General features: G+C 35.2%; 2 protein-coding genes across 3 annotated transcripts in view; both read right to left on the bottom strand.

The window, feature by feature from the left end:
- ALDH8A1 (aldehyde dehydrogenase 8 family member A1) overlaps window positions 1–7,313 on the bottom strand; it is a 22,893-nt gene extending 15,580 nt beyond the window's left edge. Inside the window, exons 1-3 of one of the 2 annotated variants that reach the window (XM_079147114.1) lie at window positions 7,088–7,313; window positions 3,422–3,569; window positions 2,471–2,626 (exon numbers count right to left, since the gene is read on the bottom strand). In XM_079147114.1, the coding sequence (XP_079003240.1) occupies window positions 2,471–2,626; window positions 3,422–3,569; window positions 7,088–7,225 (442 nt within the window). In that variant the 5' untranslated portion in view covers window positions 7,226–7,313. The remainder of the gene's footprint in view (window positions 1–2,470; window positions 2,627–3,421; window positions 3,570–7,087) is intronic. The other variant, XM_079147115.1, reaches the window with a different exon arrangement.
- A 26,498-nt stretch (window positions 7,314–33,811) lies between these two features.
- On the bottom strand, window positions 33,812–123,250 carry HBS1L (HBS1 like translational GTPase). The gene is given in 21 exon segments (XM_079147111.1): window positions 33,812–34,011; window positions 35,192–35,336; window positions 38,015–38,115; window positions 43,463–43,571; window positions 43,936–44,026; window positions 46,234–46,338; window positions 49,536–49,604; window positions 51,507–51,521; window positions 51,524–51,583; window positions 51,586–51,622; window positions 52,134–52,144; window positions 52,147–52,207; window positions 54,078–54,224; window positions 58,679–58,796; window positions 61,327–61,492; window positions 61,924–62,186; window positions 67,219–67,327; window positions 107,637–107,831; window positions 111,658–111,786; window positions 119,609–119,674; window positions 123,057–123,250. Coding segments are annotated over 21 exon segments (2,052 nt in total). The 5' UTR covers window positions 123,100–123,250; the 3' UTR covers window positions 33,812–33,999.
- Between the last annotated feature and the right edge of the window lie 20,929 nt (window positions 123,251–144,179).

Below are 144,179 nucleotides of genomic sequence, written 5' to 3'. Positions count from 1 at the left end.
ATAAAATACTTGGGAATCAATCTCACTAAAGAGGTGAAAGACCTCTACAATGAGAACTACAGAACACTGAAGAAAGAAATTAAAGAAAAACCTTAGAAGATGGAAAGATCTCCCATGTTCTTGGATAGGAAGAATTAATATTGTCAAAATGGCCATACTACCAAAAGTGCTATACAGATTCAATGCAATTCCAATTAAAATCCCAATGACATACCTCAAAGAAATAGAACAAGCAGTCATGAAATTCATCTGGAAGAATAAGAAACCCAGAATAGCTAAAGCAATCCTTAGCAGAAAGAGTGAAGCAGGGGGTATCGCAATACCAGATCTTCAACTCTACTACAAAGCAATAGTAACAAAAACAGCATGGTACAGGTACCAAAATAGAAAGGTAGATCAATGGTACAGAATAGAGGACACAGACACAAACCCAAATAAATACAATTTTCTCATACTAGACAAAGGGGCCAAAAATATGCAATGGAGAAAAGATAGCCTCTTCAACAAATGGTGCTGGGAGAATTGGAAATCCATATGCAACAGAATGAAACTAAACCCATGTCTCTCACCATGCACAAAACTAAACTCAAAATGGATTGAAGACCTCAGAATCAGACCAGAGACCCTGCAGATTATAGAAGAAAAAGTAGGTCCAGATCTTCAACATGTCAGCTTAGGACCAGACTTTCTCAACAGGACTCCCATAGCACAAGAAATAAAAGCAAGAATCAATAACTGGGATAGATTCAAACTAAAAAGCTTTCTCTCAGCAAAGGCTATCAGCAATGCGAAGAAAGAGCCTACAGAGTGGGAGAAAATCTTTGCCAATCATACTTCAGATAGAGCGCTAATGTCCAGAATCTATAAAGAACTCAAAAAACTTTACACCAAGAATGCAAGCAATCCAATCGACAAATGGGCTAAGGAAATGAACAGACACTTCACACAAGAAGATCTACAAGCAATCAACAAACATATGAAAAAATGTTCAACATCTCTAGTAATAAGAGAAATGCAAATCAAAACCACCCTAAGATTCCATCTCACCCCAATTAGAATGGTGATTATCAAGAATACAAGCAACAACAGGTGTTGGCAAGGATGTGGGGAGAAAGGTACACTCATACATAGCTGGTGGGGCTGCAAATTAGTGCAGCCACTCTGGAAAGCAGTGTGGAGATTCCTTCGAAAACTTGGAATGGAACCACCATTTGACCCAGCTATCCCACTCCTTGGCCTATACCCAAAGGACTTAAAATCAGCATACTACAGAGATACAGCCACATCAATGTTCATAACTGCTCAATTCACAATAGCCAGATTGTGGAACCAACCTAGATGTCCTTCAATTGATGAATGGATAAAGAAACTATGATATATATATATATATATATCTCATATATATACATATCATATATATATACACACAATGAAATATTACTCAGCCATAAGGAATGATAAAATTATGGCATTTGCAGGCAAATGGATGAAATTGGAGAATATCATGCTAAGTGAGATAAGCCAATCTCAAACAACCAAAGGACCAACAATATCGCTAATAAGTGGATGATGACACATAATGGGGGGTGGGAGGGGTTAGTGTTAGGGTTAGAGTTAGGGTTAGGGAGGGGGGCAAGAATGGAGGAAGGAAGGACTGTATAGAGGGAAAAGAGGGGTGGGAGGTGTGAGGGGAAGGGAAAAAATAACAGAATGAATCAAACAACATTACCCTATGTAAATTTATGATTACCCAAATGGTATGCCTTTATGCCATGTACAAACAGAGAAACAACATGTATCCCATTTGTTTACAATAAAAAAAATAGTAAAATGCCTCATTTTTTCTTTTATACTCCTAAAATATAACTAGAAAAAGTTTCTTTTCAGATGAAACAGTGTCATCTAGTGGACATGCCTAGTCATTGCAGACATTTAGATGTTTCTTCAAAGGTCAAGAGAAAGAACTGAGTAGAGGAAGTAGAGCAATCTCAGCCAAGGATCATTAATTAAATCAATTCATAAGTGTGGTCATTATCTAAGTGTCCTAGACGTATGATTTATTTAATTCACATAGTTATTAAAATATGTAAAGATAAACTATTATCCCAGGTTTTCAGAGAAGATAATGAAGCACACAGAATTCTTCGGTCTAAACCATCGCACTCTCTGGGTTAGTTGGTTGGTTGTTATTGTTGTCTAATCATTGGTGGCAAAAAAAATCCTGGCATGTGACTTACTCTTAGCGTTATTCTTTTCCCTGAAATTTTCCAAAATAATGTTCCAGGAATATGTAGGGAATTTGACACAAAGAGAATAAATCAGAAATTGATTTTTGAGGCCAACAAATTTTCAGAAAAAGGAGAAATTGGCTCCTTCTTTTTCTTAGTCCATTCCTTGAGATTAAGTCTACAGAATTTTCTGAGCTCCTCTGTGCATGATCGTGATGCAGGCTTTCCCAACCAGCACCTACCGATTCCCACTGGGGTCCTCATAGTGTAGTGCAGACAGCCCAGATAGTCCACCTGCGTGCTCTCTGTCGTGTGGTGCAGGGAGGAGGAAGCAAAGAACCGGAAGTTCTGCACAGACCGGGGAATGTCTATGGTTCTTGCCATAGTCAGGGTTTTCCCTGTAGGGAGGAAAGCACTGCCAGTGTGTTCCACGTAGAGTAAGCAGAGACCTCTGTCCATCAACTGTCCCCACACCATTTCCCAACTCACACTGCACTGGCCACAGTTCCTTCCAGCCTGGGAAGCATTCCTTGACCATGGTTGGGTAAAACCATGAAATCATTAGGTATGAGTTTATAAAATAAGGGGTGGGGGCAGAGTGGAATCAGATCACTTTGCTTTATGGACTGAACACTTCGTAGCTCTCATCAGGAATTTGTCAGATGCTACCGCTTCACCCACACAGGGTCTTACCAGTACAAATTACCAAGCTTTGTAAGTGCTGTGAAGGGGTTGAGATAATGGGTGTTGAGATAACTGTGTTTGCACATCACATACAAACATGTGAGTTATATAAAATGTCCTCCTAACACATGTGGTCATCAGAAGGATTAACAGGAACATTCCAGCTATGAATGATGTGTGACACTTGCTCACCTGTCACATGACCATCCCTGTCCTGGCTCCTGGATGGAGCAGAAGGAGAAGTGTGAGCTCACTGGGACTGCATGAGCTTACCTAGGAGCAGCGTCTCCTTGCCTCACTGGAGGGCTATAAGAAGCACCTACCAGATATGAATAATGACAAGAATCCTGAACTCCATCAATTACATGTAAGTGGCAAGGGACCATCTGACAAACTGGAACAAGGGTATTAATGGTCAATCTTGGGTAACGTATTGCTGTTTTTATAAGCATTTAGTATAAGACCTCTACACTCAAATTCCAGCTCTGTTAGACAGAAATGGCTCTCACCTTGATCTTTAGATTCTGCCTGGGCCAAGTCCTCCAGGGACTGTTCCAGCAAGTCTGCCAGCCGGTTCAGGACCTGGGAGCGCTCATGGGGGCTGCAGGACGACCAGCTGGGAAAGGCCGCTCTGGCAGCCTCCACTGCAGCCTCAATCTTTGAGCAGCAAACAGAAGAGGGAAGAGGGAAGAGAGCCAGTTTAAAGCTGTTGCTCCTGAGGGACCAGAGGAATCCAGAATCCTTGGGTCCCTACATAATAATTTCTGTTACCAACATATCCCAATGCTGGGCTACCACATGTGGGTCGACACAGGGGTTAATGCCACCAGCAAAGTGAACACCACAAAAACAAAGCAAAACCCTCCCTCAACCGAGGGAGCTAGAATGCAGCAATCAGTTAATTAGAAGGAAGCTGTTTGAATCTCAGCAGATGTGCAATGTCAATCACCTTCCAACGAACAGACTTTTTTGAATATTGAATGGGAGGGGACATTTACTACAGATTTATGGAATCTCTAAAGCTCTTAATCCAGCTGTAATGTTTTATAGTTTAAAGTTCTATATGACATCCTATCCTTGGGATGTGATTGGCCCCTGGAATGACTAATCCTAGTCAGGTGCTTCTTTATAGCAGTGGCAGAGGTGGACACAGAACCAACCCAGGCTGTGGAAGGCCATGGCTTGCAGATGGCATGCTCCTACCCCATTAGTCATTTATTGAATAATTTTATAACTAAAAGAATATGACTAAATATACAAATTATTTCATTTAGCTCCCATTAACATTCTTTGCTCTAAGTATTGTCATGCCCATTTTACAGTTGAAGGAAGCAAAGCACAGAAAGCTCAATTAACTTGCCAGAGGTCACACAGCTAATAAATGTAGTATCAGGATTCAAATCCAGATCTTTTTGGTTCTCAAAACCAGAAGTAGATTTGCTATGGCATAACCACTGTGTCTACCCTTGCCCAAAGTCCAGTGCCCAATGGAAAGGGTTTGTGTTGGAGAGGAGGGGATCTAGGGTTGAACAGAAATCTTAGGGATCTAGTTCTGGAGCTATGTCCCCAAAGAAACAAATGACGAGGTATGGGTATAGCCAACTCATGACCAAAATGTGATGCAGCAGAATGAATCTTGGAGTGCTTTTCTGCTTCTGCCTTTCTTCTCACTCAGGCGTCTAAGCAATGCCTTCTCCAGACAAAGCAAATCTGTAGTCCATAGGCCACCCCCTCCTCCGCACATGCATGAAGAAAAGTCACTTCCACCTTCCTTCCACCACTGGGCCCAGCTCAGCCTCAGAACACTTCTTCACAGGCTTCAGGCAGTCAGGAGCACTCTTGGGTCATGTGATCTGACCATCCAGACTTCTGATCTAGGCTCCTCATGAAGAACCCTGCCAACGTCTCCCTTGTTCAGATGAGCTGAAGTAAGGCATGCAATTATTAAAGGGGGTTGGGGTCTTAGCTCAGGGGTACAGTGCTCTCCTGGCATGTGTGCAGCCCTGGCACAACAACACCAAAGATTAAGATTCTCATTGTCCATAGAAATTTGTTTGAGGATGGTAGCCTGACCTCCAAAACCGAATCTCTAATGTGGGCCTGCGGGCAGGATGAAGGAAGGGAGGTGGGCTTTGGCAACTCCCACCTCAAGCTGCAGCCATGGAGAATCCACTGCCAGCCAACCAGAGGGACCTCATTCCTACAGTTGATCAAGTACAAATCTGATCTTTACCATTTAGAAAATTCAAGTCCACTCATGTTTTCTAAATTGTCTTGTGTCATGTGATTTGTTTGTATAATATAGATAGCATATTAATCTACTATATACAATAATATTACCCTAAGCTAATACTTAGAATACTACATGCCAAGCACCAAGGGCTTTACATGGATTAGTCCATCCAATCCTCAGAACAACCCTACAAAGTAGGAATCATTATTATCCCCATTTCATTGATGGGGAAACTGAGGCATAAAGAGGCTCGGCTGTAAGTGAAGACCACAGACAGCAAGCAGTGGAGCTGGTGTTTGCAGCCAGGCAGTTTGACTCTGGCCTGTGCTTCCAGCTGCAATCCCATAACGCAAATGGCCTGCAACAAATGTGTGCATGTGTGTATCTGACCACGCACACAAGCACATACCATCAACCTAAGCATCAGACACCAAAGTGTTAGCATTCTGCCCTCTGAACAAAAGGACGATAACAGAGCCTAATTTCTAGGTTGTTACAACTCTCTCCTTGGGACAATCCTGGTAAGGCAGCTTGGTGAAGGCAAAGCACATAACTAAAGCTGAATGAAGAACCCCTGTTAGGAGTACTGGCAGGATTTGCTGTGAGCAACTATTTGGGAAATTTATCATGGAGTTTGTACAGTCACCATTTTTTTTCAAGCCAGGAAAAGAAAGTGGGATTTATGGGATCAAATAGGATACTTGTGAATTGGATTCATGGAAATAAAAAATATTTATTACTGTAATAGCAACTACTATTTTCAGTTTTGTTCTATTTTCTGAAAAGGTATTAACTGTAAGCTGCAGAAAATATTCAACCTGAATTTGGCAGATTTGCATTTTTAACTTCACTTTGAAAAACACTGTGAAACAAAGAGGAGTGGAAAAGACTAGATTTCCACAGTTATCTTGGGTCATTTGAAACAAACAAAATTGCAGATTATAGTTTAACCAACAAACTAGCCAATACTTGCCAACATTAATCCACGAGTCTAAAGGTTTTGTTAATGCAAGACAGACTTGAAATGTTCACAAAAAAAGATAACTGAGTTCTTCAAAGAAGTCTGCATACAAAGGCTATAATTTTACTTTAAATAATCTAGTTATTTGTGTCTTAAAAATAAATCATACTCTATTATGGATTAAAAGAGTGTACATACACCAGTCATGTTTATCACCCCAGATATATTTACATTCTCAGTGCAGTAACTAAAAATTACTCTAACATATCTCAGATATTTTATAAAATTCCCAAAGTCAAATCAATTCATCAGAAGAAGAAAAGAAAGAGGCAGTAAAGGAAGGAAGGAATAAAGAGAGGGAGGAAGGGAAAGAAAGAGAGCATATATGCCACTAAGTTCAGAGTTTAAAGGTTTTTTTAAATGCTAAATCTAACTTCAAAAGTATATGAAAATTAGATTTAAGTTTCCTTATTCAAATTATTGCATCATCCCAAGAATTTTGAAGATATGAGGAGTAATTAATGTTGCTGTTGTTTGTTTTAGTGAACTGACACTTTTTTTTTTTTTTTTTTTTAAGAAATCCACGGATCTACCAGTAAATTTAGATAACACTTGGTAGAGAAAAGATGCATTTAATAATAGTTGCTACAAGTAATACTTCACACTATAGTTAGGGGATGTCTGAGAATTTTAAAAAATAATAAAAATAAAAACTGCACCCACAGCTGTTAGGTTGTCTAGAAAAACCACTTTCTTCTGAATGTAGTAATCTTCTGCATGTAGTAAGTCTTCTGAATGTGGTAACTTGCAATTTTTTCTGCATCTCACACCTGCCCAGTTACAAGAGAAACTTTAGTGTCTTCCTTCTGCTTTATAATTCTATACTTTCTTCCAACCCCCTTCTCTTTTAGAAAATGAAGTGATTCATAATTTGCCAACATATTAAATACATTTTGATTTTCTCTAAGCGAACAGACTCACCTCTTCTTTTCCACTATTTGGCACTTTGCAATACACTTCTCCTGTTGATGGATCATAAGAATCTATATATGAGTGACAAGGTAAGAATTTTCCATCAATGAAGTTTTCCAGCATCAAAAGTTCCCTGGTTCCAGACATAATGAGGAAAAGCGCTGCCTTTCCCTTTCGCTGAGTTGTCCCCAACTTTGCCCCTAATGCTGAGTTGTCCTCCCCTTTTCCAGTTCCAATGTCCTATATCCAGTATCCCAAGAGCCAATCAGGAAAGTGGGAGGAGGCTCAACACCCTCAGAGAGCATTCCAGCCTCTCAACTAAAACAGCTCCCAAATATTCCACAGACTTCCGCGCATGATGAGAAATGGATAACAGAGTTCAACTATCATCAACTTGCATGATCACTGGCCTTACAGTCATTTAAAGGCATCTGTATATGATTTTATTCAATTCACACAGTAAATGGTTCATTGCTCATGATTAAGTGCCAAAACATGAAGCCAGTCCTTCCTTTTCATGGATTTCCTCACTTATTCCACACAATAATCTTCCATGAAATGAATTAATATCATGACTTCCTCTCTTTTTGACAAAGAAACTGAGCTTCTTCAGAGAGGAAGAGGTGTCCCAGGTCACATAGCAGGGAGTGAACCACGGAGCGATGGTCTTCAAATCAGGTGCTCCTTCCTCGACATCTCGCTACTCTCACCCACAGAGGTGAGTAAAGACAGACACCCTCTTTCCATTGCTCATCAGGTTTGGTTGTTTTTTGCTGTTTTGTTTTTGTTTTGCTTTTTTGATTTTCATTTTGGCTGCCTTCCTCTCTGAAAAGCTCTCTCTCCACCCCCAACCAGGGCTGCAGCAGCAGCTCAGGTCTTCCCAGATGTGCATGGAAATGAACGCAAGCCCCAGAGTGTATGACGCATAGCAAACCAGGCACTGGTGTCCAATTCTACAAACTGAGAAAAGGTAAACAAAAGCTATAAACAAGCAATTCATAGCCAAGGGATCGTGACTGGCTAACCAGTGTATTAGTGGATGCTCAGCCTCATTGATAATCAAGGAAGGTGAACTTCAAAGAGGTGTCCTTCTGGATCATCAGACTCAAGAGCATTTTTAAAGGTTGACATCCACTTTGTGGGATATGTGGAGAAGCACAGGCATTGCCACTCCATTGATTGGGGTTCACAGAACACTATGGGGTAGGGACTAGTTGACAGTGTCAACATGCAAATGTGTCTGCTTTTTGTCTAGCCATTTCCCTCCATGGAATCACCCCTACAGAATAACTTGCTCATGGACAAGTCAATAAGTTGTTGGACATTATTTTTTATGATAATTAAAAAAATTGAAATCTGTCCATCAGTAGTTGAATATTGTAATTGTTTGATCCATAGGAAGGAATGTTACTTAGCCATTAAAAGTGCACACCTGAAATTTCAGCTACTTGGGAGGCTGAGGAAGAGACTCACTTGAGCCCAGGAGTATGAGGCCAGTTTGTGCAACAGAGCAAGACCCCATCTAAATATAAATAAGAAAATAAGTGTGTGTGTGTGTGTGTGTGTGTGAGAGAGAGAGAGAGAGAGAGAGAGAGAGAGAGAGAGAGAGAGAGAGAGAGAAAGGAAGGAAGGGAGGGAGGGAATAATATGTATGGTACATCTCTTTGGATGACTATATAGTTGAGGAAATTAAGAAGAAAGCTTTTTACTCTGCATATTTTGATTGCTTGAATATTTATAATGAACCCATGTTAACATGATTCTTCTAAGGTTATAATTTAGTTGACTGTTGACCCTGGCGACTTGCTCCACAGAGGGTTCTGAGAACCCTAGTTAATATTCTAAGGTTCATTATCAGAAGGGGACAAGGGCTGCCCGTGTACCTCCTCAGGCCCTGCCTCCCTCCACCTTTTTTTTTTTTTTTTTTTTTTCATTATCCACATAATATTTATTGAGTTCTTGTGATGTTCAGGGCATTTTTTTCTGGGCAAAATGACCCCAAAATTATGGGCCCGAATGTGCCCCCATGAAACTTAGATTTACTTGAAGAGTTAAAACATGCTTACTCATAGATAATTCATCATACAGAGCCACTAACATGAGTGTAGGAGAAGGAATGAAAGTCCTAATATCATAGGAGCTGAGAGGAGGAAGATCTGCTGTCATCTTTATTTGTCTTTCTAGTCTACAAAATTCTTGTTAATCATTGATACAAAGCAATAGGCAACCCATACCCATGCAGCTAAGCTGCAGGCCTCTCTGGGTCTCTAAAAAGTATCTACGATGCTTTGCCAAACAAAAAATACACTTCCTGAGCTTTTCTTGTTGCAGCTTAAAACCCCTGCAGAAACTTTGGAAATATAGCTCATTTTATTTAATAAAACCACATTCTTGGGAAGGATCCCCTTTTCCCAGTAAAAAAGAGGAAAGTAGTATAAAGATGAACATTTCTTTCTCAGCTTAAAGTTCTTCACATTTCCTTTTCCAGGTTACCCTTTCTTTTCTTATAGCTCATGTTAATGATTTTTTTATCATATCATTTTGCTTTTTTGGAAACCCTTTTCTGACTCTTTTTTTAGACGTTGGTCATATATAAATTAATATATATGGTCAGGGTTAAATAAATCATCAGGGTCCCTTCAGAACCCAGAAACTTCAGCAGGTCTTTCCAAGTTGAATAACAAGGAAATGTTTGCACAGATGTCAGAGGGCTGAAAGGCAGCTGAGGTCACCCAGATATTAGCAGCTGCAAAAAGCAGTCACCATTCTTTAGACTGGGGACAGAAAGGAAGAAGCAGCTGCCAGAACACAGAAGCTTGAAGGAAGGCGCCTGTCCCTGTCCCCAGCTGGTGCTGCATCCTGAAGGCCTACTGGAGGGACACCCACAGGGACTTGAGTCAGAGGTGGTGCCCTAACCCTCTTCCTCCTTCAGGCTTTCTAGGAGCCTGAAGACAGAAAGCCAGCTGGGATGGATGCGAGAAATACGGTTTGCAGGAGCCAGGCCTGGCTGGCTCCCAGGACAAGGGACTGAGAAATGGACGTGGAGATGTCACGGCCAGTAACATTACAGATCCTGAAGCCCACCTTCTGGGTCTCCACTGCCAGCTCCTGATGTCCTCTTTGCTCCTTCTGAAGGAGCAAACCTCTTAGAAGTTTCTCCCAAGTACTTTGTGCTCAAAAATAGTATATCACTGTCCCTTTACCCAAACGACTTAACTGAGTTTCATCTCACCCAAGCTACAGAGGGTAAAAAAATCTTATTATACGACTAGAGCAACTCAGACTAATGTGGATTAATTGAGCAGAATGCTTATCTTGTAATGTAGTTCTTAATGAGCCACAAGATCCTAATTTGGGCTCCAGGGATGACTCTGCAGAAAGGAGCTTTTCATGGTTCATGTAGGGGCTGCCTTCTGCCACTTCACAGCAGACCAAGGTCAGAAACCAGACTCAGTGTTTTTGGAAAGGACTTGAAGCTTCTTGGAACGCCCCACCAGGAGCAGGCCTGGCTCTGGGGAGGAACATACTGGCAGCATCTGCCCTTGTTTTCCATAAGGTAGGGGCCCTCACCTTACACGTCCTCTGTCCTGGCAGCCCTGTTCTGACCATAGTTTTGATCCACCTTCAGGTCGATCACAGGCCTCTCTCTGCAGTCATGGCTCAGCGGATGTGGAGTTGCTGGAGCATGCAGCATCGGGCCCCAGGGAGAGCCGGGCCATGTCCTCATTCCCGAGCTCTGACCTGCTTGGAGCCCTCCAGGCCTTCTCTCTAAGCCTAGTATCAACCTTCCTCTTTTGTTCCCCCTGAAGAGTCATGAAATCCTGTGTCTGGGTCTAGCATTGAGATCCGACTTCAAAGTGTTGCCACCTGCCTCACAGTACATCCAGGCATCACCCACTCCTGCACTTCGTGGGCTGCTCTCTCTGCCCTCCGGTGCCCATCCTGCTCACTAAACACTAATTTTTGCCGTGTCCCTTGAACACCATGCCTACCCATGGATGACCCATACTCCATGAGCGGCGACTGGCCTGCCCACATCCCAGCAGGAAGATCGTGTGCCCGAGCCTGCCCAGTGAGGACAGGGAACTCAAGACCTTGAGCTCACCTGAAAAAGTATAGATGTGAGGTACTACGTATACTAAGATTTAAAGAGAACTAATAGCTCTAGAGTATTCCAGAAGAGGCGAAGGTGCTTTTACCTCACAGACAAAAGTTTGTTTTTGAAGGTGGTGAGCAGGCAATCCTGACTTAGGAGCTCAGAAGTGTTCTGGAGCTCTGGACTACCCATCAGGCTGCATGTTAGCAGTACAAATGAGTGGGTCTCACTATCATTTCCACAATGCGTGTCATATTCTAATCAGATCTATCCTTCCTTCTTGCCTCCTTTGCCCTCTCCTTTCCCCTTCCCCTTCCCTAATAGTTCCTCTTCTACTTTCATGTCATCTTTTTTTCCCATTTTTTTTTTCTTTCAGTGTCTGACTTAGCTTAACATGCTGATCTCCAACTCCATACATTTTCCTGGAAATGACATTTTACTCTTTATGGCTAATATTCCATTGTGCGTATATCATATCATATCATATTTTATTTATTCACTCATCTGTTGACAGAAACCTAGGCTGATTCCTAGGTATGCAGGTATATCTTGTATGCCAGTTTCATCTCCTACTAGTGTGTTGTCAGATGTGGGTTGGCCTCTCGGGAAGGGAGTGAGTGCAACGGTGCCCCTCAGCTCAGACACCGGGATCAGGTTCTGTGACACAGACCCAATTTATTCAGAAAGCTCAATAGTCTATATATGACGTGAGATCGCCAGGCCACTGCTCAGGTTACATGTTTACAATACCGTACTAAGGGAAGAGCAGACTTCTACTGGGGACCAGGGAGGCCAAGAGGCATTGGGTCATCACAGAGTGTACTCATGTGACACGAAGAGAGCCCAGTGTTCTGTGCTCAAGCCCAGTCCCTACCTTGGATCCATGCCTGGTACACCCCAGGATTCTCATTTTCCCCCTTTTCCTTTTTTGCCATCATAACCTGAGTTAACATGACCTGTCTAGTCTCAATTTTTGAAGTTCTGTTACAAAGGCAGCGAATACATAGAAATGATATTACAATGCCAGCAAGGGAGAGCCAAATAATGCAATATTTACAGGATCAAATAAGGAGGTGATTTTGTTCCATAATCATGTGAAGAAAGAAGCATTTAGTACAAGTTGGGCTCGGGTTTCATTGATTGACATGATTGCATGACCTAGTTTGAGCGTTAAGTTTTGAAACCGGGAGTTCCAAGGACCCCCTAAATACGTACTGAATTCTTGCCTCCATTTAGTCACATTGTCAAGTGTTACCATAGTTTCACAAACATAGGGTAATGTGGGATTACATTGTAGATGCGTTGTCTTTGCATAATATCTATTCTTTCATTCGTGAGATCCATTTGTTGCTGCAAATTTAGGATATCCCCTTGTATTAATGTATTAATTTGGTGTTGAAGAGCGGAGGCTTCACTGACTCTAGTAGCTTGTGCATTTAGCACTGCGGCATTAGCACCAGTCTGTACTAAGGCTATCGTGGCAGCAGTTGAAGCAGCTAGAGCAGCGATGCTGATACCTGCAAGCAATGCAGTAAGTCCAAAATCTCTTTTAGCACGTATTAACTGTACATTTTTAGTAAGAACTATTGGTTGAATAGTATGAGTATCATTTGATATAGCCCAAATGTAAAGAGGTACTCTTAGTTAACAATGCAGTTGAAAATTCAGGAGACCAACAATTGGTCAGGAAGCACTGTATAGAATTATCACAATATACAGACATATTGGTGGTTTGATTAGAAACAATGAAATAAAATGGATGCTGAACACAGAGGCGCATTACTAGCGGATACCCAGGAGTGGTGTAATTGGATCATAGGGTAGCTCCATTTTTAGTTGTTTGATGAACCTCTATACTGTTCTCTGTATGGCTGTACTAATTACAGAAAACAATGTATTTGGAGTGGATTAAGATTTAACTTATAAGGTAGAGCTGGAAAATGAGCCAGAAAAGTTGAGGTTATGGGTGCAATCCTTGATCAAATGGCAGGGTCAGGGGGAATATGGAATTCCTCTAGCCTGTAGACACAAGTCAGGACAAGTCAGAGAACAGCCACAACCTTCCCATAGCACGAACAAAGTGGGTTAGAGGCTTTTTGGCTTCAGTGGGTGAAATGTTAATGGGGTTGGCTGAATAGTAATAATCTATATATTATTCTTAATTTTGATGGTTATATTGTGATTATGCAAGAGAATATTCCTCTTTGTAGGAAATACATATTCAGGATATTTAGAAGTGATGTGATATCATGTAGCAAGGTAACCAAAGGCTCAGAAAAATGTTCTTTGTACCGTACTTGGAACTTTCCCAATCATTTCCTTAAAATATTTTCCAAAACTTTTTAATAGAAAAAGTGGAATCATATCATATGCACATACTCACACCACAAATATACATATGTAAAATATATATGGTCGGGTGGGGAAAGTCAGAGTGATGGATTTGGGTATTTGTTAGTAATGTTCTAATTCATTAGTACAAAAATGAGTTCATGGATTTTTTATTCTTCTAAATCTACACATAAATTATAAATATATTATTTTACTTATATCAAGTATTATATAATAAAAATTAAAGAATGCATATGTATAATAGACCTTTTAAAAAAGTTTGTATTTAGAAAAACCTTGCGCCCCATTTCTCATTATCAGTGTCTTTTTCTAGTGTAGTAATTTGCCACAACTGATGAACCAATAGTGATACATTACTGTTAACCAATGTTCATAGGTAACTCCTATTCCCTTAGTCTTAACCTAATGTCTTTGTGTTGCAGGATCTCATTCATGATACCACATTACATTGGCTCCTCTCAGCAATGAGTCTCTCAGACTTCCCTTGTTTGATGATCTTCACAGGTTTGATGAGTATTGGTCAAGAATTTGGTAGGATGACCTTCTGGGATTTGCTTGATGTCTTTCTTATGGTTAGACGGGTGTTCTGAGTCTTGAAAGGAAGACCACAGAGGTAAAGTGTCGTTTCCACCCATCATTACATATGCCAGTTCCTATAATCGACATGACTTATCACTGTTGATATTAACCTTGATCACTGTCTGTGGTAGTAGTTAGGTATCTCCACTATAAAATTATTTTGCCTTTTCAATCCTTTCCCATACTGTACTCTTGGGAAAGAAGTCACCATACTCTGACTACACTTTAGAGTGAGAAGTAATGTTCCACCTCCTCAAGGGCAGAATATCTACCAAGAACTATTTGGAATGCTTTTCCAAGGGAGACCTGCCTCTTCTTTTTTTCATGTTAGCATGAACCCATGGATATATTTTCCTGAGGTGAGTGGTTTTGTTTCTTTTCTAGGTTTTTGCAATGAAATGATTATTTAGCTAATTTTTCTGTATGTTGATAATAAAATTATCAACACATTTTGTACAAATATACACCTATACACATACTTCATATACTTATATATACACAATACATGTTACATATAATAACATGTATATGCATTACACATATATTATTTTTTACTTTGCTGACTTGTATGTTTTGCTTTCCACAAATGATTGGAGAAGACACATAAATTAAAATATGCAAATTACAATAGGTTGAGAGGGTGGGGAAATATACTTTGGGAAGAATGGAAAATAAGGGCTTGCAAACCAGAAATGGGGTTAAGGACAGTTTATAAAATTCTTAAGACACTGCACAGTTTTGGGGCTGAGGCAATTGGCTATAAGCTTCCTAGCAGTCAAAAACAGAGGGAACCTTCTTCAGTATGCAGCTTTCTGAAGGTTTACAAGTAGTGTAGAATTTTCATCTTTTTCTAAGTATCTTAATTTTTTTCTCTTATTAGCAGTTATTTAAGTGTCGTTTAAACTCCGCATGATTAAGATATTATCCATTCTTTTATTCTACTTTTATTACACAGGAACTGTGAATGTCATTGATAATGAGGTTTCATTCATCACTAAGAATGTTTCCATATTTAAAATAGAAATTTTATAAGATGTTAAGGAAATACATCTAAGAACAGATAAAATATCTCAGATAAAAATGTCAGTATGCATTCAACCCTAGGATGCCACAGAGATTCCACAGCATGAATATATGTTATTAAAATTACCTTGGTTCGACATCTGGCTTATAGGTTTTGAGGCCCGATTTTGTCAATGCACTCATAGGTCCATTTAGCAATTCACGAGACTGAAGATATGTAACAAAAAAATTTCAAATTTATTTATACACTATGAGAAGTAACTCAGGAAACCCAGATTCTTGAGACATTCCTGGCACATTCTTTTCTTTTGATCAAACTATTTGAATTGTCAAATAATCAAACTTGTAAATGAAATATCCAAAGTTCACATATCAGCACATTTATTTTCATTTTAAGCAGAGCAACTTAGGGAGCTCAGACATAGAAAGTCATGTACAAATGAGGACTAAGAAAGGAAATTAAACAAATCTAAATTCAACTGTATTTAAATCTATCTCAGCATGACGTATCCCCCTCGTTCAGTGGCTTGGCCAAGGGAGTCAGGGAGCCTTCTTTTCCAAACAGGGTGCTATGGTTTGGCTTTTGTGTCCCTTCAAAATGTATGCTGAAATTTAATTCTCAGCGCAATAGTGTTAGCAGTGGGGCCCTTGGGTGATTATGCCATAAAGGTTCTTCCCTCATGCATGGAATTAACGACCTTATAAAAAGAGCGGGAGAAAGCAGTGGTGTTCCTTGGGCTCTTCTGCCATTGGAGGACACCATACTTGCATCTTTAGCCATGGGAGGATGCTGCAAGAGGCACCTTCCGTGAAGCAGGGAGCCCTTACCAGACACTAAATCTGCCTGCACCCCTATCTTGGACTCCCCAGTCTCCAGAATGATAATGAATTTCTCATGCAATCAATTATCTACTTTAAGATATATCTCCAGGAATTTGAATGGGTGGAAGGTGGTGGTGTTTGTTTTTTCAAGCTTCCACGGATAACCAAACTTTCTTATGGGTTAGCACAGACTTTCACTTTTTGAAGATAATCTGCTACTTCCATTTTCTGTTTTGGTAAATTCCTGTTCCTATGTAGATCTGGCATTTTTCTCTGATGAGTTAGTATCTTTCTCTTTGGTATTCTGCAATTTCACTACAATGTGTTCAGAGGTGGATATCTTTTTATTTCCCATGCTTGGAATAGGTTTACTTCTTTATTTGTGGATTTCTTTCTTTCATCAGTCCTGTAAATGTTTAGCTAGTATGACTGAATATTCTTATACATGCATTCTCTGTATTCCCACTTTCTAAAATTAATTTTATATAATATAGGCCTTTTCATATATAATTCCTTCAACATGATTTTTTTCCATATCTTTATTTCTCTGTGCTATATGCTGGCTGAATTTTCTCATCTATGTTCTGCCACTAATTCTTATTATATTTTAGTGGTGCCTAATTTATTTAATGTATTAATTTTAGCTTATGTATACTTTTTACCTCTGAAAATTATATTTGCTTGACTGTAAAACATGTCTGGTAATTTTTTTATAGTCCTTTCTATTCACATTTCTACTTCTTTAGCAAATGTTAGAGATTTAGATATTTCATCCACCTATTTTATATTCTGTAACTAATAATTCTAGTATCTATAGTGCAAGATGGGGAATTAAATCTGTTTAAGACATTCTAAAGCTGCAAGATAAATCCCATGTCTGATCACTGAGTTGATTTTATGACATTTAACTCTTCAGAACAAGTGTTATCTGTCTCAAGTTCTTGAAAACTTGAATTATAACAGGTATTCTGTTTGCATATATTCTTTGTATTCTTTCTGGTGTTAAAGTCCTCTACAAATTTAGTTTACATCATCTATAAGGTAATATTATGAGAATGCCTCAATAATTATAACTGTGTCTATTTTTTTTTTTTTTTTTTTTTTTTTACTGGGGATTTAATGCAGGGGCACTTTACCACTAAGCTACATTCCCAGGCCTTTTTGTTTTTCATTCTCAGAGAGGGTCTCACCAAGTTACTGAGGCTGGCCTCAAACTTGTGATCCCCCCAGGTCACTGGGATTAAAGGCATGTGCCACTGTACCTGGCAGTCCTTTAATTTCTAATAAATTTTCATCATGCATTTTGATAGTTTCAATTTTATACTCATTGTTCATTATATCTCTTAACAATGTGAAGGGAGGATCCAAGATGGCAGACTGGAGGGAGGCTGCATTCTTTGTTGCTCTGTAACTGGGGTTTCAAGCAGAGGAAAACCTGTTTCTCTGTGAGGCAGTCTTTGCTGCTCATCAGTCCCCTGCTGTTCACCCCATTTGTCCACTGTGATCTCCTGGCATCTGCCAGCATATCACCTACCTTTTGAGTGCAGATCACTCATTTATTAGCACCTGTCATCCATCATTTGCCCATTTGCCTGCCTCGTGCCTACCCATCACTCAAGGTCCACCTGTAGATCGTCCACCAGTAGCCTACAGACCACCAGCTGATCGCCTGCTGCCCGTTACTGCCTGGAAGCCCATTGTCACAGTACCCACAGGTTTGGTTACACATGGCTGCTGCCATTTTGGGACAACCAGGACCTGCAGGACACCCGGAGTGACCAACCACATCCTGCTTCCAGGATTGCCCAACCTGGCTGACCACACCCCGCCTCCAGGAACCCCCAGTCCAACCAACCAAACCCTGCCTCCAGGACCCCCTGACCTGACCAGCTGTGCCCCACATGGACTCAGCACCTGTGCCCCATGCTACAGCTCCCCATTTGCCAACATGTTTGGAAGTCAGTGCAGCCATCTTGTATCCAAAATTTATAAAGAACTTCAAAAACTTTACACCAAAAATACAAAGAATCCAATCAATAAATGGGCTAAGGAACTGGGCAGACACTTCACAGAAAAAGATATGCAGGTGATCAACAAATACATGAAAAAGTGTTCATCATCCCTAGTAATTAGAGAAATGCAAATTAAAACAACTCTAAGATTTTATCTAACTCTAATTAGAATGACTATTATCAAGAACAGAAGCAATAAGTGTTGGTGTGGATGTGGTGAAAAAGGCACACTCATACATTGCTGGTGGAGTTGAAAATTGGTGCAGCCACTCTGGAAAGCAGTATGGAGATTCCTCAGAAAACTTGGAATGGACCAACCATTTGACCCAGCTATTCCACGCCTCCATTTATACTCAAAAGGACTTAAAATCAGCATCCTACAGTAACGCAGCCACATCAATGTTCATAGCTACTCAATTCACAATCGCTAGATTGTGGAACCAACCTAGATGCCCTTCAGTTGATGAATGGTTAAAGAAACTGTGGTATATATACACAATGGAATATTACTCAGCCATAAAGAATAAAATTATGGCATTTGCTGGTAAAAGGATGGAGTTGGAGAATAACATGCTAAGTGAAATAAGCCAAGCCCAAAAAACCAAAGGTCAAGTGTTTTCTCTGATCTGTGGATAAAGATACAGAATGAGGGGGATGGGGAGGGGAGGCAAGAGAAGAATGGAGGAACTTTGGACTGTGTAGAGGGAAATGAGGCAGGAGGGGTGGAGGAAGAAAAGATAGTGAACTGAGACAGATATTATTACCCTATTTACATGTATGATTACATAAATGGTGTGAATCTACATTGTGTACAACCATAGAAAAGTTGTTCCCCATTTGTGTACAATAAATCAAAATGCAGTCTGTAAAAAAACAAACCTGAAATGTTCTTGATCTTAATTTTTTATTTGCTTGCTTTAAATTCTTTGCCCAATATTAATAGGTGTTCCTGATTTCTGCAGAGGCAGTGTAGAGATAATCCCTCAGATTTACATTCAAATCAAGGCTTTGTAATCCATTTACTACTTATTAATCCCTCTGTGCCTCAATTTTCTCCTTTATCAGCTGATATTAATAACACCTGCCTTGGGGCTGGGATTGTGGCTCAGTGGTGGAGCACCTGCCTCTCATGTATGAGGCACTGGGCTCAATGCTCAGCACCACATAAGATAAATAAATAAAAGGTATTTGTTCATCTACAACTAAAAATAATTTTTTTAAATTAAAAAGATGCCTGCCTCATATAATTACAGATGTCATTAAAGAACTAGTGTATGAAATTGCCTAACACATAGTAGATACCCAATTGGCTATTTTTGTGCCCCTTTTTCCATCCATCTATATTATTAGGCATATTTTTTGTAAATATCATTATCTTTGCAGTTTGCGTCTACCATTTTAAGAGAAAAATCCAACTACTTTCATCTTTATAATTGCTGCCTGTGTCTTCATTTGATTAACTGATAATTTCTATCTTTCTCTCTACAGATTAAATTGCTTTGTTTTTGCCTTCTGCTACTGATACATAGAGTTTTATTAATTCCATTAGTGGTTACCTTAGTCTTAAAATTTTATGGAGTGTCAGAATAACAAGTAACACAGTCCCCTTTCATGTATAACTAATTAGAATTTTTAAAAAATTCAAAAAAACACTCAGACTGAGATCCAAGATGGCGGACTAGAGGGAGGCTGTGTTCCTTGTCGCTCCGTAACTCCGGTTTCAAGCAGAGGATATCTGTTTCTCGGTGAGGCAGTTTTTGCTGCTTATCGATCCCCTGGTGTTTACCCCATTTGTCTGTTGTGATGACCTGCACTCTGCCACCATATTAATGTCTTTTTTGAGTGCAGATTGCTCACTGTCAGGCGTCTATCATCCGCCATTTGCCTGCCTCTCACCTGTCCATCGCCTGCCTTACACATATCCATCACCCAACGCACGAGGTTCACCTCCTGATCGTCCGACAACAGTCAGCAAACTGATCGCCGACCAGCAGTGGAGCACCAGCTTCCTGCTGTCACCTGGAAGTTCACTGTTACAGTACCTGCAGGTTTGATTACACGTGGCTGCCGCCATTTTGAGACAATAGCCAGGCCCCGTATGACCCGTGGCCAGACTGACTGAGCCCTGTCTCCAGGATACCTCAGCCCGACCGATCACCCCCTGCCTCTGGGACCCTCACATCGACTGACTACTCCCTGCTGCCAGGACCCCCAGACCAACTGACTGTGCCCTATCACCGGGACCCCAGACTGACTGACTGCACCTGGCATCCAGGATCCCACAACCACACCAAACACACCAGACCTCCAGGATCCCTGGCAGACCAACCGCATCCTGTCTCCAGGACCTACAGCTGACCATGTCCACCCCTGAGCTGCAGCTCCCCATTTGCCAACACATTTCGAAGCCAGAGTGGCCATCTTGGATAATCCTGGAAGCTGTAGCTCTGATCTTTGGGTGGGGCAAATCCCATCCTGCGACACCTGCTGGAGGCTTAAAGCTCATTGTCAGGTACCTCTCATCCATCAGGCTACTGAACACTGGGAGGTTTCATTAGTATATGACTGTTATACAGTAGATTTTCTTTCTTCTCCTTTTTAAAAAATTTAAGTTTTTATTTCTTTACTTTTCTTGCTCTCTTTTCCTTTTGTTTCCTGTTCCTTCAGAGTCTCTTTCTCCATTTTTTGCATGCTAACATCCAATTTCTTTTGATTACACTCTCACCCTTTTTATTTTCTAGAACTTCTGTATATTCTTTTCTTATCCCATTAACGGCCACATTCTACATGCCACTGCATTCTCCTTGTCCTCCATTTGAAACTGCAAACCTTATTACAAACCTGTTTGTTTTACTGAAGATAGTATTTGAACTCATTTTGTTTACTATGACAATTTTGTTATTGTCCCCATAGGGGCTATTTGGTCTAGGATTGCATAGTGTCTGATTTGGGCACTGCTAATATTGATCTCTCCTTAAAGAAAGGGTTTTGGAAACCTATAGGGCCACTATAAGCCTCCAGGGGGAAATCTGCAATACCCCAGATCTGCAGCACTAGAGGGGAAGATACATGAACAACATGAAAAAACAAGGGAAGAAAATGACACAAACAAATCTAGATTCTATAGTAATAGAATCCAATGATAGTATGTTAGAAGAAATGTCAGAAAAGGACTTCAGATTATACATGATTAAGATGATTCATGAAGGAAAGGATGAGATAAGAGAGAAAATGCAGGCAATGAATGATAATACCAATAAGCTGAAAGAGCACCTGCAGGAAGCAAAAGATCATTTCAACAAAGAGATAGAGATTCTCAAAACAAAAAACAAAAAAAAAAAAACAAAAAAAAAAACGGAAATCCTTGAAATGAAGGAGACAATAAACCAAATAAAAAACTTAATGGAAAGCATCACCAAAAGACTAGACCACTTGGAAGACAGAACCTCAGACAATGAAGACAAAATTTTAATCTTGAAAACAAAGTTGCCCAAACAGAGAAGATGGTAAGAAATCTTGAACAGGAATCTCCAAGAACTATGGGACATCATGAAAAGACCAAATTTAAGAATTATTGGGATTGACGAAGGCACAGAGATACAAACCAAAGGAATGAACAACCTATTCAATGAAATATCAGAAAACTTCCCAAACCTAAAGAATGAAATGGAAAATCAAATACAAGAGGCTTGCAGAACACCAAATGCACAGAATCACAACAGATCCACACCAAGGCACATTATAATGAGAATGCCTAACATTCAAAATAAAGATAGGATTTTGAAGGCTGCGAGAGAAAAGCATCAGATTACATATAGGGGGAGACCAATACGGATAGCAGCCGACTTCTCAACCCAGACTCTAAAAGCTAGAAGGGTCTGGAACAACATATTTCAAGCTCTGAAAGAACATGGTTGCCAACCAAGAATCCTATACCCAGCAAAACTAACCTTCAGATTGGAAAATGAAATAAAATCCTTCCATGATAAACAAAAGTTAAAAGAATTTACAAATAAAAAGCCTGCCCTACAGAATGTTCTCAACAAAATATTCCATGAGGAGGAAATGAAAAACAATGTAGGTCAGCAAAGGGAGGAACTACCTTAGAGAAAAACCACTCAAAGGAGAAACCAAGCCAACTTAAAAACCAAAAATAAGCCAAATGACTGGGAATACAAATCATATCTCAATAATAACCCTGAACGTTAATGGCCTAAACTCATCAATCAAAAGACACAGACTGGCAGAATGGGTTCAAAAGAAAGACCCAACAATATGCTGCCTGCAAGAGACTCATCTCATAGAAAAAGACATCCACAGACTAAAGGTGAAAGGATGGGAAAAAACCTACCATGCACATGGACTCAGTAAAAAAGTGGGGGTTTCCATCCTTATATCAGATAAAGTGGACTTCAAGCCAAAGTTAGTCAGAAGGGATAAAGAAGGACATTTCATACTGCTTAAGGGAACCATAAATCAGGAAGACATAATGATAGTAAATATTTATTCCCCAAACAATGGTGCATCCCTGTACATCAAAAAAATCCTTCTCAATTTCAGGAATCACATAGACCACAACATAATAATTCTGGGTGACTTTAATGCACCGCTGTCACCACTAGATAGATCTTCCAAACAAAATCCAACCAAAGAAATCATAGAACTCAATAACACAATCAATAACCTGGACTTAATAGACATATATAGAATATTCCATCCATCAACGAGTAGATTCACTTTCTTCTCAGCAGCACATGGAACCTTCTCGAAAATAGACCATATGCTATGCCACAAAGCAGCCCTTAGGAAATGCAAAAAAATAGAGATACTGCCTTGTGTTCTATCAGATCATAATGGACTGAGAGTAGAAATCAATGACAAAATAAAAAACAGAAATTACTCCAACACCTGGAGACTAAATAATATGCTATTGAATGAAACATGGATAACAAAAAACATCAGGGAGGAGATTAAAAAATCCTTAGGGGTCAATGAGAACGATGATACAACATACCAAAATCTCTGGGACACTATGAAAGTGGTACTAAGAGGAAAATTCATTGTATGGAGTGCATTCCAGAAAAAAAAGGAAAGTCAACAACTAAATGACCTAACATTACAGCTCAAAGCCCTAGAAAAAGATGAACAGAATAACAGCAAAAGTAGTAGAAGACAGGAAATAATTAAAATCAGAGCTGAAATCAATGAAATTGAAACAAAAGAAACTATTCAAAAAATTGACAAAACAAAAAGTTGGTTCTTTGAGAAAGTAAACAAAATAGACAAACCCTTAGCCACACTAACAAAGAGAAGGAGAGAGAAGACTCAAATTACTAAAATACATGATGCAAAAGGAAATATCACGACAGACACAACTGAGATACAGAACATAATGACAAGCTACTTTGAAAATCTGTATTCCAACAAAATAGAAACTACTGAAGACATTGACAAATTTCTAGAAACATATGCTCCTCCCAAACTGAACCAGGAGGACATACACCATTTAAACAGATCAATATCAAGCAATGAAATAGAAGAAGCCATTAAAAACCTACCATCCAAGAAAAGCCCAGGATCAGACGGATTCTCGGCCAAGTTCTACAAGACCTTCAAAGAAGAACTCATTCCAATACTTCTCAAAGTATTTCAGGAAATAGAAAAGGAGGGTACCCTACCGAACTCATTTTATGAAGCTAATATCACCCTCATACCCAAACCAGGAAAAGACACATCAAGGAAAGAAAATTTTAGACCAATATCCTTGATGAATATAGATGCAAAGATCCTTAACAAAATATTGGCAAAATCGTATCCAAAAACATATTAAGAAAATTGTGCACCACGATCAAGTGGGGTTCATCCCTGGAATGCAAGGATGGTTCAACATTCGTAAATCAATAAACATAATCCATCATGTCAATAGACTTAAGGATAAGAATCATATGATTATTTCAATTGACGCAGAAAAAGGGTTCAACAAAATACAACACCCCTTCATGCTCAAAACACTAGAAAAAATAGGGATAGTAGGAACATACCTGAACATTGTAAAGACTATTTATGCTAAGCCCATGGCCAACATCATTCTTAATGGAGAAAAACTGAAAGCGTTCCCTTTAAAAATGGGAAGAAGACAGGGATGTCCTCTTTCACCACTTCTATTCAACATTGTCCTCGAAACTCTAGCCAAAGCAATTAGGCAGACTAAAGAAATTAAAGGGATATGAATAGGAAAAGAGGAAGTTAAGCTGTCACTATTTGCTGATGACATGATTCTATATTTAGAGGATCCAAAATCCTCCTCCAGAAAACTTCTAGACCTCATCAATGAATTCAGCAAAATAGCAGGCTATAAAATCAATAAGCATAAATCTAAAGCATTTTTATATGCGACAAAACAGCTGAAAGGGAAATGAGGAAAACAACCCCATTTGCAATAGCCTCAAAAAAAATAAAATACTTGGGAATCAATCTAACCAAAGAGAAAATGAAAACTACAAAACATTGAAGAAATAAATTAAGGAAGACTGTAGAAGATGGAAAGATCTCCCATGTTCCTGGACAGGCAGAATTAATATTGTCAAAATGGCCATACTACCAAAAGTGCTATACAGATTCAATGCAATTCCAATTAAAATCCCAATGATGTACCTTACAGAAATAGAGTAAGCAGTCATGAAATTCATCTGGAAGAATAAGACATCCAGAATAGCTAAAGCAATCCTTAGCAGGAAGAATGAAACGGGGTATTGCAATACCAGAACTTCAACTAGACTACAAAGCAATAGTAACAAAAACAGCATGGTATTGGCACCAAAATAGACAGGAAGATCAATGGTACAGAATAGACGACATGGACACAAACCCAAATAAATACAATTTTCTCATACTAGACAAAAGTGCCAAAAATATGCAATGGAGAAAAGATAGACTCTTCAACAAATGGTGCTGGGAAAACTGGAAATCCATATGCAACAGAATGAAACTAAACCCCTATCTCTCACCCTGCACAAAAATCAACTCACACTGGATCAAGGACCTTGAAATCAGACCAGATACTCTGCATCTTGTAGAAGAAAAAGTAGGTCCAAATCTTCACCTTGTTGGCTTAGGATCAGACTTCCTTAACAGGACTCCCATAGCACAAGAAATAAAAGCAAGAATCAATAACTGGGTTAGACTCAAACTAAATAGCTTTCTCTCAGCAAAGGAAACTATCAGCAATGCGAAGAGAGAGCCTACAGAGTGGGAGAATATCTTTGCCTCTCATACTTCAGATAGAGCACTAATTTCCAGAATATATAAAGAACTCAAAAAACTCTACACCAAGAATACAAATAACCCAATCAACAAATGGGCTAAGGAAATGAACAGACACTTCACAGAAGAACATCTACAAGCAATCAACAGATATATGAAAAAATGTTCAACTTCTCTAGTAATAAGAGAAATGCAAATCAGAACTACACTAAGATTCCATCTCACCCCAATTAGAATGGTGATTATCAAGAACGCAAGCAACAATAGGTGTTGGCGAGGATGTGGGGAAAAAGGTACACTCATACATTGCTGGTGGGACTGCAAATTAGTGCAGCCACTCTGGAAAGCAGTGTGGAGATTCCTTAGAAAACTTGGAATGGACCTACCATTTGACCCAGCTATCCCACTCCTCGGCCCATACCCAAAGGACTTAAAATGAGCACACTACAGAGATACAGCCACATCAATGTTCATAGCGGCTCAATTCACAATAGCCACACTATGGAACCAACCTAGATGCCCTTCAATTGATGAATGGATAAAGAAACTGTGGTATATATATACAATGGAATATTACTCCACCATAAAGAATGATAAAATTATGGCATTTGCAGGCAAATGGATGAAATTGGAGAATATCATGTTAAGTGAGATAAGCCAATCTCAAAAATCCAAAAGAGGAATGATCTCACTGATAAGCGGACGATGACACTTAATGGGGGGTGGGAGTGGGACAAGAATGGAGGAAGGAGGGACTGTATAGAGGGAAAAGAGAGGTGGGAGGGGTGGGGGGGAAGGAAAAAATAATGGAATGAATCAAACATCATTACTCTATGTAAATTTATGAATATGCAAATGGTATGCTGTTACTCCATGTACAAACTGAAACAACATGTATCCCATTTGTTTACAATAAAAATAAATTAAAAAAAAACACTGAGTTCTTTTATGGACTATAAGTAACTTAATGCCTTTTCTTTTGCTTCATGTCTCCTTATCTAGAGAGATCATTCATTCATTTTCATTATTTTGTCTTACATTGTACATTACAACTACATTTACATTATTAATTTACTTCTATGTATTTAAGTGGTTTCCATGTGAGGGAGCAAAAGCAGATTCTGACAGCTAAGAGGTAGCTTGGCACTCATAGTTAGGCCAGGGTGTTCTCCTGTTGAACATTAATAATTCCCAAATCTCTGACAAAAAAAGTGAGGTACTGTTACCATGCCAATGTGCAGACAGAAAGTCACTGTGCAAACTACAAAAATGTAATTAAACAACCCCTTCTTGTGGTTCACATGAGGAACTTCTGCTTCTTTCCAGTCTTCCAACCTTCTATGTAAAAATGAAAGCACCCTGCTTTAGGACAGCATTCAATTTAGAAGAAACCCTCCCCCATAGGAGCCCTACACCAAAATGACTGGACATGCTTGAACTCTATATAACAAACCCTTCCTTGCATCTTCTGAGAAGCACCTACAAGTTGGATGGTTTGCAGTCTCTCTTGCTGCAACCAGCATCAATAAAACTAAATTTGACTACACTTTATCCTGGTGGTCTCTGATGACACTAACAAATTATGCTTACTGCAGAATTTTCCACCATCACTGCCCAGTCTTGACCCATTAAATCCAAAGGTTTCAATTTTCTGAACATAATATTCAAACATTATTTCAAAGTCACCAAAGTAGTATATTTGTTGCTCAATATAAGTTTTTATAGGGGTGCACCTCTGGGATGATGGAACCAAATGGGTTAAGGTTTTGAAGTACCTCTTTATGATCCAAGTGTTTCTCAATCCTCTCCCAACCCTTCACACTTCTGCCAGGGCACCTGAGGCTTTCTGACCCTTGTCTATGAACAACATCAGAGCTAGTGTGAAGTTGTGGGTTGCAATTCCTCTAACTTGAAGTTGAAAAGCTCGAGACAGTTTAATATTTTGTTTCTTTGCAGGTAATTCTTTTAGTAGCTTTGTTTCATTTACAATTTTTAAATTGTCAACAAAAATGCAGTTGTAATCTCATGTGACTTTTATGTAAAATACAATGCACTCACTCGTGCAAACTTTGGGTGTTTCTAATTTAGTCTACCTGAATTCTAGCAGTGATTTCTGCATTCTAGCAAAAGGTCAGCTTCTCTATTAATTCTACCTTTTACAATCTATTCCATACAGCCTTCAATGAGTATTTGAATCTAGGATTTAGGTTCCCTTTAGTCTCTTCTAACCTATTCCAATTCTTTTCTCAACATGCTAGCATTCTCCTACATCTTAGATCCCAAGTAACAGCTATTGAAAGAAAACATGTTTCCCACTACAAACCTGAAAGAAAAGTCTTGCTTCTATGCGCTCAGAACACTAATCTTCACATGTGGATATTTTCTCACAGGTCTGTTATTCTATTTCTTAATTATTCTTAAATAAAAATATACCCAAGCCAAGTTGTTGGATGGCAAGCTGTAAACATCTTCCACTGCCCGATAGCTGACTTGAGTGCTAGTAGAATCCCCAGCAGCCAGCTGACCTCTGGTCCCTTCCTGGAAGAAAGCACATTTGAGTCTTCCAGATTCCAGAGGTGTGTCAGCTTTGATCCCATTCTCCCTATTCTCACTGGTGTGGCTTTTATTAGAAATGAATGGAATCTAAGGAACATTTTTTTTTTAATGTTAATGAGATTTAAAAAAATTTTTTTGGTTCTTTTTAGTTATATATGACCATGGAACATATTTTCACATATTATACATACATGGAATACAAATTCCCATTTTTGTGGTTGTACACAATGTGAAATTACACTGGCCATGTATTCATATGTGAACATAGAAAAGTTATGTCAATTTATTCTACTGTCTTTCCTATTCCCCTCCCCTCTTCCCTTCATTCCCCTTTGTCTAATCCAATGAATTTCTACTCTTCCCTTCTCCCGCTTATTGTGTTATAGCATCTGCATGTCAGAACATTTGGCCTTGGGTTTTGGAGATTGGCTTATTTCACTTAGCATGATAGTCTCTAGTTCCATCCATTTATTAGCAAATGCCATCTTCTTATTCCTTATGGCTGAGTAATATTCTATTGTGTATATATACCACATTTTAAAAAATCCATTCATCTGTTGAAGGGCACCTAGGTTGGTTCCAATAGCTTAACTACTGTGAATTAAGCTGCTATAAACACTGATGTGGCTGCGTCACTATAGTATGCTGATTTGAAATCCGTTAGGTATATGCCGAGTGGGATAACTGGGTCAAATGGTGGTTCCATTCCAAGTCTTCTGAGGAGTATACACACTGCTTTCCAGAGTGGTTGCAGTAATTTGCAATTCCACCACTGTATGAATGTACATTTTTCCCCACATCTTCGCCAACATTTATTGTTAACTTGTATTCTTGATAACTGTCATTCTGACTGGAGATGTAATCTGTGTAGCTTTAATTTGCATTTTTCTAACTGCTAGAGATGAACTTTTTTTTTTCATATATTTGTTGACCATTCCCATTTTTTCTTCAGTGAAGTGCCTGTTCAGTTCCTTTGCCCATTTATTGACTAGGTTATTTGTTTTTTAAGTGTTTTTTGAGTTCTTTATATATTCTAGAGATTAATGCTCTATTTGAGGTACAGGCGGCAAAAACTTTCTCCCATTCTGTAGGCTCTCTCTTCACTTTCTTGATTGTTTCTTTTGCTGTGAAGAAACGCTTTTGAGTTTGATACTGTCCTGTTTATTCTTATAGTTCTTTTTAGTTATACATGACAGTAAAATATATTTTTAACATATTTTATTTGTTCCAATTAGTTATACATGACAGTATAATGCATTTTGACACATCATACATAAATGGCATGTAACTTCTCATTCTTCTGGTTGTACATGATGTGGAATTATACCGGTTATGTAGTCCTATATGCACATAGGGTAATAATGTTCAATTACATCTATTATCCTTCCTATCCCCATACCCACCCCTTTACTTCCCTCTGCCTAATCCAAAGTACCTCTATTTTTCCCTAGTCCCCACCCCACTATTGTGAATTAGCAACCACATATCAGAGAAAATATTGGGTCTTTGGTTCTTTGGGATTGGCTTATTTCACTTAGCATGATAGTCTTCAGATCCATCCATTAACTGGCAAATGCCATTATCTCATTCTTCTTTAAGGCTCAGTAATATTCCATTGTGTATCTATACCACATTTTCTTTAGCCATTCATCTGTTGAAGGGCACTTTGGTTGATTCCATAGTCATAGGCTATTGTGAATTGAGTTGCTATAAAAACTGATGTGGCTGTGTCACTGTACTATGCTGATTTTAAGTACCTTGGGTATAAACGAAAGAGTGGGATAGCTGGGTCAAATGGTGGTTCTATTCCACATTTTCTGAGAAATCTCCATACTGCTTTCCATAATGGTTGTACCAATTTGCAGTCCCACCAGCAATGTATGAGTGTACCTTTTTCCCCACATGCTCACCAACATTTGTTGTTGCTTGTATTATTCTTGATAATTGCCATTCCGACTGGAGTGAGATGAATTTCAGTAAGTGTTAATCTGCATTTCTCTAATTGCTAGAGGTATTATTTTTTCATATATTTATTGATCATATTTTTCTTCTGTGAAGTATCTGTTTAGTTCCTTTGCCCATTATCAATTCAGTTATTTATTTTCTTGGTGTTAAGTTTTTTGAGGTCTTTATATGTCCTAGAGATTAATGGTCTGAGGTGCATGTGGTAAAGATTTTCTCCCATTCTGTAGGCTCTCTCTTCATGTTCTTTTTGAATGTTCCCTTTGCTGTGAATAAGTTTTTTAGTTTGATACAATCCCATCTATTGATTCTTGATTTTACTTCTTACGCTTTAGGAATCTTGTTGAGGAATTCGGTTCCTAAGCCGACATGATGGAGATATGGGCCTACTTTTTCTTCTAGTAGGCACAGGATCTCTGGTCTAATGCCTAGTTCCTTGATCCACTTTGAGTTTTGTGCAGGGTGAGAGGCGTCTAATATCATTTTATTACATATGGATTTCCACTTTGACTACAACCATTTGTTGAAGAGGCTATCTTTTCTCCAATGTATGTTTATGGCACCTTTGTCTGAGATATCTGTATTTAAATGGGTTTGTCTCTGTGTCTTCTATTCTGTACCATCGGTCTACATGTCTGTTTTGGTGCCAATACCATGCCATTTTTGTTACTATAGCTCTGTAGTAATAACTTAAGGTTTGGTGTTGTGATGCCTCTTGCTTCACTTTTCTCACTAAGGTTGCTTTGGCTATTCTGGGTCTCTTATTTTTCCAAAAAATTTCATGAATGATTTTTCTACTTCTGTGAAGAACATCGTGGAAATTTAAATAGGAATTGCATTAAATCTTTATAGTGCTTTTGATAGTCTGGCTAATTTCATAATATTTATTCTGCCCATGTTGATAGGATTTTTTTTTTTTTTTTATATTAGGGATTGAACTCAGGGGCACTTGACCACTGAGCCACATATCCAAGACTATTTTGTATTTATTTAGAGACAGAGTCTCACTGTGTTGCTTAGCATCGCATTTTTGGTGAGACTGGTTTTGAACTCATGATTCTCCTTCCTCAGCCTCTCAAGCCACTGGGATTACAGGCATGTGCCACTGCACCCAGCTTGATGGGATTTTAAATGTTGCTGGTTTGGTGGTCAAAATCTGCCCCACTGGATTATTTCAGCAGTGCAAAACCTGCCTCCCTCTTACTGCATATTTCTGAATTGGCAGGGTAGGAAATGTTATTTACAAGTTTAATTACCTTAATTCAGGAGAATCTTTTATAAAGCATAATTTTACATCAGTATTATTGGCATTTCTCCTCAACTAGGCCCTTCTGCACTGTCTCCAGAGCACCCTCCTGAGTGCTCTCACACTATCCATTCTCCTTCATAGCTTCTGGTCCTGAAAGATCCCTGGCTGGACTGTCAGCCCTCTGAAGACCTGAGCACAGAGCTTTCTCCTGTGCCTGGGACCAGAAAGGCTCCAAACTAGGTGAGGAAGAAGGGAATGTTTTCTTGCTCATATATTTCTATGGACAGTCAAAGAAAATGGGAAAATCATAACACTGTTAGTTTTTAATCGAGCCTTCTAATCTTTATTTTTAACTCTATAATCTTCACTAATTTCTACATATTAGGGTCTGTAAGTCTTATTTCTACATGAAAAAGTCCACTATTAATATTTCTATTAAAAAACCTGGACTATATTATAAAATGAAAAGGTCGTGACTAATGTTCACAACTATGTAAACGACTAAATACCCCCTGGAGAGGCAGAAAAGAAGTACATTAAAATGTTAGCAGCAATTATGTTTGGGTGACAGAACTATAGGTGAATTTTATTATTCCTTATATTCTCCAAAGTTTATGAAATGCATATGATGCATTTTAACAATAGTAAAAAATTATTATTGATTTGCATATCCATTAAAGGAACAAATATTAGGTCTAGAAATAGTTTTTTAAAACTATTCAGATAATGTCATAAGTGAACATGTAAAAAATACATAGGTCCAAATATAGTACAATAATGTTTTCAAGCAAAGTTACACCAGAGGCAACTGATCTGTAGAGTCTCACAAGGAGTCAAGATCAGAGGACAAAGTGAGGATGAGATTTAATACTCAAACATGAAAAGGAAGTCAAGAAATACCTGAAGCAAAATGACAAAAATGGATATGCTATTCCATCTGGATGGAAATGCCAGGAGGAGGAAGTCACATCACGACCAAGCGTGGGCATGCTTGCTGTACCTTGTTATTAACACCAACCATCCACTTCCAGCCTCTTCTCCCACAGGGGTTCCTTTTAATAATTTCACCACTCTCTTCAACAACAATTAATTGTAAACACACTATAAATAAGAAGATCATACTTTACCACAACTTAAAGGGGAAGAAATGAATAAATGCATCCATTTTGTCCACTACTATTACCACTAGTTGATGCTAAATTCTTAATTAAAATTCTTCATTCTAGCATGGTCTTATATAATATATACAATTTGTCTTATTCTTGCTAGTTCCCCAATCCCCCTCCCCTAAACAGCACCCTGTGTGTATTTTGATACTCCAGCCCTGTGCTTTGAATTATGTTCATTTTACATCCCACTATGAAGACACCCCATGGAGGGAACTAAAACCTAATCATAATCAATGATGAAAATGGTTCTTGGACTTCTGGAAAAGACTTGGTCTGTCCTTGCCTAGCATGCAGGGTATTAAGGACACAGTGTGGAATTCCCATATTTTGTCTAGAATCTGGCATTGCAGGGGGATTGATTCTATAAGGAGCCTGGAAGCAAAACCAACACTGGAGCTGGGAGAGTAGAGATGAGACACTGGAGACACTGTGAGGTGATCAATCTAGACTGATCCAAGCTAGGACTACCTCTAAATTTTTAAAGTCGTGTCAGTCAAAAAATTTTCTTTGCTGTTTAAGTCACTTTGCTAGGTTTCTGTCATATCCATCTGTTAAATTCCTAATTTATATAATATCTAAATAAAACATTTTCTTGGCTCAGCACAATTACTCTGAAGTGACAATACACTGTTCAGTAAAGAAATGTACTATGTAGATGTGTCCACTTGGTGATCATCCATCAAGCAGTACACCTATGATCTGTGCACTTTACTATATGGATGTTATTCTTCAATTAAGAAGAAACATTGTTGAATGTGGTACACTACCACTGTACAAACTCACACCATTTTCTAACAACAACAAAAAAGGGTTATCATAAATAGTCCCTCAGATCAGTCTCTGGCTTAGTAGAGGACAAAATCTACTTTAACATTCCTTATACCTGGGAGGCAGCCCAACAAAGACTTGTCAAATAAGCAGAAAAACATGACTCTTACTCATAGAGGACCATAATCTCTAAGGTATGTAGGATAGAGATATAGTTATCATATATTTAAGTCTAACAGTAAGAATGGGAAAATGAAGTTGTGGTTACAAATGGGTGAGACTAAATTTGATTTGTTGTTAGGATAAAAAGCAAGAATTCATGAAAAAGATTCAGGAAACTCAGGTGAGAAAGATCCCACAAAACCCCCAAGTCATATTTCATGATAATCACAGAGAACTCATAAACGTCTAAGGAACAAAACACATGTTGTATTATGCTTAAACTAAGGCATTTTATTAGCTGGCTTTACAACTTAAATAAAATCTTGGTCACCAAATGAGCAGCTTCCACTAATTCAAAACTATACTTTCAAAAGTTGACTTGCTGAAGGGGGTATATTTTTATGCTCAACAAAAAATACCTTTACTATAGCCTTCAGCAAATCCTAGCGTTAACTAAAAAAAAAGGTTAACTCAAATATTTACTACATCAAAAGCCCAGTTTTGTTCTTTTCCTTAAAACATGTGCAGTAAAATTGAATGAAAAGAGAAAACTGCAAATAGTTTATGATTTGGCTGGAAGTAGAGTCTATATCATGATAATTTCAATATCTTCTAATACTATTTCTGATACTTCCCAACAATCTTAGCAAAGTAAATCCACTTGCCAAGTATGAAAGATGGGTTTTTAAATGAAAGTGCAATATTAGCCTTTCTTTTCTCGTTGGCAGCTTGAAATTTTGCAGGAGTGATAATTAATACTTCTTTGTAGCTATTTATAGCTTTAATTTTTCTTTCTCATTAAAAAAATATCAATTGCACATTGTTTCTTTAACTTCATAACAGGATTCTTTAAAGTCAGTGGTTAGGTATTTCATTCCATTTGGAAACATGGTAGAAATTCAGAAACATCATTCCTTTATCTGTAAAGGGGAAAAAAAGATATTTGCTATAATTTAGTGAATCATATTAATGAGAATAACAATAAAAAAGAGAAAATGACAGTAAAATGACTGTAATATCAAGAGGAAATTTTTTTTCTTTTTTCTAAAATGTTTTTCTCCTTTCCACGGTCAGGCTGTTTTTAAGATTTTTACTCTAATTTCTCCACTATTTTCCACAAGAAACTGTCACATTTTTAGAATGTACTTTTATAAAGAATGCCTTTACAGATTACACATGAGATTGATGACAATGATGATATTAGCTAATATTATTGAATGCAGTGCCAATTACTGTGCCAAGTACTTTGTATGGATCATTTCATTTCAAAACCATTACTCCAATTTTATATATGGACAACCTGAGAGAGAAATGTATTACTAGAAGTCAGTAGGGCAATAACACAAATGGACAGTTTAACTCCAGAGCCTGTTCTTTGCATTGCCATATGTATATTTTGGTACCAGGGACTGGACTCAGGGGCCCTTAACCACTGAGTCACATCCCCAGCCCTCCACCACATATATTTTATGCAAAGCATGTGTCACTGAATTCTGACACAACTTAAAGCTCTGTATTCAAAGTATGTATCCACTTGAATTATAATAGTTTTATGCAGAAAATAATCAAATCATATGAATAAAGTTCCCTTTAAAATATGATTCATATTAATTATAATAATGTGCAAGAAAATTTAAATTATTTTAGTTTCCTTGTTCATTTCTTGCCATTTTCTCCAAAATTTATTTGCTAATACGTTAATTAAGCTTTGTGAATGAATCATTTCAAATGCTCTGAGACTTAGTGAAAGAAAAAAGTTTAACAAGCGCTCTTCAATTAGACAAAATCACTACTCCCAAGTCACTTAATTTCCAATCTATATTCCAATTTGGACTGTATTCTTACACACCTATTTTTCAACAGATTTTAACTTTGAGCAATGTCACCAGTGGACAACATAGTTTTGAAGTCTCACTATGAGAAAGTCTAAGACCAAACATCATCTACCCATTGTTCTTTTAATTTTTTTAATATCAATTTCATTTTCTGGTTCTAATGCCTTACTTGTGGTCCCCTTAAACCATAAAATCTCATCATCCTTAAAAGGTAAAAAAGAAAAGACAACACAACCCTGTATATATAACAGTCACTTGAAAATACCTCAGTGACGACCCCAGCAGCAATTGTAGAACCACTATAGCGCAGCATGAACCGCCCCAGCTCCTTGAAGTCTTTGTAGAGCTCGAGGGCTACTGGTCTTTGTGTTTGTAGCTCTACCAATGCATTTTGGCCTTTAGTCAACAACCTTTTAAGAAAAGAGGAATAAAGGAACAAATGGACATACAACACATATGAGTAAATGTAATAACAACCTGAAAAATGAATGTTTCACATTCAATCAATGAATCAAACTTTTAAAAACCAAAAGAAAATTTTTTGTGTCTGTGTGTGTATAGATTTTAAAAGGAAAATATATGCATTTGAATACTTCTGGATTACTTCAAAGAAATGAGAGGAGTGGTTCTAAATTTAAGACGCATTAGGTAGTTTGTATATATTAGGTAATTCATATATTAGGTAGTTCATATAAGTATTTGGAACCAATCTTCCAAATAAAGTTCTATACCTTGAAGGACTACTATAACATAAAATGCTCAAATCCCTTCCTAATCAAGGCTTTCCTTTTCATTCCCTGAAGAAAAAAATTGAGATGTTTAATTATCTCATAAAGTAATGCTAAAGCTTAATACTATAAGGAGGTATCTGCATTTTAAAAGAGAATCACAAGGCCCTGTGTCTTTCCCACTAATTATAATTTGCAGAATGTACATTAGGAAGTTATCTATTGTTTTGTCTTTTGGTGCAGGGAATTGCTCATGCTAAGCACAAACTCTAACCACTGAGCATATTCCCCCATTAAGAAGTTATCTTTAAAGAGGACAAACTCTTCCCCACCTCTTTCCCCACATTAGGAACAATGGTACCTTAGCAGGGGTTCAGGACAAAATTATATATGGAATGTTATTTGTAGGAAATGAAAGGGGACAGGGCACAGGCCACATTATAAATGGTTTTATACAAATAAGTAAACAAAATCCCTGGCATGGGTCCCATCCAGATTTACTGAAAGAGGTACAACCCGAAAAAGGGATACTTTGAAAATGTCCTCTAATTTAATTTTGATGTTTTATAGAAGGTCAAGGATAGAAGTAATAAAACACTCCTACTGAAAGATTAGTTCAGGGACAGTCTGACTAAGCCAAACAAGTTACTTTAAAAAAAAAAAAAAAAAAAACACCAAAATTTCCAATCACTGATTTTGGATGATTTCAGTCCAAAGTCTAATTCTTCAGGAAGGATAAAATGTAATTATTCATGACTCATGCTTAATTCAGTTTCTATACAGTTCAATTCCATTCTGCAAAAAGCAATTGTGTCTATGATGTATCTGAAATGGAATGAAAGGGAAAGGTCAAATGGTTATTATGTAAAATAAAAGGACAAAGCTACATGTAGATGATAGGGAAAACTAGTATGACAATACGTTAAACCCTAGCATCACTCAGCTACGACAGTGTAACAGGAGCAGGCAAAGGAAAACCCAGGATTAGAAACGAGAAGCCAATGTCAGATTGAAGATTCTCCAAGTCAATTTTCTGAGTCAAATACCTTGACTCCAGCACAAAAAATATAATGTATATACAACAATTGAGTTGACCAGAATCCTGCCTTCACTATTTGCGAACTCTGCATCACCTTGCTAGCTGCTTCACATGATTGTTGAGGATATAAAACATGTGAAAGCATTCATGGTAGAGCCTAGAAAAAAGTCATCCTCAAGGATGTTAGTCTAAGGGCTGGGGAGGCGTCTCAGTACTAGAGTGTTTGTCTAGCATGTACGAGGTCCTGGGTTTGATCCCCAAAATTGAAAAAAAGAAAGAGAAAGAAAAAGAATGTAGGTCTTAGAGAGAGACCACATTTCTCATGCCATGATGGAAAAACACTAATGCCGGAAGCAAAACCTGCAAGAAAGGAGGAGGCAGGCTCTTCCCTTCTGAGAAGCAGGCCCTGGGTTTGGAGCAATGTGAAGATTCTCTTCTACTTGCAGCCAACCCATTAACCCACTAACCACCATGGGCCACTTAAGCAGGTGCAAAAGGTGAGGAACAATGAAGGACTAAATAGGGGATTTTAGGTGGGATTCCCCCTAGGGTTGAGGTTGAAGAAAACCCCAAAGCCAAGGCACCAAGCCAAACTGTGATTAGCCTTTAGCTGAATTAGTTTAAAAAATCTGTATTTTGTAGCACTCATCTCTAATCTTTTGAATTTTGTTTTTATTTACAGTACTTGGTTTCTTAGGAACTATTTCCTTTGAAAAATTCCAAATTTATCTCAGTCAAAGGGAAACCATTCACATGTAGGCCTAGATAGTCAATGGTAATCAGAGGACCAAAATGGTGGTGATCACCTTAGCTGTAGGCTCCATCTGGAGTTTTAAGCAGAAAAGACTTTCCAGATGGGAAAAAAGAGGCAATGCAGATTATATAGATGGATGACTCTCTTCTTAGCATAGGGCATGAGCTCAAGTGGGTGACAAGACAGTTCAGGAAAGTGCAAAGCTGAAATGTGGAACGAGTGGCTAGACATAATTCAAATTCATCTCTTAAAATACAAGACCAGTTTTTATAGTCCCCTTATCTTTACATCATCAGTGTCTAGGGCTTGATACATAAATTTATATTTGTATTTCTTACTTACAAATTACACCCCACCATCATGCACTACAATAATTACCTCTAACATTCATACAGAAACAGCAGATTAAATATTTATTGCTATGCTTGTCTTAATTTAGTCATTACAAATTTGTCTAAAACAAGTAAAAATGGATTTCAGTTACTTCAAATATTATAGAAATGAGTTTATTTGTAAGGAACTCGTTTAAATTATTAGTATTTATGATTTCTGCATTAAAACACTCACTTAGGCTTTTTCTTTGTGACTTCACCAGTGCTTTTGTTTAAGACACTAATCAATCGTTTTATAACAGCAGGTTCACTGACAGTTTGGTAGTGTAACAGCACCTTAAAAAAATAAAAATTAAAATTGCAACACTGAAAAAGCATTTACCACAGCAGCTCTGGTTTTCTCTTTGGTATTTTTATTTAACTATGCTCGATTCTGTGCTGCTACTTAAAGTCAGTCCATCCCCCAGTTGCCTGAGACCGCCCCCCCACCACTGTAATCACTTAACTTACTAAGGGAGAAACTGTCCTGAGAGGCAGTTTGAATGTCTATCCCTCTAATACTATGTAAACTTCAGTAAACTGCATAACCCTCCTGTCAGGTTCTCCTCTGAAAAGTGGAGGATGATAGTATCTTAGGGTTGCTGTAAAGATAAAGAGACTTTATCATTTAGAACAATTAATATTGTTGATATACAGTCATTATTACTAAAGAGTAGTACGGAAAGAACTTGGGATTGAACTCTTTCCTTTTAATCAGCCCATGCCTCAGTTTCCCCTTTGTAACAGCAGTAGTCTTTTAAAGCACTGTGATGAGAATTAAATATGATGAGACACAGTCCTTGCAACAGTAGATGTTCCCCAACTGTTCTTTCATTGTAAAAATGAGGAAATGGGGATATGGTGTTTACAAACCAATTAAACTTTAATAACTTTACTACTTCCTGGGAATTTGCTCTTTCTGCTATACCCAAATTATACATATATTATATACTTAAAGTCTATTATCTAAAGATAGTCACTCTATGTTCTAGCTTGGATTAGGATCTGTCCAAGTCTTAGCAGCAATTAATCTTACATATTCACTACTAGGTAATGAGAATAAGCTACTATAAATATAGAGATAAGAAGGAAGAAAAATAAAATTTTTAAGCTCCCCTGAGTGCCAAGAATTGTTGTGATGTGATTCATATACACTATTTAATATTATTTATATGTAAGTTTAATTAGGTTTTGAAAGTCGAACAGACCTGGGTTCAAATCACTTTCATTCGGGGCAAGTTCTTTAACAGTTCTCTATCTGCAAAGTTCTAGCCTCAGGTTCCTTATACTAAAATGAGGAAATTCAGATAATGTGTTTTATTTTTTTTTTTATTTTTGGGGGTACTAGGGTTTGAAGTCAGGGGCACTTGATCACTAAACCATATCCCCATCCTTATTTTGTATTTATTTAGAGACAGAGTCTCACTGAGTTGCTTAGCACATCACTTTTACTAAGGCTGGCTTTGAACTCAAGATCCTCCTGCCTCAGACTCCCGAGCCACTGGGATTATAGGTGTTTGCCACTGAGCCCATCTCAAATAATGCATTTTAAAGTGGTTCTGAGTACACAGCAAACAATCAGTTAACTGATGACCATACATTGGATTATATATTAGCTATAACTGTCCATGTTTTACATGTAAGGAAAACTAATATCGAAAAAGAAATGTAATTCAATGGGGCCATGGTACTATACGTAAGAGCTGAATTTTACACTTTCGTCCATTTTAGAACTACAAGTCCCTAGCTTTCCCCAATTCAGCTGCTAAGGCCCTATAAAAATTACATAAATGGAACTGTTTTATAAAAAGGAAGTTAAGGCTTAGACATCAGAACATGGGCCAAATATCCTCATTCATATTATAGGCAATAGTGAGTGTGTAATATGTCTATAGTTTGAGTATGGTGGGAAGACCAAATTCCCAGGAATAGTAAATCTATCAAAGTTTAATTGATTCATAAGCATTAATTCAGACTATTTGATTGCCGAAACACAAACACCTCAAATCTGGAATTTCCTGGTCAAAATAGTTTGCACATTTAGAAATCAGAAATGAAGGCTGGGGGTGTAACTCAGTGATAGAGCACTTGCCTTGCATGTGTGAGGTCCTGAGTTCCATCCCCAGGAAACAAAGGCAGGAAGAAAGGAGAGAAAAAGAAGAGAAAAAAGACAAGAGAAAGAAAAGAGAAAAGACAAATGCAAGGGGAACTGTGAATGTGCAATCCTAGACTTTGGAAACTTTTCTAAAAAATCAAGTGATTAAAAAAAAAAAAAAAATGAAGGCACAATTGAAGCACCATTACTCCAAAAATGGAAACTGGCTTTCATTTTCAATGGCACTTGATGATTATAAACTACAAAGGTTCCAAAAAATTAATAATTGACTCTTGGGGGGGGTATGCCAAAACACAGGCTAAAGTGATGAGAAATACTTTCATGTATTCAGTGAATTCGGGTCTCATATACTACACTATTGAGTCTACATATCTAAGAAACATCTCTTTCATAACAACTTAGATATATAAGCAGAATTCCTTTCATTCAGCTCAGATGTGACTAAGAGAAACTGGTCTTCATGGCTTGCCAAATTTCCAAAAAAAAAAAAAGAGGCATATAAACCTAATTAAGTTCCTTCTACCTTCAGCTGAGCTATGTGTGTATTCCATGGTTAAACTAGGATGGATAAAGAATGGTTGTGGCAGAATGTATTTAGGTTTTATTTATCTCCACAGCATCTTACCAAGAGTAGCTCAAACAAAATACAAGTGAAAAGAATCTGCATGCTTAAAATAAAAGAGAAGTGGTTTTATCCTATCTTGACATTTAAATTCATATTATATACAAACAAAGTTATCTATAATTCAAAGCAACCTGCAACACATTGTAACAAGGGGGAAAAAAGTACTGGATTTCACAATGAAAGTGATGAATAATGTGCCCTGGCTGAACTACTTCTAGTCATATAGTTACAATCAGAGTCTCCATTTCCTTATGTGTTAATGAAGACAATACTGACACAGCTCCACAATCTCTTACCTATAATTCCAAAAAATTGAAAACCTAAAGGTTTTTTTTTTTTTTTTTCCAAAGTCCGTTATAAATATATTTAAGCAGCAAAACTGGACTTGAAGTAAGGCAATTTAGAGTCCTGTGTATTTCACATAGTGTTAATAAGTTTTGGTGCAGGAATATTAATGTGTTTCATTATAGAGTACTAGATGCTGTCTCACTTTTTGTTAGGTGTTTTACATAATATACACATGGCGTTTACCTTTCTAATATCCTAACATTTATAAATTCTGAGACATACTGGCTTGAAGGGCTTCAGGGAGGAACTCTGCTTCATATGGAGTTATGAGAACCAAATTAGTGTTTTATGATCTAAATAACATTAAGTGGCAAAATAAGCTATTATTTCCTTAAACCTCTAGGTAACTTATATTTTTCAAATATCAATGAATATACAGTCATTAGATTCTCAACAAAGGTGCCAAAATCATTCATTAGGGAAAGGACAGTCTTTTCAACAAATGGTGCTGGGAAAACTGGATACCCACATGCAAAAAAAAGGTGAAGTTTTACCTAATACCATATCCAAAAATTAACTCAAAATATATCAATGGCCATAAAACTCTTAGAAGAAAACAGGGCAAAAGCTCATGACATCAAACCATAAGCACAACGACAAAAAAAAAAAAAAAAAAACCTGAACTTACTCAAAATTAAAAACTTCAGCCTATCAGAGGACACTATATCATTCAAGAGAATGAAAAGATAACCCATAGATGAGTAGAAAATATTTTAAAATAATATATCTGATAACTAATTTATATTTGGAACAAAAAAGAATTCCTTAATTCAACAATAACCAAATAATTTAATTCAAAAATGTGAAAAGGACTTCAACAGATATTTCTCCAAAGATACATAAATAGCCAATGAGCACTGAAAAAACGCTCGACATTATTAATCATTATAGAAATGCAATAAAAATCACCAGGAGATACCACTTTCACTCATTAGTTCAGCTATTATAAAAAAATTAATGTTTGCCCCCCACAAAATGAAAAATACAGGATGATGAGAAACAAGAAAGTGGACAAAGCAGATTCCTTTTCTTGGTTAAAAAAGTTCTTTGGAAGTTTTTTTCCCCCTTGGGAGTGAGTTGATTGACAAAATACAACCATTTTTTTCTAAATCAAATGTCATCATGGTATTTGTGAATCAATCTACTCAAGTAGAATCTCATAAAGCTATGCCAAAAAACTTTCGATTCATGCCAAATTTTAAGAAACTACTGTAAACAGGAAGAGAGCATTACTATTCAAAGTGACTACTGACTTCTTGACCTCTCCACATCTCCATTGACAAATATTATCGCTGAGTATATTTAGCAACTACCCTCTCTACCATGGGACACACTGCTTTCTATGAATGAGTTCTACTTGCTCAAGAGCAATTAACTTGCAGTTACTTGACCATTGATATATAAATTTTAAATAATTAAAAATTTAAGCTCTTCAACTATAATAATGTTTGTGAGATGCTTTTATTCCTTTTTTAGTGTACAGAAGAAATGCAGACTATAAGGTACTTAAATGGTATTTTATAAATATAATTTTATATCATCAACACAGAAATATTTAAAGAATGATAAGTAAAGTACATGATTATCTCAAATGTAGTAGAATCTAAGATGAATTTGAATTTTCTAAATAGATTTATACCCAACCTCTAAAACATTAATTTTAAAAAGTCAAAAGGTCAATTACTATAACTATTTTATTTGAAAGATGTATCAAATGAAAATAATCTATTTCTATTTTAAAAGGCAAAGTATACAATTTCACTGAGAAACATTTTTCATTGTAATGCAAAATCTGTACTATATAGCTGATCAGAAAAAATAAGTCTAATAGGAAAAGGTTTGTCTGTTAACTCATAAGAACAAGGTACCAACCTATGGAGGAGTATGGCCCTAAGTTTATGGAAAAATAAATTGCACATTAACAAGACATTCAGACTAGTCACAAGTAGTATCTTTCCTGAATTAGTAACATTATGGCATTAAAATTCCCTTCTTATTGCTCAAATGCTACAGCTTAATGAAGACTTGGATATACCCATAAATATCAATATGTACATATAGTGGGTGGATAATATGCACATATGAAAATACAATGAAATGTAAAGAGTCGATACTAATTATTATGCAATTACAGAACATTCATATTTCCTGCATTTTTTGTGGTTTCTAAAACTTTCTAAAACAATCCATTGCTTTTATAATCAGAAGCACTAGAAAGAGCATAATAAACAAAACAAAAAGCCAGAAAATTCCAGTCCAAAAATACTACGTAAACTTTACCATACAGTGAAAACTGATCTATCATTATCTCCAAATACAGTTATTATCATCAGTTTGCATCTTATTGATTATGAAATATCTTCTCAATGCCTCTTTGAAAAAGTACTCAGTCTCAAGGATCAAAATAAAAATGACTTTGGAATTCTAACTTTGTTTTTCTAGATGAGAATAACAAGATGTTAATTGAAAATATAGATCGAATCTTATAAAATGTTACTACTTTTTGGATAAATTATTTTGAATTTATTAAAAAAACAAAGTATTTTGAAACTTACAGGAAATCCTTTAGTGATAGGAATTTCTATATTAAAGATGAGGATTCGGGCTCTGAAACGAGTACAAGCTTTGATGGGTTCTTTGGGGCCACAAAATATGCAGCCAACACTGTAACAACAAAAAATAAATAAATGAGGGAGGGCAGTTGGAGGACAAGTAAATTTACATCCAATAGGAGTACCTCTAAAAACATTTATTAAAAAAAAACTAGAACGATTAAGTAGGAACTTTTCCTAAATACTCTCTTCAGGGTTAAAGCAACACTTTATGCATTACAGTTTTTTTCATCAACATGCCGAGTTTGTATGGAGACAAGTACTACTTCCAATTTTAAGTAGCATTTGCTAATACTGTAAACATCTACGTTGGGCCAAAATTCAAAATTCAAAATTGAGCTGGCAGATCGTGAAATCTATGTGTTTTGATGTCCTTTATCCAAAGTGATAGTTACTTAAACTTATTTCTTACTCACTTGATTTTGATGATATCCATCCCAACCAAAGTCAAACTAACATGATCGCCTGCTGCCGCCCAATCAACAGGTTCATCGTGCAGCGTGATTCCTGGAAATGAGTAAGAACCAAAGCATACAGTGAAACACCTCGACACCGAACCATAACAACCAAGAAGAATTTGGCTGGTTTGTGTTTCATCAGTCACTACTCATCATTTTCAATATGAATGGACTGAGAGTGAGAAATATAACTGTGAGCGTTGAGGAAAACACACTTCCTCTAGACTTGACTCTTCTAGAACACCACCCTAAACATAAAGTGACTTATAAAAGCCTGACTTCCTGCTTATTTTATCAAGATTTTTAAATTAACTTACACGATGAAGGTACAGTCATTAAACAGGCCCCACTCCATTATTTTTATTATATTTATAGAGGAAGGCATAATAAAAAGTTCAAATTATCCCTAAAGGACATAAAAGACAGGACTGGCAGAGATGTCCAGTAGTATTTTATTCTCTTGAGCTTTGCTTCTAATTAGACAACTACCCAAACTATAGCATGTGTTCTCTAAGTAATTCATGGGGCAAACTGCTCAGTCAGAACAACTTCAAATGGTTCTCTCAGAGGACCCTTAACTACACCTGGCTCGAGGAGAACTTCTTCCCAGAGTCTGCACATTAATCACTGGTTATATGAAGAGAAAGATATTAAGGAAATAGTGTCAAAAATTTTAATTTAAAAAATGATCCCTAGTATTGCTCTATACCTAGAGATAGAAAGCTATTTACCTAGACACAGTCCTTGAAGGGTAGCCCTGGAAAGCAGTACCAGAGGTCAATACTCAGCAACCTTAGTCAAAGGTTTTTAAGGACACCCTACACTGTCTAACTTTATGGGTTAAATTTATTGGTAAAGTTCCTATCAACCTCCTTCCCCCAATCATGTAGACCATCCCATTATTTGTTTTCCAAGGACTTTTCTCATTGGCCAGACATTATAAGAAGAGACTGTTTTATAATACTCCATGCACTTGATGTTTTAATAAAATAAAAAGGTGATATGAGGTAGCTATTTTAGTCAAGTCTACCTTTTGGGATACTACCAATTAGAAAGCCACAGTAGCACTCAAGTTTTCAACAAAAAGGGTGCATTGAACAATTAAGCAAAACAAGCAAAGCAGTCCTGCTGGAACTGAGGGCTGAGAACCTCCCACTGTTATGAGAGAGGCTCCAAGGAGTAGGCATTTCTCCCCCAGTACTTCTGATGGGGTTTCTCTTTAAGAACCACTGATTCAAGGCAATGCTTGGAGTTTTTCTGTGGGAAAGGGACAGAGAAGGAAAAGTAAGAATGTAGGACCTTTCACTGATCACCAAGAATTGTAGCAGTCACAAGAGACTTCATCTCAAGGTCTGGATAATTTTGGGTTCATGGTCTTAATTCCTAACTGCTGATTATTTAAAATATAGTTAAAAAATACATAGTATGTATATTTATTCATATTCTTAAAAAAGCTCATTAACAGAGATATAAAAATAGTATTTCACATAGTATATAGTTCTAAATCACTTTTTTTTAAAAAATGAAAGTGGTAAGCTGTACTTAAAATTATAGAGACCTTGGACAGTTTTTTTAAATCAATACAGAAATTTCATATCCCTAGCTTTAAATATAGGTTAAATATGTTACCTAAACGTATTCATTACTTTCTACTAATAAGCAAGATACCTGCTTTAAAGTAGAGTCAAATTAAAACAAAATATATATTCAAATTTATAAACTAGTCAGTTGCAACTCTGGATATAAAACTATAAACTGAAGTCAGATTAAGATAAATTCAGAACTATAAACTATTAAACCAAATTAGGAGAAGAATAACATGTCTGCATGAAAAGCTAAATTAGCAGAAGACAGACAGTTATAAACCATCATGGAAAAACACAGATCTCCATGGCAATTTAAACTAGTGAATTAGTGTCAAGTTGGGTTTAGATTTAATTTTTTCTACAGAATATGATTTTAAATGTATCTGTCAGGTGGCTACACATCTGGTTCAATCCTAGCCAAGTTTCTTGAATCACTGTCAAAAACAGAATGCTACCACATTTAGACTGCTATATGTACACATTTACACAGTCACAACAGAAAAAAATCGTTTAATGTTTTCACATCTTAATCTTCAACAGTTAGTATCATTTTGACAGTGAGTTACAATTTCACTAAGAGGTTATTTACTTTGGAGATAGAACTAAACTACTTTTTAAAAAATTTGCTGTCTCAAGGCTTAATTAGCAAAAGCAGCCTGCAGATGAATACCTTTTGCAGTACAAGTTTCATTAGGAGGCATTGCTAGTAGTCGATCACCAGTTTGAATATAACCAGCTTCAATTTTACCAGTAACACAAAATCCTGATCCTTGATCTGCAAAATACGTAAAAATCTTATATAGCAGTTTTCTGATAATTAGTATATTTAGTTACCATGTAGTTTTATAAAACCAGTAGTTCAATGGACTAATTAAGCAATGGTCATTTCAGAATTTTAAACTCTCAACTAAATATGGCATATACACTCTACTTTTTTCTTGCAAATAAAAATATTTACATTACAAAAAGTGGAGATGCATTCCTTTCTCAAATATTCTAGTGGTACCTTGGTATTTATGCCAAGTTTGGGGTAAACAGACAAATAAAAACAGAAGACCCTACCTGTAAGTAATTTACCAGTGAAAAGAAAGACAAAAACAAATACAGTAAACTAAAAAAAAAAAAAAAAAAAAGCTATTTAAAATAAAGAGAAAAAGGTACATCAAACAATCCATGATAGCACACTGTAAGTATAGATAAGTGGTAGATTGCTTGCCTAGCTTGCAATAAGCCCAGAGTTCAATCCCCAGCATCAAAAAAAAAAAAAAAAAAAAAAAAAAAAAAAAAAAAAAAAAAAAATCATGATGGGGACGAACATACATTTTACCTGTGCACTTTGAAGAAGCAAGAATAGAGTTTACCAGGCAGCTGGTGTGTATAAATCGGGAAGAATGAAAACATGGCTAACCCAGGAAACTGAATGTGCAAAGCCAAAACCATGCTAAAAGCTATGTGTATTGTTTATAGGGGGAATATGGAATAATGAAGGAGAGGCAAGACATGAGACAAGGGAGAAATCATAAAGGAGCCTCATAAGTTACATTTAGGGTTTTAATTTCATCCTGCAGTTAAGTAATGTAAAGTCAATAAGGAATTGTGAACAGAGAAGTAACATAATGGTATTTTGGGGACAGAAAAGAGGCTGATGGAAATGTACACACTGACTATAGAAAAGGAATATATTCAAGAATTTGAGAATAAAAAATAACAAGTTTAGAGTGATTAAGTAAAGGATAATGGAAAAAATGGAGAAATCTGATAAGATGACACATTAACTAGGAGATAGGAAATGAAGGCATAAGATCTATTTTAGCCTCAGCAAATTTGAAGTGTCTATGGGATACAGGTGGCAAAGTTGCATTCTAAGGAGCACTAATCACACCATGTTCCATGAGAATGATAATTTCAGCAGCACACTCCTGGGGAGATGTCCAGCTGTGGTGAGCCACATGTGTGTGCAGGTTTGGATTGGAGATTTGAGAAAGCTTGAAGATGCGGTTGAGATAGGAACTTAAGGACATCAGTTCCTGAAGAATATCTGAGCAGAGAAAGAAGAGGACTGAGGTAATAGGACACCATTTCAGAGTCAGAGAATGAGGAGCACACACAGAGGCTAAAGAAGGGTCAGACAGGTTAGTAGGAGAAAACAGGTTACAAACACTAATGGAGAAAAGTTTCAAGGTAATGTGGCTACCAGCATCAGAAGTAATGACAAATTCAAACAAGATAGAAATGGAAAATGTGTACTGACTTTGGCAGCCAACCAGCTGAAATACCAAGAGGAGCAGTGCAGGCAGTAGCTAGTAAGCAGACTGAAGATAAATCAGGAGTTTAGAATGTAGAGTCAGCAAATAGGAACTAAACCAAAGTAAATACCTCTTGTATTTTTAATAGATAATGGGCATTTTGGAAACCACTGCAACTTATTTCCTCTACTACTACAGCACTGTAAGCTAGTAATTATAATGATACATTTCAATTTCATTTTTTTTTCATTTTTTAAATTCACTTATTAAACACATAAGATATGCAAGGTACTGCGCTGGGTTCTACAGATACAAATACTCCTTGCCCTAAAGGAGTTCATAATCTATGTGAAATAAACAGTATAGAAACAATTTCAATATTGTTTTTAAAATGCAGTGTTAGAGGATACAGAGAAAATGCCTTAGGTAAGTGTGTGGGTGAGCTGCCAGTTATCAATTTGTTGCTACTCAGTTCCAAATCCACTCTAAACTGTCTGATCTGTGATAATGGAAATCTGGGGGACAAATGACATCTCTTCAGTATTGATTATCCTGTGTGTGTGTGTGTGTGTGTGTGTGTGTGTATTTATTGAGATGTTTGTTACCATTTTATAGTTTTCTAGATAGGGTTTTGTATATATTTCATTAGATATATTCTTAGGTATTCAATACTGCAGGAAGCCATCCATGACTCCTAGGAGAACCAAGCTAGTTTGAGCCATTAACCAGGAATATCTGGCCTCAGAAACTCATGGTTGGATACTGACTGTTCTAGAAGGCCTAAGTCACGTGGTTACCCTGTTATCTCACTGCTCAAGTTCAAATACAAGAATTGGATGTGGGAGCGACCTGCTAGAACCAAATGGCTTGCTTACCTCCACTCCCTGCCCTGTTTTTTGTGAAGAGGCTCCTACCAGACCCCTTGATCTGTGTACCACTGTAAATAAAGGAAGTGCAGGCTCCTTCCTTGGTTACAGCTAGACCCTTCTGGACAGTTCAATTGGTCATTCCCCTGCTTCAAAAATAATTTTGCCTTTTTATCTTTATTTTTGATATATAAATTTCAGTTTTTATTCATAACCAGCCCATCCCTCCAACAGAAACCCTTTTCCTCATGAGAGAATACAATACCTTCTCCATCACAGTCTGAACCTCTTCTAAGTCTGTCCTTCCTCTGCCCTAGGGTGCTACTTAGGGTTTCTTTATATCTTATGATTACTCTTTTAACATAATTAGTAATTCTCTATAGTAAGTTTCCCTTAATATTTATGTGTGGTATCTATCTCTTAGCCATTCCCAGACTGCTACAGATGGGAAGGAAATGGGCAGGTAAAAACACCAAAACATGAAAACACTGGTAGACAAAGTGGCAATAAAGATCCTAGGTTTCAAGAAATAGTGAAAAATCCAGTTTGGTTGAAAGATATGGAAACTAAAAGGATCTAATTGAAGAAGAAAAATACAAGGTTAGCTAAAGAATAAGGTTTTCTTATGTCTAATAGGTAAGTATGAGATGGGAAATGGTGTGTAAACTGAAGGTCTTTTTAGGCAGAGAAGCTCAGTGACCAGAACTGTGCATTGAAGATTAATTTGACACTCATCCTTATATTAAAATGGGGAAAGGAGAATCTGAAGAAAGTACAAAGACTTAGTCCAAGGAAGGAAGACAGAAGAGAATGGAAAGGAAGGGGCCATGAAGAAGCAGCCCTGCAGAGGTAGCACTCACCTTTGAAGACATCTGACACACACAATCTAAAAGGCTTGTCAATAGATCGCTGAGGAGGCTTGAAGGAATCTGGGAGAAAGGACAAAAAACAAAGTTTAATTTAAAATGTAGGGCTGTGGATGTTGCTCAGTGATAGAGTGTATGTTTAGCATATGCAAAGCTCTGGTTTGATCCCCAGCACCAAGGTAAAAAAAAAAAAAAAAAAAAAAAAATTTTTTGTTTTTTGTTTTATGCCAATGAATCCATTATAATCCACTTATAAAAAATTATACTTTACAAATAGTAATAGCAAATGATTGTCACTTACATAACACTTTCAATAAAATATATTCACTTGTTTTATCTCATTTAATTACAAGAACAGTTTTTATGGATAGGGCAGGCACTAGCCTCATTAAGGAAGCTGATGAAAACTGCCATTAGTTTAACTGTAACATAACGATATCAAACTGGTCACCTTGTTCCTCTGACTACAAATTCCATGCTTTTTCATACACATTACTCTATCCCATAAGAACTCTAAATAATAATTAATATCAAGTTTAAAATGCATTGAAAGTAGAATGGCTTCTTTGTATTTTGGATGTAGAGTATTTTTAAGTTCTTTATAACTTTGAGATGAGTGCTCTATCTGAAGTGTGTGTGGAAAAGATTTTCTCCCACTCTGTAGACTCTCTTTTCACATTATTGATTGTTTCCTGTGCTGAGAAAAAAAACTTTTTAGTTTGAATCTATCCCATTTATTGATTCTTGCTTTTATTCTTGCACTATGGGGTCTTGTTAAGGAAGTCTGGTCCTAAACCAACATGATGGAGATTCGGGCCTACTTTTTCTTCTATTTGGTGAAGGGTCTCAGGTCTAATTCCTAGATTCTTGATCTATTTTGAGTTTTGTACAGAGTGAGAGATATGGGTTTAATTTCATTTTACTACATATGGATTTCCAGTTTTGCCAGCACTATTTGTTGAAGAGGCTATAACTGTACTTATGTGAGTATGTCTTCATGTCTTCTATACAAAGAACCCAATCAATATATGGGCTAAGGAAATGGGCAGACACTTCGCAGAAGAAGATATACAGGTGATCAACAAAAATATGAAAAAGTGCTCATCATCCCTAGTAATTAGGGAAATGCAAATTAAAACCATCCTAGATTTCATCTAACTCCAATTAGAATGGCTATTATCAACAACACAAGCAATAATAACTGTTGGCATGGATGTGGGGAAAAAGGCACACTCATACATTGCTGGTGCAGTTGCAAATTGGTGCACCCACTCTGGAAAGCTCTATGAAGATTCCTCAGAAAACTTGGAATAGACCAACCATTTGACCCAGCTATCCCACTCCTTGGTTTATACCCAAAGGACTTAAAATTAGCATACTACAGTGATATAGCCACATCAATGTTCATAGCTCAATTCATAATAGCTAGATTGTGGAACCAACATGGATGCCCTTCAGTTGACGAATGGATAAAGAAACTGTGGTATATATATACAATGGAATATTACTCAGCCATAAAGGAGAATAAAATTATGGCATTTGCTGGTAAATGGATGAAGTTGGAAAACATTATGCTAAGTGAAACAGGCCAAGCCCAAAAAATCCAAGGCCAAATGTTTTCTCTGATAAGTGCATAACATATATAATGGGGGGTGGGGTGGCAGGAGGAAGAGAAGAATGAAGGGAAATTTGGATGATGTAGAGGAAAATGGGGTGTAAGTGGGTGGAGGACAGAAAGATAGTAAACAAAACAGACAATATTACCCTATGTGTATGTATGATTACATAAATGGTGTGAGTCTACATTGTGTACAATCATAGAAATGAAAGCTGTACTCCATTTGGTACCATGAATCAAAATGCAGTCTGTAAAATAAAAGATTTTAATAAAAAAAATTTTTTAAGTAAATAAACTATATTAAAAAAGAAAGAAAAGAAAGAAAGTAGAATGGGCAGTTTACTTACCAATTTGTTCTAACAACACAGTCCTTTATACCATTTGGTGAGTTCACTTGACTGAGATCTTGTGATTAGATTTTCACACTGAGACCACTTGTAGGGATAAAGGCTACATCGCTCTCCTATTAAAAAGATTAAATGTATGAAATTTACTATATAACATTGCTTAAACAAAAATTAAGATTCACCATTACCCTAACTGTACCAGGTTTAACAAAAGCACCAATGTATTTTTAAAGGTAATAGAAATCATAGACTTGAGGTTATCTGAGTCAACAGTTTTCAACTTTTTTGATTTTACAAATTTACTCCAAAACTGTCAAACATTTTCACCTAGTGAAATAGGCAAGAGAAATTGTTCTTTATCAAACATTCCTCTATGACCTCCTTAAACCTATGCTAACCGGTGAGGGAAAAGTCTTTACTTACATAAAATCAAAGTCAATTATTCAACATACACAATTTTCTAATGTGAAGTAACCCAAAGAATATATTACAATATAATATACCAGAGGAAATAAAATACAAAAAAATTAAATTATTCAAATAAGACAAGAATATGAAAGTATTAGGTTTTTTCTCATGAGATGATTTATAGAAAGTAATAACCAAATAAATATAAAATTATCATACCTTAAAACCTGCTGCTTAAGAAAGTGCCCAGTTTTCCAGTTATCTCTTGAAAACCTTTCTTGTTGCCACTTAACCTGATAAAGAACCAACTTATTTTTAGAATTATGCTTCAGAACATGATAAATAAAATTTAAATTCTGCAACATAATCAAAACTAAATAATATATAAATATAAAATCTATTAAGTATGGAATTTATTAAAATTAAAACTCACGAACATAAGCTATTCCTAAAATTAATTTTTTCCTGAAATAGCCTATAAACAATATATTTAGATTTTTTTTTCCCCAGTGCCAAAGAGTGAACCATGACCTTGGCCTACTAGGCAAACACACATACCAACCCACAGAGCTATATCTCCAGCCTTAGATTTTTTTTTTATTAATGGATCAGGCCAGGAAAGCTGCAACTTTATTTTTCCATATTTTTTCTCAGTGCATGACAGTTGTACATATGGTGGCATTTGTTGTTACATATTCACACATGCATACAACATAACAATAGAATTTGGCCAGTATTAGCCCTAGAATTTTTTATATAGGCTAAAAGGATTTCAAATTTGCAGAGAAAAAGTGAACAATTTATTAAATTGTGCATGGATTAATTACTAGAATAAAATAAAATTATTGACACCCACCCCAGTCAATCAAACTAAAAAACATATGCAATATTAACTCTAGATAATGATGTGCAATATTTAGGGCTAATTATACTAATGTCCGCAACTTGTGTGAAAACTCATGACAACTAAGATGAATTAATGAATGAATTAAAAAATTAGAGAAAAACCTAATCAAGTAAATAGTAAGAATCTTAAATAGTGGGTATATTATGGGTATTCACTGTAAAACTGATTTTCTTTACATTTGAAATTTTCATACAAAAAATGCTAGGTAATAAATTAAAAGTACATGCAATAATGATACTATAAGAGACCTAATAGAAACTATGGGTGAATAATTATCTGATCCTATTTTTAAAAAAATACCTAAACATAAGATAAAAAGAAAAGCTTACATATTTAAGTTCACATCTAAAATATAACATAATCAAAATGAAAATGAGCAAATTATACAAATAATTCCCAAAGGAAAAATATTTAAATATAAAAATTCATGGAGAGTACAATTTATTTTATTTTTTATGTGGTGCTGAGGATCAAACCCAGTGCCTCACATGTGCTAGGCAAGCGCTCTACCACTGAGCTGAGCCACAACCCCAGCCTGGAAGAGTACGTTTTAAAAAGATAATATTATGTTTTATATATCAAATTGGAAAGTCATTTTTTAATAATTTTAGCATTGATAGGCATTTGGGAAAGTAAATATACCATGTGTGCCAAGATAACCAGAACATTTCTCAAAGGCATCTGGACATACTGAGCAAGTCTTAAAAGATATATGTACTTAGGCCCAGAAACTTCCCTACAATACATTATTTCTAAATACACATTCATACACAACATAAAAACGACTGTAAATCTTCAAATTTACAGGTCTATTTAGATAAATCACATCATGAAAACAGACTAGAATAAAGCTATAAAAAATAACCTTTAATACTTGCAAACATGCACAAGAACTTTGTCATTTTTTAAAAAAACAAATGGTAATATACTATAACCTCATGTAAATACATTCTTATCTAAAAAATAAATTGGATGAATATACAAAATGATTTCATACTTTCTACCATAATAAATGTGCATTATTTTATAATTAAAAATAATTTTCAGGTTTCAAAACTGAACTTTGAAAATATGAAGACATTCTTCCTTAAACTTTATTAACATCTCATTTATTTCATTTCAGGAAAATGGTTTTATTTTGAAAATACAGCAACTTGGTTATTGAAATGTGTACTACTCACATATGAAATCATCCATATGGGCAGAATATTACCTTAATTAGCATCTAAACATATTCTCACAAAGCCTACAGGTACCTGATCCATTTTATTGACTGCAACTGCAAGCTGTGTCACCCCGAGAGATCGGACCAAAAGGCCATGTTCTCGTGTTTGTCCTCCAGTCTCAAATCCAGCTTCAAACTCTCCCCTGCTAGCATCTACGACCAAAACAGCTACATCTGCCTAAAGAACAGAAAACAATCAATAAAAATAATACCATACTACCTTAATTCAAAAGTCAAATTATTCAATTAACTGGTCAGATTTTAAAGGTGGACCCCAACCTGACACCAAATAGCACAACAAATGAAACAAAGGAATTAAAAAAAAAAAAAAAAGTACTAGCATGTACCCATATGACACAAAAAGCAGTGATATAAAAAACAAGAAATTCCATAATTGATTACCTAACCTCTAGGCAGAGTGGAGAAAACATAAACAAAATGAAAACACATAAACAGGGACAAATATTCTCAATATAGAAGGTAAAAGTTAAAATCTCAATGTGGAATATCAAAAAGAGAAGAAAGACACATCTCCTTAGAAAATGAGTGAAGATACAAGCAAGCACTCCGTTAAAAACAAATAGCCAACAACAACAAAAAATTCAATATCACTAGAAAAAATGAGAAAAAAAAAGTAAATTTAAAATACATGGATTAATTCCCCCAACCCTGTATTCTGTTTTTGCAAGTCCACACATTGAAGATTTAAGACTAAATTATTCAACCTTAAGTTGCTGCAAGATGGGCATGCTCACATGCTACTGCGGACTCTTTCTGTACATATTTCTGGAGGGCATTTTCACAGCAAGTAAATATTATGCATATTTCACTTCTATGAATTTATCCTAGATTAAAAACTATAGATCTACAAAGATTCATCATAGTATTATTTACAATGATGAAAAAATTATGAGTGAAGGAGTTTTCAAAAAATAACTAAGTCATCCCCAATGACTGCTGAAAAAGAACCTTGTATAACAAAATTTTCTAACCTTCATGGATCATTTTGTGAATCAAACAGTTCTTCTTTCATACTCAAATTACACACACACACACAAAAAAAAAAAAAAAAAAAAAGGAGGAGGAGGAGAAAGCTAATGTTAGGACAGCTGGGTCCTTTACAGGTTTCCATTATTCTTTTGTGTTGATGGCTCTTATTCCACGTGGTGGATACAGACTGTAAAAATGTGCAATAAACAGTATATAACCATAGATGTCCCTCCATTTTCATTCTTATCATTTACTTGTCGATGTACTGTTTGGACATTTTTTAAAGAACATTCACTTTCCCTTTCACAGTTTTGCCTTGAGTGCCCACCTCTCCTCAAAGAAATCTATCTGCTTCGCAGTAATTCAGCATACAATGACCAAATGTGATCGCATTCCTTTTGCTAGTTATCTCAGATTGATCATCACTATATTGCAAGGATTTTCTGATATTCCACCCACTTCAGTTAGTGTTGCTTTTGGTCAGAACATGATCCACAACAGTGTTTCTCTCTGTTGCTTCCTCAATGACAGTAGGTTTGTGCTGTCCAGTTTTTTTAAAAAAATTCACATATATTTACATCCATTCTCACCATAATGGGAAATGAAATGGACAAAAATTCATCAGATACTATGCTCTTAACAGAACTTTATGATTTAAGTTAAAATATCATCCACCATGCTTTGTTTGCTGTGGCATTTACCTATTACTTTTTTTTTCTTACTCTTGTCCCCAATACTCTTTCTGCTTTACTTCTACTCTTACATACAGTATCATTTCTGATCCTTCAGAACTCCTAAAACCAAACGTGTTCAATGAGATTCAGTTCTTCTGATCAAAATTCTTAATTCAGAGTGCAAACTAGGCCTGGTACAGTAGTGTATGCCTGTAATCCTCTGGAGGCTGAGGAAGGAGGAACACAAGTTCAAAGCCAGCCCCAGCAACTTAGCAAGACCCTGTCTCAAACAAAAACCAAAAAGAGCTGGGGATATGGCTCAGGGGTTAAGGGACTCTAGGTTCAATTCCAGTTCAAAAAATAAAAGTAAAAATTGGAGCAACCATTCTGCAAAAAGGGCTTTTGTACTCATACTTTCAATCACTAACATGTCTCATACCTCAGAAAAATGGTCTTGTCACAGAAAATGGGAGTAAACATACAGACATACAGACTTAATCTCCAAACTTACAAATTCTAGGATCAATATTGTAAATCTCTTTCTTGTCAACTTTTGCTAACTACTGTAAATTTTACCTTCTTAGGCTGAAATCTGAAATTCATTGAATTGCTATTAACAATATACTTGATGCCATAAGTGCTCTATCTAATCTTCTCTAAAAAAAAAATTGCTGCAACCAATTTCCTATTAATAAACTTTCAATGCTCTTGTCTTTTGGGCAGCTCAAAAGTCTATGAATTTTATGGCTGAGGTTACAGGCTCAGTGGTAAGTGCTTGGCCTAGCACATGTGAGGCACTGGGTTCAATCCTCAGCGACACATAAAATAAATAAAGATATCGTGTCCATCTACAACTACAAAAAAAAAAAAAAAAAGCCTAGTGCATTTTTGAATATAATGGAATGTAATGAAATTCAATTAGATATCTCTAAAATACTTTCCTGCTCTTAGTCCATAAGGAATTTGTATAAATGATCTTTATGATAACACAATTCTCAATTTCAACACCTTGCTACTTTTCTGGGTTTACCTCAACCATGAAGATTCAAAATTTGCTTTCTCGTCATCATATGCCCACAATGCTTTCCATAGGGTTTGGCACATAGAAAGAATTCAGTAAGTACTGAAAAATACACATGTGCGTGCGCACGGCGCGCACACACACACACACAAATATGTAAAAGAAAATAAAAGAAATTAAAACTGTATTGCATCCTTTGGTAAAGATACTCCTCGTAGGTATATCATGGGGTACAAAATGGGAAAAAGGCATCCTTCACAGAGTTCTTAGAAGGATATAATTACACTGAATGCATAGTGAACATCTAGTACATTGTCTAGTCTGTATCAGGTACTAAATTCATTTTGATCTTTATAACATTTAGTCCATGAATCTTAAATTAATATTCTAAAATTCTGTATTAACTTTCTTAAATAGAGTCAAATAATTTCTCATTTATCTTCAATACACACAACACACACACACACACACACACACACACACACACACTACACTACACACACTTGTTTTCTTTCTTTGGTACTAGGGATTGACCCAGGGAAACACCCCCACTAAGCTACATCTTCAGTCCCTTTTTAAATTTTTTTTTTAGAGACAGGGTCTCAAAATTTGTGATCTTCCTGCCTCAGCCTCTCAAGTTACGAGATTATAGTCATATATATTTTAATTTATTCATATAATATCCTTTTTAGGTTGGTAATGCTTCTAAGTATTCCCTTTTAATGAACAGAACCTTGAATTGATTCCTTGAAGTCATACTTCTTTCAATGTTACACAGCCGAATTTCTGAACTCTTCATATCTTCGATAATAATCCATTATAAAAGAAAACAATGCCCTATTGTTTAAATACTTAAAATAATATCTTTGACATTTTTCAGTATACTTATTAAGAATCACATAAGTTTATAAATCACAATTGTTTTCCAATCCTTATAGAAAGTAAATAAAATTTGAATTGTCCTGAGTACAGGAGATAGTTCCAGTTGTCACAGCTGTCACACACCTATATGACAGCTGTCCATGTGTTTGGGACCTTTCTGATCTTTGCTAGACAGTGGGGAATGGTGCTTTTAGTTTTCTAATCTGCAATTTCACATTTATGAATGAATAAACTCTTATAAAATAAATAATACAAAAATTTTTACAAATGAAGTAAATAAACCACTGGGTCATGAACCCCAAGCTTCATTATTTCTGGCATAAATTAGTCCCTTAAAAAGATACAGGACTTGAAAATAAGAGTAATAAAGCAGAACTTGAAATAGTCATTTCACCTTATCAATAAATGAAAATATAGGCTATACTTCTTAATTACCTTACCATTATTTTAACTACAAAAAAATTCATAGCTTTTATAATATTTGCTTCTTCATGAGACAAAAGAAATGGCTTTATAAAGTTCACATAAAGAGATTGTGAAAAATACATTTCTCAATTCTTTCAAAATGTTTAAAAGTTACAATTTTTAAAGATTTTTTTAGTTGTAAATAAAACACAATACCTTTATTTTATTTATTTATTTTATGTGGTGCTGAGGATCAAACACAGTGCCTCACACATGCTGGGCAAGTACTCCACCACTGAGCCACAACCCCAAACCCTAAAAGTTAAAATTTTTAATTTTAAAATATTTTAAAAGTTAAAATCCTAGAAATACAAACTGCACATCAAGAAATTTATATATAAGCTGGTATGGTTAGCGCATGCCCAGTACTCCCAGCAACTTGGGAGGTTGAGGCAAGAGGATAATGAGTTCAGAGTCAGCCTCAGCATCTTAGTGAGGTCCTAAGCAACTTAGCAAGACCTCATCTCTAAATAAAATATTTTCGAAGGGCTGGGAATATGCTGTGTGGTAAGTGCCCCTGCGGTTGAATCCCCTGTACCAACCCCCCCAAAATTTATATTTAATCAATGTACAATATAGAATTAACAAAATATCTGGTACCTGGGCTGCTCCTGTAATCATATTTGGAATGAAATCCTTATGGCCTGGAGCATCCATTAATGTAATAACTTTAGTCGTAGTTTCAAACTTTGTCATACCAACATCCATTGTTACTCCCCTTCAAAACATAAAATGATTAGAATGTACTATTATAAATAATCAGTGATATGGGTTAAATTATTTAACAATAGGCTAAATAATCCAAATTTTTATTTCCTAAATAGACTATTATTTTGAAGAACAAATCTATTAATTGGGGCTGGAATATCAGCTATAATAGAATGATACCCATTTGGCTTTAAAATAAGGTTGTGAATACAGTAAGAGTTCAATCAAAATGATAAGTTTTTTCCCCTTTCTTAATTATTTATGACAAATAGTATAAATTATGAACAAAGAAAGCTTAACTAGGTCATTTCTAGATGGGAGAAAAATACATACTAAGCATGAGAAAAGATAAAATGAAAAAACACCATCAAGAGGTAGTGGTCCTTGTGTTCTGTTATACTTTACTAATTAGAGAAAAACACTTTAAAAACTTCCATTTGACAAGCTGATCACACATTTATAAAATAGGAAATGTCAAAGGAGATGACCAATTTTTTGAAAATTTAGAGAGATGAAAGCAGTTGGCTTCATTTCTCATTTCATCCTTCTGGAGACCAACACAGTGCCTCTTTTTCAGTCACAAAAATGAAAATTCCAGATTAAAAAAGACAATGAAAATCTATAAGAGCACTGAGATCGTTCTAGAGCTCTAAGATTTAGAAAGGGAAATTATGTGGACAATAAACAAGGTTTGCTCCAGGATCATTGAAAATTAAGAAAATAACAGTACTCCTTTTTACTACCAAAATAATCCCAATAATCACAATAAACAATAAATAGGTTTATCCCTCAGTAAAGATAAATGAAGATAAAATGGGGTCTCCTTGGTCAAGTCCTTCGAGTTTAATTCTGAAACCACCAGCTACTTGAGTTTGCCAAAGTGATACATAATTCTCTTCAATAATCTTCAAATCATCCAGGAACCACAGGCACCGTGAGAATAGTCATGAACCATCACCATCTGAGTTCCTCCCTAGACTATCTGACCCAAGTGTACTCCTCTGGCCTGGCTGTGGTCTGAATTTGTAACCCTGAGAATATGAAAATGTCACTCAGCTTACTAATTTCTATTCTTCGACATGTGAGAACAGAGGATACAAATATTTAACATGATTGGGTAAGCAACATAATGTATTTAAAAATGCTATTAAGGAACATATAGGGAGTGAGTTTTAATAAACTTCTATAATGCACCTGGAAGCTTCTGCTATCTACAGAATGAAAAATATTCTAAAAGTATGTCATACTGAGTAATACAGAACTGGCAGTAGCAAAACTGTGACAGCTAAGTAGCAGACACAGAATCAAAAAATAAAATGGTTAATCATTATAGGTATAAAATAGATTATTAGTCATTCTAACTTCAGTATACTGTTCTCAAGCTCTTTTCTATTTAATTAGATGGTATGATGGAAGCTAAAAGGGCCATATGCTTTAATAATCTCCTTGTTAAACAGGAAGAAATTATTTAAGCTTCTAATATTTTCCTAAAAATTGGCATCTGGCAACCGGGTAGTTTTTTTCTTACTAGGGTGAAAAACAGGTTTGTGATACTACCCAGGTTTACAAGATACCTATAAGGGAATAAAGACCACTATGCCAAATTTCTATTTATCAGAAGAGCTAAGCAGTACTGTGGCCTGCTTTATTGAGAATTACTAATATAATGTAGACTAAGACCTCAAGAAATAAACATACCCCTAAAAAAGTATGAAATCTAGATATATTCTCTAATCATATTTAGATTGAAGACAGTGGGATACAATTCAATCCCTTTGTTAATTTAGGACTTTTATGGGACTTCACAGGTTATTAGTCATTATCCTGACACAATTGGTGTATTTGCCATTTTGCTTAATTATTAATGTGTCCTTTGGGTTCCCATCCCTAACAGCCCTAATATGATTTATATGGTCACTCTAAAAAGACTTCAAAAGAAATACAATTCTTTTGTCAGAAGTATATATCTGCCTTGTTCTGCTAGAATCCTCCAAAATTAGCATTAAGCAACCAAAAACAGAGACATAAGGAAGAACTGGCTATATTGTATCTGTACAGTAGGATATAAGTTTAACTATGTCACGGTTTCACTGTTTCATAAAAACATAAGTACATAAAGTATAAAATGAATTCAGTATGGTATTTTGAATTCATTGGTCATTTTGAATCCTGACAGAAGACAGCTTACTGTAGTTCACCCTTCCTTTATAACCTAATGTAAAATTATAAGTCTCACTCAAAAATTTAATTCAAAAATCAAAACAATTTGACATATACTTAGAGAAATGACAATTGAAACCTCTCCTACAGAAAAATTAACTTCAGATATCTGTTTCTTCTTTCTTTGTGTCTTAATTGTTTTTCATAAATATTCTTTTATCTTGCAGAATTCGAAAGGGGGGAAAAAGTAATTATGGTGAACAATAAAAATAATTCCCTGATTATTAAAAACATTTCATGGTATGATTTACATATTTAACACATATTACACACTTAAGAGATTATCATTTCAAACTGAAAATTTTTAAGTAAGTGACTACCTTTCCCTTTCTTCACCAGTCTCATCCAAGACCCATGCATATGCAAACGAAGCCTTGCCAGCCTTTTTAGATTCTTGTTCATATTTATGCATTGTTCTTTTGTTTACATTACCCAGAAGATAAAGTATATGGCCCATCAGGGTACTTTTCCCAGCATCAACATGACCTAAGGAAAATTGATTCAGGATTAATACTGGGTACATTTTCAGATGTTGCTCACATTGAGGCACTGCATGGATGTGTGATTCAATAGTTCAGGTCAGTGTTTAGAGTAATAAATACTAATTTTTATCAAATGACAGTTAAAACATCTAAAGAGATCGAGCATGTCTCTTTGGAGAGGGGGTAAATTTCCCTGATTCTTGGAAATACATGCCAATTCCAAAATGTTCATAAAATGAAAATGCCACAAACCAAATCTAATGATTAGTAACTTAGCATTATTTCACCCAGGGTAACCAGAAAGCATTATGATGCAATGCCCCCTTGCATTATGTCCATTATACCCATGGAGACATTCAGAATTTCTCTGCTGCCTCTAGACACAGTCAGGCTAAGACAGAGCTGACTGACAATCCAGAGGAACAGAAGGCATACCAATGACCACCAGGTTGAGTAGCTGCTTCCCGCCTTGCCGTTTCTCCAGTTCTGCTTTCACATCTATTTGCTGTCTCAGCTTGCCAGCCTTTTTCATTGGTGTTGGTGTCAAACTCTGTTCTTCTGAGGTTTGAATGTTGAGAGGTGGAAGAGATGATTTAGAAACGGTGTCAAGAACATCAGAAGAAGCAATGCTGGTATCTTCGCCAGGAGGTACTTTTTGAGGTGTCTGGAAACTATGACCATTTTCTTCAGAAGTTACTCTACAGAAAGCAGATAGGAAAGAAGTGTTTGAAGCTAATTTGACTGATGTCCTATAAGTGTTGTAAGGGCAGCAAAGATGTCTCTTCAAAATTCTTTACATTCCAGACTAAAAATGATCCCTTTTAAGTGGCTAGTGTCTGTTAAGGTGGAAATGATAAGTAGTCAGAACCAAACCACATAAATACAGACTCCCAGGAGAAAAAGGCTATCAAAAATAAGATATGAAAAACATATACTGTAAAATAACTGAAATTCAAAGTCCAAGCCCATTGCTTTTGCCATATAATCAATCCTGTCAAAACACATGACATAAAGTAGATATTTTATAAAAATAGCATTAAATATGTTGATATAAACTAGTATTAAAAATCATTTTACCACTAATTCATCCTTTGAACAGGACTATAATCTTTTCTGCTCAAACACTAAGCTTAAGAGAAATATCACTAAATGTCTGTTTCTTAAAATTTTTGTCAAAAGAGCTTAAATTCATTTGTTCAACAAGCATTTGATTTACTAAAATCTACAACATAAAATAGGGATTGACATTGCAAAGAAAAAAAGGATACAGAAATGAAATAATTACCTGTGGTTCATAAAAGCTTACGCTCTAATGAGGGACTCAAATACATAAAGTAGAAACAAGACTTCCTAACTTAATTTATCCTCTCCTTGATAAAGATAATGCCTCCAAAAGTAAACACTGCCCTCAGTGCTTCCTCAGCTCTGTGACTCTGACTACTCCCAGCAGAAGGAGCACCAGCACCATCACCCCGTGCATGGCCATAAAGCGTGCAACCTCACCAACCAGATGACACTGTGCCTTGCACTTCCTTTGACAGATAGGATAAACAGAATTAGGAATAAGAGTAGGTTAAATTGAAAGATATTAAAAATGAGACCAATTATATCCAACTCAAATGGAGCTGACAAAGATTGCAATACAATGGAAATGTGTAAGAAGAGTAAATCTATTTCCTTCTTGCCCACTGTTAACAAAAGTAGACAACATTTACCCTCTCAGGACAGTTTTATAGGCTCAACATTAACCCTTCATCTTATTCCTCAGGAAAAGAGACATATTAATTACATTTTCATCTTTATTAAAAACCTCGCTGGTGGCACATGCATGGAATCCCAGCTACTGAAGAAGTTAAGGTAGGAGAACTCCCAAATTCAAGGTCTGCCTGGGTAACTCAGGTAGATTCTGCCTCATAGGAAAAAAGAAAAGAGAAAAATGGGGCAGGGAATGTGGCTCAGTGGCACAGCACCCTTGGCTTCAATTCCGTACTGCAAACAAACAAACAAACAAATAAGCAAAATCCCTCATATCCATTCTCACTGTTTTTCAAATTTCTTCTAACCAATTTAGGTGTTCATTTTTTAGCACTGCTTGGACAGATGAGATCCATCTTGAACTAGCAGGAAAAATATTAGTATGTGGAAGCTGACCCCACACTTTTAAATCAAACTTAAAGGTGTTAATAATTCAGAATTGGGGGTGGCTAGGGAAAAATAGAGGTACTTCGCATTAGGCAGAGGGGGAGAGGAGAGGCCATGGGGGGAGAAAGGATAGTAGAATGAATCAGACATTATTACTCTATGTACATATAAGATTCACAACTGGTGTGATTCTACATCATGTACAACCAGAATGAGAAATTATACTCCATTTATGTATGATGTGTCAAAATGCATTCTAATATCATGTGTAACTAATCAGAACTAAAATAGTGTATACAAAAGAATACATACATAATTACAATAAACGTATTCTGCCCAATGACTAGACATAAGCTCTGGTCTGATCAGACCTGGGAGAAATCTCAATCTCTGGCTTCAAATCTTTTTGTTCCCAGTTACAGAATCTTTTCTTGAGAGAAAGCTTATATAAATCCATATGAGAAACAGATAAACAGTAGACAGTTTGGCTGAAGAATGGGGCCAGTCCAAGAAGTCAGCATACCCACCACTCATTAAGTCATATGAGGGGCGACTTGGGAAGTCAGGGCTGACCTGACTGTTTCATCTATAATTTAGTAACTGGAAAGGTTTGCTTTTCTCTCACTTTCAATATCACATTCCCTTTTCAAGTAAATCTCAAGTTGCAAATTAATTAATTAAAATTATATAGTGTTAGAGGAAAATGACCAATGCACTTAGAAAAGCAATCTTTAGGTAAGTCTGCACTTAGTAAAACTTCCACATATTATGACAAAAATCAATGTTTTAAAACTTGAAAAATCTCCAAGAAAGGTCTAAAAAATGATCATTCTAAATTCAGGCTTATAACTACTGACTGCTGTGAATGAAAGAAAAAGTTGGTTACATTTTTTTTAGGTGCTTTCTGGTATAATTTCTAACCTTATTAATATTATAAAAAGACTAGTTTCTTTTTCTCCTATACTATTTTTCCATAAAAGGGACTATTAATAACATATTAGAGGCTATTAATTAACATACTAGAGGCTAATAATTTAATTTTAAGAGGTTAAGTATAGAGTATTTGTTCTATACAATGTTCTAACTATTTTTGCTTGCATATATTTTGTTTAGCACACATTCTTTGTTTTATTTTAGAGACTTTTGGTTTCCAAGCAAATTTAACATATCTGTGAACGTGATTTTTGATAGACTTATTTCTCAGATTTTAAAACTAAATTTGAGCCAGGTGTGGTGGCACATGTCTATAATCTCAGCAACTAGGGAGGTTGAGGCGGGAGGATCATAAGTTCAAGGTTAGCCTCTGTAACTTAGGGAGGCTTTAGACAACTTAGCAAGACCCTGTCTCAAAATGAAAAATAAGGAAAGGAAAAAAAAAAAAAAAAACCCCACAAAACCTACATTTAAGAAATTATGTTTATCCAAAGATTGATTTGCAATTTCAAAAAAGTCACAAAAAGGGCTAGGACTGTAGTTGAGTGTGTGAGGAACCAGGTTCAATCCTTAGCACCACATAAAAATAAATAAAATAAAGGTATTGTGTCCATTTACAACTAAAAATAAATTTTTTGAAGAGTCACAAAAAGGCTGAACTCAAGTTAAATAACCTACATGTTCTAAATTTTTCACATTCCATTTCTGAATAAAGAAATACTTATTCTGTACCATACATTACTTGCTGTCTCATAAGTCAGATGTCAGAAAAACTTAAATAAATTATCTCTATTTTTAAATTATATCTTAATCCACTCTCTCAGAAATGATCTTATCACAGTGAACACACTGTGATATATGTCATTAGCCCAAAGCTTAAATAAGAACCAAACTTGTAGTTTTATACTAGGTATTTTAACCTTAAAACTATATATGAATTTATAGTATACTGCATATTAAATTATCATTTCAACTAAGTTAAACATATTTAGCAAACATTTGTCTAAGCACTCTTTCAAAGACTTTGATTCCCAATGTTCAGACACAAAACTAAGCCTATGAAACTAGAAAGTCTGCTGTAATATTAAGAAAAAGACTGACTTTTTAAGCTACTGATTTGTATAGATACAAAAGTGCTTAGAATGATAAAATTACCAAAACAAAACAAAAACATCTTAAAGGCTATTTAGTTCTCAAAATATTAACTATCCTGTACTGTTTTAAAAACAATTGGGAAACTATAATACTGACATCTTGACTAAAAAGTGTTTTCTTATGCTTCTGTGCACTTTCTTGAGACTAAACTAGAACATCTTAAAATACTCATCTTTATTATAAATCTCAAAAATGTCTATGAAAGTATAGCTTGTTTGGCCTTCAGCACTATTAAGCATTTCTGAGTACCTTAATCTGTAATAAATGACATTTTGATGACTTCTTCCATAGGCCACCATCAATGTTGCCTCATGGGCTTTTTTTTAACCTGTACAGTACTTCCAAATTTGTTTTTATAATATCTATAAAGTACAGAGGTGGGAACTATTTGCATAATTATCTATATTACCCATTATTTTTATCATTATTCACAGAACTAAGCATCTACTTCTAATATAATTCTCTAACATTTACTTCATGTTATTTTTAAGACTTCTGAAACCTTCTACATTGACTATAAAATTCCTAGGACACTGTATATTCTTTTTACTTTATTTCTCCTTCTCAATGGAAATACTAACACAATAGGATTAAGTGGCATTTAAAACATTAAGTACATAAAGAGTATTTATGTGAACTCAACCCCAATTAAGAGAGAAAAAAGACATACATTAAGCTTCTGTAATTGAATCACAACTCAAAATTATTTTAACAGGTTAAACTTACTCAAAATAAAAACTGACTTTTTCTTTCATTCAATCATTGAACTAATATATACTGAATGCTTACTATGTCCTAGATCTGGACACACTGAGATTTTTTTCTCTTTTAGAGGAGCAAAATACATAAATTTAGAAGTAAAAGTAGACACACGGAATGATTGGAAAATCTGAAAAAATTTTAAGAGGTTTTTAAACAGTGCATTTGAGACTCAAGCAATTCACTTTTCTTGTCTATAAAGACTCCTGGAAGAATTATAGAGACTTGATATTTAAAAAATAGAGAACAGCTGCCAGTAATTTATGACTTACTATCACTTTTCAGTAGATATTTGAAATTCTAGGTGTGTTTCATTTTATGTATTTCCTACAATATTACATTTTATTCAATAAGAAAATCTAAAAGAGTTTAAATATTTTATTTATTAAGATTTAAATCAGTGATTCTATGATTCACTGACTCCATGTAACCCCTAAACCATGATTACCTACGCCATCTAATGGTAGAAGAAATTCCCTACCTTGACATGCTAGCTTTCACAAAATCTATATAAATTATTTATGTAAGGAAATTAACAGTAAGATGGAGTAATACACACAGTCAAGGCTAGAATTCAAGCCTAATTTTTCATCCCCAACTCTTTGTACTGTTATACTGAGGATATGGAATAATTCAATGTCGATGTTATATTATGTAAAACTGAAAGACATTCTTTTTCTTATAGACTAATAGGACACAATATTGATTCCATAAAGTGGGGAGAGAGATTTAAAATCTTACCCAGGTACTTCAAATCCCATAGTTTGCTTCTTTCCAGATACAGTCATTTTAGCAACTTTTGGCACAATTTCTGATTCACTTCGAGATGACTGAGATCCTACTGATTTTCCTAATTAAAGAGTAAAATATAAAAGGCTAAATTAATTTCTAGAAATATATATTACATGTTATATAAATTATATACTATGACAATTTTCACAGAAGTTTTGTCTTTATAAACATATCTTTTCTCTAAAAAAAAAAAAAAAATTGGTGAGATACAAATGCTGAAAGAAATTCTATCACCCCCATTCTGGGAAATACCCCATTGTCAAGACTCTCCTTTGCTTAACCTCCACCAAATCTCTTCCTAATTTTGAAGTGACTGTTAAGTTTCAGTAGTAAGAGGTCACAAAGTGGTTTCTGCACTGAGCCTTATTCTGACATTTTACCTAGACCATCTTACTCCCTCTCCTACCACACACTTTAAAAACACTAAAATTGTTTTTGCAGTTAGCAGATGGCTCAATTATTTTTAACCCTGTGAGATTTATAAACTGATGAACAAGCTGATAGTCTACTCAATTTGTTAGAAAACTACATGTATTTTCCTTATATACACTAGACTTAGTAAGATATCTAGAAACTACAAATATGGGGAGAGGTTGCTCTAGAAAACTGAATTAACATAAAAGAAATTATGAACTAGATCAAATGTATATCTGATTCTTATATAATTTTTTGAATTTTTTAAAAAATGTATCTTTATAATTTCCACAAGGAGTACCATCAGGATTGAATATACATAAAATTGTGAAAAAATGCATTTCTACATTGGTAAACATATAGAAACTACTTAATTCAGAAGGACAATGTCCAGAACTCACTCAAAATATTTATTGTTTGCCTCCTACATGCTAAGCACTATGCTAGAAATACAAAGGTGAATAAGAGCAGATATATGCTTGTGCTCAGAGAACTTAAGTGTAGTGGGGAAACATACTACATAGTTACAAAAATGCAAAATTAATACTGTTACTAGTGTCAATAAAAAATTCAATTTATAGTGCCGGGTGCAGTGGTACATGCCTGTGATCCCAGTGGCTCCAGAAGCTGAGGCAGGAGAATCGCAAGTTCAAAGCCAGCCTCAGAAACTTAGTGAGGCCCTAAGCAACTCAGCAAGATCCTGTCTCTAAATAAAATATTATTTAAAAGGGATTGGGGATTGTCTGAACAGTTAAGTGCCCCTGGGTTCAATCCCCAGTACCACAAAAAAAAAAAAAAAAAAAAAAAAAAAAAAAATTCATATATAGTACCCTTAGATTTGATGATAGGGCAGCGGGACATGGTAGTGCACATGCTTGTAATCCCAGCAGCTTGGGAGGTTGAGGCAGGAGGATCACAAGTTCAAAGCCAGTCTCAGCAATTTATCAAGGCTTTAAATAACTCAGTGAGACTCTATCTCTAAATAAAATACAAAAAAGGGCTGGGGATGCTGTTCAGTGGTTAAGCACCCCTGGGTTCGATCCCCAGTTCCAAAAACAAAAAAGAAAAATTTGATGATAGGGCACACATGAATTAGAGAGCTTCTCTAGGAAAGTGAGAACTGGAGCTAAGCTGTAAAAAAGAAATTAACTGGCATACAAAGGAAGAGCATATTCAATAGAGTAACTTGTATTAAAATGACCCTGTAGAAGAAACCATGGTACTTCAGAGTGAGTGAAAGCAGAAGGGGAGCAAAGAGAAGCTGGACAGGCAAGGAGGGTGAGCCATGCACGCCCTTTAGGCAATACCAAAGACCCTAATGTATGTTCTACAGAAAATATCACTTAAATGAGAAAAGCAAGTGGTAAAGGGGGAAAGTGAAAGGAGAGGAAAAAGTGGAAGGACAACCAGTTTGGGCATGGGAAATCATAAGATTAGGTCCATCTGAGATCTCTAAAAGGGAATGTCAAGCAGGCAGTTTAACATACTGATCACACTCAAAGAGGTCTGAGCTGATACATTTGTGATTCATTAACATCTAACTGGGAGTTGGCAACACAATCACCAAAGGAGAGAGTAGTTTAAAAAAAAAAAAAAAAAAAAAAGTGGTCCTAGGAGGATAATAGCCTGCAGCAAGGTAAAGGAGAGCCAGGAAAGGGTAGTACCAACGAAGCTAAGGGAAGAGAGTGTTTGATGGAGTTGGCATCACCAGGATCTGAGGGTGCTGGCCAATCAGTCAACCGAGAAGAAAACTGAACATTCACTGGTGAAATGACCTCTCTATATAAAGGTCACTGGTTGAATTAGCAAGAATCATTTGAAAGAAGTAAGGGAAAGTAAACACCAGACAGATTAAAAAACAGAAGGAAGGTAAGAAAACAGAAGCAGAAGTACATATCCACTACCTCTCATCAAAATCCACAAGCAATGAAAAATTGGAAGTTCTTTATAACTTAAATAACTAAAATGAGACTATTTATCCACAATCCTTATTTATCCTACTTAAAGTGAAAAGCTACACATTTCAGAGCAGAAATAGCAAATGCATTTGATTATAAGGTGCTTGCTCTACAACCCACTGGAAAAATTAACACCACACATGGTACATATATGGTAATGCTTTTCTAAATCCAAAAAGATTTGTAAATCTGAATCAAATCTGGCCCAAAAAGATTTAGGCAAGGGATTGTAGATGTTAAAAATGATTTTTTTTTCTTTTCTATTTGCGGAAAGAATTTAATAAAATCAATTGATTTACAAAGTAATGGTAAGGCCGAAAGAACAAAGCAAATCTTGGAATCCAACATGCAGAATAAGCAAGCTACAGAGTAAAAGAAATGATGTATTTGGCCACACAATTCTTTTGTTTTTCTCCAGCGATGTGTTTTCCACCAATTGAACTTTGATTTTTTTAAATTTTTAATTTATTTATTTTTTAATTTATTTTATTTAGCTTTTAATTTTTTACAGACTGCATTTTGATTCATTGTACACAAATGGGGTATATGATTTCATTTCTATGGTTGGTATGAAAAAAATGATTCTTTTTAAAGATGTCTGGCTGGAAAGCAAGAAATGCAGAATGATAGAAAGGAGATGTGGAATCAAGTTAATGAAAAAGATAAAACTGAAAGGGATCAGTTAAACACATGAGGAACAGATCATCAATATTTTAATTTTTGAGAAGGTGGAAAGGATAGAGTCTAAAGAACAGGTAGAAACTAAGATTAGAAAAAGGCTCTTTTATGGCAAAAGAAGGCAGATGTGCATGTTTAGGAACTGGGAGATAAAAATTCCTAATGGACTGCTTTTATTTTCTCTTTAACATAGCAGCTAGTTATCTGCAGTGACAGAAGTTGGGTGAGAAATGTAGAAAGATCTGGAAAGTGAATAAGGTTTTCAATAACTGTTGCTCAAAGAAGAATGGGTGTGAACATAAAATTTAGGGCAAGTGTTGGATAGTGTTGCAAACGGTTTAAGGTTCTAACCAACATGCAACAGGATAAAGCAACAGTCACTGAAGATAACCCCCACCAAATAAATTACTAAATTTTTTAGAGACTGTGAAATCTAAGCTGGATAAATGAAATGAAAAGGGAGACTACTGATATACTATAGAGAAAGTAGAAGGGTAAACAGGTGAAAAGGTCTGGTATGAGACAGTGAATTGCTGATGAGAAGTGAAGGTCACAGAAAACGGAGCTGTCAAGGAACAAGCACTTGTTTCAGATAGATGTGGTGACTTCCATATAGATGCACTAGAGTAAGTTATGACCATGCAGAGCTGAGGATGGAGAAGAAAACTAAGCCAGCAGCTAAAGTCTGAAGGATAAGGAAAAGGAGTCGTGAGGTTGTTCGGCAGATGACTGCAGCAGAGCTAACAAAACATTGATTCAGGCAAAAGACCTGAACCTCAACGAAGCAGAGATTAAGGGAAGAAAAAAAAGGATGGAATAATAATGATGTTAGAAGGGCAGGAAAGAGAATAAAGTTGATCTCCCTGAGGTTTGAGAGGATACAAATGAAATGAAACAAGAAAATAGACTGAGAATTATAGAGTGGTTGGCCTTTCAAGAAAAAGCAGTTCCCAGAGTTAAAACAAAGGTGAAGGAGTAAGTGAATAAGGAAGGAGGATACTTAGGACATGATAACAATGGTGTGGTGATGAGGTGTGTGAGTGCTGTGTGGGTGAGTGTGTAGGTATGCAGATAGGAGGGAGAAAAGGAATTCCCAATTGAGTAAAACAAGGGAAGGAGGCATGGTGGATTTGGGCCTCTGTTTTAAGAATAGGAAACAATAAAAGGAGTCTCAATCCAGGCTCTACAGGACTAATTCCAACTTCACATTCAGGTTCACTTTTAATCTCTTCCAACTATGTTCATATAAAAACTTTCCCCACTTAAATATTTAGCACATTAAATATTCCAATTCTGACTTTAAAAAAGTGGGTGGATCACCCAACGACATAAAAGGTCTCTAAGCAGAGAGAAAATCACTGTGATCTAGCAATATTTCTATGATGCAATAAATAAGGCTTTTGTTTGTTTGTTTTTATCTATAGGACATCAAACCCAGGATACAGCATTTCAAAAATTTGGTTAAGTAGAAGTAAAAAAAAGCAGCCAGCATTATGCATCTGAACAACACCCACTAAAGCAGTGGTTTCTAAACCTTTTTGTTTTTTTAAGGTTGGGTATCCTTTAAAGAGCTAACAAAACTCATGGGATATTCTTGACAGAAAAATGCACATACACATAGTATTTTGCAAGTTGTTTCAAAGAGTTCAGTAAGTCCAACTCTAGTACCTCTGTTTACCAGATAACCTTGGCTTTGGCTATTTTGGAAGCATGTTAATTCAAATTAATTATATTATCCATCATCAAAGATCAAAAACATGTTCATTAAGTTATTCACTGAGCTGTAAAAGGGATGTGATATGCTTTCACTATTCAACCACATTACAAAGTCCTCCTCATGATGTGCACTACACTGGATGGAAGGGAGACTTAGTGGCACAGCTCAGAAAGGAATTAATAACTAAAATAACTGGTCATGAATCATTAGGAGATACACTAAGTATTCAAATCTATCATGTTTAAAAAAACTGTAAAATGTTTACAGTGTCCTCTCTCATCTTCCCCAACCAACTGAAAATTCATTCACTGTATAACAATCCCAAGAAATAGAGTACCAAATTTTCAGTAAGTCTCAAATATGACAAGAAGAAATGAGTACTGGATGGGAAATAGAGAGCTTGGATTCTGGTCCCTGCCCTGACACTAGTTAGCTGTTACCTTACAGTAGTTCATTTCACTAAGTTCAGTTTCCTCTTTGTTATTCTTTTGCAGGGACAGGCATGAAACCCTTATATTTATACCATGTCACCAGCGCTCCTCTGAAGTTTTATATAAAGTATATGAAGTTTCCACTTCATATAATGCAGTGAATTAAGATTTCCAGCTCTGTGAACATTTGTATTGAACTCCTAAACCTTTAAGTCAAACAGGCCACTATAACATCAAAGTGTGCTATTCCAAAGGAAAACTATCAATGTTCTCCCTTAAAGCCATGCAAACTCCATCCATCATATTATGACAAAATATATACATCCTGAAGAGTGATAGCTTAATGGTGTTTAGTCCCTAGTTGAATAGAAAGTTGTTCATTTGTTAAACTTTTCATTCCAAAAGAAATAACAGCTACTCAGTTGATTCAGTTTAGTTTGCTAGTTTTATTGACAAAGAAGCAAGGGACAAAAAAGTCAAATAATTTCACCTTCTTGGCAGGGTCTGTACCTACACCAAATTACCCGCCTGTCCCGCTAGTTCACCATTCTCATACTCCATTTATCTCTGCAGCAAAGTATAATTAGAAACTGCCACCTTGTCCCTCGTGGTTACCCTTTGATGAGCTGCTTCCTCCAGGGCTCCAGTGCTTCCTTTCTGGGGCTAAAATCTAGTTAGAAGATCTGGGTTTTCTCTTGAGCATGAAATGATCTAGGTTTCTTGTCCTGAGGTTCTTTTTCAATGAGTATTGCTTTGTAAAGGATGCAAAGTTGGATCTCTACAGCATCACATGATTGTTACTGACACCTGAATATAATGAAACCCTCTACTTGCATATCCACATGATTTATTCTGACTTATTCTTATGGTCTTAAAGCACATTCAATATGAAACTACTAGCTCTTTGAAGGGCAGGAAGTACCTGACACATATGTTCACACAGTCCACTGAACATGTCACAGTGCTCTGCCTATAATAAGCATTCAAGAAACAGTTTAATGATTAACTCCCATGGGTTCAAATTCTGCAACCACAAGCTGACCTCTATCATCTTTATAAATTATCTTAGATCTCTTCTTCAGGCAAAACCTTCTCAATTTAATCTCTATTTCTTGCAATTAATAGATACCAAATACCTCCTAATGTTTGGAGATATTTGAGTTCTAGAAAGTCAACCTGGTACTTGCTATAGGCATTCTCTATGCTCTTCTGCCAGGTGCTTTACATGGTCTTTTAACCTTCATAATAACTGTGCAGAAGGTATAATTATTCCTATATTACTCTGTAGAAACTGAGGTTCAGAGGGGTTAATTTGCCAGAGGATACGAACCTTGAGGCCTATGACATAGCCAAATTAAAAAGTGAGAGAGAGAGAGAGGGAGGGAGAGACATACACAGAGAGGAAGAGAGAAAGGGAGGGAGGGAGACAAGTCACACACAGTGGCTATTCTCCAAGAGCTTATGAACACAAAGCACCTTACCCTTTGCTTCATGGGTATTAGCTTCATGAGACATGAACATGAATTATAATAAATAAGAAAAATCAAAGTATATACCTGAGTAATTATGGAAAGTTTAATAAGTAAAATGAGATTTGAGGGGCTAGAAATGTAGCTCAGCAGTAGTGTGTCTACCAAGCATGTGCAAGGCCCTGGGTTCAATCTCCAGCAACACCACCAAAAGGGAAAAAATGAAAAAAAGAAAAATGAGATTTAATCTGACAAAAAAATTTAAAAGAGGCAGAAACAGGATGAAAAATGTCAAATTTTAGGAATCAATCGTCAATACTTCTGAAAAAGATTAGGCAACAATCAATAAACTTCTTTTTTTTTTGGCCCAGCAAGAGAATTTTTTTATAAGCAAAAGTAAGGCTCAAGCAAAAAGCACATGCAAGACAGAGAGAGAACAGGTCATTCTCTGAGCAAAGAATGACAAGAAAACCAATGCTACTTCTAAATTTATTAGTTTGATATTTGCCAGAATGGGGGTCCGCCTTCTACACTCCTCACCAGTCAGGCGTTTAACCCTAGTTGTTTGGCCCTAGTTGGCCCTTTCAAAACTATTGTGGCAACCATTCCAGTAGGAGGTGTTTCATCAAATCTGGAATTGAGCCTCAATAAACTTAAAGACTGTATGATTGAGGTTTTGAAGGAAAGTACCCTTTTTAAAAACATTTTATAGATTTATGTTCAAGGACTCCTTTTCTCATAAAATAAAGCAAAGTATCAAATATTCTTAGGAAGGCTAATTACTGAAACTTTAGAAATAGGGAAGGCCAAATTAATTAAGACTAAATGAGAAAAATCCATATGTACTTATACATGACAATTTCTCCATAAAACATTCTGCCATATTTCATCATTCTATAATTCCTTCACTTTCTCCAAGCCACTAAAAAGGTATTTCCTAAGCTTTAGCCCTAAGATCCCATTTATATCCTATAGATCTCTTCCAAACAGGAGCAACCAGTTTTAATTAGTTTGGTATGGCTTGAAATCTAAGGCTCTGCCACTAGAAATTCACAGAACATGAACCTTGAACTAGTTCTTAAATATTCCAAAGACTAAGTTAATCCCCTCTACAAAATGTGCCACCTTCCTCACAATGAAGTCGTAATACACATATTTGTGAAAGCATTAAAAAATATCATCAAACAAAACTTTAAAAAAAAATCAGACCTTTGCCCTACACAATTATCTAACTGTTATTTATAAAAATCCTTGGAGGAAAATTCTAGATCAAAAATAATTGCTTAAGTTTGTGGTCAGTCAGAACATGTTTACAGTATTTTTAGTTTGAATATTTCTGTACCCATTTAATTCCAGGTTTTTAAATAATTTAGGTTATTACAGGGCAAAAAATGCTAGAATAAACATGTACTGTCACAGAAAGATAGTAACACAAAGCACCTTACCTTTGCTTGAACCCAGTATTTTTTATTTGCTTAAGTGTCATGCAAATAAATTTCAAGAGTACATAACAAAAAAAGAATGATGTGGTAGTACAAATCCAATGAGACTATTGTGGGGGGAAACATGCGAAGTTGATACTGAAGTTCAGTTGGAAGAGTAAATGTGAGAGAATGACCAATACAATTTTTAAATTAAGAATAATGATGGGGGCCTGAACTACCAGACATCAAGACCTCCTATATAGCTGGAGAAAACTAAAATCTGGGAAAAGGACAATAGCTCAATAAATAAAAACAGTACATCTGCAAATGTAGGAAAATGTTCATATGTCTTTTATATATAGAAACTGAGCATAAGGGAAACCATATAGGAATAGAAATATAAATATTACATATATACTTATGAACAGAAATTTGGCATATGCAGAAGTGTTTCAAATCAGTAGGAAAAGGATGGGTTACTCAATATATTGTACTGGGAATATTGACAATTCATTAGAAGACTTCAGCATTGTTTGATTTACCATATATAAATTCCTTACTGACTAAAGATATGAACATAAAGTAAAAAGAAAAATGCAAAAACATATTGAAGCTTCGGGTATGGAAGACTGACAAATTTGATATAATTTTTTTTTAATTTCTCTGTTAAAAGATACCATAAAGAATGTGTCAGAAATAAAAGAGGCCAATATACATTATAAAACAGAGTTCCTACACACTAGAATAAAAATTTTAAAAAGAAAGCAAGCAATAAATAGATTAGGTCAAAGAAACACAAGTCAAAGAAAGTATGTCAGAGGAGGGGAAGAGGGAAAGGAAAGAAGAGGAAGAGAAAGAGAAGAAATGACAAAAGGAGAGATAAGAGGGAGGACATAAGAGGAGAAGGAAGTAGGGATAAGTAGAAGTATTTCGATTTTATGAACATCTTAGTGTTGCCAAGGGGACAGGGGAGAAGGATGCTGACATTGTTGGCAAGTGTAGCTTGACTACTCCTGGCAAGTATATAAAAAATTTGATAAAATAAAAAACATATTATGTATGTTTTTTATGTATGTATGCAGATATAATAACAATTACTGTGCAAACAATATATGAATAAATTGTTTACTGTTGTTAAAAAGATTACAAAACATTCAAGTAGACCTAGGTGCATGAAAAGAAAACCATGGCACATCAAGTGTAATAAACAATAACCATATTATATAGCAATGATCTATGACACTTTATTATTAGCATTAAAAAGTCCACAAGCAGGGAAGTAAATTTTTAAACATGATTATTTCTAAACATGATACTTATGGTACGAAAGGGAAAATGTGACTTTCATTTCAGGCTTTATATATTTCAATTCTGTAATGACTACATATTAATTAAAATTATTTTAAGTGAAAAGCATACATATTAAAGCAATTTAAGTTGCTAAACACATATCTATACTAATCTTCAGACACTTGGTTTTTCTTAAAAGCTATAAGGTAAAACTCTTCTTAGCAATGACACTTAGTTTACCACAACCCTGGATCTTTCCATCAATGATTCTGAACAGAACATACTACTAAAAGCACCCACTGAAAACCTCCTGCTTTGAAACAAAGGTACAAAGTTTATCCAATCAATTATTCCAAGAATAATTATATTCAGAATGCTCTATGGTAAAGCTGCAAGTCTTAACAGTTGTGTTTCATGTTTGAAGTAACCACCTGTTTTAGACTTTGATGCTTCTGGACGACTGTGGTTTACCTTGCTCTACTTCAACAACCAAAGTATTTTACACACTGTTTAACATCCACACATACTCACTGAATGCTGAATATATGAACAAATACATAATTTCCTGACAGCTCTTTCAATGTTCTGATAAATTTTTAAAGGAATGAAATGAAGGTGAAAAGTAAAAGGAATTGTAAATGTGACTTCTTTGAACATATATCCTCTTACCAGACAAAAATTTCATGATAAATTATCCTGCAATCATCATATCATCTCTAATAATCTCTAGAGGCAGATTTTTCAGCCTAGGCATTACAGAAATTTAGGGTGAGATAATTCATTGTTGTTGGGGACTGTCCTCTGCCCCATTAGCACCATCCAAATACATCTCTAGACATTGCCAAATGTTCCTTATGGAGCAAAACTACATCAAGTTGAGAACTACTGTTCTTAAGAGTAGCAAGAAAATTAAAAATATACTACTCATATTATATAAAAACCAATATTTCAAATGCATAAGTCATCTCCTAAACTAATCATCCTGCCCACAACACCAGTAATCCTTAATACCCTTTTCCTATCTAACTGAGCATGATTTGGTCATTTATTTCTAATTCCTTTTCTCAAAATCTTAATTACCAACTAATGCCAATTCTATTAATTAAGGTTTCATAGACATTTCTGAAAGTTGTGCTCTCCTTTCTCACCTAATTCAGGCCCTTAGTACCGCATGTCTAGTGCAACTGATAGGACATTTCTCTGCTTTCCATTCCTAGCTGATCTAACCATCCACCTACCTCTTCTGTCTACTAGGGTTTTCCTCATCATCTCATTCACCCACTAAAATTAATTCAATGAATATATTAAGAAAAAAATCCACCATACATAGTACTTTGCAGAATGACCCAATTTGTTTCTATCTCTTCCTCTTCCTTGCTATTCCCATATGCAGACTGGAGTTTTCTGACATAAACATCTTCTCAGATACAGGACTATAGCTCACACTATTTCTAGTAGGCAAATATCATTACTCTCAAGAAAAATATGCTTTAATTTAATCATAGAAAGATTTGTGGTAACTAATACAAGAAAGTCAAGGCTTGATAATGCATGAGTCACAGAAGTCAACTTTAGCATAGATTTATTGAGCCTATGTGGTAAAGACCACAGAATTGTTTCCTCTGTGTAAAAAAGCAACAAAATTCAGTATGTGTAAGTTTATATGCATAGTTTCATGCTCTCCTGGAGACCCCAATAACCACACCATATCAAAAGCCAATTCACCAGGCTCTGGAGGTTAGTAAAGTAGATAACATATACACTTTGCTGCCATATACCCAGAGTTTGAAGCCAGGCCTTGTCTCTACATGGCCTCAAATCAATCTAACTGTTTTCTGTTCCTAAATTCCCTCATCTGTAAAATAGCAATAGTATCCAAAATAGTAATGCTTGAACAAATAAATGAGTTAATGAATTAAATGCTTAGAGACTTGTCAAGCATATACTTAATGTTCACATCATGGGGAACCTAAAGACACAATTATTCTTTGAAAATCACATTTATTAATGATGGGAAGGGAGAGAATGCCAACTGTGCAATACTTTGCTAAGTACTGGGATAAAAAGACCAAAGAATAAAATATAATTCCAATCCTAAAGAAACTCAAGCACATAAGCAAGGGAACTGCAATAATGCAGGCACAATAAGAGTACTGGTTAAGGTACTAACCCACCCATCCTAGATGAACCAGGGAAGTGTCCTTCAAGAGTGCTAGTAAGTCTTGGAGAGGAAAACATCTATATTGAGAGAAAGGAAATCAGGGAGCATGATAGAAAGCATACAACTGCCAGTAGACCAGTGGGGGTGCAACATAGGAAAGTAAGTGGTGAGACAAAAGGTTAAAAAAGCAGGTCATTCAGAGCCATGTGCATCATATGGATCATTTGATTCTGAAATGTAAGGGACTGTAAGGAATGGAAGCACCAAGTGACCAAGCACCATATTGTGCACTTAAAACTTACTCTGATCACAGAATGGAAAATGTACTGTGGGAACAAGATTGAAGGGAAAGTAGTTAGAAAACTGTTACACAAATATATGTAAGAAATTCTGTGGATCAACCTAAAATAAGAACAATGGGGGTTGGGGATATAGCTCAGTTGGTGGAGTGCTTGCCTTGCAAGCACATGGCTCTGGGTTCAATCCCCAGCACCGCAAAAAAAAAAAAACAATGGGACAAAGAAAGGAATATCAAAAAAAAATATTACAAGGTAAAATCAGGTACCCTTGATACCACAAATGGATGTGGAGGGTGAAATAAAGAACAGTCTTCAGACTTTTTTTGCCAAGGAAGAAAGGTTGGATGGTCATGCCATTACCAAATATTAAACACCTTCCAGGGAACTAGGAGAAGTCTTCTGGTCATGTCCTTACTTCTCGTAGTTCTGTGATTCAGTGCAAAATTACAGCAGTTCATACAAGAACTCTGTTTAACTCTTAAGTGGATGAGGACTGCCGCCAAAAAATGTATTTTATTAAATACTGCTTAGACATTGTCTTGGAACTTTATAGTGTTTCAGGTTAAATTATAATATGTTCTTAGCACTGGGAATACAAAGATTAATAACTGTTTTCAGGTAGTTTTCATTCTAACAGATGTGACTGACATCAAGATAAACAGATGGGAGGAAAGGGAAATTAAAGAGAGTTCTGCATACCACAAGTACTATGACTGCAGTTGAACAAGTACTACAGCATAGAAAATGAACAAGAGAATGCATGAGAGACAGTACATTCACTGAACATATTGATGATTTAAAGATAGGAAGGCAAAAAGAAAAAAAAGGAACCTCGACAACCTAGATGCTGTTAATGAAACGGACACACTACATCTGAGATTCCTTTAGGACATAAAGATAGAAATCCACATAAAATAAATAATAAAGTTTACAGAAGTGATGTGAGCACTATTAAGACTCAATGCCTGGACAGCCTTCAGAAAATGAAGGATGAGAAGGTGGCCTAGGAAGAAACTAATAATAAAGAGGGGGTCAGAAAATAAGCATTCGCTTTTCTTGTGGAGCCCTTACGCAAAGTCAAGATTCATACATTGTACAAACTGGTGGCCATATATTTAGAGGTTATTTGGTCTAGTCTACCACTTTACAGATGAATATTTAAAGACATCTCCAAGACCACATGGATGATTAGTGGAAGTTTTGCTGTTGTTCTATTCAACCTACTTACAAAGCATCCTCCCCTTTCCACTCCATGTCTTCCGGCTGCACCTCCTCAGGACATACAGATGACAGAATCATGATCATTTTGAAGCTAAATATATGCAAAAAACTGCTAGTCAAGAACCTTTAGAAAATGAAAACACTTTGTCAAGATCATGAGTATGTGAGTTTAGTGAAGCTAATCATTATTAATACCCACTCAGATACTTGTGAATGAGTTAATGTTAAACTTAATTATTCTGATTATATTTAATGTTTGTATTTCAAATTCAAGAATATGCTGTATATAGTTACATTCTAGCAGTTACATTATTCTCTGCTTAACAAAGGAAGTTTCTATTTAATATAATTTTAATTTCTAGTAGGAAAATAGAAGGCAAAGGTATACTTCCTCCAATAATAAACACCTGGATATTGTTTTCCTGATCTTCTACTTCTGGTGATTTTTAGGAAGTAGGAAAATGATATTTAGGTTTTAAGGCACACATCACAGCACAACATGATCAACTTTAGTTCACAAGTAATAATCCCAAATTGCTAAAAGATGATAGCTTCAGGTCAAAAAACTTTTTGACACGACTATCAAAGGCCTTTGTTGTAAGGGCCAGTCCTTAACAACTCATAAAGCCAGCAGAAATGAAGCACTCTGAAGACTGTTTTTTCTTCTTTTTTTGTTTAAAGGTATCAAAATTACACCAAGACAAATGGATAAAGAAAACGCAGCATATATACACAATGGAGTTTTATTCAACCATAAAAAATGAAATTATGACATCTGCAGGAAAATGGATGGAACTTGAGAATATTATGTTAAGCAAAATAAGTCAAACTCAGAAAGTCAAAAGTTGTATGTTTTCTCTCACATGTGGAAACTAGAGAGGCAAAACAAAATGAAAGGTGGGAACGGGGAGCTCATGGAAAATTGAATGGAGATCAGTAAAGTTGAGGGAAAGGACCAGAGCAAGGCAGGAGGGGAGGGAAGGGGGAAATATGGGGAATAATATTGGTCAAATTATATTGCTATATCATTTGCATGTAAAAATATGTAATAAATCCCATCATTATGTACAACTATAAAGCACCAATAAAAAATATGGAAGAAAAGGACTTTGTTATATATCTTTGTGTAGAGTATATTGTTTTCTCTATATATAAAATATAGAAAATATTAAAATATAGATGTCTTACCTCTTCAACTAAACCTGAGCTCCAAAAGTTATTTCTACAATATTCCATCCAGTGCCTAGCATATACTAGACATCCAAATACTTAATAAAGTTGTGTAACTTTACACACAAAAAAAAGGTAACATTCTCTAATCTAGGTAATCTCATCTTGGGAGGAGTAGGAAGACAAAAAGAACGGAAACATCTTTGCTCCTTCCCCCTTGAAAATCAATGTCAGTGGGAGACAATGATATTGACAAGCACTTCTTTCTCTCAGGTGTCATGAGACAGGAAAAAAAAAAAAAAAAACTAAGAATACTTACCTGGTATAAAACTAATTTTAAAGATGCAGGAGTCAGGCTCTGGTAAATTAAACAATTTGCCATGCCACTTTAACATTCTTTGCAACCTATAACCACCTCTACCTCTTGCAGACTGGTTTCAGGTTCATAACTAAAAGATAACTGAACACTTCAGATGACCTTTTATGGTTTAGCCCTTATTATCTCTTTTTTAAAAATAAATACTTAGCCTATTCAGTAAGAGTCTTACTCCCATACCTAAAGATTACTCTCTAAATGACACCAAATGCAAAATATTATCATCTTAATACTATCATCAACATAACAAGAATACTACAAAATGAAAATTGTCTAGGGAATAATGTTTTTAACTCCAATCAAAACAATCAAGGTTTGTTTGTTTTTTTTTTTTTCCTTCACAAAATTATACAACTAAATGTGAACAATATTATAAGGGACAATTTTAAACAGTAAACTTGTGGCACTCAGTAATCTCAAAATTGAGTAGGGACTAGGTGTGTAGATCAGTGGTAGAGCACTTGCCTAGTATGCAAGAAACCCTGGGTATGATCCCCGATGCCACCAAAAATAAATAAATAAATAAAATTTGAATAGTACACATGGATGTGAAAACACTAATACAAAACACTAGTTTTTACCTCAGGTAACACAGTAATACCAGCATAAGGGAGACACTGGGAAGTTTTCTCACCTTTTCTATTTTATGGAAGAATTTGTGTTCAGTTGATTGTATTTCTTACTTAAATGTTTACTAGAGTTTACCAATAAAGTAAACTTAGAAAAATCCTGTCTCAAAATAAAATATAAAAAGGAGCGGGGTATTGTTCATTAGTAGAATGCCCTTGGATACAATCCCCTGTACTGCAACACTGCCAAAAAAAAAAAAAAAAAAAAAAAGAAAATAGATTACCCTGACATTGCAGAAGAGTGACTTTCAAATGGAGGAAATTTTTAAATATATTTATACAATTTAGAAACATTCAAAATAAATTCACAATGAACTCCTTTAATGAGAGAAATTCACCATTTAAAGTCATTCTGATTGAAAAACCTTAAGCTTAAAAAACGTTTAAGATAAAAATAAAAATTTAAAAAACGGGTTTTCCAGGTAGTATTTTTTGCCAACGATCATTTTTCCTATAAATGGATTTCAATGTACTAGTACATATAGATACAAAAATTAAATTTTCAAAATTTCAAAGAAACCAGTGTTAAACTTTCAATAGAAAAACTATCTGAAACAAGAAATCATTCACCAAATCTAAAAAAAAATTAAACTTCTACTTACTACACGTATTGAGAAAGTACACCAACGAAGCCGGAGAATAAACCACTTCCTGCACTACTACAGCTGCACTGACTGTGATTTATTAGATATGAATTATTCACTTTATAACAAACGTTTAAAAATTCCTCATCAAATCCATCATGCAGCATCCATCTCCTATCACACATAAGTAAAAAAATCCAAAAAGATTTCTTAGAACTAGATTTCAATTTTATGTAAATATCACTGAACCAGGAATTTTTAAAAAAATAAAAAACTGTAAATAGATTTCAATCTATTCTACATTGGAATACAAGTCTTGACACAAAATTATTATTTAATAATATCAACATTATGACCATTTTATAGCAATAAGACTGCCTACTAATTCAAGAATTAGGGAATAAGAGAAATATTGTGGTACTGATAATTTTCCTTTAAAGAAAAGACGCCAATTACATGTTATTTGTGAAAATTATTCTGTGATTGAATATTTTGTTAGACCTAAATAAGCCCACAAAAGTCTTCTCACTTAGAGAATTAAGTAGAATAAACTTTCACAAGCACACGGACATATACACAAACTAGCAAATATACTGGTGTTCTCCATCATTCTGCCTTAGGCTTCTGTTTCACTTATTTTAACTCAGAGGGATTGCTTTTATATCCCCATGAATTACCTATTGTTAAGTCTCTCCTCAACAAATTATGTTAAGCCTTTCTATCTGAAGTTTAGGAATAATATTAGTATGGACAAAACTAAGAAATAATATTAGTATGGACAAAACAATGCAAAATAATACAAATTCAACAGAACTCCTATTATACGCCAAAAAATACTATAATGGCTTAATATGTATGAGGTCATTTAACACACAATTACCCTATGAAACAGCAACTATTATCCTACATTTTACAAATAAGAAAACTGTGGCACAGTGTTAAATTATTTATTTATTTAGGTCACAAGGCTGGTAGCCGGTTCCTCTAGACTCTAAATTTAAACAGTGAACATAGGTACTTGGGCTTTTCTAAATTACTGTGGAAACTGGCACTGAGAATCAACAACTTCTGATCATAAAATCAGAAAACCACTGAAATTTGGATACAGCATAAGGCTCAGGAGAAATACAAATCTCCCAGTACATCTGCCTAAAAATTGGAAAAAAGTTTACAGGAACATAGCTGGAAACCTCAAGAAAAGGTTCCAACTATCAACAGATGATAAATAAAAGTTATACCATACTAATCAAATTTAAAAGGCATTAAGTTTCATTCACACTTTCTCAATTTAGGTCCCATTTACACTATTTTTATTGACAATAAAATATACATATACAGTCCTACATAAACTTAATCTCATCTTCATTTTAACCTAGTCTCCTCCTGCCCCCAGTGTGTAACTGAACCTAGGGCCTCCCACATGCTATGCAAGCACTCTACTACTGAGCGACATTTCCAAAGCTATCTTTCGGATTTTCAAGAACAGACCTTAAAAACAAGGTAAGTCTACTGTATTTGAATAACAAACAAATTTGTTTTAAAAATACATACAATAGGTCATTGTATATCTCCTGATGAATACACTATACCTCAAACACCATTTTGAATTCATATGTGGGGTCAAGAGTCATTCCTACATAGTTTAGGAAGAGCTGGTATTGGTAACAATATCTAGAAATGACTCCATAGTAAGAAATGTAATAGATTTGAAACTCAGGGCACTCTACCAATGAACTACATTCCCAGCCCTTTTTAGTTTTTATTTTGATAAGGTTTTACTAAGTTGCCAGGGTGGCCTTAGAACTTGTGAACCTCCTGCCTCTGCCTCCCAAGCTGCTAGGATTACAGGTATGCACAACTGTGCCTAGCTAGGGATTTCAAAGCAATTAGCAAAGTGAAGGAAAGAGAAATCAACATCATTTTAAAGTACTATTATATAGTAGATGCTGCTTGGTTAAAGAATAAATCATTGTAACACTAGATATTATTATCTGCACAGATGATTTTATATATTAATACTGCAAAATGCCAGATAAAAATATCACCATTTTAAAGAAGAAACCAAATCTCAAAGAAATCTAATAATTGAGCAAGGTCATGCAGATAGTAAATGAGAGCTAGGCTGCAAAATATTATTCATGTAATTTCAGAGCTACCATCTCCTTCCACTAGTAGTACTACACACGACCAGTCACAGCATATGTGCTGATGCATCCTTAAAAGTATGAAAATATGGAAGAAAATGAAGTTTCACTCTTTTTACATCCTACTCAAAAATAAATTCTAAAGAAATTAAGCTCAAAATTTTTAAAACGTAAACAATAATTACCTGCAAAGAAAACAGAATTTCTATAACCTAGAGGTTAAGGCTTATTGTATTTTTAATACAAGACTGGAAAATGGTAAATTATAAAAACCATAGTGGTCAAAAGTTTTAAATTTTTCCTATAAAAAAAACTGTAAGAAAATTAAAAGATTAGAAAAATTATTTAAAAGGCATGTGACTAATAAAAGATTAACATCTATAATATAAGCAGGTTTAAAATTAATAAGAAAAAGAACTATTTGAAATAGTTACAATCAGCAGGTCACAGAAAAAGTTCAAATGATGAATGAAAGTATGAAAAAATACCAACTTTATTAGTGATTGTGAAGAGTAAATTAAACATGAAACATAAACTTCTTACCTGTCAGACTGTTCAAAAATCAAGAAAAGTACTGACATCTATTGAGGAGGTGGCAAGAACCATAATACTTTTAATAAATCAACAGCTGTGCCTATTGACAGTAAGCAATACGTTTTCAACCCAGCAATTCCACTACAGAAGATCTGTCTCGCAGGAAAATAAATAAAAGCCCTACTTTTGGGACTGGGTTTGTGGCTCAGTGGTAGAGCACTCACCTCGCATGCGTGAGGCCCTGTGTTCCATCCTCAGCACCACATAAAAAATAAAAGTATTGTGCCCACCTACAACTAAAAAAACCCAAAATATAAAAAAAAAAAAAGAAGTCCTACTTTACAGAAATAGGTACAAGGAGATTCTATGAGCAGCATTATTCATAGAGACAAAAATAAGAAAATGAATGAACTTCATGGACGTCTTGAATAAGTTACAGTACAGCCATATCATGGAGTAATATATAATCATTATTAAAAACAGGTTAGGGCCTGTACAACAGCGCATACCTGTAATCCCAGTAGCTCGGGAGGCTGAGGTAGGAGGATCATGAATTCAAAGCAAGCGTCAGCAACTTAGCAAGGCACTTAACAACTCAGTGAGACCCTTTCTCTAAATAAATTATAAAAAAGGGCTGGGGATATGGCTCAATGGTTAAGCACCCCTGGGTTCAAGCCTCAGTACTGGGGGAAAAAAAAATAGGTTAGCACTTCTCCAGTTCAGTATATATTATGAAAGAAAAAAAAAAAAATAGGATAGTATACCTTTTGCATGTATGTGTTTATTTTTATATGTGATCATATGAAAAAAATAAAGACTGTTAATATGGGCAATAGGTACTATCCCCAAAAACAGCCTATATAAAAATATCATAAACTTAGCATAGATAGCCTTTACAATGTTGAGGTATGTTCCTACTATTCCTATTTGTTCTAGTGTTTTGAATATGAAGGGGTGCTATATTTTTTCAAATGCTTTTTCTTCATCTATTTAAATAATGATATGATTCTTAACTTTAAGTCTGTTGATGTGGTGAATTACATTTATTGATTTCTGGATGTTGAACCAACCTTGCATCCCTGGGATGAAACCCACTTGATCATGGTGCACTATCTTTTTAATATGTTTTCATATGTGGTTTGTTAAAACTTTGTTAAGAATTTTTGCATCTATGTTCATTAGGGATATTGATTTGAAGTTTTCCTCCATGTGTCTTTGTCTGGTTTTGATATCAAGAGTGATATTAGCTTCACAGAATGAGTTTGGGAGGGTTCCCTCCTTTTCTATTTCATGGAATACTTTGAGGAGTATTGGAATGAGTTCTTCTTTGAAGGTCTTATAGAACTCTGCTGAGAATCCATCTGATCCCAGACTTTTCTTGGTTGGTAGACTTTTGATGGCTTCTTCTATTTCATTGTTTGAAATTGATCTGTTTAAATTGTGTATGTCCGGGGCTGGGGCAAATCAGCGATAGAGCGCTTGCCTTGCACGTGTGAGGCACTGGGTTCGATCCTCAGAGCCACATAAACATAAGTAAAGACATTTTGTCCATCAACAACTAAAAAAATAATTTAAAAAATATATAAATAAGTAAAAATAAATTGTGTATGTCCTCCTGATTCAGTTTGGGTGGATCATATGTCTGTAGAAATCTGTCAATGTCTTCGAGATTTTCTATGTCGTTGGAGTATAGATTTTCAAAATAGATTCTATGATTTAAATTATTTCCTGTCTTCTACTATTTTTGGTGTTGAGCTGTTCTTTTTTTCTAGGGCTTTGAGCTAGTTAGGTCATTTAATTATTGACTTTTTCTACTTTTATTGAATGTGCTCCATGCAAGAATTTTCCTCTTTGTACTGCTTTCAGAGCATCTCAGAGATTTTGATATGTTGTATCATTGTTCTCATTTACCTCTAAGCCTATGGCCAACATCATTCAAAATGGAGAAAAACTGAAAGCATTCCCCCACAAAACTGGAACAAGGCAGGGATGCCCTCTTTTACCACTTCTATTCAATATCATCCTTCAAACACTAGCCAGAGCAATTAGACCAAAGAAATTAAAGATATAAATAGGAAAAGAAGAACTCAAACTATCACTATTTGCCTTTGACATGATTCTATATTTAGAGGAGCCAAAAATTCCACCGGAAAACTTCTAGAACTAATAAATGAATTCAGCAAAGTAGCAGGATATAAAATCAACACTCATAAATCTAATGCATTTTTATTCATAAGTGATGAATCCTCTGAAAGATAAATTAGGAAAACTAAACACATTCACAATAGTCTCAAAAAAAATAAAATGCTTAGGAACCAAGCTAACAAAAGAGGTAAAAGATCTCATCGATGAAAACTACAAAGCACCAAAGAAAGAAATTAAAGAAAACCTTAGAAGACAGAAAGATCCCCCATGTTTTTGGTTAGGCAGAATTTATATTGTCAAAATGGTCATCATACCAAAAGTATTATACAAATTCAATGTAATTTCAATTAAAATCCCAATGATGTACCTCAAAGAAATAGAGATAGCAATCATGAAATTCATTTGTTAGAATAAGAGACCCAGAATAGCCAAAGCAATCCTTAGCAGGAAGAGCAAAGCTGGTGGTATCACAATACCAGACCTTCAACAATACTACAGAGCAACAGTAACAAAAACGGCATGGTACCAGCACCAAACTAGACAGGTAGAGCAATGGCACAGAATAGAGGACACAGAGACAAACCCACATAAATACAGTTATCTCATACTAGACGAAGATGTCAAAAACATACAATGTAGAAAAGATAGCCTCTTCAACAAATGGTGCTGGCAAAACTGGAAATCCATATGCAGCAAAATGAAACTAAACCCCTCTCATCCTGAACAAAACTCAACTCAAAATGGATCAAGGACCCAGGAATGAGACCAGAGACCCTCCTGCACCTAATAAAAGAAAAAGTAGGCCCAAATCTTCATCATGTCGGCTTAGGACCAGACTTCCTTAACATGACTCCCAAAGCACAAGAAATAAAAGCAGGAATCAATAATGGGGATAGATTCAAACTAAAAAGATTTTTCTCAGCAAAGGAAACAATCAACAATGTGAAGAAAGAGCCTACAGAGTGGGAGAAAATCTTTGCCACACACACTTCAGATAGAGTACTAATCTTCAGAATCTATAAAGAACTCAAGAAATTTTATACCAAGAATACAAATAACCCAATCAACAAATGAGCTAAGGAAATGAGCACACACTTCACAGAAGATCTACAAGCAATCAACAGATATATGAAAAAAATGTTCAACATCTCTGGCAATAAGAGAAATGCAAATCAAAACTACCTTAAGATTTCATCTTACCCCAATTAGAATGACTATTATCAAGAATATAAGCAACAATAGGTGTTGGCGAGGATGTGGGGAAAAAGGTACACTCATACATTGCTGGTGCAGTTGCCAATTGGTGCAGTTAAACTGGAAAGCAGTATGGAGATTCCTTAAACTTGGAATGGAATCACCATTTGACCCAGCTATCCCACTCCTTGGCCTATACCCAAAGGACTTAATATCAGCATACTATAGTGACGCAGCCTCATCAATGTTTATAGCAGCCCAATTCACAATAGCTAGATTGTGGAACCAACCTAGATGCCCTTCAATAGATGAATGGATAAAGAAACTATGGTATATATACAGGATGAAATATTACTCAGCCATAAAGAAGAAAAAATTATGGCATTTGCAAGTAAATGGATGGAGTTGGAGAATATCATGCTAAGTGAAATAAGTCAATCCTGAAAAACCAAAGGCTGAAAGATTTCTCTGATAAGTGGATGATGATACATAATGGGGAGTGGGGGTAGGCAAGAAAGGAGGAAGGCTGAATTGTATAGAGAAAAATAAGGGGTGAGAAGGGGTAGGGGGAAGGAAAAATAATAGAATGAGATAAACATCATTACCCACGTACATGAATGATTATGCAAATGGTGCGACTACTTCGTGTACAACCAGAGAAACAAAAATTGTACCCCATTTGTGTACAATGAATCAAATTTAAAAAACAAAAAAAAATCATGAATAAGTTCCTTTAAAAAAGAAACGACCCCCCCACAAAAAAAAAAAAAAAAACGTCAGTAGAGTAACTTAAGATCCTTAATTAATCAGACTTAACTTTTTATAAATAAGTTATCCTTTCTTGGGCATATTCCATTTGAAAGACACTATGCTGGCTATATCCCATTGACAATTTTATTTGTCACAGAAACATAATATAGATACTATTTTCTCATGGATAAATGGTACTTTTGACAATGCTAACCTATAATAGTATGCTAAATGAACCATGGTCACAATTTTGAAGGACACATAGGCAGCTGGTATCACAAGTCCAAGAAAAACACACAATTTATCTTTGACTCTACACTTGTTAACAAATCAAAACTTCATTATGAATATAAAATCCCTCCATGTAGTATAGTCTTTATAAAATAATACTAGCAATGCTATTATGATTAAGAATTAAATTTGACAAGTGAATTAGTACAATATTCCTGAAGGAAAACCTCATATATCCTAAAAAATATATGCTTACCTTTTTAGTAGACCCATATCTTTTGTGATATAATTAAGAATGCACAAATGTACAGGAATGTTTACTAATTCATTTATATAATAATAAATTTTTTTAAAACTCTGACAGGTATTTGGTTAAATAACCAGACACCTAGAAAATGGAATACTAATAAACCTAAATTTGCTAGTATTAAAAAAGGATTAATACACTCTATATGGAGAAACTTACACAAAATACAAAAATGAAGACTTCAGTATTAATGTTGCTCTGAATGTCAGTTAAGTCACGTATTAGTTTTACTAGCCATTACTAGCCATTTTTGAGCTTCAGACTGTATATCTGTAAAACTAGGATAAAGATAATCCCTACACTGCATGACTATTATGAATATTACTGAGATAAGCAGATTAAGAGTTTAGTACAATATTTAATATATAGTTAGTACCCATTAATATTGCCTAGTATTATTTAGAAATATAAAACTGCTAAATAGTTCTAAATTCTAGATAATGGGATTAGGTTTTATACATATATATATAAAACCAATATATATTTGAATTTTCTAGTTTTGCTTTTTAATTTGATCATTGTGAGGATTGAATCCAGGGCCTTCAGCATGCTAGGCAAGCACTCTAACACTTAACTACATCCTCAGCCTCTAGTTTTACATAACACTCTTATTTATTTAAGTTTGTACTTAAAGAAAAACACCAAGTCAGCAATTATTTAAAAAATTAAATTTTACAGTATTTTAAACAGAATTCCTACTTTACACAAGGAATCAAAGACTATAAAATTATTTCAAATTTAACTAGAAAACAGCTTCATTTTTTTAGGACTGTTAATTTCCAAGAATTTAGAAACTGATACCAATTTCTGTACATAAATGACAAATCTCAAAGTAATACTAGCAGAAAAAAATTAAAAAATAAAATACCTTAGTAATGAAAAGCTAGTTCAATTTTATCCTTAGGACATTTATCACCAAAACCAGGTTAAAATATAATAGAACAAAATTTTATGGCAAGAAAACAATATGTAATAATGAAAAGACATTGGAGAACCAAAGAATTCTGCTCAAATTGTAATTTGGCTCTCAATGTTCAGCGGAAATAAGTCATTAACTTCTTCCCCCTACCTCACTGGTTCTCGTGATGATCAGGTAAAATATATACAAAATGTGACACATAATTGACCTTTAATATATTAATTTACTTCTCTACCTTCCCTTGAAAGGTAGCAATTACCAAAACAAAACTTTACATATAAATGAAATTTTTTTAAATGGAAATAATATGTTCACAATAAAAAATACTTGGCTTTATTTGATATTTATATTAAAGCAGAGATCTAGCCCTTTTCCTTAGTAAAAGCTGAAACTAAATTTCATGTCCACAATAGCTAGTACAGTTTTTTTATTAAAATAAAGAAGCACACAACAAATGTTGGCTAAATTGAATCTGATCTGTCCTCTTTCTTTCCATTCTATTCCTTGCTTAACTATTCAGTGATGCTTAGCATATAGTGAGCAAAAAACCCCTTTCTATTAAAAATATTTACAGTCATCTTAGAATGGAATAAGTATACAAAATATATATAATCTAAAATTTGGAAGATTTAAAAAAGCAAAGTAATAAGAATTAAACTGTATATAAGATTCATGTGATTCATATATTATACTAGCTATTGATGAAGTAAGTTGTTTAAAAGTCTAAAGCAAATTATTTTTAAATTAAGCAATTAGTGTTTCAATTTTTCCAGTGTAGGTGTATATACAAAGAGAATCTCAGAACATATCTGAGAACATTCTGAACTACTTAAGTTTTTTCACTGAAATCAACCACTTCCTTTCAAAAAAACCCACATAATTTTAAGCAGAAAGCCAATTAATTCTAAACTTATGGGTACAAAAAGTATAAAGTTCCTCTAATTGCTTAAATAAAAATACTCTGAGACAGATGAGTTAAAATGGTTTTCAAAGAAAATATATTTAAAGGAGAGACAAGAAAGTTGCAGTTAAATATACCTATTTTAACAACCTATATAAAGTATTAAAGTAAAATAAAACATTTTAAATCCTTTATTCAAAATTTCTTATTAAGAATTATACAAATTCTCATATTAATAATTTTTAGTTATAATACAGACTTTTCAAATTAATCAAAGGATTTTTTTCTAGGAAAAAGATAAAAATCTCATGATTCATTTGACTTTTTTCTAGGGAATAGTCTGCCATTAAGACTCAAAAATATGATAATCAAGACCTTCATACAGTTATAAATAATACTGTACCTATATTCAAATCCTAGTATATATACTATAAAACATCTGTTTAACAGATTAACATTTCAAAAATAACACTGCTAGAAAAAAAACTATATCCTCATTATATAAAATTACACTTTATTTCCTAAATAAAAGTTCTACTTGAACAGAAAATTAGATGAAATTCAAAGGGAAGGAAAATAATGCATGATAGATTTCTAACCACTTTTACTTGAACTTTATCAAAAATAGTAGCTCTATTATGAAGCAAATACTGATGTGTACTTCTACAAAGCCTGCATCATTTCTAAACAACCAATTCTCTTAATAATCTAATTCATATAAACATTTAATAGCTACTTATTTCTGAGGCAATGAAAATTTTGAGAACTTTTTAAAAAAAATTACAATTACACATGATTATTTTTACAAATTTGTAAAACAACTATTTTTCTCTATGTTCCTTGTTTTAACATCAACTATTTTTCTGAAAGAACCAAAATAAACCCATAGTTAGAAAAATCTTCATTAACAGTCATAAAAGAGAAATCTCACTTCACACAATAATACTGTAACCATCTTGTTGAAAACTTTACTTATTTTCTAGGTAGGATGTCTAATTATAAAATTTTTAATTATAAATATGATTTTCCTGCCAAAATTTTCCTTTATAACAATAATGCCATATGTATTTTAATTTCTGGATTTTTCAATGGAAAAGTAATTAAGAATATGTGTTACTCTATTTTATAGTTTGAGGAATGTTTTCTCCTCCCTTGGTAGGTTTAATTTGGCAAAAAAAAAAATAACCTCAGAAAACTAAAAGATTAACCAAGGGAAAAAAAAAGAAAAACCAAAAGGTTATCCCATGATTCTACTCTTCAAATATATGTTCTTTTATCAATTCATTCATATATATTTGCTACTGATGACTTTAATCAATGTTAACAAAATGAAATAAAATGTTATCTGAATTAAGAAGACACATTAACACTTAATATACTCTAAGAAATTATGTAATTCTGTTATTACTACAAAAGGCTAACTTTTATATAAATACTAAAAAAGATTTTATTCCAAAATTCTGAAAAAAAGAAAAATATTTTAAAATTCTTTTAATGAGAACTAAATTTCCTCCTAGATTTTTTTAACAGTTCAAGGTTGATATGGATCATAACATCATTATATGTAAGTTACTAAATCTTTGGAACAAGTCTTGCCAAAACATATGCCTAGAATATTCACAAGTTTTTAGTGTCAGTTGAAAAATGCTCTTGGGGAAAAAATCCAGATAAAAAGCCAAAACAAAGTCATTTCCATGCCATTTTTCTTCCAAAATGAAAGTAGCAAACTCCTAATACCAAAGCACAAATTATGAAGAGCATACACCAAACAAAAAGTTGGACTAAACTGAGAGGCAGGGTTACACTGACTGCAGATTTTGTGCAGATGGCACAGTTCTGCACAGTTGGAGGCATCCCTCTGCAGGACCCAACAAAAGAGCCATCGTGAAAACATGAATCTGGAGCTGTGTAAAGACTGAAGAAAAATCTCAGAAGCCGTCTCCACCAAGCAAAAGAAAACCATAAAAAAGTCAGAAGAAAATTCCACTGTTTGCCTTTTAGAGGTTCAGTTTTGCCTCAAAGGGAGAAAATGGAATGTTGAGAAAACTGCTCGAACTGGACCCAAGGGCACAGTCGGCAGCAAGTGGCCCAAGCTCAGTCACCACACTCTTCCCCACATTATTCTTCGTACAATGCTATCAGAAAAAGAACTCCTTTCCTTTCAAATTGAGAAATACTGAAACTGGACAGGACATAGAAGTTATATAAAGATACTCTAAGGATAAATAAGGAAAGGAAATAAAAGCAGGAAAAGAATATACTATATGTAAATGAGAAAAATGGTTTTTAAGTTCTATTATATCAAGTGCAGCAAAGAAACTATCTCTGAGAGAGAAGGTTAAAAGAAAAACACAGAGGATGCAAGAAAGAATAAAAACGAGAAGAGGAGAAAGTGAAATAAGCCAGGAGAGCTCAGAGGAACAGAGGCAGAGACACTGCCAGAGCATACTACCATACCATGGGCATCAGAACTGGGCTAGCTTGTAACATATAATTTTTAAGAACAGTGGAGTAACAACTGTAGTGCCCTGCAGAAAGAAAGGGGACTCTATTATTTGTCAATATGTCTTACAAATATAGTCCTCAAAATCATATACTTAGTAAGTTAGGAAATATTTTACACATGCCTTCTAAAGGGAAGAAAAGGTGAGGATTGAACCAAGTCAAGTGGACACAGGTCTAATCACAAGAAATCAATTAATTTAAAAATAACTAAGTTTAAAGAAATTTTAAGTACAGAATAAAATGAAATATTATACATCCTAACAATAATATGACTTGAAAACTCAGGTGACTAAAGGAAGAACAAGTAAGAGAAAGCCTAACTTCAATGAGCTCATTTTTAAAACTAGGACTCATTAAATAAATATTATAAAAGGTGAAAACCTTACCTAAGAACTTAAAATATTAATGAAAATGAGAAATAGGTGAAGCATAAATACATTTGTTTCTTCATTTTTCATAGTGCAACATCAACATATATTACTTAAATTGGCAAACTCTTAAATAAAAGTTCACGTATGTTATTACATTATAAACTATAAAATGTCCAAACTGCCAAAGAGCACATGCAATGATCAAAACAAACACAGGTGACATATCAAAATATATAAATGTAGAAGACCACAACTTTTTAAAAAATGGTAGTAATGTTATCTATTATATCAATCCCATAAATTGGAAAAATTCATTATTAAAGTCTCTGACAAAGTCAAGTATATATAAGTATAGAAGACATAACTAAACCAAAGTGACTTGAAACAGTGAAAGCAGAAGAATGAACAAATAAAATTAAGAAAAAGTGATAATCATGATACTAAACAACTTAAAGGCAAAAAGTATAAAACTAGTAAAAGGGGGACTCGAGATGAATAAAAGAAATCCACAGAAAGATCCAGTATCCTTACATATATGAATGAAATTTACATGGTAAAATCTGTAACAAATAAGATGAAATAAAAATGCAAGGATGTTATATTTTAGCTGACCTCTCTCAGCCAATAGCCAATCAAGGAAATATATTAAATAAGAATACCAAATTCTACATGAACTTTTTTTTTTAAAAAGTAACTAACAAATATATTTTATAATCTGCAAATAGAATAGTAGTATTGACAACTGCTAATAAAGCCATTAAAAGTTCAATGAGGGACACACAAGCACGCACGCGCGCGCGCACACACACACACGTCGCCAAACTTCAAAAGTAGAGATCACATCTCTGCTAACAATATAATGAAACTAGTATTCACAACAAAAATAACAAAACTCCCACAACGACATGGAGATTTTAAAACTCAGACAGACCCTTGGTTTAAAAAATAAAAAATAAAAATTGTGGATTACCCAGAAAATAACACAAGAACACAGAAGTTACAGCAAATACAGTATTCATAGGAAAATACTGACTCTAGGGACATAAGTAAATAAGAGCATGAGAATGATGAACACTCAATCCTCAAATAGGAATAAGAAAAGGATAGTGTTAGGAATCTAATCCAACAAATAATTTCTTAAAATAGAGATTTGAAGTGTATGTGGCAAAATGTTTGCTTCTGTTAGAACTATGGGTATTCTTTATATTATTTTAAATTATTTTCTGTATTTTTTCTTTTTAAAATTTCATACATTAAAACTAAGTTCTATGAGAAATAATTAAAAATGATTAAAGTTTAATATTGTACTTAGAAAAATAAAAGAGGTAAACCGATTAAGTCATAAGTGGATAAACTTACAAAGTAATGAATTAAAACCAGTAGAACTAATTATTGATTTAGGAGAGCCAATCTTTGGGGAGGGGGAAGACAAAACAAATTGCAAGGTAATATTCAAGAAGGAAAAAAGTTGAAAAGAGGGGAAGGGAAAAATAGAAGAGAGAAAACAATATTTAAACTAAGAACAGAGAATTACCCACAGGTATAGAAGAAATCTAAAAAAATAAGACAATGTTTGCTATAATGCTCAACACATCTGTCAACCTGGATTTTCTAAGAACACTAAAGATTTAAAAACTCCCAATTCAAAAGATGAATCCTACCACAATACAAATAATGTTATTTAACAATATTATTAAACAATCTTATTCTACATTAAATTTAATTTAATGTTATTTAAATCAAGGATAAAGAAAATGTTCTATATGTTGTATATCTAAAACATTCTAAATGTTCTATAATATTATCAAATGAAAAATCAAAATCCAACAGAGCATGTATATACCCACAACTATAAACTATAAACTAATTTTATTAATAAATTAAAATTATATTAAACAACAGAAATAAAATGAATCCATGAAAAGAGTAATCCACAATGACAAACTAGAGATGTTTGAATGTTACAAGGCTAGACCTAATAGTAGAAAATCTACTAAAAAAAATGTAACATTTAATGTTATCTAAAGCCTTTGGCATCTATGGAGACAGTATTTTTTCCTTCCAAAAATGTCTTAACATCACTATACATCCCAATAAAAATTGCAGCTTGATTTTTTTCAGTAACTTGACAAGGTAGGATGACAAATCCACCTTTCCATAAACAGGAAAGTTGTTGGCTGCTTCTCACTCTCCAGACAGCCCACATTTAACCTTGAATGTGCCTCCGCTCACCTAAATAAACCTGTTTATACCACTGACTGGCATGTGCTGAATTCTTTTCCTTTACACATGCCAAAAACCCTACTGATCCTGAGTGGAATTCCCTCTTTCCCTTCAGATACTTCTTCAGAGAAATCTCTTCCCTGTGAAACCTCTTGGTAGACCTTACCAAGATGTTTGGAGGCATCAACTTTGTAAACAATTCCATATTAAGTGGATGAAAAGACAAGAATTCCAACCCATCCCAGCAACTGAGAACAGTGGCTTACCTCCTTTAGATCAGTCAGGATGAGACTTTTGATTCCTGACTAGGCAGGACCATTGCCCCTTGCAATCCTGAAGCAGTCACAGAAGAAAGATCTTTGCCTCCCCCCACACCCCACAAACCCGTAAGATCAAGGTATCAAAGTCTAGAACAGACAGGAATTTAGGGATTAAAAGAAAAGGAGGAGGAGAGAGACTGAATCTCAAAAGAAGTGCTACAAACCACTGAAATGCAAGATAAATGCCCACTGATCATGAAATGCAGAAAGTGCCCATAAACAGTTACAACTCTTGAGCAGCTCAGCCCATACCCTTCACCCACACCCTTCACCCATGTTCTTATCTACAAAAAGTAACATGAGGGCAAAACTAGTGCAAAATTGTGCAACTCTGCCCTGACCCCGACTCTACTCCAGACCCTAGCAACAATTCTTTTATCAATATTAACACAACACACCAAGGAGTTGCTGCTTCTTACTCCCAAGACAGTCTGCATTCTCTTCTGAATGTGCCTCTGCTTTCCTAAATAAACCTCTCTCTAGGCCTCTGAAATTTTTTTTTTTTTTAAAAAGGAGGAAAAGCTGTTGCTGGGGGAAAATGGATTTCTATATTTGCCCTTAATACTGGATCAAAGATACAAATGTCAAAAAAGGAACATCAAAGGAATTAGAAGAAATAATTATTTTTTCACTTTTTGCCTTCTTCCGAGGTGCCGGGGATTTGAACCTGGGCCTGGGCACTCACTCCGCAAGCACTCTACAGGGTGAGCAACTCGCCCGCTTCCAATAATTTTATTTTTTAATTAACTCGTAGTGAAGAACTTTTAGCCCAATTTTTTTTCCCTTTTGAATATATGACTTTTCAATTTGTCTTATTTCCCCATTTCTCAAAGACTGTAGCAAAGAACTCTCAAACAAAAACCCATAAGAAAAAGAGCTGATAAATTTGAATATATAAAAATTGAAAATTTATCTTACAAAAATGACCTTAAGTGTTATAAATTAGGAATCAGAAAACATATTTTCTGTGCATAACAATTTTAAGAACTAATTTCCTTAGTATAAAAATATGTATATATATCACAGTATGTTTACAGATACACACAACATGCATCCCTAAAACTGACAAATGATAATCCAGGGGGGTAGAGAATGAAGTTTAAGAGCAGACTGTTCTGAGAAAAAAATAAGGAGCTTTAAGTACATGACAATGCAGCCAGCCTCACTCTATTAAGAAATATAAAAGAAATGAAAAAATGTTTTTCAATTATCAGTTGGACATAATACCAAGAGTAATAATACCTATCCCATCTGTGAGAATTTGGAGAGAAACACTCAGAAATGAGTACCCTTGTTACAGTCAATGAGATGGTATCTATCAAAAAAAATTTAAGTATTCATTTTTTGTCTTAGAAATTCAATTTCTAGAAATGTAGAATGTTCTTTTTGGTATCATTAGTGTTAGCGACTAGAAACAAAATGTTCATCAACTCTGTTTATAAAAATAATGTTACAACCATATTATAGAATTCTATACTGCTTTTTTAAACAAAGGAAATTGATCTGCAAATGCCAATACAGAAAGATTTGCAAAATGCTTTAAGTGGTACAAAAGTGTTAGTTTCTTGCTTATGTAAAAGAACACATGTACACTAACATGTGGAATATGTAAGTAAAGTTCCTAGAAGATTACTGTGTACAAGAATGTACGCAACACACACACACACACACAAACTCACATGCGTATCAGATGATATAAGTGGTGTGAGGAACAATTAAGCATGTTACAAGAGAAATAGAGTAAATGTATGGAGGTGGGGTTAAAATTCCACACAGGCTGATGATAAAAGTAGCCAGGGAAGGGGAACGGGAGAAGGTGAGCACTGTAAAAGCAAAGGAACATCAGGGAGGTGGGCTAGGGTAGGTGGGCTGGGGGTACACAAAAAGAAACCAGTTAAAAGAGGTTTCAGAAATAAAAGGATTTGAACAGGGAACAGAAAATTAGATCTACATTTTAGAAAAATTGCTTGAACTGTACTATAAAAGTATTTTACGCAAAAATAAACTGAAAAGTTACAAAACCAGACTTGTATTTCAGCAATTCTCCCCAAAGCTACAAATCTTTAAGAGAAAAAAAATAACAATAAGTATGGAGAGTACTGGGCCAAAAAATATACAGTATCTTCTCATTTTTCATGGGCTACAAAATTGTGAATTTTCCTACTTACTAAAATGTACCTATAACCCCCAAATCACTATTCATATCATTTTGAAAGTCATTTGCACACACGTGCAGAGCAGTGAACAATTTGGGTCACCAACATGCATGTTCTCAGGTGAGGAATCAGGTAACATTATGTCTTCTTGTTTTAGCTCTACTACAGTAAACAAGTATACTTTCTATGATCTATTTAGTATCACGTTTTTCTACTTTTGTGTTTTATTGTTGGTAATTCTACTGTTTCATATGGTTTGCAAGTGTAGCGCTTAAGTGCAGTCTAGTATTTCTAAGCACAAGAAGGCCGTAATGTGCCTTATGCATAAAAGATGTGTTAGATTAGCCCTAAGTTATGTGCTATTCACCATGATTTCCAAGTTAATGAACCAATGACATATAATACTATATAAGGTATCTTTAAATAGAGGCACACAGAAAACAAGGTTATATAGTGATTAACAAAAATGTGACCAGAGGCTCAAGGAACCTAACCCTGTACTTCCTAGAGGAGCAGTGTTGTGGTATTTACTAATTCAGCTGATGCAGTGACTACCCCAAATAACAAGATTCAACACTTATACATACAAATGTATATGTGCATACACAAATATTTATTTCTAAGGTAGAAATAACAAGAATGGTAACTGATTATGAGTAGTAGGCAAAGGGAAGAGGAATCAAGGATGATGCTATATTTCTGGTTTGGGCAACTACTAAAAGGATGGTGTCACTAATAAAGAAAGGAAAAAAAGGAAAAGAGCAATTTGGACGAGGAAGACAAAGATGTCACTTCGATGAGTATAATGTTATATATGCCACACTGTGCTAAATGTAATTAAGTGTTTATATGCCAATTCCCAACCTCCCCACTCAGGATAAGAATCATCCCACTCTGTTAACCATGATACATCTCCCACATCTAAAATGGTCATGCAATGTAAATCAGGCATAACAACATCAGAAATGTATGCTCTATCATTTCTTTTACCTCCCCATTATCACTTCTGCAATCACACAATCAATATTTACCATAACCTACACAGTAATTAACAGTATTTCTGAGAATATCATATATATAAAACATTTTTCCCTGCAGAATGCAAGAATTATAAATGACAAATATCTTGGAAGAAATTCTTCGCAATCAGATCAATTTTTAAAAAAAAAAAAAGTTTATAGAAACAAAGTAATACCTTCTGCATAAATTATCAAAACACTCTGAAATCAAATTTATACAGAAAATTCTAATACATAAATTGTTATGTTTTCACACTTAAGAAAACCTTTGAATTATAATTATAATTTTTTCAATGTAGCTTTTATAAAAATGTACATATACACTTAAAATGTGACAAGTCCTTTACAACCTTAAAATTATACTTCTGCATAAATTGAGCCTTACATAGAAATCTACATAGAAGAAAACTACTGTAGAAATTCATATTAATCCCTTCCTGTCTAGTCAACATTGTTTATATACATTCCATTATTTATATAAATAGAAAACAATTTCTAAACCACCATAAAATTGATTTTTATAACCAAATACATACTTTTTTCAACATATAAAGTTTGCTAATATAGAGTTCTTTTCTCAAGATATAATAATCTCAATATTGACAAGGTCAGTTTAAAAGTAAATAATTATATAAGAGTTCATTATTTTTCTCTTAACTGTGTTTATCTTAAGTATTTCCTTTTACATTCAAAGAAAAGCATCTTGTTAATTTTATCCTCAGTATGACAATTAGTTTAATGACCTCCCACTGAGTGCTAAAAAATAAACATAAAACACTGCAAATACTTACTACTATTTCTATAACCAAAAAAAAAAAAAGGTAGAAGAAAAGCTTGAGAAAGGAAGATTTAAAGCTAAAGGGAAGAAAATAGGTCAGAATGCCAGCAAGATGGAAAAGAGGAAAGGGTAAAATAAAGAGAAATTAGTGTTCTGAACTGAAATGGAACTCAAGTTCTTGGCAATTAATTTTAAGAAAAACTACATCCAAAGAGCCAACTAAAGACTTTAGAAAGCAAAAGGACAAAACATTCATGAACAACACTAGATCTTTTGAAGAACCAAAAAAGAAAAACAAAACTGACCATTTTGAATGTCTTTTATAGCATTAGAATTATTTCTATTCCCAAAATATTAATGTACTTGATAATACAAATAATGTCTTTATATCTCAAAACTGGTATTTGAACTGGAAAATAAAGTAAACCTAAAACATTCAGCACACCTGAGCTACCAAGACATCAGTCAGTGAACAGCAGTTGATGCAGAATATGTACTTGAGGCAAACAGTCATTGTCACAAAGACTGTATACGAGATGGATGTGTGTTTTTACCAATGTACGATGACCAAAGATGAGTCTTCTTAGTTCTACCTTTTGAATAGAGACTGTGACATTCCCTTAAGTCTACAGGGCAAGTACTTGTGAGGTACATGCCTGACAGGCCAGTAGTCAAGACAAGGAAAATAGGAAGAGTAGAGGCTTACTTAAAATACTTTTTGGCTTCCCTTATCACTCTGTAGTATAGAATTTTTCCCACCCACAAAAAAATTAATCTCAAAAGCAGTAGTTAAATTAACTAGCCCAACAAAGGGGAACTGCTCCATGGCCTAAACTACTATAGTTCTACTTGAATATTAGCTTATTATAAATACAGTAAAAGAGTACCACTATTAACTTCATTATGGGTCAAAAAAAATACTTGTGGATTCATGGGCAAAGTGAATCACTTGTGGAAGATTTAATCTATTAGGAATTATCAGTTACAACTTCAGAATATATTCACTTCTAAACTGGAGACTTCTTATACATAAATCTAAATTAGAGTTGTACATTCATAATTCAAAGTTACTAAATTTTTGATCAAGGTTCATGACTACAAAAATGAACTAAACAGTTGAGGGTAACTCAAATTTTAAAACTGATCATAAAACACGGTCTGTACCATTTAACCCAGGGTGCTCTAACACTGAGCACCTGCCTGTAATCCTCCTGTCTTAGTCTCCCAAGTAGCTGGGATTAGAGACATGCACCACTGTGCCCAGACAACTTGTGATTGTTATGACCTCCTAAACATCTGCATTGTGTACACTGAAATAAATAAAAAATAAGACCTGGGGATGGGGAAGTAGCTGGTGACAGAGAGTGTCCTTGCCATGTGCTAAGGCCCTAGTTTCAAGTCAAAATACCACCAAAAGAAAAAAAAAAAAAAAAACCTGAAGACAAGATATCCAAAAGCATTTGGTGAAGAACAATGAAAACATAATGCCATCCTAAATTTTTGCATCAACATACTGGATATAAAAACATTATACAGAACAAAAATACTGGAATGTCTTTCTGAAAATAAAAAAGAATATATAATATTTTCAAATGCACAAATAGTTGCTAGAGAAGCAAACTTCTTTACTGGAAAATGGACAGCTATTTTGTTTTCATTAAGAAATAGCATTTTAGCTAGATGCAGTGATATATATCAAGAATTCCAGCAATTGAAAGGGAGGAGGATCACAAGTTTCAGGCCTCAGCAACTTGAGACCCTGTCTTGAAATAAAAAATAAAAAAGTTAGGGATATGGCTTAGTGACAGAGTGACCCTGTGTTCAATTCCCAGGATGAGCAGGTAGGGGGATAACATTATAACATTTGAGATACTACTGAACTGTTTTGCAAGAAACACTAAAAATATCTTTATCCTTTTATACGAAAGACCATAATCCCTAATAAGCAATTTTCTCTGGTATTCCTGATTAATTCCTGATGTTAAGTTGCTCAGATATTTTTGTCATTAATGATTCCCTTCTATTGATTTATTTCTCTAAGGTGTGGTTCCATAAATATAAGCAGACATTCAGAATCACCTGGGGAATCATCTTGGAACAGACATTCCCAAGTGCCATCCCTCAAAGAGTGATTTAGCAGGTCTGGAGGGAAACCACAATATCTGTTTTGAAAAAATTCTCCCATTGATTCTGATGGCTAGGTGAGGTCCTCTGCTGTTAAGGGATAAATTATAAACCTATTTTTCTGACTAAAAGGGTTCTTATTTGATCTGCCATTGCTGAAACTTTCACTGCAGCGTACACAGGTGTCAGTAGCAAAAAAGATACCTCCATGTTTCATTCTTTATTATAAAGAAAACGTTATGGAGATCTGGTAAAACCATCTATTCAAAGAACATGCAACCAAACTTGAAAACACTTTCTATGTATTTATTTTAAAGTATACATTAGGACAAATGGTCTTGAAAATGTATAAAAATAATTTATGCATTAATTCATCTTCAATATTTACATGGTCCCTTAAAAGATTTTCATTTTATTATCATTGAAAATGTATTTCAACTACATCTATAGTACTCTCAAAAGTCAGGAATTTTAAGATTTTCTAATATAAAAGTTTTAATATTCACTTTCAGTAAAATAATGAAACTGGGAATGATATCAATAACATTTGAAAATGTAATTATGTCTCAGCTACTCTATGCCATATATCTTAAGAATAATCTTCACACTATAATAATCCCAAGTAGTGGCATTTTTGTTTAAGAAAAAAGCACAAAAATAGTTCATAGAAGAAAATATCTTATCATAAAAACTTAAAAAGTTGAATGCCAAACAAAAATATCTGAGGTTCAATTTCACAATATCAAGTTTCCATATGCATTTTGTAAACATACACTCGTTATCAACTCAAATAAAGCCAGTTATCACTACAAGTAGATATAGTAAAAAATTTTTCAGTGCAAAAATACTTATCAACTTAAGTTGTTATCAACTGACTTTAGAAAATTTTAATAAAAGTCAATTTGAATCCCATAATATAAAGTGATCCTACAAAGACATTAATTTCAAATAAAAAGTTCTACAACAGTAACCAAGTTTTCCTTTTGCTACTATTCTCTAGTAAATGCTTTCTTTTGATGAGCTTTCACAATGTCATCAGGAGATGCTGATTTGAAGTCAAATGGTGTTATTGCTACGAGAGGACTTATTTCTTTGTCCTTTACATCTTGAACTTGTCTACTATAAAGAAAAGTCTTATAGAGGTCAAGGGTGCGCCGCTTGCATCTTTTCAGTGGATAACGAAGACACAGTGTTGAAGCAAAAGCTGAAGGTCTAGCAGCAAGGGCCTTGGTCCAAGAGAGAGAAAAAGGTGGTTTCCTAGTCACAGAGCCTTTACTGTTTTTCCTATTATCTTTAGCAGAATTGGAGTTCTTCCCTAACTTTGAACTCAGAACTTTAGTTCCTGGAGTTGGAGCAACTGATTGATCAACTATAGGCTTTGAAACAAAAGCTGGAGCTTTTATCAGGACACTAAGATCAATATTTGAATCTATTCCAGGAGAATTTATTTCAGATAAACTGAGCTCAAAAGAATCTTTCTTAATCTGAGAGTTGTCTACATCAATTGTTTCTGCAATCAAATCAGAAAGTGACAAATTCTCAAGGTCTCTTGTGGGAGAAGCTTTACGAAATGCCAAAGATGATAGAGATCCCGTTAATTCTGATATTCCAGTGGAAGACTGACAATGATTTGCTAGCTGTGACAGGGGAAAAGATCCCAAACTTAGATCTGTAAAACTGGCAGATGACTGGTTACAAAGATTAGCTAAAGTAAAGCATTGGCTTGGATGGTTTTCTTTGTGTTCCTGAAACAGTTCAGCTAGGGATGGACTTTTACATTGGGAAAACTGCAAACTGTCATTTTTTAAAATGCAATTCTTGGTACTCTGTTCAACTAAAGAAACATTTCCAACTTCAGTCTTTTTACTAGGATTTAGATTATCACCAGTTGTATTTTCCAATGAGCTAGTTAAGAGCAAAGGATTATTTAAACTTCCCACGCTGTTTTGTACTGGAATGTTTCGGAAATCAGATAGTGAACTGTTTTGAATAAATAAAGAATTAGGAGCTGTTGTGCTCTCTATCATTAAGGTCTTTAAATCTGGTATTCCTTTGAAAGCAAAATCATCTTTAGAAACACATTCAGATGCATGAGGTCTTAACAAATCAGCATCTAGATTTTCTGAGAGCAGACTTTTCAGATCATTTGTGGATGATGATCTACCTTCTGGCTGACATTTATAAGAATCTCTTGGCATATCGTGAATTAGGTCAGCCAGTGAAACCTCTTTTTTTAACTTACATGATTCTAGCTTCTTTTCACTTTTAGGTCTGTCAAGTTTCTTTTTTCTATGAAGTAAATAGTGACTTGGTACAACTGAAGAATTGTATGATCCATATTTTGCTACTGAGCTAGTAAAATCAAAAGGTTTGCTACTGCAATCCAAATGATTTTGTGACTGAGAATAAGAACTTTGAACATTATCAGCTGGAACTTCAGAAGAAGAAAATAAGACTCCTTACCTTACAAGAGCCATTAATTTTCAGATGAATAGGTTGACATATGCAGAAGACAGTCACAGCAACCAAAAGGAAATATGAAATGAGGCATTTAATTACTAAATGTTTCTTTTGATTACAACATGAACAAAGCAATACTTGATAATTATTTAACATTAAGTGAACATGCTATAAAACAATAATAAAGGAATATTACCTTCTTTTAATGATCTAAAGTAACTTTCATACTTTGTTCATGGTATTTACAAAATGTAAATACCAAGTCAATGTTCTAATTTCACAAACTTAAAACAAAGTGAGGCTTTTATCATAATTAAAGGAATAGTTATAATTGTGTTAAAGTCAAAATCTCTTTAAATAATGGTATTTTAATGGTGTTTCAAAGACCACAGCTAAGAATGTAGCTCACCCACACAGCACTTGCCTAGCACGAACAAGGCCCTGAGTTCCATTCCCAGCAACACACAAACCAAACATACACACAAATCAGGCAAACATGTAATACCCTATAATTTCTGTGATCAGGTCTACATTATTAATACAGATAATGTATTACTGATTCAGTCCCACAGTGTTCAGCTAAAAGTACATGTCCACATCCCCTCCCCACAAAAAAACACTCTTATTTCATGGTAACAGATTATATGCCACTATGTTGTAGTAAAATTCTAGCTCACAGAAATATCAAATCAGGTAGTAAATCACCTATCAGATATCATATCAATTAATATAATGGCACCTCAGTTCCCTTCTTATATCCATTAAATTCCACATTTAAAATTAAATTGTACAAATTTAAAATTAAAAACCTGGCCATAACATGGAACAGTGTATGGCTATAACAGTTATAGTATTCAATATTTAAATAAAGTGAAATTCTACATGCTATAAGCATCAAGGGATTATTTTAACATTAAATGGCTAAGTATTAATTTTTATTTCCTATGTCACTAGAGTTAAAGAAAACTAAAAAGTTCTCTTAAACACAAGAAGAAAAAGTCTTGTCAGATTTTATCTGATTTTATTTCCTCTATGTTCTGTTATTCAAATGAGTAGTGAAATAAGGAAAAAAAAAAAAAAAAAAAAAAAAGCCAGTCATGGTGGTACACGCCTGTAATCCCAGCAACTCAGGAGGCTGAGGCAGGATCACAAGTTCAAAGTCAGTCTCAGTAATTTAGAGAAGCCCTGTGCAACTTAGCAAGACCCTGTTTCAAAATTAAAAATAAAAGTGGGCTGGGTATGTGGCTCAGTGTTTATGCACCCCTAGGTTCAATCCCTGGTACCAAACAAAAAAACAGGCTGTAATGGAGAGAAGGGAACAAAGCTGGAAAATTCACAACAGAGAATAAATTGATAATAATCAAGAATTAACTATAACATGCAAGATTTTAACAACTTGAGCAAAGTAAAGCCTCTCTTAAAGCATTAACTACATAAAACTAAAAGGGAACATATAAAGTCATACCTTTTACTGTCTTTCCTGTAGATATTGCTCTCTCACTCTTTCCCTTCAAATTCTGCATGTTATCTTGTTCCAGAACCATTGACAAAGCCTTCTGCACATCAAATTTGTTCCTCAGAATTGCTTCAATCAATATTTCATCTGGCACAGCATCTCCAAGTACCTCTCTCATGTGATCAAGGCATGAATAAAGATGAGCTGTGACAGACAACAATGATTAAAAGCTATACTAAACAGTGCCATCAAAGAACCCTCAATCCTCAAAACTGATAAAATACTAGGATATTCAACTCTCCTTTTTCTCTAGCAAAAATTTATAATAATCATATTTTTCTACAATATACCTTTCTTCCCTTATTATCAGAGGAATAATTTCATTAAGTGACTATAATAAATATTTCTGAATGATACTATTTGAAAAACCATAAATTGTATCCTATAATATCTATTTTCAGTTCATGATGATGGTAAAATGTCTCCCAAATAATAATGACTAATGCTTGAAAAAACTGTAACTGGTATATATTAATGTTTTCAGAAAGTGATAATGATGATATCTGCACTAACCATTTTTTCACATGTGGAAAGGGAGGGTGAATGTACACTATTTCTAACTTACTAGTGAATGCAGCTGATCACTAGGTATATTTCTTATATTTTATAAATTATTACTTTTAAGATTTTTTTTTTAAGCTAACTTCAGTTTTCCCCAGCAAACTCAAATCATCTTAAAGGACTCTTAAGAAACAAGCAAACTGCATAAAAATAAGGAAGTCTAATAGAATAAGAGAAAAATGAGTACTTAATTCTAAAATTAAAAATTTTAAAGTTGGGAATATAGATTAGTGATGGGTGCTTTCCTAGCATGAATGAGGCCCTAGGTTTGATTCCCTGCACCACGAACACAGAATTTACACCTGGAACTATCCAAACTGTCCTAAGTATTTTAATTTTCTTATGACTATATTATTATAACAAGTAATTATTAACAATAGTCACTAATGTAAAACCCATGAGATCTGAGGCTTTATAGCCCTAGAAATTAAAACAGGACCTGGTACCTAAGAGCCAGTGGATAAAAATGAAATGAATATACTCATCTATATTTTTATTCCACTTGGTAATTTTCACAATTCATACCCACATATACCTTTTGTAATATAATACCTCTATGAGTTAGTAGTATGGAGTAAATTCTAATTTACAAAGTATATAAAGATTGCAAACCATGGCACTACTACATTAGCAATAATCAAGAACTGAGGCTTTTGGACTTTGTTATGGTTTATATGTGGAATGTGCCCCAAAAGTTCACGTAATGAAGACTTGGTCCCCAATGCAGCAGTGTCCAGAGAGGTGGGGCTTTTGGGAAGTGATTGTATCATGAGGGCTCTGACTTCTGCAGGGGACTAATCAACTGATCCACTGATAACTTACTGGACTACTGAGAGAGGTGGAAAGGGTTGGCAGATGGGACACAGTGTCAGGAATTAGGTGACTGGGGGCATGTTCTTGTGGACAATATCTTGTCCTTGGCTTCTGGCCTCTGGCTGCCTCCCTATTACCCTACTTCCTGGCTACCAGGAGCTGGGCAGCTTTCCTCCACCATGCCTTTCTGCTACAATGTCTCTACTTTGGAGCAAGTGGACCATGGACTGAAAACTCTGAAACCATGAGTTAAAATATATATTTCTTCCTTTAAATTGCTACTATCAAGTTATTTTGGCCACAGCTTTGAAAAGCTCACTAACACAGACTTCCTATTCTACCAAATCATTTCACAGAATTCAATGTATGTGTCATTTTATATGCTTACATGCTAAATAAGGAATCTACAGGCAATGGTATTACTTCCTTCAGAAAAAAAAGTATTGGGTACACTGCTCCATATCTTAATTATTGAAAGCAAATTCCTCAAATAAGTGGGCAATTCTGACTTACTTAGTCCAAGATTTATTTCAGAGGGTGAGTGAGCGATGTTGGGAAAATATCACCTATTTGATAAATACATGAATTACTGAAACTAAAACAGAATACATGGTACAGTGAGCATCAGAACCTCTTCTAACTTTAGAACTATTTTCTACACATACACAAAAGAGATAGTGTACTATCTGAGACTTTAGGTAAGGTTAAGAAATTAGTTGGGAGGGAGAGGGGTATGAAAAATGGTGGAATGAGACAGACATCATTACCCATGTACATGTATGATTACACGAATGGTATGAATCTACATTGCACACAACCATAGAAATGAAATGATGTACCCCATTTGTGTACAATGAATCAAAATGCAATGGAATGATGTACCCCATTTGTGTACAATGAATCAAAATGCAGTCTATAAAATTTTTTTAAAAATTTGTTTTAAACATTAAAAAAAAAAGGAATTAGTTGGCTTAGCTGGTGCAACCTCAGACAAGTTCTTTTCTGTGTATCATGTCCTCCCCTGTAAAAGGAGGACAATTGCTTTCCTACAAAGTTGCTGTGACAACTAAATATGTTAACACCTGAACAACATTTAGAATAGTCCCTGGACAGCATTTAGTAAAAGAAGCCATAATCATTATTACTGTTATCATGCAATTACTTATATATGTCAAGTTGGAAGTTTAACTTTTCTTCTGAAGTCTAACTCTGAATTTCATAACACCTTAATCTTTGTCCACTGAGGCATACATAGCAGATGAAAAGATGAGACTTATACTCTATTCCTGTCTCCTCATCTGACAACGGTAACTATAACACTTTTTTTCAAAAATACTACAGAAGTCAAGGGTAGTGGCACACACCCATAATGCCAGCTACTAGGAAGGATAAGACAGAAGGATCAAAAGCTCAAGGCTAGCCTTGGCAAACTATCAAGACTACTTCAAAATTTAAAAGGCGGGGGCTGGGAAGATAGCTCAGTCAGTAGAGTACTTGCCTTGCAAGCACAAAGTCCTGGGTTCGATCCCCAGCACCACAAAAAAAAAAAAAAAAAAATATTTAAAAGGCAGGGCGGGGGTGATGTAGCTCGTTGGCAAAACGCCCCTATGTTCATTCCCCAGTACTGCAAAAATAAACAAATAAAAACACTATTAAAGAGTTCACATAATAGCTCCTCTACTTTTATCCAGATATTAAAATGTATTTGCAGAGTTGATAAAGAATTTTTTTTATTTCTTCTGTCTCTTTTCTTTCTGCTTTCTATTTTTGTATATTTATGTATTCTTTCCATTTTTCTTGATTTATTAAGCAGTTGATATAATTTTTTTGACTTATTCAAAGATCAGCTCACAGATTTCTCCACTTCTTCTGTTTTCAAATTCATTATAAACACAGAAAAGTTACACTGCAGAAAAAGTCAATCGGCTTATCCCTGCTTACTATCACAGATAACAGTGATATATCTGGAGTTCTGCTATCAATATATGCTGGATAATGTTTGCGGCAACATGATGTTTCAAATTTATAAGCCAAAAATGTAATATCTTTGTTAAAATGTTTATAAGAGTTGAAAATAAGCAAACTCAACCAATGTCACTTCCATGTACAAGTTCTTCCTTGAAGTTTAATTTACACATATGTGAACAATTAGGACACTTGTACAGTGTTATTTTGGCCTTCAACTTTTTGTTTTATAAAGACTTTTGGTACTTAAAAATCTTTGAAAATAAGGAAGTTTATATCCTCTAATCATAATCTCCCCAAAAAGCTTATGAAACAATATTCTTAAAATGTTCTTATAACAAATCACTCAAGCTTTTTCTTAAGGAAAAGAAAGAGGAAAGAATGGGATGATTAGATCAAAAATTCCAGCTACTGAAAATTAACCATACAATCAAATTTTCAATCACATAGTTAAATATACTACTCAAAATATGCTTAATAAAATGCAAATTTTCCTTGATATAAAATATTCTTGTATTATTACTGTCCATTCACTATTATGAACAATCACAGTAAAATTAAAATTCTAATATATTTAATTATTAATCATTTTTAGGCAAGAAATACAGATAATACTACTTTTTTACTATACCTTGATCAATTCCACTTAGCTGATGGTTCAAAAGAGAACTAGCAGAATCTTTCAGGTCTTCATAATCATACTCTTCTACGGGCTCAACAACTGAAGGCTTGTCACGTCGTGAGTAAATAAACTGAGCAGCTAGAAAGTAAAGTGATGCTGTGGTATAGCCATTTTCCATTAACTATTTTCCCAGAAGTTTTAAAAAACTTATTTGCTCAGTTAAGAAAATACTAAAGACTTATTGTATAATTAAGAAAATTAACAATAGTTTTCATTTCCCAAGAATTATTAATTTGTCACAATACAAACACCACCAAGCACACATGTCTTAACTTTTGAACAATGCACACTTTCAATCATTCACTGACATTATAACGAGTGTTATATACCTAACTACAATTTTCAGACATCAGTCTGCACTCTTATGCAATACGAGCAGTGTCATTACTAGTGACACTAGTCATTACTGGGCATTACGTATTGCATTAAAAGGAGGAAAGACACTCCAATATATTCTTGAGTGCTATTAATGAACTAAAGTAAGCAAAAGGGGAAATCATCACACATGTCCAAAGTACTAACTAGCTGGTCTACTGAAATCAATCCCAAAGATTGTTCAATTACAAGGGAATAAAATTAACCAATGTTATGAAGAACAAAAATATAAACAGAATATACAAAAGGTAAGGTGGCATTAGAGTTTTACATTACTAAGCTTTCTTTAAGAACATGACTATATTTATGAGTTATAAATAAATGTAACATATTCAGTCCTCCCACAGAATGCCTACATTTTACTTTTGTATGTGTTTTCAGAACGACATTACTTATAAGAAGGAAATTGTGTGTAAAATTTACAAATAGTACACAGAACATAAACCTATGGCCTAAGCTGAGTGTGTGATGATAAACACCTGTAATGGGGGCTGAGGCACAGAATCACAAGTTAAAAGCCAGCCCAGCAACTAGCAAGACACTGTCTCAAAAAAAAAAAAAAAAAAAGAGTAAAAAGGGCTGGTGATGTAGCAGTAACACACCCCTGGGTTTGATGCCCAGTACCAAAAACAAAAACAAACAAACAAAAAAAAAAAAAAAAAAAAAACATGGCTTAGGTATAATACCTATACTGAGAAGGCCATTGCACAGATGCTCTCAATTCACAGTATAAATCGATGGCCTTATTATAATAGGAAGGCAAAGAAGAAAAATGTAATAACATATTTTAATAGCCAAAAGAATAATACAGATAGGAAAGTGTTGCAAAAGCACAGAAGGTTAGTAACTGAAGACTGAAACAGTTTTAATAAAGGAGGTAAGAAAACAGGAAAAGCAGAAGAGATGGAAGAGAGCTTAGAGAAAGAGAACTGAGTAAGAGACATACAGAGAAACTGACAGAATTCAACCTATTCTATAATGCATATTTCCTTACCACAAATTAGCTCATACTAATTGGTACACAGGGGAATGATGAGGTATAACATTAAAGATGCTTTAATTTCTAAAACTTTTCCCCCAACATTTCAATGTTCTGCATCACCATGTAAAGAAACAAGTTGAAACCCAGTACAGCAACCAAAAAGGAATATAATATTGCAACTCCGGTTATATTGTAAAGCCACATAGCCCCACATTCTTCTCTTGACTCAGTCTGGCCATATACTCCGTTTGAGAGTGCTTACTGTTTGCCTCTCCCAAGATCTTTGAGCACTTTGCCTCTGCAACATCACTCATTAATTTCAATCCTTTCTTACATTTTCCATCAAGCTTTTACAATTTGTTTTAAATGTACAGATTTGCATTTATGGGAGTATTTCTTCATTAGGAAGTTAATGTATCTTTTCAAATGTGCAAGTATTTTTATTAAGATGATTAGTTTTTGTTAGTACACCATAGGTTGAGCAATCTGTCCTGATCCTACTTCTTCCCATAAGCTATTTTTAGTAATTAATTTTGAAAACCACAAATTACTTCAGGAATTAAATATTTCTGAAATATTGTGTATGTGGATCTCTCTCCTTTCTTTTAAGTAATGATATGCCTTAAAATCCAAGATATCTAAGATTTAACATAGTGCAGTATACTAAAAACTGTAAACAGGGTCATCTTGAGTCTGGTAATTTACAAACTGCTCTTCTGGCTTTTAAACTGTATTCAGTTTAGCCTAAATTTAACAAATATACTTCCTCTAGCTTCTTCTCATACCTTTAACTATGAGGAAGAAATCTAAGACAAATTAAAACACTGAAATCATGATGTTTCCTCAACAAAGTTTCACTTAGAAAATACGGACAAGGGCCAGGTGTGGTGAGGCACGCCTGTAATCCCAGCTGCTCAAGAGGCTGAGGAAGGAGGATCACTAGTTCAATGCCAGTCTCAGCAAAAGTGAGGCACTAAGCAACTCAGTGAGACTCTGTCTCTGAATAAAATACAAAACAGGGCTGGGACTGTGGTTCAGTGGTTGAGTGACCCTGGGTTCAATCCCTGGTACCAAAAGAAAAAAGAAAAAAAGAAATACTGACAGGGAAGAGGCAATTCTTGATGTACAGGCTTCTACTCTACCTCACAGTAGCTATTCTTGACAAGGGAGGGTTCCTAATACCACTACACCCTCCCTCACACATAAATCCAACTCACAAACCTGTACTATTGCCATTATTTTGGAAGTAGTAATAGTTTGATTTGCTAGGGAGGAATGCAGGGTAGAAAAAATAGTTACTGGGGGAGAGAAAGGAAGCAGTCCAAACCTTTGAAGTTGAAATGAGAGCCCAAAGGCAAGAAGTGAAATAAAAGTTATACCAGAGAAAAGTATGATGAGAAAATAAGATATAAAATACTATTCTTCTTTAAACTCTAAATTTTAAAGCTCTATGATGGAAGTACTTTCTTAAAAAAATAGATATCCATAGTGATTTTTCAAATTTAAGGCATTTTAACAAACACAAAAGTTCAAAGAATTCAAAAGCTAACTCCTGAAACTACCTAAAATTGTTTCCTAAACACCTTCAGGTCAAAATCATGGGAGCATGGAAAGATATAGCTCTCCAAGTTTCATCCCTGGAACTTCTGATGCAGTGGTGCTGACACTGAGCAACCAATATGTATTTTTACCAATTACTTCCACTGGTTCATATCATTGGAAAAGGTTAGGAAACTCTGACCTGTAAGTCTCCCTCTCATCTATCACACCTATACTCCACTTTGTAAACTGTCATCAGTTACCTGCCTAAAATAGTATCCCCCTGATTTAAAAACCTCAAATAAGTTCACACTACAAACACAAAATTAAAAACATCTTCCACAATATGGTTCCTACTTCTCCTTGCCTAGTTCTTTTTCCTGCTACATCTTGAGTGAATTCTTTGAGTCTCTGGAAACAAGACTCACTAAGAGGCCACTGCTTAAGCAATGTTGTTTGCTCTTCCTGAGGTGCCATTTTCACTCCCAAATTTGCCAGTCCAGTTCGCATATCCTGCCAGAAGCCTACCCAGAGGACTCCAGTCAGGTTCATGTTCTCCACCTACCAAACTACTACAATAAGCTGCAAACGGGCCTTTATAAGCTGCCTTATAGCAAATTAATGGGAGAATACATTAGAACGAAGTTTTTCTTACACATAAATTGATACCTGATAAAGATTTTGAACTGGGATAGAGCAAATAAGGATTACTTCTAATCATACTAGTTGATACAAAAAGACATTCAAATAGTTCTACATGTAAGCTCTTTTTGCTATACCTACTCTTCAACATTCAATACTCAGTATCAAAACCAATCTTTCTAAAGGAAATTAAAAAGCTATTAATTTAGAAATCACCTTTCCATCAGGAAAACTGCACTTAGTTGAACTCAAAACAATACAAATGTGCTGGTACAATTTAGAGAGAAATTCCTATTAACTGGCAAAGTAACTCAATTACCAGACTTCAACAGACTATTAATTAGTAAAGATCATCTCTTCAATGAGACCACTGTTTGCTTTTATTTCAATTATTTTAAGTGAGAAGTAGAAAGCATGTTGGAAAGGGGGAAAAAGTAAACACAAAACATGTAGATTAATTTTTACTTGATGAACTTCTCAAACTCAATTAAATTTACCTCCAAATTCACATGTTTTTGCTCAAAATAAAGTTTGTCAAAGAAGAAACTTGAATTATCCTCCTTTGATAATGATAGTTACTTGTTGATGTGTAAATAAGTATCTCTCAAAGCCAGACTCTCCAAAATATAAATATACGCAAGATCAACATACGCTCATCAAGAACTATGAAAGACACATGGATAAACTGTGATCCTATCCTCAAGAAAGCTAGGCCACAAATGCAAATATCAGAAAAACAACTTTGGGCCAGGCATGATAGCTCATGTCTGTAATCCCAGAAGCTCTGGAGGCTGAGGCAGGAGGATTGAGAGTTCGAAGCCAGCCTCAGCAAAAGTGAGGCACTAAGCAACTCAGTGAGACCCTGTCTCTAAATAAAATACAAAACATGGGCTAGGGCTGAGGTTCAGTGGTTAAGTGCCCCGAGTTCAATTCCCTGTACCAAGAAACAAAAACAGAAAAAAAGAAAAACGATTTTGGAAGGCCTGACCTTCATACTATAAATAAGTTCATTACTCAATATTAAATGTTATTTATCCAGAAAAGCCCACCTAAATGAGAGTAAGACTGCAATAGTAAGGTGTCTTTTGGGAATCCCTGTATGAAGGGTTCTACCCTTATACAAACCATATTTGACCAAGTTTCAAGTAATGAAGACCACAACTCTTGTAAATCTCTTGAATCTATGTCCAAATCCAGAAGTACACTCTTGCCATAAACAAATGGTTCCCAATGCCACAAACACAATCCAGTGGGTTTTTTAAAACCATTGCTGTGTCTCACCCTGGGTTTCTAACTCTTGGTTCCTCTCCACCTTCACCTCTAAACTGCATTTCTAACAAGCTCTCAAGTGATGATGATGGTACAGGGACCACACTTTAAGAACACTGTCCTAAATATCCTCATCTTCCCTAAAGTCTTCTAACTAGTCTGCCTACATCAATTTATGTACTGTACTTCTTTCAATCTACTGTCTGCCCTGCAGAAGAGATGTTTTTAAAATTCAATTCTAATACTACACCCATATCATCTTCTCAGTTATACACAAGTGTGTCTCGCTCCCTACTGCACTTCAAATATGAGTGATAAGGACAGAGCTACCAGGCATCACTTTGTTACCTCTAAAATTTAAATTACCTAAGTCAACTGTGATACTGAATTGTAGGAGCACCAAAGGGCAAAGTACCTAAGGGAATTCTTGGAAAAAGGAAAATTTCTTTTATGCCTGTATCCCTATAAAACTGTATCCTGTATCCTCTGAATCCCTCAATAAGGAGCTCTGAAAGAATGCTGGTTATTAAGTTATCTCTCAGCTTCTAACCACATTTACGTAGCTTTCTGATGCTGATGTTCAAGTTTTACAAAGTACATTTCCTCTTTGACAGCTGGCTCCCTTTTAGCATCAGCCACTAAGATGCTAAAAGGAGACTAGAAGGCTGGAGGAAGAAGGCCCGCGTTCCCTCCCCGCCACCTTTTTTTTTTTTTTTTGGTGGAGTGGGGGAGTGCTGGGGATTGAACTCAGGGACACTCCACCACTGAGCCACATCTCCAGTCCTATTTTGTATTTTATTTAGAGACAGGGTCTCACCGAGTTGCTTAGCACCTTGCTTTTGCTGAGGCTTTGAATTCGCAATCATCCTTCCTCAGCCTCCCAAACCACTGGGATTACAGGCAGGCACCACCATGCCCTGTTGCTCCTTCCCTTTTGTTTCTTGTTGTCATCAGCATCACCCTGGCAATACTTCACCTTGCAAAAGCAGTTTGCTCCAGTAAACAGTTATTAATATAAGTTTTCAATTTTTCCAGAATTCCCAGAATCGACATCAACTTGCCTCTTTACTCCCTAGATCTTAAGAGCAGAGAGTAGATTGGAATTATCTCTTCAAAAGGTTGAAACCCAGCTTCAAAAGGTCCCTTCAGAGGCACAAGCATCAAGGCAGCGGCTCCCTAGTCCCCTGGGTGAACCTCAGAGGCAAAGCAGCAAAGCAGAACCCTGTCCTTGTGGTCTAAGTCCCATTTCCACGGTCTTCAAAAAGATCAGCTTCAACCTCATCCATTTGTTCTACTCAAAACAAGAGATGGTAAATACTTCTTGTAGTTACTACCTTCTTGATATTTTGGTTGTCCTTTTTGTAGTATTTGTTTTGTAATATCTGCTCAACAACTTCTTTTTGTATTAAATTTCCTCTGATAAAAAACTGGTACAATTTTCTTCTACTAACAGAATCCTGAATGACAAGAGTGAAACAAGGAAGAGAGAAAAGGCCATGATTAGGCTAAATAAATAAAGTATCTGATCTTAAGAGCAGCCCTACAAATAAAAAGCCAGATGCATTTCAGAATAACAAGTAACAGGAAAGAGATGTCAGGAAGAATAGAAGTATTAAAGACAAGTTCTAGAGCAAGGGATATATTTGGTCTTCAAAGTCTGAAAATGGACTAAAGCAGGTACAGTTTACAGGACATCTCAGTACATTATAGGGTAATTACAATGAGAAGGGTGACTTAGACCATTAGAGTTGCTATAACAAAATATCATATAAACTGGACAGCCTGCAAACAACAGAAATTTATTTCTGAAAGTCCTAGAGCTGGTAAGTCCAAGATCAAGGCAGGTTCTGGCTCACAAACAGCACTTACTTGCCATGTCCTCGCAAGGTAGAAAGGCAAAAGGATCTATCTAAGACCTTTGCTAGAAAGGCACTAATCCCATTCATGAGCACTCTGCCCACATGACCTAATCACCTCCCAAAGGACCAACCTCCTAATATCATCACCTTGGGTATTAGGATTTACATATGAATTTGGAGAAGAAAACTTTCAGACCATAGCAAAGGGCTCTGAAGGTAATGGTAATTATATTAAACCTTTAAACTAAAGGTGTGAAAACTGAATTTAATGGATTACACTTATGCAACACCTAACTATAGTTAAATCGTATCCCCTTTTTAATGCTATATTAAAATTTAGCAGGATATTTTCACCCACTGTATGTAATAGGCTAAAATTGAAGGAAAATGTATTATTAGAGAAATGTGTAAAAGAAAGGTTAAAAAAACCGAGTGTGTTCTTTATATGATGACAAAGAAATCTTTGAAGAGATGAACAGAAGATGCAGCTCTGCTGTGAAATCATACAGGAATCTGAACTCTAAAATCTCTCTGTGGCTCTATCAAACAGAGACCTAGCCAGGCACACCTGTAATCTCAGTGACTCAGGATGCTGACACAGGAGGATCTCAAGTTAAAGGCCAGGCTCAGCAACTTATTAAGACCCTACCTCAAGAAAAAAATGAATAAAAAGGGCTGGGGAAGAAATACCCTGCATTCATTCCTGGTTCCAATAAAAAAAAGGTCTGAAGTACAGGTATTTGGTATTTACCAAACTGCTTAAAAGTAGATAATCCCCAAAGTACTAAACTTCACATTGTATCCCATAAATATGCACAATTATTGTGTATCAATTTTTTTTAAAAAACACTATAAAGTACTGTAAAATAGGAAAGTGGAAATCTCACTCTAATATTCAAAACAGCCTTAGAGATATAAAATTAACTGCTGTCTGCCTCCAGAGGTTTTAGACCTTCATTACTAAATTACCATTTTAGTGCATTTAGATTAACTGCATGTTGCAAAGAATATTGGAAAACTCACTCTTCAGAATTTCCTTCAAACTGTTAAAACTGAATGATGTAGTCAAAACCTTAAATGTTATTCATGGGTAAAGAAATCAACATATATGTATCTTTTTAAGCATTACATATTATAGTCTTATAGAACACTCTGGCCCTCAAATGACAATAGTATTTACTCGACATTTTTCAACATTCATATTAAGGAAACTGAATTGTTTTTTAAAATTCACCTGTTGATGGCGAAATACAATAATCATCCTCTACAGATTGACCATAGAAATCATCATCTTCAAAATCTAAAATCAAAAAAAGAAATAAATTAATTTACAAGTTCTTTTTATATCCTCCCTTGTTAATGATATATCTAAATTCTCTGTCAAAATTTTTAAAACTTGGAAATGTCTACTTTTCCAAAAAATTCTAATAATTTCACTTACAAAGTAGATATTTACTGACATTCTATATTTATAAAAATATACACGATTCTTCCACTTTTAAGTTGACTTTTAATAAGTTTTCCAAATTTTCACTCTATGTGATCAAAAAATAACAATAATCCTATAGCAATAAGCTCGAACTGTCTTTCCAATGTTGACAAAATCTTTAAAAAGCCATCCATCCATGTTTTTCACCAAGTGCTCACTATAGCCAAATCCTTCTTTTCAAAAGAACTGACTAGCATGTCTAGGTCCCAGGAACAGTTTTTCTTCACTGTACAGCTACGAAACCTCCACAAAATCAGCTTACCCCTAAAATACTCACTTTCTTTACAGCTAACTAGTCTCTCTTCCTACTGACTGGAATAAGCTCTTTGCCCAGATTTCCCAAAGGTTGTTTCTTCTCCTAGCTAAGGTTTCAGCTTAAATGCCACCACTTTCCATAAGTCTTCCCTGACCACTCTGGGTAATGCAGCAAGCCTCCCTACCACCTTTGCCCTCTAGTACACAACAATTTAATGTCTTAAAAGAACCCCACCTGTTTTACTCCATGAGCATATCATCAGGACAAGAATTGGTTTAGCCAAGTTCCTGGCACACATTTGGTAGTAAATAATTATTTGTTTTATTACAAATTAATGAATCAAACTATTTAAAACTAAAAACCCCCAAGGAAACAATTTTATACACATGTATTCATTCACTGATTTAACAAACATTAACACTCAACCAGGGACTACTTGAGAGGCACTTGCATTACAAAAGTGAGCACATTTCCAATTATCCCCAAACCAAAAATCTGACAGGGAATATACATAAGAAAATGGCAACTACAAAACTATGCATAACAAGTGTTCAACATGAGATTTACAGGGCAATAATATAAACACACATATGAACAAAACTAGAATTAGGAGTAAGATGCTAGGAGAAGATCCCCAGGAATATAACATCCGAAGAAACAAAGGATAGAGTTAGCCAGTTTTGAAGGTATTCATGCATCAGAAACATCATGCTTAAACGCTGATACCAAATGTGACTGACAGAGAAAAATCAGACAAAAGGTATTCATGGATAAAAATGTATATTATTATTATTAGATCATAATCCCAATTTAATAAATAACAATTTGTTATTTAAAAAATGAGGGGCCATTCACATATAAAAACTATATATTTTCAGTCATTATGTCAACAAAAATCTTTACTAAGTCAATTTGTCAATACTGAATTGGATCCTGAAGTGCTATAATATAAAAACATTTGGAATATTTACTACATGTAAGACCTTACACTGGCTACTGAGTCAAATACAAAATTAAAGTAGGGCTTTTAAAGTAGTATATGAGGCAACCATGTAAAGTACTATCCAAACTACAGAGAAAAAACAAAGTAGGAGTTAAATGAACCAAAGAATTTTAGAGCACAAACACTAATGAAGTTAAATTACTCAGGTGAATTTTTCTAAATTATTGAGAGTCCAAGGGAAATCTTAACTGGGAAGAACAAACAAACTGAACCCTGAAAATATATAAATTTTTATAAGCAGGAAAGAGGAATGAACTTTCCATGCTACAGGAACTACTTGGTTATGATGTCATCAATTGTTCCAAAGAAAACATGGCAACCTGATCTCAGGTGGCCAAGAGGAGAAGATACTTACCACTCAATCCCTGCAGGGCAGTCAAGAACCTCTCCTCCAGCAAACTTTCCTTAATACAGAAATCCTGCTTCACCCCAACCCCCAACCCATTCTGAATTACTCTTTTGTAGACCCTATACCATTCTGTCATTACTTTTTGTAGTCTCTCCCATTATCATGTTAGTTTTTATTATCTCCTTAGACTACCCTTCAATGTTTTAATGTCATTCCCCAACCTCAGTACTTTAAGCACTCAACTACGGTTGGTTAAGGAAATCATGGCTACTAAAGAAATGAATGAATAATAATAAAACCTATTCATGTCATTTAGTTTATAATTGCACAAACACCTCCTAATCAGGCATAGTGACACAGGTCTGTAGTAGCACAGGACGCTAAGGTGGGACGATCACTTAAAGGAATTCAAGGCCAGCTTAAGAAAAATAGCAAAATCATGTTTCACACACACACAAAAATCTGTCTCATCATTTCTCAGGTGACAGCGGCCCACATGACGATGTTTAAAACCACCAGAACACTTACTTAAAAGGATCTCCATTCTAACACATACCAGGCAGACTGTACTAGATCAAAGTCTCCAAATGTAGCACAGGGTGTTAGTTGCCTAAATCTACTACATCATATTGATATTTAAAAACAATCTACTGGGGGTGCCAATAATAACCACCAACATATTAAACGCTACATGCTTTACACTTTACAAAGCAATAGGTCTTTATTCCTGTTCTGCATTAGTTCCTATGTGTTTCTATTTTCATTTTGTATGATGCTTGGTAATGCCTATAATTAGGCAATGAATGACACCCTCCTTTGAAAATTACTTTTAGCTCCTTTTAAACTACTAGAGAATTTTCATATACCCATTTGTGATTTTTTTTCAGTTTTTTTCATGTAAGTTCTTTTCCATGCCCTTTATTCTAACACTGCTTTTTACTTCCATTTCAAAATATGTATACTGAGTACTAATGGTCAAGAGCTGAGTACACGGCTCAAGATTATCTGATCGACTTATTCTGTGGGTCTTTTGAGTATCTTCTCTGTCTTCTACATTTTTTTACTTGAAATTCATTGAAAATAAATTAATGTTACTTCAAGCTAAGTTGTGTGGTAAAAACATGTGGACATATACAAAAAATTTACCATGTAAATCCTAAACAATTACAGCAGATCAGACGAACATGGGCACTAAGTCCATCTGTGTTTTACTAATACACAACTTTTTACAGACATTTCTAAAAGGGGAAACAGGGTTAGAAGGAGACCCGCAAGTGCCCAACCTGGGAGAAAACAACGGGATAGGTGATAATATTATGTGCCTGATACATCGGATCCTAACCTCGCTAAATATCCTTCCTATATGAAGCTGTGCGGCACCTACCCCTACCCTAAATAAGTTAAGTCCCAGAAGGCAGAAATTACGAGTTAACATCATTAGCTCTGAGACGCCCTATTATTTCCCATCTGGGCCTCCACGAATTTCGGCCTGGCGCCACTGAAGAACTTGGACTGTAGTGAATGTCAACGGGCAGGGTCCCCAGCTGGAACAGTGAAAATGTCCCGGCGTGGCCCTCTTACCTACCTTCGTCGTAGTTATAGCCCCGGACATTCCGATGCCGGGCCATGGCAGCAGGCAGGGCGTTTGCCACAGCACTTTCAAAAACAACCCTCTTAGATACTGATAAGGCGCCAACTGCGGACAGAGGACCCCTTACGCGCCATCTTGGCTTCCGGCAGGCCCCTGCGCCAGGAGCCTGCGCACGCGCGACGTCTCATCCGCGCACTGCGCGACGGCAACCTCTCAGGGTCACACACCGCCTCCTGAGAACGCATGCGCACTCATACTCATGGAGGGAACGTTTCGGAGCGGCCCCACCCACAGACAAGTTGACTGACGTGGAATTTCAAAGCTGGGAAATTCCGCCGCCTACAACTTGCTTGCTTGGATTACGTGTTACCAGCCGAGATCTTTGACCTACTCCAGCATTCTAGATTGTTTTCCAAATTTCATTTCTAATAGTATCCTGAAAAAGCTGCCTCTGTGTTCAATAAGAATAGAACTTTTTTTTAATCTAATTTTACATCTTTGAGACATAGGCACACAAATTTGTATAAAATGCAGGATAAGAAATAGGCCAGGGAGGGGGCACCATTTTTAAACAAACATATGGTTAAATTTAGATTTGGCTGCTGTAGACCCCCATGGTTTTGCATAATTCACTTCATACATGGACTCCATCCTTCTTTAACACTCTAAAAAAACAACTCTGTGCCCTTCGCTGCGTAAATGATCTTCATCAGCATCATGAAAGAGCCAGTGAACATTCATTGAATACATAACCATAGGTAACATACTAAGCGTATTAAATATAGCTTTTTAGACATAGCACTGGCCTTAGGTGGTGAGGATGAATATTGTGGATACATTAATATATAACCTGCTATTAAATGTCTTCATTCCTTAGAACATATAGTTAATAATGCTATATAAAACCCAACCTCATTATCATACTCACTTCCTTTAAGCTTGTTTTTGAAATGGTGATACCATGCATCAAAGCAGATGTCATAGTCTAGAAACAAATTAAGAGCTTACTCAGCTTTTAATAATTCACAATAGAAATAATGAGAGTAATACGAATTTAACTCATATTTGTAAGTGGCTTAGAACGTAATTTATACCTGCATTTGAATATGTCTGACTACCAAATGGTCCTTAGCTATCATTGCTGTTTAGTACAGCTCAATTACAGAATTTTTATGCAAAAATATAATTGCTAATTTTGTATCAATTTTAAGTGTTTTCTTTCTTTACACCTTTAAATAATTTTTGTGCTGCAGCCTGTTTTTTTATCAAATGGGGATAATAATACTACCTAATTCATAGAGTTGTGAGTAATAATTTATCCACGGAAGAGGTTATAGTACAGAATGTACAAGATACTTAAAAATTTTGTTATTAAAATATGAGAATGACAGCATCCACTCCACTGTAATTATCGATAACTAGTTTAGATACAACTCACTGAGCTAACTTGCTGAGGAAAATGAGCTATGAGTTTACCATATAAAGTACAGGAGCAGTGAATAAGAAAAGAATACTTCTGCCTGGGTGGTGGTATGAAATTTGACTCTGTGTCATCAAGAATGCACTCACTCCCTCAAAATTTTAAATACAGGAGCACCTCAAGGCATCTCAATTCATATGGTCCCAAAAGCAAAGGCCTCACTGACTTCCTCAGAAAGTCTGGAACTTTTGACCCACTACACCTAGGACTCTCTAGTGTGATTATGGCTTGGTGGAAAGTACCATAACTTTGGAGGCCTAATTTTGCTTCTTTCTGTCTGTTAATGTCTTTGGGCTTAATTTCTTCATCTGTAAAATGGATACATAAGAAAATCTTTGTCTTCTATTTTGTTGCAAAGTAAATGAAGTGATACAAGTAAAAACAGTTACACAGTGGGTACTCAATAAATGCTTTCTCCACCTCATTAGTTAGAAAGCTGTATCTTTGTTTCTCTACCACCCTAATATCTGGAACTTTGAATGTTTCCTAAATGAATGAGTGAATACAAAAGGAGAAATATAGTGATAGATCTGTTGCTGTAGGAAAACTCACAAATACTAAAAGTGTACAGGTAAATAATTCATTTTTATATTAATTGGTGAAAAACTGTAAGTGAAAGTAGCTTGACTACATTTATGAAAAAAGTTTATGACGGTATCACTGAAAACAATAAACCACGTATATATTTAAAATATATGATTTTGACATGTATACTAGTAAAACCATCAATCCAATCAAGATAGTGAACATATTCAGAATCCCAAGAGATTCTTCAAGTACTTTTATATCCAGAATATAAAAATTCTAAAATATCCAAGATTTCCTGCCCCTTCCTACTTCCTCACTGTGGCCCTTAGCATCAACTTACCACCTGTCACTGTAGATTTATTGGCATTTTCTAAAAAGTTATATGAATGAAATCATGCAGTGCAGTGTGGTTTTATTTTATTTTCTTTTTTTTTTTTTTTTTTTTTTTTTTTTTTTTGGTGGTGGGGAGAGTACTGGGGATTGAACTCAGGGGCACTTGACCACTGAACCACATCCCCAGACCTACTTTTTATTTTTATTTTTTATTTAGAGACAGGGTCTCAAAGACTGACTTTGAACTCCTGATCCTCCTGCCTCAGCCTCCCTAACTTCTGTGATTATAGATTTTTTTCCTTTATCTTTATCCACTCAATATAATTGTTTTGAGATTCAACCATGTACTTAAATCAATAGGTCATCCCTTTATATTACTGATGATAATTCCACTGTATGGATATACAACAATTTGTTTTTCCATTAACCTATCAATGTATATTTGGGTTGTTTCCAATTTTGGCTAATACTAATAAGACTACTATAAATATCCATGTTTATCCATGTTCATGGAATTTTTATATATAATTTTTATAATACTAATAAGACTACTATAAATATCCAAATCTTTGTATGGGACTGAACTTTATTTCTCTTGGGTAATTACCTAGGAGAAGATGGTTGGATGATATAATAGGTTATCTTTAGCTTTTTAAAGAAAATGGCCAACATTGTAACATAACATTTCCAGGAATAACAGTTCCATGTCCCTCTTATCCTTCCAACATTTCATGGGATCAAAGAGGTTGTGCTTTATTTAACATTCCTATATCATCTTTGGCAAAGCATCTGTTTGAATCTTTGGTTGATTTTTAATATGGTGTTTTGTTTATTTTGTGGTGCTAGAGATTGAGCTCCGGGCCTCATAAACCCCAGGTAAGCGCTCTACCACTGAGCTACATCTCCAGCACTTTGTGTTTGGTTTTTGGTTGGTTTGTTTGTTTTTCTTTACAGTGCCTGGGATCAAACATGGGTCCTCAGCCATGCTAGACAAGTGCTCTAACTCTAAACTATATCTCCAACTTGAGTGTTCGTTTGCTTAGTTTTGAGTTTGGATAGTACTTTTTGTATTCTAAATGCAATTTCTTTATCTAATATGTAATTTGGAAATATTTCTCCCAGTATGTGCTTCATCTTTTCATTCTCTCAACAGTTTTTAATGAAAGTTTTTTTGTTTTGATAAAGTCCAATTAGTAATTTTTTTTTATTTAATGGATTGGGTTATTGATTTTGTATCTAAGAAATCTTTATGGCACAAATGGTATGCCTTTACGCCATGTACAAACAGAGAAACAACATGTATCCCATTTGTATACAATAAAAAATAAATTAAAAAATAAAATAAAATAGTGAAAAAAAAAAAAAAAAAGAAAGAAATCTTTATGGGAGTCAAGGTTACAAACACTTTCCCTTGTATTTTTTTAAGGGTTTTCAGTTTGGGGGTTTACATTTAGATTTAGGATACATTTTCCTAGTTGAGTTACAAGGTTTGGATAAAAGTTCATTTCTTGCATGTGAGTGTTTAATTGTTCCAGATGTATTTTAAAACAATTAGAATCCTTTCTCCACAGGGTCACATCTGTATCTTTATCAAAAATCAGTTGTGGTGAGTGCAGTGACAAGTGCCTGTAATCCCAGCTACTGTGGAGGATGAGGCAGGAGAAGCGCAAGCCTGGGCAATTTAGCTAGACCCTGTATCAAAAAATAAAAAGGGCTGGGGATGTAGTTCAGTGGTAGAGCATGTTTGCCTAGCATGTGTGAGACTCTATTTTCAATCCCTAATCCATTAAAAAAAATCAATTGTCCAGAGTGATTCTATTTCTGGACTTTCCATTCTCTTCCACTGATACCCTGATCTATTGACCTAGCTTAACACCAATACTGTACTCCTCACAAATCTTTAAATCAGGTAGGATTACTACTCTGACTTTTTCAAAGTTCTCTTAGCTCTTTTATGTCGTTGGTATTTCCAAATGAATTCTAAAAGTAGCTTATCAATTGTTACAAGTGTTCTTTCTGAACATTTAACTGGTATTTTGCTGCCCATGTCAATCAATTTGGGGAAATTGACATTTTAACATTGAGCCAACACATACACGTCTCTCCATTTATAAAGATCATTAATTTCTCTTAATGTTTTCTGGATTTTAGTGTCTGGTCTTATATAACTTTTAATTATTTAATACTAAACATTTCTTAAATAATGATGCAACTGTATATAATAATATAAAAATTTTCAAGGTAAGGATATGAAATTAAGTCATTAAAATGAATAACTTAATAATTTTGTAATACACAAAAGTTGTATGCTTTATACATTGTATAATTTATATACAAAGTGTAAAATTAAAAAATTTGTGTATTAATATATTAAATGAACAAACATTATAAAAATAAAAAATAAAAATAGCTACATTAGTACAAAAATATCCCAAGAAATAAGGATATAGCTCAATGTTTGCTTATAGCTGCACAAGGCCCTGGGTTTGATTCCCAGTACTGAAATTTTTTGTATATATACATTTATACACACACACACACACACACACACACACACACATTCCTTTATATTCCCTGAATAAATATAAGGAAATATGTATAAGGTCCAAACTAGAGAATATTTATTGCTGGAAATAAAGAAAATTACATTAAATTTAAAAATATACTATGTTCATGGATTGAAAAAGTCAGTACTATTATGTTAAATAGGAGTGATGTCAATTCCTCTCAAATAAGTATATGTGTGTGTGTGTGTGTGTGTGTAAGTAAGTAATTTTGTAGTGGCAATTGTAGTCAAATTCTGTAATTTAAACAGGAATGCAAAGCTCCTAGAATAGTCAAGATAATCTAAGAAAAGAATCAAGTTGGAGGATTCACATTATCTGGGAAGATATTGCAGATATATACATACAGCAACATAGATGAGTCTCACAGGCATAGTGAGAAAGAAGAAGCCACACCTAAAGAGTCTGCTTTTATTCCATATAGATGAATTTTAGAACAGGCAAGACATTTTACAGAAGACAGGCTAATGTTTACTTCTGAGATGAGTGTCAATGAGGCTGGGGGAGAGAGAACTAAAGGGAGTTGTATGAGAGAGTGGAAATTTCTGTATATTGATCTGCAAGAATCACAAGTTTTTATACATGCATTAAATTTTATTATGTTGTACATTTAATATTTATGCACCTCGCATGAATTATACCTGAATTTTTAAAAACTAAAGAAAATGCAAAAAAATTCTTTTTGGAATTTTTATGACTATCTTAGATATTGCTATAACATTTTCTGAAACACCCCCTAGAAGTTCATCTATGAAATGCTTAATCCCAGTGCAGCAGAGTTCAGAGTTGGGAACTTTGGAAGGTAATCAGATCGTGGGAGCTCTAACCTCATCAATGGATTAATCGTAATTTAATGTAATAGGCTATTAGGAAGTGGTGGAAACTTTAGAAGATGGCACCTCATTGGAAGAAGTAGGTCACTAGAAGCATATCTTGGAGTGGTATCCCTTACCCTCCCCTGCTTCCTCTCTCCCTTTCTCTCCTGTCATGAGGTGAGCAACTTTGCTCTGCCACTCGCTTTCCATGATGTTCTACCTCATCAAAGGCCCAGTGATGTGGCCACATGACTATGGACTGAAATCCTGAAACTATAAGTTAAAATAAATCTTTTCTCATTTTAAGTTGTTTATCTCAGGTATTTTATCACAGCAACAAAAGACTAACCAACACAGATATGAAAAAAATATGTATGTCTAATATGTATAGACATATGAACGAAGTCTGCATTTCAAATATTTCCTTTATGCCCTTGTACTGTCCTGTTCTAAAGATATAAATAAGAAATTAGGGGCTGGGGAGATAGCTCAGTCAGTAGAGTGCTTGCCTTGCAAGCATAAGGCCCTGGGTTCGATCACAGCACTGCAAAAAAAAAAAAAAAAATTAGGACTTTGATACATTCCTGCTAAAATTCATTAAGAAATACATAAATAGCTACTAGAGTACAGACTGTTTTCTTTCTGTTTCTATTTTTAGCTCTTTGTTTCTTTTGTTCTGTTTTGGTTTTGTTACTAGAGGTTGAAACTCAAGGACGCTTTACTGAGCTCCATCCCCAGTCCTTTTTTATTTTTTATTTTGAGTTAGGGTCTCCTTAAGTTGTTCAGGCTGGCCTCAAAATCCTCCTGTCTCAGCCTCCGGAATAGTTGGGAAGACAGGTGTGTGCCACCACACATTTCCAAAAATAATTTTTTTACCTTCCTCTATGTAATTTCCCCTGACTTTCCTAAGATATTCTTCATTTTTTTCTTTTTCCTAATTTCTTTCCTCCTTTCTCTTTTTGAGGTCTGAAATCTGAGTAAAAGTTGGCAAGGTTCTGTAAACAGAACCTTACATCAAGGCAAAGCTCTGAACCCTAAGGAAGTGAAGCCATCCAGGGATTCCCTGTTTGACAGAAATCCTGATAGCATTACTAAACAAACAAGGAGGTCTTTCAGGAACACCGAACACATCTTCAAAGAAGATTCCATGGGTGATTTAAAATTTCTGGGTGGTATTATAGAGCTTACTGTAGAATGTATCAAAACCTTGGAAAGCTAATGGTGGGGTCATGAACTTTATAAAGCAGAGTGATCCCCTGCAAGAACAAAACAGAACTCAAGAGTTCTCTAAACCACTCCATGGGGAATACCAGCAAAACAATAACACCTGGGCAAAAAATTCTGCGGGAGAGTCTTTCAACCCCTGATCTCAGGCTCTCCAGCTGTCAAGCACTTTGTCAAGAAATAAAATAATAAAGCTATTTCAGAAGTCCTTTACAAGTTTCACTTTTTCAAAAGTTCATGTTGTTCTAAATGCTCTAGTAATAATTAATCCTCCAGTGTAGAATCTTTCAATGGGAAGATTTTAAGTCCAAACCGTTAGAAATTCAAAGGAGTTCCATTGTGATTTCCATGGCTGCCTGATTCCCCACCTTACCTGCCATGACTTTACCAACCCCTCTGGAAGCACCCTATGCCACAGCTCCTACTTTCATGGTCTCTAGTTCAGCCATGCTCTTCCTGCCCCAGGGCATTAGCACTTGCTATGCCTTCAGCCTCGAAAGTCCTTCTACCTCCATGCTCAGGAAGCCCCACTAGCATCACATATACTGAAATATACTCCTGACTGAAAAAATAAACACTGCTCCTCTGTGCCCTCAGAACACCCTCTGTCTGGGCTATAACACATATTTTAATTGCCCATGTTTGCTTCTACCCCTATCCACCTCCCAACTAGATCTGAGTTACTTTAAGGCAGGTACCCTCTTTAGTTTATCTTCTCTCTCCAGCACCCAAGATAGTGGGTGGTACAAACTGGACTACATAAAATAACTTTTGTTGAATGACTGTTAACTATACTTATAACATGTAAAATAAATATGTTTTGTAAAACATAAGAAGTACATGACTTTGGAAACAGCAGTGTGATCAGAATTCTGAAAAAAAGAAACTGAGAAAAGAAAAAGTGAATGGTATGGAAATAGAGACTGTGAGTAGAAATTTCTAGATTAAAAAAGTCTTTTCTATATAGACCCCAAAGAACTAAAAATGTGTCCACACAAAACTTGTACATGAATGTTCATAGCAGCATTATCCATAATAGTAAAAAAAAAAAAGTAGGTCTTATATGTCCATTAACAGATGAATAGATAAATAAAATGTAGGATATCTGTACAGTAGAATATTTTTTGGCAGCAAAAAGGAATAAAATACTGATAATAAGTTACAATATGAATAAAGTGAAAATACTACAATAAGTGAAGAAAACCAACCAAAAAACACATTTTATAATTCCACTTATATGTAAAGAGAGCACACTTGTAGTTGCCTAGGGTTGGGGTGGTGGAAGAAATGCGCAGTGACAGCTAATGAGCAGAGCTTTCTTTTGGGGTAAGGAACTATTCCAAAATGGTGGTAGCAATTGTAGTAACAATTGCACAACTTTGTCAATATACCAAACACTGCTTTAAAAGCTGTACTCTTAATCAATTTCCATGCACATCTGAGTTCTTCAGGATGAACCCAATCCCTACTATGTATTACTATAAAGCTCTAATAAAAGAAAAAAGTTGCACACTTAACTGGGGATTTATATGATATGTTAATTGTGTATCAAGAAAGCTGCTATCTTTCCTTGAAAGTCTCTTTCACTGAAGCCTAATAAATATTCAGTCAATCTGAGGGCAGAGAGTTTCTGCTACTGGCATGAGTGGTGAGAAGCTTCTATAACTCTTATAATTTGGTGACAGAGAAGGAGGCATGTCAGGCAGTGGGCCATTTACTATTGTGGTTACAAGCCACTTTGCCAAAAGGCCAAGTGTGTAATCTTGGACGAATTGTTTCACTGCTCAGGGCCTTAGTTATCACAGCATAGGATAGAGACTGAGTCCCCTTAAAGAGTAATGAGGATTTACGTGGCTTGATTCATGGAAGCATCCAGAGAAGCATCCAACACGAGGAAAGTGCTCCAACGATGCTTGTGTTCCCCATCAGTGTCCCAATTTCCACTGCAGAGAAGCAGGTTCTGTCTATCCTTGAATGTGAGGAGAGGAGGCGCGTCTGGCTGAGTGCCAGTGCTGACATCACCACCAGTCCCTTCAACTGTCAGGATGTCTCCCCATCTTGCTATCAAGCCATTTGGTCCAACCCGATTAGCACATCTCGTTCCTCGGGAGGGCTGATGGTTCTCCATAGTTTTCTCAGCTCCGTGAGGCAGCATGTGAGAGCGGCCCTCCCTCACTGCTCTCCCTGCCTGCCCAGGTAATATCGAACCATCCTACTACCCAACCCTTCACATCAGCTTCTGTACCAGGCAAGTGCGGGACTTTTTAAAGGAACCTTTGGCCTGTCGACACTGCTAAAGAAATCAGAGTCTAGCTCCCAATATTCCTAGATATAGCCAATCCATCCAGAAATCTTTTTTTTTTTTTTTTACATTTTTAATTAATTTAAAAAATTTTCTGGGCACTGTGGTACACACCTATAATCCCAGCAACTCCAGAGGCTGAGGGAGGAGGATCACAAGTTTGAGATCAGCCTCAGCAGCTTAGTGTCCCCAAGTTCAATCACTAGTATCAAATTATTCTTTTTTAGATAGGATATCTCTATGTTGTATATTGTCCAGGTTAGAATCAAATTCCTGGACTCAGTTGATCCTCCCGCCTGGGGCTTTAGGTGCATGCCAACTAGAGTCTAGAAATCTTTAATACAGCAGTTCCCACAGAGTTTGAAAAGAACCATCCTTTCCGAACATAGTATTCTTTAAGAAAGCAAGCTGTGGGTATGAGGATAGTTTAGCAAATATATGAAATATTTATTTTTCCAGGTCCAACCAGGTCTGAATTCAGGCTTTCTGGACATCCCTTGTTGGTGTACACATGACTTTTTCTATCATCTGTTAATTTTCCATTTCTGAGTTGCATCTTGAACACTTCCTATGTATGTATGACTTAGAGACCCATAGAGCCCTTTAGCCATGGGAAAGAGGTGTATCCACAGTACAAAATGCTCCAAGGCACCAAGAGAATATTAATGGCAAATCAAAGGGCAAAGTGTTTTTAAATCCCAAGGGAAAAGTCAAAGCAAAGAAAATTTGCAAATCAAATTTAGAACAGATAAAATGATTCAAGATAAAAGGCAGAGTTTAAAAAGGTAAAAGAGGCTCTCATTAGAAGCCATTTAGAACAGCGGACTGTTTCAGGAATTTCCCTTCCTTGTCCTGTCAAGCTCTGTTTCTTTGAAAAGGAGAAGATGGGCTATACCACCAGTGCATTGTTGAGAACCTATATCTAGAAAAACTGAAAAGACTAGAGTTAAATAATTTAAGCCACATAAGGTTTTTTATTAGATTTTCTTAAGAAGTTCAATAAGAAAATGGGAAAAGTAGAAAGAAAGCATTCTTTCCTCTTCACCTCAATATTTGTATATGGTTGGAAGTATCACTCATCCTGAGAATCAGGGTATGGATTAGTCACACAACAGTGTTTCCTGTATGTCGAACCATATGTTTTTGCAGTGTATGCCCCCACAAAACAGATTTGCATTGAAAAGAGGTCACATGATACTCGTCACTTTTTTATGTTATTTGACCAAGGATCATTAAGAAGACCTGGCTCCTAATACTATTTCTCTCAGGAAAGGGTCACTGTGATCAGTCATCTTTTTTTTTTTTTTTTAATTTCTTTCTACTGTTCTTGTATCTTGAACTTGTGATTCTAAGGTACAGTTTAATTAGGCAAGAATTAACTTTTGCTAGGCATGGTGGCATGTGCCTGAAATCCCAGCCATTCAGACACATAATTACATTGACAAAACTGGAAGGTTTATAGCCAAGTTTGCTTTTATTTAAGTAGAATAGGCATTAGCCCTTTCCAATAGAATGCTGAGGGACAAGAAATCCTATGGATTTCCCATTACCATTGTGGTAGATTATATTTTCCTAAGATGTCCACATCTGTATATCCCACCCAACATACTCTTACCATGTAATGCTAACACTTCTCCGCTTAGAAATGAGAACTGTCCTACAAAGAGACATATTTCCTTCCCTCAAAACTGGGTGTATCTGTGACTACTGTGGTAGCAATATTGTGTGTCTGCTAAGGTTAAGCCATTGTGTTAGTTAGCTTTCTGCTGATGAAACAAATACCTAAAATAAGTCAACTAAAAAGAAGAAAGGTTATTTTGAAGGTGTTGGTGCATGGTTAGTTGGTGCTTTTGTCTGGGCCCATGGTGGCAAAGTATGTCATAACACAGCATGTCTGCTCCACTCATGGTGGCCAGAAGGCAAAAAGAGTTGTGGCCCTACTATCCCCTTCAAAGTTATATGTCCCAGTGACTTAACTTTCTGCCATTAGTCCTCACCTCTTGAAAGTTCCACCTTTTCCCAATAACTCCACAAACAGGGGGCCATTTCATATCCAACAATAGCAGTCATAAAAGGGGATACTGCTTCCACCCCATCCTCTTGGGATGCTCACTCTAAGAGCCATATTGTGAGGAAACAAATCAGTCACAGGAAAAGGCCATATGTAGTGTTCCAGCAGTGCATTAGGTGAAGTCCCAGATGACAGCCAGCACCCACGACCAGACACAGGTGTGAACAAGGCTGCCGATGATCTCAACACCAGCCTACCAGATGCCCCAGCTGATGCTGAGCAGAATAGAGACAATCTGTTCTCACTAATCCTATCCACATTATAGGCTTATGAACAAATATAAATGGTGTCCCTATTTTATGTCACTAAGTTCCAGAAGTGATGCATTATGTAGCTCTAGGTAACCAGAGTTAGTATCACCCCCAAAATATTTTCACAGGTGTCATTAGTAAATACCACCATGTAAGAGCTTCATGCTTGCAGACTCTCATAATTCATAAAAATGCTAATGATAGATAAATCAATGGCAAATACTGTTAATCACGATCATTTGTATGACAAGGAATAAAAGTTGAGAAACTGCTTTTGGTGGGATTTCCTTTTATCACTACCCACAAATCTGAAAACTGCCTCCTAGGAGCACATGAATAATCACAAAAGATCTTTTTTATTCCATCCTATTAAAATTTATACTAAAATAACTCAGGAAGGCTAGTGTAACAAGGACTTGATTTTCTAACTGGAAAATTCATGTTGTGAAATTCTGTAGTGCCCACTCTTTCCCATGTTACCCAACACATTAATTGTCTGGAAGTTTTAAGGAGCAGATATTTAACTCAAAAGTTCACGCTTATGTGAAAAACCACAGCTCAACAATGAAACTTTTGGTAAATGTCCTCGGAATAATATTAATGTGGGTCATTTATGATATTTTTATAAAAATTAGAATAATGAGGACTAAAGATGTGGTTCAGTGTTCTAGCACATACCTTGCATATGCATAGACTTGGGTTTAATCTCCACCACCACAATCCATCAATAAATCATTAGGAAGAAAGAAAGAAAAATCCGATTCATTGCCATTCTTCTTGAATCATAGTGAATGTGATCTTTGAATATAAAAGCAGAAAGTACATTCTTAGGGTCCTTTACTAGGTCTGAAAATTTAAGTTTCTACTTTCACTGCTCAAAGGAATACTGACTAGTTCTTCCAAAGCCAATAGAGATGATGGTTAAATATGTCCAGTGCTGGACTGGGATATATTTTATAGTAGAGCACTTGCCTAGAATGTGCAAGGCCCTGTGTTTGATCCCCAATGCTGCAAAAAACAAAAATCAAATAAATAAAAAAAAACCATGCTTGGTATTAAAAATAGTCAAGCATCCAGTGACTTGAGATTATAGCAATCTAGGAGAGAAGACAAAAATGTGGGCTAAATCCCCAGCCATTGTTTGCGTTAATTTATGACAATGACATATGTAGCAGGTGTCAAGAGGAAACAGAAACTGGAGAAATGGGTGGAAAAGATCATGAGAGGACTGGTCCAAAGCTGAGGGAGAGAATCTCCAAAAGGCCTGGAGAGTTTACACACAGTTTTCTTTCTTTTTAAAAAAAATCTTTTCTTCTAATTCTACTTCTCCTTCTCCTTCTCCGCCTTACTTCTCCACTAAGCAAAAGGGACTGCCTTTCTAGAAAAGTAAGTGGAATCTGGGCACTTTCCATGTCCGTACATCCATCTACCAGTAAAGAACATTCACTGTTTCAAGGAGAAGATGTGCTAGTCTCGAGTCCTGGTTAAGTCCATCCTGGTTCTAAGTTGCATAATTTCATTCTGTCTCCCTAAATCCCTTCTATGCTGTTTAACTGAGGAAAGATGTACTTCATTCCAATTCCTTAGAAGCCAATAAAACATGCCTAGAGTTGTTTGTACTACTATATGTAGAAAATGATCCTAAGGCTTTTAAATGTCCACAAAACTCTTTATGTCCCTCAGAAAAGGTTCTTTAAATTGTGGTTGTTTGCATTTGCCCAGCAATAAGACTTTAGATGTTCACTATGTTATTCATATGTATTTACAAATATCTCCATTAGGGAACATATTTCAATATGATCTTTTAATCTAGCGTATGGCATTTGCTTCTTTTTCTGAAGTTACATACTGTACACACTGATAGACTGCATTTTTCCAACGTCTATTTTCTTTTACTTTTTCTTTTTTTTTTCCCTTTGGTGTTGGGGATCAGACTGGCAAATGCTTATACACCCCCAGCCAGATTTTAGTTTTCTATCATTCTCTTTGAAAGGCTTTTTAGGCTGACCATAGAAATCCAAGAACACATCGAGTTCTACTTGCTTCTTTACTGCATCTCTCAGTTGTCATTTTGTCTGAATTCTCTATATATTAAGGCAAGACCTAACTTGGTTTGGTTGTTGGAAAATCCTGGCATCATAGGAGGGTGGAAACTTGGACCTAATCCAATAAACTTTCATGACAACACCTTTCCAGCTCCATTTTCTTGGCTTAATCTGATAACCAGGACGAAAAGAACAGCTTAGCAATATGTCAGCTTACTGTCTACTTGGGTTCACACATCCAGATTATAAAGTTCTATCACCCATTGCTGGGACAAATGTCATGTCATACAAAGACTAATCTTGTTCAACGGACACACTTTTTAAATGTATAAATCTACTTGAAAACCAATCTGATAACAAAAACATGCCTGCAGAAGGATGATTCAGTTGTATCAATGTACTTGTCACTCAGACCTCAACAACAATAAAAATAATATGCTGAGGGTGGGTGTTAAAAGCATGCACAGTCTTGATAATAGGAACACATTAGCCACAAAATGAAAAAAATGAGCTTTTTTTTTTTAAAAGTGTAGGCAAAAGAAATTGTCTAATGAGTTTTTGTTTTTTTTTTTTTTTTAGATTTAGATGACATGAATAAGAAGACACAAGACACAGACTGTCATCTTGCCTGAAAAATTAGTAAAGCTTAAGAACTCTCTTATTTACTTTGGCCATCATCATTATTTTTACATTGCAATTCTACATATTGCCTTGACTCATTCTTAAATGAAGTTGGGAATATAATTCTCCCTTGCCTCAAACTTTGTATACTAGTGGGAAGTGAGGACTATCTCTTAAATATACTTGCAGAAATTATATTCATCTCTTCGCCATTCCCAGTTTCCCTTTATTTTCTTGCTCCACAGGCTCTAGTTATTTGTGAATATAATATGTGAGAAATTTACTTGTAGAAACCATTGGCTCTGTTCAACGGCCTATAACTGTGAGTAAAGGTGAGTTTTTTTATGCATTCTTTAAAGTACTTTATCTTTAGTTTCACACAAGAAGCTGTTCCTCTGAAATCCAACTAAACAATTCCAAGGTAGGACCATTTTTTAAAATTAGGAAATCCAGTCCTAAAAAGCCATATTTTTCTAATTAATTCAACCAAAGCATCCCTACCCAAGAGACCAGATGCAACCACGCAGAAACCAAACAAGAGTATTAATTAGATTATCTGAGATATTGGTCAGGATTCTTTATTATTCCTGGGACCTACTTTTTTTTTTAATTATACGAAATTAGGATCTCTATTTTTACTTCGTAAATGGATAATTCACCTGACTTTTCTCACTTGTGCTTGACCTTGGCTTGACTTTACCATGATACTATGTGGCAGGAATAGAGGTCGTTTTCCCTTCCTTCCTTCAATATGTCAAAGGACAAACTGTAATAATTTAGGTTAATGATCTTAATTGACTTTATTTTGGATTCTGGAATCAAGCAATACTTCATTCCCTAAGATAGAATCAGTGTTCCTTTGAACCAAGTAAAAGGTTGGCTTTTTAAATAGAAAAGGATTTGAAGAAAGCAAAACAAAAAATAAAATCTAACTGATCATTTCAAAGTTACTTACTTTTCTTGCAGGTGGAACAGAAAGAACTACAAGAAAATAATCTTAGTTAACAATTTATTTTAGTTTATTTCTTTTTATTTTTTATTAATGTACTATAGTTTTACAAAATTGTGAGGTTTGATTTGACATACATCAATGCATACAATTTGTTCGGTACTATCCCCTTCCTTCCTTTCCACCCTCCCCATCCTTTTCTTCTATACTGTTACTCTTCCTTTTGTTAATTTATTTTTAATTGATGAATTATAGTTATACATAAGAGTAGAATTCATTGTGATACAGTCATGCATGCACATGGCATAATTTGGTCAGTTTCATTCTGCAGTTCCTCTCCTTCTCCATCCCTCCTCCCTACTCTCTTAATCGCCTTCCTCTACTCCACTGTTCTCCCTTCTATTTTCATGAGATCCTCCTTTTTAAAAATTCCTTATTTCTGTCTAGCTTAGGCATATGAGAGGAAACATTCAACCCTTGACTTTCTATGTCTGGTTTATTTCACTTAGCATGATGTTCTCCTGTTCCATTCATTTAGCAGCAAATCACATAATTTAATTCTTCTTTGTAGCTGAGTAAAACTCCATTGTTTATACATTTTCTTTATCCATTAGTTACAGAGGGACACCTTGTTTGGTTCCATAACTTGGCTATTGTGAATTGTGCTATTAAAAACATTGGTATGGGCCTGGAGAGATAGCTCAGTTGGTAGAGTGCTTACTTTGCAAGCACAAGTCCCTGGGTTCAATCCCTAGCACCACAAAAAACAAAACAAACAAACAAAAATTGGTATGCATGTATCAGTATAATATGCTTATTTTAGTTCTTTTGAATAAATACTAAGGAGTGGAATAGCTTGGTCATATGGTGATTCGATTCCTACTCTTTTGAAGAATGGTTGTTATCAATTTGCAGTCCCACCAATAGTACCTGAGTATACATTTTTCCTAACATCCCGGTCAGTTGTTATTGTTACTTGTATTCTTGAAGGCTGCCATTCTAAATGGAGTAAAATGAAATCTCAGTATAGTTTTGCTTTGCGTTTCTCTTATTGCTAGAGATGATGAACATTTTTTTCATATATTCACTGACCATTTGCATTTCTTCTTTTGAGAAATAACTATTTTGTTCCTTTCCCCATTTATTGATTGTGTTTTTTTTTGTTAAATATTTGAGTTCTTTATATATTCAGGATATTAATCTTCTGTCAGAAGCCTGGTTGAAGAAAATTTTCTCCCATTCTGTAGGTTGTCTTTTCATGCTCTTATTTCCTTCACTGTGCAGGAAGACAGAACAGTAAGAAAATAACTTATTAGATAACAGATTATTTCAGGTTACTCCTTTTGTGTAAGGAAGAAAGCAGAGATAACTTCATTGTTAAGCCTGTTTGGAAAACTTGGCTATTATTGCTCTAATTCTAATTTCTCAAACAGTCAGATAAATAGTTTAGTTTCTGCTTGGTAATTAGGAACTTAAGTGTGAGTGACTCCATTTTGATTTTTAGTCTGGTCGAATGGGGCCCAGGGAAGGAGTTTAGTCCAAAATAGTGGGCTAAATAAAATGGATTTTTTAAATTTAATTCTTTCTTCCCTCCTTCCTTCCATCTCATTATTTACACTAGTTTAAATCACTTTTAAAATCCTTCTTTTCATTAGTTATTATGTGTGCTTATTTGTTCAGTTATAGATTTGGCTTTAGACTTGTGAAATAACTCCTGCTATTTTATTATTATATTTGTAGAAAACATTTCACATTTCGCATCTTCAAGGATTTGTTTGAAAAAGTTATGTGTAAACTAGTGAACAGCTCTTTATTTCTATTACCACTTAATATGTGAACATAAAAAATATTAAATAAATTAAATGGAATGTTTTCTATCTCCATTTTAAATCAGTAAGAAACAGGGTATCTTATAGCAACTATAAAACTTTATTTTAATGTTTTATATTTTTGAACGCTTTAGGTAAAGCTAAAATATGACTGCATCTGTTCTTCTGACAATCAAAGATACAAAACTGAAAAGGAAAAATAATGTATAAAAACAATGTATAAAAATAAATTTGCCTTTTCCCTGCTTTACTGTAAAAAGGCAAAACCAAAATAATAACCAAAGGAGTTAAAAGTCTAAAGAAACTATTGTCATTTCATGTGACCTGCTCTCTATCTGAAATAATCTACTCTTTCTCCATTCTCTCTCACATTATTCACAACTGTCCCACTTTTCTCTTACCCACGCTAATCCTAGTTCCCACTACCTAATGAACTCCTATTTCTCCTTCAGGCTTCAACTTAAACCTTGCTCTTCCAGAAAAAACTTCCAACTCCAATACTTGGATAAGTACACTAGGTACAAACTGGCAATTTTTCCATATAATAACACCTGAACATTTTATTACATTATTTTGCTTAATGCCTGTCTGGGGATTTAAAAGTTGGAAGCGTCTGGATTTTATTTGCTACCATATCCCAATCCCTTGCATATGTATAGTAGGAATTGAAATTCTCTGAATAAGCTGCATACATTAAAGATCCTAGGGACTGTCTGAATTTGACTGACTAGAACACAGCAATGGTGGAGAGATGGAATGCTGTAGGTGAAAACCTAAAATTATCTTGAGCTATTGTGTGTGTGTTTTTATAGCCATTTACCTTAACTTTTATATCTGACCTGACGTTTCTCGTAACTAATAGATAAGTCTCTTGGAAGCTACTGCTTAACTTAGCAGATCAATAGCCTTCATCAACCCTAAAGCTAAGAATGTGATACCTGAAACCTGTACAAGAGATTTCCGCACTCTCTGGTAACCCACCTACCTGATGTTCCCACCAATATAATTGGCAAATAATTGATTTATGACTTCCTTTTGTTCTATAACTATATAACTCCGTGTAACCTCTTCTGTGGTGGAACGCATCATTTGGGATAACTTGAATCCATGTTCCTGGGCCACAGCCACTCATATTTGGCTCAGAAGAAACTATTTTTTATTTCCTTTCAATCACAGTCATTGTTTTGTGTTAACAGTAGGCCTATACTAGGTAGAGTAAAATAGAAAAAAAAATTTTTTAAAGCAAAGATGAGAACATGATAGCATGATTCCAGCGTCATAACTTGCCTGCTATTGTAGAGTCCATATGCACTTTCAAGACCCAGCTTCAAACCTACCCTTTGTGATGCTGGGGCTGCAAAACACATTTCTTCTGTGCCGTATGGCTCCCTGTCAGACTCAGCCGACAGAAGATGGTGGAGCAGGGAAGCTGGAAAACTTGGTCCTTCCTATCTGTGTCCTACGTTATTAGTGTTGACTCAGCAAAGGATCTCTCAGCCTGGCAGAGAAGGATTCTTATCCCCAAGAACTCCCAGAGTCAGCTTCAGGGTTCCTTCACATTGGTACCACCAGGGGCCAGTCAAGGAAACAGAACTTCTCCAGGCATATAAATTAAGACCACTTAATATAATAAATGAGTGCTGGGTCAGGTGTAAAAGACCTAAAAATGCCAAAGGTGAGCACTGAGGTAACACAAAGACCCATGAAACAACTACCACCCAAAGGAAAAAGGGAAAACATAGGGCTTGTTATAACCTAGAGGAAAGACCCAGCATAATAGGACTCAGGCCTCTGAGAAGGGACCATGCCTTCTGCTGATGATCCCAGGAGCACAGAGGCAGAGACTCATAGAGTCGGAGCTCACACCTTAAGGCCTGCGTGCAGCCTAGCTGGTACAGGGTGTGCAGAGGAAATCCCGGGATAAGCCTAGACTATGTCCACCAATGTGGTTCAGGAATATCTAAGTATTTTTTCTGAGCCTATGACATTGGCCCAAGAAAAGTCAGTGTTTATCACTTGATATTTTTATTAGCTTTTTTTTTGTTTTTTTTTTGTTTTTTTTTTTTTTTTTTTGATTCAAGGAGGACAAAGTAGGTGGTTTTGGTGGCTCAAGGAGGTGGAAATAGGTGATCAAGAGACTAAGGGAAAAGATTGAAGAATAAAGAGTACAGCATGGCATTTAATTCCCAGCCTGGTCTCTGACAGATTCTGAACCTTATAGGAAGGGAGCAAGACTGTAAACAGGCTTAAGAGACAACTTCCTTGTGGGTCTTTGTAAAACTCTGAGCACTAGGGATATTTCTTAGAATTCGTATGTCGTAGTGAATCACAAGCATTAGAAACGAGTGCCCCTCCACCATTCCTGAGCTGTATATGCTGTCACACCAGCACACTAAAAACTAACTTGCACAATCACTTACAGAGATGCTCAACACACAGTACTGTCACTGCTGTAGTAAAAGTCAGGAAAAGCAAGTATCCAATAGGGAACAGAGTTAAAAACCTATCACAGTGAAGCTCACCGTTAAGTATATCCACAGACACTAATTTTTTTTAACAAAAACTATAAATAGATTACAGAAAGATCAGTGGAGTCGAGGAAGGAGAGGAGGGGAATGGAGGAAGAGGAAGGGGGAAGTGCTGGAGACTGAATTGGAGCAAATTATTTTCTATGCTTTTGTGATTATGTCAAAATGTATCCTAATGTTATGTGTAACTAAAAAGAATCAGTAAAAAATAAAAATAAAATTTATAAAAGGGATAGCTCAGAAGATAAGTTCTTTCACAAATGCTACAACCTTCTCTCATTATTCTTATCATTCAAAAGGATTTTGAAGTCACTTTTTGATTTCCCAGTGAGGTGTTCACTGACTAGCTATTGATAGTTTTCACTTATAACACAAACTCTTGAATGAGATTCAGAAATCTTTGCAGGTACACATTAATATTACCTATTTCTAGAATGAATTTTTGATTCAGTTAAAATATGTGCTGGTCGAATAGGACATTACTAATTATATAAGATATGGGAAACACAAGTCACAAATATTGAGACTAATTTAATAGGGTGCTTGTATTCATGGTATTCCTCATTTTTCCAAAGACTATTCTCCCACTTAGTATCTCAAGTAGGGAACTGTAAAAGTTGGTGTTTAGGCATGTTTTGCTATAAAAGGTGATGTGTTAAGATGTCTAAAAAGGACATGGAAACCATGCTACCAAATTCTAACCATAAGCTTCCCTTAAAACCTTTTCATCTTAAATGAGATCAAATACATCTTTATGAATACTTCTCATAGTGTCTTCAGAAGTTTTACAAATTCTAAAGAACATTAAATGTCTAACCACACTGTTGAGTGTACACAGAATGAGATAAAATGCAACATAATATTTTTAAATTTTCAGAAATATTGCCACTCCATATGTTGGAGGGCAAGCTGCATATTACAGCGTGTTGTCAGAAGCGCGATTTCACTCTAACACATTTTTACTAACAATGATCTTTAAGCATACCGTCTGTTCAAGATTCCTGCCTGCTCAATTATTTACATTTTAATTCTGATGTAAGCCTGACACATTTATTTCTGTGAACAACAGTGTTTTACTGTGGAGAGAAGGTGTTTATAAGCACTGCCACATGGTCCTGGGAATGCCTGCCCATGTGTCATTTTTTTTTTTTTTTTTTAATTAGAAAATAAAGACAATGCAAGCACTAGAGAGAAGCAGTGTTGAATTTTTGTTTAAAAATATTTTAGGGGTTTTACATTGTTTTAAATTTGAGACACAGAACATGTGCAGAATGAAAAGGAATTTCTTTTGTACATAATAAAACTGCCTGAGAGTTGAAAGTGTGCCAAAGCACAGGTGCACATGCACTAGTAGAGGCCTTCAGCAAAGGGTAGAAGATATACTGCCCAAACCATTAAATAAATCTCTGGCCAAAAATTAGCTGACCACTAAGTTAATCACTCATAGTCTTTAGTGTCCACATAAAATTAAAAAAAAAAAATACGAACTTTCCAGAATTAGTTTAGAAAGTCACCAAATAAACAATAAGCATAACAAACACTTGGAAGATGGAGGAAATTTGACTTCCAAAGTTGTC

The sequence above is a fragment of the Sciurus vulgaris genome, assembly GCF_902686455.1.
Source record: "Sciurus vulgaris genome assembly, chromosome: 7".
Taxonomy (NCBI): Eukaryota; Metazoa; Chordata; class Mammalia; order Rodentia; family Sciuridae; genus Sciurus; species Sciurus vulgaris.
Note: the sequence above shows the minus strand (reverse complement) of the source record. Positions and strands in the feature narration are given on the sequence as shown.